This window comes from Lithobates pipiens, unplaced genomic scaffold (assembly GCF_037356315.1).
Source record: "Lithobates pipiens isolate NorthernLeopardFrog02 unplaced genomic scaffold, aLitPip1_a1.2 Scaffold_30, whole genome shotgun sequence".
Taxonomy (NCBI): domain Eukaryota; kingdom Metazoa; phylum Chordata; class Amphibia; order Anura; family Ranidae; genus Lithobates; species Lithobates pipiens.
The window spans coordinates 45733562-45877740 of NW_027507791.1; the positions used below are offsets into that span (position 1 = coordinate 45733562).

General features: G+C 45.2%; 2 protein-coding genes, 1 long non-coding RNA gene and 1 pseudogene across 5 annotated transcripts; 3 read left to right on the plus strand and 1 right to left on the minus strand.

Annotated features, from left to right (window-relative positions):
* Nucleotides 1-15816: 15816 nt before the first annotated feature.
* LOC143950446 (U2 spliceosomal RNA) lies at nucleotides 15817-15901 on the minus strand (annotated as a pseudogene).
* Nucleotides 15902-18177: 2276 nt separating this feature from the next.
* LOC143942759 (uncharacterized) lies at nucleotides 18178-49230 on the plus strand. 2 transcript variants are annotated; one of them, XM_077464149.1, is made up of 7 exons: nucleotides 18178-18257; nucleotides 21268-21345; nucleotides 29364-29705; nucleotides 32428-32481; nucleotides 38363-38419; nucleotides 43216-43316; nucleotides 48604-49228. In XM_077464149.1, exons 2-7 carry the CDS (start codon nucleotides 21291-21293, stop codon nucleotides 48637-48639), a joined length of 645 nt encoding a protein of 214 aa, XP_077320275.1. In that variant the 5' UTR covers nucleotides 18178-18257; nucleotides 21268-21290; the 3' UTR covers nucleotides 48640-49228. The 2 variants fall into 2 exon arrangements, with proteins under 2 accessions (XP_077320275.1, XP_077320276.1); XM_077464150.1 differs by lacking the exon at nucleotides 18178-18257 and adding an exon at nucleotides 18279-18508 and having other exon boundaries at nucleotides 48604-49230.
* A 6956-nt stretch (nucleotides 49231-56186) lies between these two features.
* LOC143942760 (uncharacterized) lies at nucleotides 56187-76424 on the plus strand. The gene is made up of 4 exons (XR_013264836.1): nucleotides 56187-56493; nucleotides 62054-62083; nucleotides 66755-66775; nucleotides 68276-76424. It is a non-coding gene; the product is annotated as an uncharacterized LOC143942760 (long non-coding RNA).
* Nucleotides 76425-88296: 11872 nt separating this feature from the next.
* Nucleotides 88297-113700, plus strand: LOC143942761 (uncharacterized). 2 transcript variants are annotated; one of them, XM_077464151.1, is made up of 7 exons: nucleotides 88297-88443; nucleotides 99076-99151; nucleotides 102402-102716; nucleotides 103990-104016; nucleotides 106142-106447; nucleotides 109436-109587; nucleotides 112472-113700. In XM_077464151.1, the coding sequence occupies exons 2-7, from the start codon at nucleotides 99109-99111 to the stop codon at nucleotides 112586-112588; spliced, it is 960 nt and encodes a 319-aa protein (XP_077320277.1). In that variant the 5' UTR covers nucleotides 88297-88443; nucleotides 99076-99108; the 3' UTR covers nucleotides 112589-113700. The 2 variants fall into 2 exon arrangements, with proteins under 2 accessions (XP_077320277.1, XP_077320278.1); XM_077464152.1 differs by lacking the exon at nucleotides 88297-88443 and adding an exon at nucleotides 92561-92634.
* Nucleotides 113701-144179: the final 30479 nt, after the last annotated feature.

Consider the following 144179-nt stretch of genomic DNA (forward strand, 5'->3'; position numbering starts at 1 on the left):
CGCAAAGGGCGGTGTGGTGTGAAAGGGGTCTAACTGTGTGGAGGATGGACTGACTGGGAGAACACAGAGATCCGTGTTCCTGCTTAGCAAGGACACAAGATCTCTATGTTCTCCCCTGTCAGAACGGCAATCTGCCTGGTTTACATAGGCAGATCGCCGTTCTGAATCTCTGGGGAACAATCGTGGGTGGCCAGAGGACATTGCGGGTGGCCGGGCGGACATCGCGGGTGGCCAGCGGTTGTTGCATCCACCAGACCTGCCGATTGGCTGCCCTCTGTTCAATCAGCGCATGCCTCCAGAGGCTACTGCACGAAGCGACGTACAGGTACATAGTTTCATGCAGCTGGGCCACCTTGCCGCAGTAAGTGCTCATGCACACGGACATTTTAAAAAACTGGCTGCAAAGCTAGCTCTGACGCCTGGAAAAATCGGTGTTAAAAAACGTGATTTTTTACCGCGTTTTGCATTGGCGTTTATGCGCGTTTTTGCACGTTTTTTAGCGTTAGCGTTAAGTAGCGTTTTTTAAAGAAACACATCTCTTGGCTATAGCACTCCCAAATTTCCCACAATGCCACAGAAAACAAAGAAAATATGTTACGTTTTTGCACGCTTATGCGCATTTTTTGCGTGTTTTTCCGCAATTCGCGTTTTTACAGCTCTAGCTCCGTGCCGCGGAATGCACTGTTCCTGTTTTTTTTTTTTTTACAGCTTAAAAACGCCTATGCCATTTGCAGCTGCAAAAAACGCCTAGGTGGGCATGAAGGCATAGACCAGTGTTTCTCAAATCCAGTCCTCAGGCCCCCCCAACAGGTCATGTTTTCAGGTTTTCCATTATTTTTCACAGGTGATTTGATCAGTTTCACTGCCTTAGCAATTACCACAGCCGTTTCATCTGAGGGAAATCCTGAAAACATGACCTGTTGGGGGGGCCTGAGGACTGGATTTGAGAAACACTGGCATAGACTAACATGGACAGTCGTTTTTAAGCTGCAAAAAACGCTCAAAAAAGCGGCTGTAAAAACGTCCGTGTGCATGAGGCCTAAATGTGTGGAAGGCCGTCCGGGAGAGGTTGAAAAGATCGTATAGTATATTTTGTATATTTTCTTGCTTTAACCACTTGCCTACTGGCCACGTTTACCCCCTTCCTGCCCAGTTTAGTGTTTAGCTTTCAGCGCTGTCACACTTTAAATGACAAAGCAAGGTCCATAAAGACATGGATGAGGGAGTTTGGGGTGGAAGAACTTGGCTGTCCTGATCTCAACCCGATAGATCCCCTTTGGGATGAATTAGAGCGGAGACTGTGAGCCAGGTCTTCTCGTCCAACATCAGCGCCTGACCTCACAAATGCGCTTCTGGAAGAATGGTCAAACATTCCCATAGACACACTCCTAAACCTTGTGGACGGCCTTCCCAGAAGAGTTGAAGCTGTTACAGCTGCAAAGGGCGGGCCAACTCAATATTCAACCCTACGGACTAAGACTGGGATGCCATTAAAGTTCATGTGCGTGTAAAGGCAGGTGTCCCAATACTTTTTATAATATAGTGTATGTATGCATCTTATCTTTGTATAATGAAAACAAAAAAATCAATAAAAATGAACAAAGATCTTCAGTGTGTTCTCAGGCCGTTGGGACCATGTACCTTTACGTTCTACCTTTTGTTCTACCTGTTTATTTGGTTTTGTATTTCCTCAATAAAATATTTTGGAATTAAAAATGTATAAATAATAAAAAAATAAATAAAAAAAGATTTTCCCTGAAGTCTGCTTAAAGGGTCAGTGTATGTAAATACATACACTATAGATATACAGTGGTGTGAAAAAGTGTTTGCCCCCTTCCTCATTTCCTGTTCCTTTGCATGTTTGTCACACTTAAGTGTTTCAGAACATCAAACCAATTTAAACAATAGTCAAGGACAACACAAGTAAACACAAAATGCAATTTGTAAATGAAGGTGTTTATTATTAAAGGTGAAAAAAAATCCAAACCATCATGGCCCTGTGTGAAAAAGTGATTGCCCCCTAAACCTAATAACTGGTTGGGCCACCCTTAGCAGCAACAACTGCAACCAAGCGTTTGCGATAACGTGCAATGAGGCTTTTACAGCGTCCTGGAGGAATTTTGGCCCACTCATCTTTGCAGAATTGTCCTAATTCAGTTACATTAGAGGGTTTTCGAGCATGAACGGCCTTTTTAAGGTCATACCACAACATCTCAATAGGATTCAGGTCAGGACTTTGGCTAGGCCACTCCAAAGTCTTCATTTTGTTTTTCTTCAGCCATTCGGTGGTGGACTTGCTGGTGTGTTTAGGATCATTGTCCTGCTGCAGAACCCAAGTTCGTTTCAGCTTGAGTACACGAACAGATGGTCGGACATTCTCCTTCAGGATCTCTTGGTAGACAGCAGAATTCATAGTTCCTTTTATCACGGCAAGTCTTCCAGGTCCTGAAGCAGCAAAACAGCCCCAGACCATCACACTACCACCACCATATTTTACTGTTGGTATAATGTTCTTTTTATGAAATGCAGTGTTCCTTCTACGCCAGATATACTTGGACACACACCTTCCAAAGAGTTCCACTTTTGTCTCATCGGTCCACAGAATGTTGTCCCAAAAGTCTTGGGGATCATCAAGATGTGTTGTGGAGAAATTGAGACGAGCTTTGATGTTCTTTTTGCTCAGCAGTGGTTTTCTCCTTGGAACTCTGCCATGCAGGCCATTTTTGCCCAGTCTTTTCCTGATGGTGGAGGCATGAACGCTGACCTTAACTGAGGCAAGTGAGGCCTGCAGTTCCTTGGACGTTGTTGTGGGGTCTTTTGTGACCTCTTGGATGAGTCGTCGCTGCGCTCTTGGGGTAATTTTGGGCGGCCGGTTCACCAGTGGAAGGTTCACCACTGTTCCATGTCTTCGCTATTTGTGGATAATGGCTCTCACTGTGGTTCGCTGGATTCCCAAAGCTTTGGAAATGGCTTTATAACCCTTTCCAGACTGATAGATCTCAATTACTTTCTTTCTCAATTGTTCCTGAATTTCTTAGGGTCTCGGCATGATGTGTAGCTTTTAAGGATCTTCTGGTGGACCTTACTGTGTCAAGCAGCTCCTATTTAAGTGATGCCTTGATTGTGAACAGGTGTGGCAATAATCAGGCCTGGATGTGGCTAGAGAAATTGACAACCACAGTTATAGTATGTTTTAACAAGGGGGGCAATCACTTTTTCACACAGGGCCATGATGGTTTGGATTTTTTTTCACCTTTAATAATAAACACCTTCATTTACAAATTGCATTTTGTGTTTACTTGTGTTGTCCTTGACTATTGTTTAAATTGGTTTGATGTTCCGAAACACTTAAGTGTGACAAACATGCAAAGGAACAGGAAATTAGGAAGGGGGCAAACACTTTTTCACACCACTGTATATATTGGCAAACGCCGGAGACTAAACCCAAGTGACAGCTTCTCACATCTCTCAAGCACCCCTCTCGAAAAAGAGAAGCTTACTGCTATTATCCTTAGAGTCTATTCACACAGGGGCAACTTTGGATCTGACTTGAAGTCGTTCCAAGTCGCCTCAAGTCGCGCAACATGATAAAACATGATAAAACATGATAAAACATGATAAAATCAATGTAAGTGAATGAGAGCAACTTGAACTTTATGTACACTACTTAGGTCGCTCCGACTTCAGAAAAGGTTCCTGTACTACTTCAATCCGACTTCTAGGCGACTTGTACCCATTGATTTCAATGGAAGTTGCCTCCAAGTCTGATCCCCTGTCTTAAAGCGGAGGTCCACCCTAAAGTGGACCTTCCGCTCATCGGAACCCTCCCTAGGGTTGCCACCTGTCCAGGATTCACCTGGACAGTTCGGGTTTTGATTCATGTGTTCGGGTTTCAGTCCACCTGAAACCCGGACACATTATTCAGACCAGGCTGTGGCTGAGTGATTTGGCCACAGACACTGTGTGCCAAGGCGCACTCTGTGCATTACATTGCTACTCTCCTTGGACATCCAAATGTATCCCAGGTCTTTTATAATCCTATAGTGTTTACAGCAAAAAATAAATTAAAAAATTCCCTGTGTTGCAAAAGTGTTCGGGTTTGGCTTGAAGAAAAGGTGGCAACCCTAACCCTCCCCCCCTCCGGCGCCACAATTGGCACCTTTCAGGGGGGAGGGGGGTGCAGATACCTGTACAGTACAGGTGTCTGCACCCACTTCCGGGATAGCTCTCTGCGGAAAGGGACGTAGATTACGCCCCTTTCCGCAAGTGCCCGCCCCTTTCCGCAAGTGCCCCGCTGCCTGCTGGGAAACACACAGATCCCAGAGGCAGCGGGGACCGTCCTTATTGCGCAGCGTGACTCGCGCATGCGCAGTAGGGAACCAGGAAATGAAGCCGAAAAGGCTCCATTTCCTGATTCCCATACCCAAGATGGCAGCACCCGAGAGACGATCTAGAGATCGGCTTCGGGCGCGCTGAGCGGGTAAGTGTCACTATTTTAAAAGTCAGCAGCTGCAGTATTTGTAGCTGCTGGCTTTAAAAAAAAATAAAAAACGCGGAGTCCCGACGGACTCCCGCTTTAACTGAAACAACTTTCCAGGAAGTAAAAATCGTTTTCTAGGCAAACCCCTCCCTCCCACAGAGCTGATTGTTATGTGATTGGCCACTGGCAAAGTCCCCTGTCCTGGAGGCTCCTGGAGTTGCCTTGTAAGTTACCTCAAGTAACTATTCCATGTACTTTTTAAATATCATTTATTTTGATGAGCTTCTAGAAATCTTTACAAAGGCAGAACTATTTTAAGGTATCAAATATGCCCAAACCAATCCAAAAAGGTATATATATATATATTTATATGAAGTTTAACTACTTCCCGACCAGCCGCCGTCATTATACTGCAGCAGGTTGGCTCCCCCTGGGCGAATTGCCGTTGATGTACGTCGGCCGCTTTAAGACCTCTAAGGGGGCACGCGTGTGACGCGGGAGCCGATGCACGAGGTCCGATGTACGCCAGAAGAACCGTGATCACTCTTCACAGAGACAGAATGGGAGATCTGTCAATGTAAAGACACAATCCCCCGTTATGTCAGGGAAGTAGAGAGAGATCTGCTGTTCCTAGTGATCAGGAACAGCGATCTCTCTCCTCCTCCAGTCAGTCCCCTCCCTGCACAGTTGGAAACATCTCACAGGGAACACATTTAACTGCTTGATTGCCCCCTAGTGTTAACCCGTTCCCTGCTAGTGACATTTAAACAGTAAACAGTGACTATTTTTTTGCTCTGATCGCTGTATAATAATCAATGGTCCCAAAAAAGTGTCAGAAGTGTCCGATCAGTCCGCCACAATGTCGCGGTCCTGCTAAAAACCACTAATCACCGCCATTAGTAGAAATAATAATAATAATAATAATAAAAATGCATAAATATATCCTCTATCTTCTAGATTGTAAGATCTAACGAGCAGGGCCCTCTGATCCCTCCTGTATTGATTTGTATTGTAAGTGTACGGTCTGCCCTCGTGTTGTAAAGCGCTGCGCAAACTGTTGGCGCTATATAAATCCTGTATAATAATAAAAATATATATTTTGTAGACAATATAAGTTTTGCACAAACCAATCAATATACGCTTATTGCATTTTTTTTTACCATAAGTATGTCGAAGAATACATATTGGCCTAAACCTATAAAGAATTTTTTTTCTTTTTAGATATTTATTATAGCAAAAAGTGAAAGAAAAATCTGTCCGTCGCAATGTCACAGTACCGCTAAAAATTGCAGATCACCGCCCTTAGTAGTAAAATAATAATAATAATAAAAACGCCATGAAAATGTAATAAATCTATCCCATAGTTTGTAGACACTATAACTTTTGCGCAAACCAATCAATATACGCTTATTGCGATTTTTTTTTTTAATCAAAAATATGTAGAAGAATACGTATCGGCCTAAACCGAGAGAGACTTTTTTTTTTTATTGGGATATTTATTATAGCAAAAAGTAAAAAATATTGTTTCTTTTTTCAAAATGGTCTCTCTTTTTTTATTTATAGCGCAAAAAATAAAATCGCAGATGTGATCAAATACCACCAAAAAAAAAAGCTTTATTTGTGGGGAAAAAAAGACGTCAATTTTGTTTGGGTAAAACTTCACACCACTTAAGCCCCGGACCATTTGGCTGGCCAAAGACCAGAGCACTTTTTGTGATTCGGCACTGTGTCGCTTTAACTGACAATTGCGCGGTAATGCGATGTGGCTCCCAAACAAAACTTACGTCTTTTTTTCCCCACCAATAAAGCTTTCTTTTAGTGGTTTTTGATCACTTCTACGGTTTTTATTTTTTGCGCTATAAACAAAAACTATTGCGACAATTTAAAAAAAAAATCATTATTTTTTACTTTTTGCTATCCCCAAAAAATATATAAAAAAATGTTTTTTTTCCCTCAGTTTAGGCCGATACGTATTCTTCTACATATTTTTGGTAAAAAAAAAAAAATCGCAATAAGCGTTTATTGATTGGTTTGCACAAAAGTTATAGCATCTACAAAATAGGGGATAGTTTTATGGCATTTTTATAATTTTTTTTTTATTACTAGTAATGGCGGTGATCAGCGATTTTTATCATGACTGCGACATTATGGCGGACACATCGGACACTTTTGGCGCTATTTTGGGACCATTCACATTTATACAGCGATCAGTGCGATTAAAAATGCATTGATTACTGTGCAAATGTGACTGGCAGTGAAGGCGTTAACCACTAGGGGGCGCTGTAGGGGTTAAGTGTGTCCTAAGGAGTGATTCTAACTGTGGGGGGGAGGGGCTATGTGTGACACGACACTGATCACCACTCCCGATTATAGGGAACGGTGATCAGTGTCACTCGGCAGAACAGGGAAATGTTTGTTTACATTAGCATTTCTCCGTTCCTCCTCTCCGTGAGACGAACGCGGGTATCCCCGCGGATATTGAGTCCGCGGGACCCGCGATCCAACTCACGGAGCTTGCGGCGGCCGCGCCCGCAAAACCTCTTCTTAAAGGGCAACGTACAGGTACGTTAATATGCCTGTACGTGCCCTTCTGCCGACGTATATCGGCGTGAGCCGGTCGGCAAGCGGTTATAACGACGCAGTGCCGCATCGCAAAAAATGGTCTGGTCATTAAGGGGGTAAATCCTTCAGGGGCCGAAGTGGTTAAATTGAGGGGTTAAGTAACATGGCAATGCAAAACTTCTTGATACAATTTTTTTTTTTTTAATTCTTTATGTTCTTATGTGATTTACCTATTTTAAATTTATGTTAATAATCAATCTTAATGACACGAGTACCGTATATACTCGAGTATAAGCCGAGATTTTCAGCCTCTTTTTTGAGGCTGAAAGTGCCCCCCTCGGCTTATACTCGAGTCATCGCCGTCTGACTGCTCGATCAGCGTATCGAGCAGACAGACGGCGGACATACTACAATTCGAAAGCCGCGCCTCCGCCTCCGCCTCCGCCTGTGATAGGCGGAACACTGAATTTCCCAGCAGCCTGTGTTCCGCCTATCACGGACATCGTCTCATCCTCGTCCGTAGTACGAGGATGAGACGATGTCCGTGATAGGCGGAACACAGGCTGCTGGGAAATTCAGTGTTCCGCCTATCACAGGCGGAGGCGGAGGCGCGGCTTTTCGAATTTTAGAATGGCCGCCGAGGCGCCGACGAAGAGCGGCGATCCTGGCAAGGCACGGGACGGAGGCAAGGCACGGCACGGGACGGGACGGAGGCAAGGCACGACACGGGACGGAGGCAAGGAGGCAAGGCACGGCACGGGACGGAGGCAAGGAGGCAAGGCACGGCACGGGACGGAGGCAAGGAGGCAAGGCACGGGACGGAGGCTCGGGACACAGGCTCGGGACACAGGTAGGCTGGACACACACACACACACACACACACACACACACACACACACACACATGGACACACACACACAGGGATGGATGGATGGAGACACACACACACAGTGATGGATGGATGGATGGATGGAGACACACACACACAGGGATGGATGGATGGATGGAGACACACACACACAGGGATGGATGGATGGATGGAGACACACACACACAGGGATGGATGGATGGATGGACACACACACACACAGGGATGGATGGATGGATGGACACACACACACACAGGGATGGACGGACACACAGGGATGGACGGACACACAGGGACGGACACACACACAGGGATGGACAGGCATGTCTCACCCTCGGCTTATACACGAGTCAATAAGTTTGCCAGTTTTTTTGGGGGTAAATTGGGGGCCTCGGCTTATATTCGGGTCGGCCTATACTCGAGTATATACGGTAGTTTAAGTTATAGAAGTTCTATTGATAAGTATAAATGTATAGGATTGTTTTATTGGTTGTTACCTCAGCCGGGGTATGTCTAGAGTATTATGTAACTTTTTTGTATTTTTTTATTATTATTATTTTTATTTTTATGCAAACTCAATAAAAAGAATAAAAAAAAAGAAATAAAAAATTACGTTTTATATATATATATATATATATATATATATATATATATATATATATATATATATATATATATATACATGACACGAGTAGTTTAAGTTATAGAAGTTCTATTGCTAAGTATAAATGTATAGGATTGTTTTATTGGTTGTTACCTCAGCCGGGGGAAGGTCTAGAGGCTGTATTATGTAACTTTTTTGTATTTTTTTATTATTATTACTTTTATTTTCATGCAAACTCAATAAAAAGAATAAAAAAAAGAAATAAAAAATTACGTTATATATATATATATATATATATATATATATACATATATATATATATATACATACATATACATATACATATACATATACATATACATATACATATATATATACATATATATATATATATATATATATATATATATATACATATATATATATATATATATACATATTGTGGTAGTACTGAATCTCCAATCCTGGGACCGGGTTTTGGGAACAGCCAGCAGTCTGGCTGGATGATTGCACAGGTGGGTCTTGGGCTTAAAACAAAGCCAACACCATGGTTCTGGGCTCCACTCTCCCGAGGAGTCCAGGTGTGTAAGGGAGAAGAAGTGTGCATGTCTGCACAGGTCGGTCGGTCGGTCGGTCGGTCGGTCGGTCGGTCGGTCGGTCGGTCGGTCGGTCGGTCGGTCGGTCGGTCGGTCGGTCGGTCAGAGCAGACAGAGGGTCCAAGCTTGTGGGCTGAAAAAGAAGCTAGTAAAGAGTGCTGAGGTACTGGGTGTACAGGAACTCTGTTAAAGAGCCAAGAGGGCTGCAGCCGAAGTCTGAGCAGCAGTGCTGCTAAAGAGAGCCAGGTGGCTTGGTATATTTGGTTCTACGTACATTATTGCTGTGGAAAGCTGAAACCCCTGTGTGGGCAACTATTTTGTTATTGGACTTTTCATTCTTTAATAAAAGTGGGCCTACAAGCCCTTAAAACGGCATATCTGGCGTGGACTCAGCTCACTGGTAAGCTCTACCTTTAAGCTAAAATAACCCCCAAATATTACAAGTGGTGTTCGAATGCGGGCAGAAGACGGTGGAATCCGGGTCCTTGCTCTACAGTAAGTTCAAGTCAGGAACTATTGGCTGTGTGTGGAAGTGCAGCCAGGCAAAAGGCATTGCATGTTGCAGGTGGTGTACCTGTGAATGAAAAGTCACTTTTTTTTTTTTTTTCTCTTGCTATGAACTGTGTTTGTGTGCATGAGACAGCACAATCAGTGTGTGCAATGTGCAGGTGAGGAAAGCTTGCATGAAGAGAAAAGCAACTTGCTTTAAAAGAGACACTTTCATTTTCCTGGACTGTTTAAAGTTGTTCTGGAGTCTCTAAGTATGGGGCGGTCAAAGCTCTTAAAAGAAGCCAGGTTTGCTGAAATGAGAGACAGAACTCTGTGGTTGGAGGGGATGTTACCGCCCGAACGAGCCCCATACATACCTGATCAGAGTGTATCCAGGAGAAAAAGGGCTGGGGTTGTCCCTAGCAACACTGGTGCAATGAGTGCACAGGTGACTGCTGTTATGGAGAGTCCACCAGCATTTGAATCTGCAGTGGATTGGTGCAAGCGGCATTTAGCAGCACTGAACCAAGCTACAGAGGAAAGGAAGCCAACCCTCAGTGCAAGGGGAAAGCCGCTGGATGTCCATAACTGGAAGAGGGCTGTTGTTGCCCCTGGCAAAGCTGCTGCAGTTAAAACAGCTATTGTGAAAGATGTGAATGTGTCACAGCATGAGACGTGATCCAGCAGAGAGAAGCCCATGCTATATGCAAGGAGAGAGGCTGGTCAAAGGCTGAGGATGAGAGTGGTTGCCCATAGCAACGCAGACGAAGCCAGTCCGGCTATCTCTGTACCATGGGCTATGTCTAATAAGGATCGTGGAAAGTGGCTTAAGGAGGAGCCAGTTTATTATGTTGGAGAGAGCCAGCAAAGTTCTGCTGGGAGAGTGCGGTCTCCCATGGCAACCGGAGTGAAATTTATGCCTGAAAGGAGCTGCAGTAGAGGTTTGGTTCAGCGTCCCCACAAAGAGGCCTGTGCATTCCGGCCAGCTGGGAATCACCAAGAGAGAATCGCTTTGGGAAAAAATCGTCCAGTACCATGCCTGGAATGTGGCCAGCTGAGGCATGGCAGGTTTTCTTGCCCTAGGTTGTGGAATACGGCTGGAGATAATGTTACTGAGAAAAAAGTTTTGTCTGTAGGCCCAGATTCCGGTGAAAATATGTTTGCAGTCACCCCTAGCAACAAGAAGTTTCCTGTTGTGCCTGCAGGGGGTGCTAAACGGTGGGAGATGCCTGCTGTAGTTTCATCCCATGGCCACCAGGAGGAGTTGGCCAGTAAAAGTGCAGCAGAGGACTGGTGCATAAGACGACGTACTCAAATGAAGATGGTGACCCCAACTACTGCAGTGGGTAAGACTGTCTTTAATGAAATGATGGCTGGAACTGCTGATTTCATGTATAAAAGGACTGGTTACGAGACTGTCCATGACGATGTGAGAGTGACCCCAGTTAGTGGGGCCACTGAATGTGCATTTGAGAATGACTTTTCCCTATATAGTGGGAATGCAAGGGTTAAAATCCAAATAGAACCTGTGTTGATGACTAAAAGTGTTGTGTCTAATGACTATCAGGCTCAAGTTGACCATGGGCTAGGACAGCCTACAAATGCGAAAAATGCTATAAGTGTTACTGTTAATGAAAAGTTTAATGCTGTTGGGAAAACTTTTGCTCTGAAAGAACCTGGGGTTATCAAAAATGGGCCGTTGCCTGTAGCAACTGGTGGTAAGACAGCACAGTTGTCCACAGGAATCTCCAGGGAACTTCATGTGTTGGAGTCAGAGGTTGCCCTGGACAACTGCGATGTCACTCTGGTGGGACAGAATGGAACTGTACCGTGTAATGGTAATGTGTTAGTGCAAACTGCTAGTACTAAAAATGTGCAGGTAAATGGTGGATTAACACAACCTGTGAAAAATGCAAAAGTGTGTGAGGCTGATGAAATGCAAGCAGAGAAAGGTGGTGAATATGGTGTATTGCAACCTGTGCTACCACAGTCTGACGTGATTTACAATGACTGGTGTAATGAGTCTGCAACTAAGCCAGTCTGTTCTTATGTGTCTCCTTGGGCAGATGGATCGGTGCTGAGGAGTACCGCAGAAGGGAGCGCACATACAACAGATTGGGATAGTTGGAGCAAAAATCTTATCTCCCTGATAGATAAGGCTTTTATGCACAAAGATAAGGTGGACACGGTTTCTGCTGGGCCAGCAGGAGGGGCTGCAGAACGGCCTGTACCTGAGGGCGCGGTGGCTGCTTCAGGAGTTAACCCTGGTGAGCAGGATGAACCAAATAAGGGCACAGCAGAGACATTGTCCGTGATCCACAAAACTGAGGTTGACATGGAGTGTCAACGTGACGTCACTGGTAATGTTCTGGAGCAGTTCACTGATGCTGAGCCTGAGAAGTTGTGTATGAGTCCAGCACCTGGCAGCGCTCTGGTGGAGCACCAGGCTGTGTTTACCTCCAGCCGGGAGGAGGTTCCGTTAACCATTGCAACTTTTCAAGTCTCAGCAAGTGAGTCTCTCTGTATCCCCAGTGTCATGAAAATCCCCAGAAAGGACTTGGGTCTGGAGTCAAGGGCCTGGTTTATAACCGAAGCATTAAAAGAGATGCTTGAACTTTGGGATGTACAGCTAATCTATACTAGTGTGTCTCCTCCACAGTCTGATGGTTTGGTACTGCGGAGTACCACTAGGTGGAGCACTTTATGGCAGGCTGTACAGAGCAAAGCAATACAGGACAGGAATGGTTTATTCCTAAATGTGCTACTTTTGTTAAAAGTTGCCGCTACGTATGCTGCTGGATTACGCCCAGAAGAAATACTTGAGACAGACTTTGGAGAAATGGTAAATAAGCCTAAAATGTCTGTGGATTCACCTCCTAACAGCCAGATGGGAAGCATTTCTGCTGCTATGGTCCAGGGTGGTGCTGGTCAGTTATTGATGAAGGGCGCGTTTACTGCACCGGTAGAAAAACCACATGAGGTGGAAGGGCCATGTGTGGACCTGAAAGCAGCAGAGATCCTGACCAGGGCTCAAACAAAGGTGGTTAAAGAGACTGGGGTCCCCAGTCCAGTGCTTGGTTTAGGTGACAAACCTAATAAGGTCCCCGGGACAGGGGAATGGACAAGGAGCGTGCTAAAAATTGTATGTGAATCAGACGAGAGCTTGCCTGATCCGGTGGGTGATGGCGGCCCTCCAGTATGTGTGCCCTCTGTAGACTCTGCCCTAGCAAATTTTGAAAAAAAAGGCATTGGTGACATGTGCAACATTGAGAGGTCTAATGTTGGTTTGAATATGTCTGTCAATGATGAACCAAATAATGTGTTAATGGTACATGATAATGTGGTGTCCAAAGGTACAGGTAAACCTGGTAATCAATTAGTGACTGCTGAGTCAGGTACCAGAACTAAGAGGTGGGTTTCCGTTCTAAACACTATAGAAATAGGCCCCCTACAGTCTCAGAACAGTACTGCTGAGAAAGTTTTGGGTAAACCTGGGAACCTGAAGCGTGGAGGCAGAAGGGTTGGTAGGAAAACCAACGGGAACCCATTAAGATTTCAGGAGAGGAAGTGCTTATGGAAATTCACTCGGAAGAAAAGTTGGGAAGGTCGCATCAAAGCTCATAGCAGAGTGACAGTAAGGCTTAGAGGGAGACACCAAAGGAGGCATTGGGTAGAGTTCCCCGTTAGGAGAAGCGAGGTTGGACAGGAGGGTACTTCTGTAAATGGTATCTGGCACAGAGGTGCCAAAAGTAACTTGGGTGTTCCGCCCTCTGGGTCGAAACAAAGGGGGGGGGGGGGGGATATGTGGTAGTACGGAATCTCCAATCCTGGGACCGGGTTTTGGGAACAGCCAGCAGTCCGGCTGGATGATTGCACAGGTGGGTCTTGGGCTTAAAACAAAGCCAACACCATGGTTCTGGGCTCCACCCTCCCGAGGAGTCCAGGCGTGTAAGGGAGAAGTGTGCATGTCTGCACAGGTCGGTCTGTCAGAGCAGACAGAGGGTCCAAGCTTGTGGGCTGAAAAAGAAGCTAGTAAAGAGTGCTGAGGTACTGGGTGTACAGGAACTCTGTTAAAGAGCCAAGAGGGCTGCAGCAGAAGTCTGAGCAGCAGTGCTGCTAAAGAGAGCCAGGTGGCTTGGTATTTTTGGTTCTACGTACATTATTGCTGTGGAAAGCTGAAACCCCTGTGTGGGCAACTATTTTGTTATTGGACTTTTCATTCTTTAATAAAAGTGGGCCTACAAGCCCTTAAAACGGCATATCTGGCGTGGACTCAGCTCACTGGTAAGCTCTACCTTTAAGCTAAAATAACCCCCAAATATATATATATATATATATATATATATATATATATATATATATATATATATATATATATATATATATATATATATAATTTTTTTTTTTTTTTTTTTTTTTTTTGGTATATTTGGTACATTAAAATTTAGTCTTTCTCTTTAATCCTTTTTAGACTCTTGTACTTTTGGAACTGTGGCTAGCTGTAGCTACCAACCCGTTGAATAAAATGCTCTACCCTGATGAATTTCAAAGGATTTTCACTGATGTATCCATAAATCCTTTTACATAATCCAGCTTGTTATTTGTGCTTAATGGCACCTTAAAAAGCAGTGGCCAAAAGCAAAAACAAAAAAACAAAGTAAGAAACCGTCGCTGGTGATGAAACAAACATTATGTGAAAGAACAGCTGATATCTTTCTACCCTGATATCTACCATAGCATCCAAAATAAAATAAAAAACTAATTATTTAAAAATAATTAATTTAATTTAATTATTTTTATAAAAAAAGTGCGCCAAGTGCGGCGACTCACCTTTGTGAAGGATTATTATAATAGGTAAGATCATCATCTGCATTTTGTCCTTGTTCTGTGCTTGTTGTTCACTCTCCGAATGTGCTTTTCTGCCCATCCAAAACCACACCTTTCATCTGAAAGCCATCCGGTAACCAAAGTAAGACTGAAAGCCATCCGGTAACCTCAAACTTCAAAAACCGGAAGGAAATGACGAAACTTGTAACTAGGACTTATGTTTTCTTTAAAAGCGATAATATAGTCTAGAATTAAACTTTGAGACGTTACTTCGTGATTTACCGTCTCTTTTTCCATGATTTTTATTTCAATTCTAAAGCCCCCGTCAGTGTTGGTCATCTTACTTTAAAAAAGTAATTTTTGATTGAAAAAGCCCATGGCGTGTAAAACACACCCAAAAAACTTCCACCCGGTGCATAAAAAAAGTGCACACACATAAAGAGCGACACACTAAAAAGTGCAGACGGGTGTCTGATGTCCTCCCTAGGAAGGACCGTACCCTGATCCCCCCTGGGGGGTTAGGCTCCAGACGGGGACTGAGGTACCAAACTCATCAGTGGCCATCCAGCCGAAGCCGGGCGACCTCCTTTCCCCAGGAGGTTCTGTTTCGGCAGACCTCCCAGGTACTATGGGGCTTCCCCCGAAGGTAGGCCCCCCAATAGAGGGTGGACCAAGCCAGAAGGCCTATGTCCACCCTCCCACAAGACTTTCAGGATAGGTCCGAGGACCGACACCCTACTCATCAAAACGTGAAGTGACAAACGTGACTCACACAACACAAATAAAATAAATAAAAAGTGAGGAAAGGGATAGTGGAGAGGAGAGTGAAAAGTGACCATTGTGTAATACAATGACCAGGCCATCCGGCCAGGAATCAAAAATTCCTCTGGTCCTAGCCAAAAGGCCGGGCCCTAGAGGCAGGTGTGAAGAAGCGCGTTTATGGTGACGTGACCTAGGGGCCAAATATCGAAGTGCGGAGCACAGTGAACATAAGGCACCCCTGGACTGCCACTTCAGGGGCACATCACCGTGGGCTTTCCAACAGAAGCATCCCCGACCCCCCCCCCATGGAGATCCAGGAGCTTAGTGAGAGCCCTTTACCATCAGGTCACACCCTCCCTCCCATCACTCCTGCCTAATTACATTCGGGAAGTACAGGCCGTTCCCCCCGGTGGGAGAAAGTGGAACAAACGTTCCCTCCCGAAAAACTGACCGGAGCTAAAGCTGCCCCAATCCAGGCCAGAAGGCCAGGGTCCCCTCCCCTGGCGCCGACTAGTGGTTCTCCATCCTCATCAGAAGGCTTCCCTTTCGGCTACGAACCGCTCCGGGTCACCTTTACACCAGCAGGCTTTGCATAGCAACCGCCACCCCTGCTCCACCTCGCCGTAGAACAGGGACGGAAGCAAGCGCCATCTCCTGGCAACTGATAAGAACAGATACGACACTTGATCTTAGCCAAAAGGCCGAGAAGCGATAAAGTAATTAGTTAAGTTACAAATTACTTCTCCCAAAAAGTAATTGCTTTAGTAAATCGGTTACTACATTGGAAAAGTAATTAGTTACTCAGCAAAGTAACTGTGATTTTTTTTTTTTTTTTTTTTTATATTCTAAGGGGCGGGTCTAGTATTACTGTAAGCAAGGGGCGTGTTCCCCTGCCTGTCTGTCCCCCCCCACACATATATCTGTTCCCCCTATGTACCCCACTACATGTCTGTCATCCCCCCCCCCCCACAAACATATATCTGTTTCCCCTCTGTACATCTGTCCCCCCCAAACTCACGGATCGGATCGTTCCTCGGATCAGAGTCACGGATCGGATCATTTTTCAGATCAGCAAATAATAATTGAATTTGCAAAAACCTGTGAAAATTCCACCACCATATAATCCCCACTGTAATATCAATAATCTCCCCCACTGTAATATTGGGCGAGTATGGCTGGGTATTGACTGGGTATTGCAGAGTATTGGCAGCGTTACATAGTTAGTCAGGTTGAAAAAAGACACAAGTCCATCCAGTTCAACCTTAAAAACAAATAAATAAAATAAAAAATAATCGTACAATCCAGATACCCAATTTTATGCCCACAATTGATCCAGAGGAAGGTGAAAAAAAAACCCAACAGAGCATGCTCCAATTTGCTACAGCAGGGGAAAAAAATTCCTTCCTGATCCCCCAATAGGCGATCGGATTTTCCCTGGATCAACTTTACCTATGTTAGTACCTAGTTATATTATGTACCATCAGGAAAGTATTCAAAGCCTTTCTTAAAGCAATCTACTGAACTGGCCAGAACCACCTCTGGCGGGAGTCTATTCCACATTTTCACAGCTCTAACTGTGAAGAAATCTTTCCGTACTTGAAGATGAAATCTCTTTTCCTCTAGACGTAAAGAGTGCCCCCGTGACCTCTGGGTTGACCGTACAGAGAACAACTCAACACCAAGTTCACTATATGGACCCCTAATGTATTTGAACATGTTGATCATATCCCCCCTTAATCTTCTCTTCTCAAGAGTGAATAAATTTAGTTCCTCTAATCTCTCCTCATAGCTGAGTTCCTCCATGCAGGGTATTGGCAGGGTATTGGCAGGGTATTGGCAGGGTATTGGCAGAGTATTGGCAAGGTATTGCAGAGTATTGGCAGGGTATGGAGGGATGGCTGTGACTGCACTTGTCACAGAGCAGTGCTGTGGGCACTACAGATGCAGCCCACAGGCTACTGCCATCCGATCTCTCCCCTCCACTGTACAGATCTGTACACAGAGGGGAGAGAGGAACCGGTGTCATCAACCAGTATTGGCAGAGTATTGGCAGGGTATTGGCAGGGTATTGGCAGGGTATTGGCAGGGTATTGGCAGGGTATTGCAGAGTATTGGCAGGTTATTGCAGAGTATTGTCAGGTTATTGCAGAGTATTGTCAGGTTATTGCAGAGTATTGTCAGGTTATTGCAGAGTATTGTCAGGTTATTGCAGAGTATTGTCAGGTTATTGCAGAGTATTGTCAGGTTATTGCAGGGTATTGGCAGGTTATTGCAGGGTATTGGCAGGTTATTGCAGGGTATTGCAGAGTATTGGCAAGGTATTGCAGAGTATTGGCAGGGTATGGAGGGATGGCTGTGACTGCACTTGTCACAGAGCAGTGCTGTGGGCACTACAGATGCAGCCCACAGGCTACTGCCATCCGATCTCTCCCCTCCACTGTACAGATCTGTACACAGAGGGGAGAGAGGAACCGGCGTCATCAACCAGTATTGGCTGATCTGGATCATCTATAAATAAAATCGCAACTGTCCTGAAAAAAAAATCTGGATCATCTCTAAATGAAATCGCAACTGTCCTGAAAAAAAATAAATAAAAAAAATCTGGATCATCTCTAAATAAAATCGCAACTGTCCTGAAAAAAAATAAATCTGGATCATCTCTAAATAAAATCGCAACTGTCCTGAAAAATAAAAATCTGGATCATCTCTTAATAAAATCGCAACTGTCCTGAAAAAAAATAAATCTGGATCATCTCTTAATAAAATCGCAACTGTCCTGAAAAAAAATTAAAAAAAATCTGGATTCACAAAGTAGTTGTGACGATATATACAGTTTTACTAACACATGTCAAAGTTGCAAAATTGTGTTTAGGCATTTGTTTTACCTACATGAAGGGGTTAATTGCATTACTGTTCACTTAAGGGGAGTTTCTTTTTTTTTTTTAACCCTCGAAATGAAAGCAGGAAATGCAATCACATGACACAACAACCCGGAAATCATCGGCAGTCTGAAGTGTAAAGGGAGAGAGAAGTTCACAGAGAGGAGCAAAAAAAAAAGTTTGTAAAATGGTGAGTAGACGGTCAATCTTCAATCTCCGATTGGTAATCATGCCAAGAGGTCACGTATGTTCTGTGAAGATATGAATTTGTAAAGATTATGCTCGAAAATTTAACAGAAACACGTGCTAATGTAGGAGTAACATCTCCGGCTGTGGTCAGACTACATTTCCTATCATGCCGCAACCTCTGGGTGTCCTGTCTGTGGTTGTTGGAGCCTAACCGTGCCTTGTGGGAGTGGTAGTTCCACAACACCTGGAGAGGTAAGTTTACCTACCCCCGGGCTAAATCATGAACTGTAAATGCTCTTCTTTTTTTTTTTACTGCACGCCTAAGGAGAGACATTCTTGCAGGACGGGAGGAATCTGCATGCTGCAACAGTATAATTTTACGAGGCAGTTATATCATGCTTAATAACTTAATACGCTGGTCAGTAATGGACACGGGGGAAGCACGTCCCTCGCTATAGGTGGCTGGTGGGTGCATTTTGCATTGGGCAATTCAGGGGGGTGTTGTGGTCAGCCATGTCTGCGGATATTCTTGTGCTGCCAGTTAATATGACAACCCAACAGCGTAATCGCTTTTGGTATACTGGCAGCTCAACTGTAACCCCTTAATGACAGAGGTCAAAACTCATTTTTGTTTGTACTTTTTGTTGTGTGTAACTTGGAAAAGTTGGTCCGTCGGATACTCCGACGGAAACAGTCCGATGGAGACCACACACGGTCGGATTATCCGACAAAACGGTCCGATAGGACACATTCCGTCGGAATCTCCGACCGTGTGTACAAGGGCTAACCCAAACCCAACGACGTTTCAGAGGTGAGTCGTATTCTCCTTCATCAGGGTTTTTTTCAGGTAACACCAGATATCCTAATCACTAGATAGGTACATTTTAGCATCCAAAACAATTTTAAAATAAATGAGGAAGAGACATCCTGACGCAGGGGCCAATCCGAATCCCGTCCAACCAGATATTCATTAACCACTTGAGATCCGCGCTATTGCCAAATGACGGCATTAGCGCGGATCTACTTTTCCGGGACTACGTCTATTGACGTCGTCCCGTGTACGAGCGGCCTGCGCGCCCCCTGAGGGGCACGCGCAGCGCGCTCTGTGATCGGCGAGTCCATGAGACTCGCCTGATCACCGATCCGTGCAAGGGGTCGATCCCGACCCCTTATCACGTGATCAGCTGTCAGCCAATGACAGCTGATCATGTGATAGAACGGAGCCGGTAATCGGCTATTATTCCTCCTCGCGCTGTCCCGATCACGGCCGCTGTCGGCGGCCGTGATCGGGACATCAGTCCCGATCACAGCCAGCAGTACAAGAGACCACCTGCCCCCTGCCAGTGCCCACCTGCCCACCGCAGTGCCATCCTGAATAAAAGTAAGTGCCCCCCATCAGTGCCACCCAGCAGTGCCCATAGTGCTCACAGTGCCACCCACAGTGCCATCCAGCAGTGCCACCAACAGTGCCACCCACAGTGCCCACAAGCTGCCTCAAAGGTGCTGCACCCCAGTGCCGCCCATCAGTGCCCAGCAGTGCCGCCCATCAGTGCCCAGCAGTGCCGCCCATCAGTGCCCAGCAGTGCCACCTATCAGAGCCACCTATCAGTGGCACCTATCAGTGCCCATCAGTCCCATCTATCAGTGGTACCTATCAGTGCCCATCCGTGCCACCCATCCATGTCACTTATCCGTGCCACCCATCCGTGCCATCTTATCTGTGCCCATCTTTGCCCATCAGTGCTGCCTTATCTGTGCCCATCAGTGCCACCTTATCTGTGCCTATTAGTGCCGCCTTAACTATGCCTATCAGTGCCCACCAGTGCAGCCTATCAGTGCCCACCAATGCAGCCTATCAGTGCCCACCAATGCAGCCCATCAGTGCCCACCAATGCAGCCCATCAGTGCCCACCAATGCAGGCTATCAGTGCCGCCTAATCAGCGCACTTCAATGAAGGAGAAAAATGACCCGTTTGCAAAATTTTATAACAAACTATTAAAACATGATTTTTTTTTTGTTTGTTTAGCAAAAAATAAAACTCCGAGCTGTAACTAAATACCACCAAAAGAAAGCTCTATTTGTGGGAAAAAAAATGATAAAAATTTCATTTGGGTACAGTGTTGTATGCCCGCGCAATTGTCATTCAAAGTGCATCAGCGCTGAAAGCTGAAAATTGGTCTGGGACTGAGGGGGGTTTAAGTGCCCAGTAAGCAAGTGGTTAAAGGGTATATAGATGGTAAAACAAAAGGGGAATTGGAGAATAATATTGCATTCCCCCATTTAATCACCTATCCTATCAGCCACACTGCAGTCCAAAATATCTCACCAACAGGGGGCCTACATGTGCACTGGGGCCCAGAAAAAGCTGGAGAATCTTAATCAAACAGTGATGCCGCTTACAGGCCACTAATGTCACAGGAGAGGGATGCATCAAGGGCCCTCGGGGGCCCAAGATGTTGTACCCACTGCACAGACTGGGTTCAAGTCATGGCCCCACCGAGTATGCCAAAATCAGCGTCCGTCTCTAAGCCCTCTCATATCCAACAGTCAGCTTGCCAAGTTTACACACACTCTTGGTGGCTGCATCTCCTGAGAACGTGTGTAAATCCCCATCCCTACGTCACTGACATATACTGTAGCATACATTGGTGGAAAGGTTAAGACTCTCTCTTTGCTTTTTTTTTTATTGCTGTATATTATTTTTGCTTTGGTATTACTTTATTATTTTTTTTTATTTTTGCTTTGGTAAATGTCCCCTATAGCAGTGCCCAACTCCCCACGTCCTTTTTTATTTATTTTTTATTTATTTTTTGACAATAGCTTGCCTATTGGCCTTGAAAAGTAGAAGAATTCAGTATTAAATTTTTGCTCCCGTACACTTTCGAAAGGATTCAACAAACTCCCAGCAAATCGAACCTGAGTAGATTCACCCCTAAGTAGTTTTACATTATCTTTGTCATGTATAAATGTATATATCAATATTGTTATGGTTTTTTTTTTTCTGTTTTAGAGCTGTGATACCAAAGAAGTACTATGAAGAAGAAAAATGTATGTTTTGCCCTGATATGTCTCCTGAGTTGCCCAAACGGTAAGTTAAAACTTTATTCATCCCTCTGCATCCTTCTTATCTCCAATAAAACTTGCATCTGTGGCTTTGAATTAAGTTCTCTATTTCGCCTATTACAGGATTAAAGGGTAATTATGTGGTTTTTTTTTTAACAGCCAAAAAATGATTCAAGTGTCATTATTTAAAAATTCTTTATTATATGAAAAGGCAGTTTGGCAGTTACATAAGAGTTGTAAAAAAAACTGAGCTCTGGCATTTACATGAAAAATAGCAAAACCATCGATCATAATGGAATTACATAATGTGTGAAATCCTAATAAAATTGCGTTTTACTGCAAAAGTGGTCTTCCACGTAAAACCCCTATGCGTTTCGACCCTCCCAATTGTGGTCTTCTTCAAGGGGATATTTTATTCTATGCAGAGAAAAAGAAATATTTTACATTTGATAATCGGTTGAAATTTTACCATTATATCTAACCACACACAGTGATGTTGTTTACTAACCATGATGATGGAAGAGAGAAAGACATATCCTATAGCCAGAGTTTTCTTTAAAAGCTAGTTTCAGCAATTCCGAGACCATTTGTGGGTCATCGCTGCCTTACATTTAATAATCATTTGGCGAGGTAGAGCAGTGGGAAGAGGCGTTTCAGGCAGTACGAATGGCCTCTCTAAATGTAGCACGGCGACTATCCCAATTATACATTATACTCATGGTCCACTACATGCCTGCCAAGCTGGCCAGAATGGGGGTGAGATCAGACTCAGAGTGCTCAAGACACGCAAGAGACCACGGGGACTTGATCCACATGTTATGGCGCTGCCCCAAACTACATCTATACTGAATACTATTAACAATGCTTTTTCAGTTTCCATCCCGACCGACCCCAAACCATGCCTCCTGGGCATCCTAGATGACCTCCCCCTGGAGGATAACTTCAAACCAATTATGGAAAGAGCCCTGTTCCAGGCACGCCCGCTCATCCTCCGTAGGTGGAAGGCAGTGGAGCCCCACATGATTAGAGAATGGATAGGACGGATGGGTGACACCTTACGGCTGGAAAAGTTTATATTCCAACATAGGGGACAACCGGGCAAATTTGAGGCTCAGTGGTCACCTTGGTTGAGCTTGCCGGGCCTAGCCTGGGTGGACCTTATTGTAGATAGATTACCGGGCTGCTAGATTACAAAAGGTGACATACAAGGTCATGATGAGGGTCCATGATGAGAGCAGCGGGCCCAGAGGAGTAAAGGCTACATAAATAACAAACTACAAGCTGAACTTATGCTGTTCTCGAAAAAGTGGTGTTGAAGAGTTAATAATTGCTGTACACAGAATGTGATGGTGGAACTGGAATTTATTGACACGTTTTGTAAACTGAGATTTTCAATAAAAGCTTTTTCTGAGAAGAAAAAAAATAATCATTTGATATTTTACCATAATATCTAACCACACACAGCGATGTATATTTACCAATCAAGATGATGGAAGAGAGAAAGACCTGTTCTATAGCCAGAGTTTTCTTTAAAAGCTAGTTTCAGCAATCTCGGGACCATTTGTGTGTTGTCTCCGCCTCCCACGGCACGGACCCCGCCCTCGAGGAACTTTACTATTTTTACATTGAGTTTAAAAAAAAATAGGCATATTAAAGCTATTGAGGATATTGCCACAATAGACAGCCACTGATTGGATATTTGAATAATAAGTTTTCGTTTGAATGTGTTAAAAAGTTTGAGGCCCTTGAAGGATAGGCACATGTACCCAATTTAAAAATTAAAGGAAGTATATATAACGATACCAGCTCCTATGGATCCTGGAGTGATCCCAGTAAGCTGCTGACACACAGACATATTGGACAACTTCGCCATCAAGTAAGTGTTTGGGATAGGGCATACAAAGCCACGTTTAAATCTTAAAATCTTTGTAATAACTAATGTGAAACCATCACTCTAACTCACTTTAATATAGATACGGATGTTTGGAAGCTATTCACGTTCCACCATCTGCATTGTCATTTTATAATTTTAACTGCGTGTCATAACTAAATTTCACATTACCTAAGGTATTGTTAGAATGTATTCATTATTATTAGCTTTTTGCACCACTTTATTTATTTTCTTTAGTTTAGTTTAATAATTCATTGAATTCTTTTTTTGAAAATTCTTTTTATTGAGTTTGCCTCAAATTAAAACAAAAAAGTTACATTACACAGCCTCAGGGCATATCTCCGGCTGAGGTAACAACCAATAAAACTATCCTATACATTTATACTTATCTATAAACTTCAATAACTTAAACTACTCGTGTTATTAAGATTAAGAGATCATTTGGGTGAATAGTGTGGCATATATTTCAGGTGACCACATCGGGAGGAGCTGCTGAGGTTGAGGATAGCGCCTTTAGGGGAACCTTCAGATAATGGCAAAATTAGGTCTTCACTGCTACAGGACTTTTAGTTGAGATAGACAATCAAAGGGGAACAGTGCCTATTGTGTTGTGATCGTGATATCTGATTCTAACCATACGCGCCATATTTTGTCAAACTTGGCTGAGCAGCATCAGGCGAGATAGGCCTCTTTGTATAGTGAGTTGATCAGCGATTTCCATGGATTCAAAGTAGGTACCTCCGTTTGTTTCCATTTAATGAGTAGAGCCTTCCAAGCGTAGAATAATAGAAGTCCTTTTAGTGTTCTGGTTGCTCGGCGGTGGGCCAAGGAGCTGTCAAGTCACCTTGAGGCGAGGTGACAGATGCACACCGTAGGGATCAGGAGTGCACCGCAAGGTTAGTGGACCCTACGGCTGACTGCTGCAGACGGGAGACAGATCCCACTGGGGTTAGAGCGTAAGATTCCCTGGGGCGCGGAGTCTAAGAGCCAGCAGGTGTTCACCAGCGCCTCTAGTGGTGAGGATGGACTTGGCTGCAACTGGCTCCAGGTCGCGACCCCCAAGGCCCCCCAGCTCACACCCACAGTAGGCAACAGGAGGATAGGGATAGTGAGGGACAAAGCCAAGGTCGGGGCCACAAGCAGACAGGAATAGTCAGGGACACGCCAAAAGGTCAGGATCACAGGCAAACAGGGATAGTCAAGGACACGCCAAAGTCGGTAACGGAACAACAGAAAAGCACACGGTAGGTAACAGGAAGCTAACACGCAAAGGTTGATCAGCAGGGCTGGCCTGCAGTGCACAGGTTAATATAGAGCTCTCTGATAGGAGCTAGGGTGGAGCCATGCCAGAGGATGGATTACAAAAGCAGTCAGGTGAGGGTCGGCTGGTCTCTAGAGATGAACACATGGATACAGGTAAGCAGACAAACACTATTGCAAAACCATGACAGGAGCACATCAGACCGATACATTTAGTGGTACGTGAATCATGGTCAATGTTTCAATGAAGGTCGTGAGCTGGATTCTGAGACAGGACCACAACATATGATTGAAGTCGGCATTTGCCATATCACACTTCCAACAGTTGAAGGAGGAATTCGGGTTCATTTTGGATAATCTTTGGGGTGACAAATAGACTCTATGAATCAGTTTAAATTGTATCAACCGATCTCTGACAGAGATGAGTTGTAAGAAAGGATATCCCCTGGTATCCTCCCAGTCTTCCGAATCCAGATCCGGGATCTATCTCGCCCTACCACCTAAAGAGCAAGTCCTCCAGACCAAAGTGGACTGAAGGTAATAAAGCTTTGTAAATGGTAGAGGTGGGTTTGACCAGAGGAGTATCCCTTAATGTGGATTCAAGGTTGGACCGAAGGAGAAGTACCAGGGTGGGACCAGATTAGGTAGCGAAGGCATGGCGAATTTGTAGAAATCTAAAGAATTGTCGATTGATGAGCCTGAATCAAAGGCCAGAAGGGAGCCACTAATACAGATATGCTCCAGGTTTTTGATACCTCTAGTAGCCCAGAACCCTGGGTCTAGAATAGTCAGAAACTCTGGTAAATGTGGGTTGAGCAATCCATTTAATTTTAAGTTCCCACATTCATTTTCATCATTCAGTACACTATTTTGCATCATTTCACTTTTGCCTCATGTCATTATATTTACATTATTGAATCTTTTCATCACATTTAATTCAATTCTTGATTATTTTTATTACTCCTACACACAACACACAAAGACACCCAATGCGAGTTCCCATTGTTGTCAAGGAATATGAATACACAATCAAACATTTTAACACATTCAAACGACAACTCATTATTCAAATATCCAATCATGGTCATTGGGAAGAATGCTCCTTACACTGGTGGTTACAGTGGGAAAAATGTCCTTCGTACCATGGTCTTCCAAATATCCCTTACAGATAGCTATAAAGATTGTGGCCGTCATGTTGCCGACTCTGCCAAGTGATGAGATTCCATGGAACTCCGTAGGCTCCATCAAATGGGAGGTCAATGAGCTACAGCTCAAAGAATCCCTCAAACTTTTGCTGCAATGCCTACCTTCAATCCAAACTTGCCTCCGTAGTACTTCTTTTCCCCCACTAGAGGTGTTTCCGGGTTGACTGAAAGCCACCGTTAACAAGCCCATGAATGAATGGCATTGCCTAAGCTAAAACCATATTCGTGTTTACAAATCCATTAGTTCGAGAACAATTTTCCATCCTGCTCCTTCGAATTTTCCCATCACTGTGTCGATTTGACCCCACTTACAAATAAAAAATGTATCAATGATTCTGAAAAATATTTTTTTAAGGGAATCCTAATAGTGTATGGCCAGCAAGTATGTACAATAGCTCACAAAAGTGAGTACACCCCTCACATTTTTGTAAATATTTTCTTCTATCTTTTCATGTGACAACACTGAGGAAATGACACTTGTCTACAATGTAAAGTAGTGAGTGTACAGTTTGTATAACAGTGTAAATTTGCCGTCCCCTCAAAATAACTCAACACACAGCCATTAATGTCTAAACAAGTGGCAACAAAAGTGAGTACACCCCTAAGTGAAAATCTCCAAATTTGGCCCAATTAGCCATTTTCCCTCCCCGGTGTCATGTGACTCGTTAGTGTCACAAGGTCTCAGGTGTGAATGTAGAGCAGGTGTGTTTCATTTTGTATTTTGGCCCTCACTCTCTCATACTAGTCACTGGAAGTTCAACATGGCACCTCATGGCAAAGAACTCTCTGAGGAGCTGAACAAAAATAATTGTTGCTCTACGTAAAGATGGCCAACAAAAGTGAATACACCCCTAAGTGAAAATGTCCAAATTGGGCCCGAAGTGTCAATATTATGTGTGACCGCCATTATTTTCCAGCACTGCCTTAACCCTCTTGGGCATGGAGTTCACCAGAGCTTCACAGGTTGCCACTGGAGTCCTCTTCCCCTCCTCCATGGCGACATCATGGAGGTGGTGGATGTCAGAGACCTTGCGCTCCTCCATCTTCCTTTTGAGGATGCCCCACAGATGCTCAATAGGGTTTAGGTCTGGAGACATGCTTGGCCAGTCCATCACCTTTACCCTCAGATTCTTTAGCAAGGCAGTGGTAATCTTAGAGGTGTGTTTGGCGTGGTTATCATGTTAAAATACTGCCCTGCGGTCCAGTGTCCGAAGGAAGGGGATCATGCTCTGCTTCAGTATGTCACAGTACATGTTGGCATTCATGGTTCCCTCAGTGATCTGTAGCTCCCCAGTGCCGGCAGCACTCATGCAGCCCCAGTCCATGACACTCCCACCACCATGCTTGACTGTAGGCAAGACACACTTGTCTTTGTACTCCTCACCTGGTTGCCACCACACACGCTTGTCACCATCTGAACCAAATAAGTTCATCTTGGTCTCAAGTGAAACCTGTCCTGCTAAACCACTGTATGGTCTTGTCCATCGTGCTGCAGCTCAGTTTCAGGGTCTTGGCAATATTCTTATAGCCTAGACCATCTTTATGTAGAGCAATAATTATTTTTTTCAGATCCTCAGAGAGTTCTTTGCCATGAAGTGCCATGTTGAACTTCCAGTGACCAGTATGAGAGAGTGAGAGCGATAACACCAAATTTAACACACCTGCTCCCCATTCACACCTGAGACCTTGTAACACTAATGAGTCACATCACACCGGGGAGGGAAAATGGCTAATTGGGCCCAGTTTGGACATTTTCACGTAGGGGTGTACTCACTTTTTGTTGCCAGCGGTTTAGACATTAATGGCTGTGTGTTGAGTTATTTTGGACAGCAAATTTACACTGTTATACAAGCTGTACACTCACTACTTTACATTGTAGACAAGTGTCATTTCTTCAGTGTTGTCACATGAAAAGAGAGAAGAAAAGATTTACAAAAATGTGAGGGGTGTACACACCTTTGTGAGATACTGTATATGTAGAGGGTGGCTTCAGATAGCTCAGCTGTAGAGGAGAGAAAAGAATAAGTGCGCTCGATATTGGTACATGGGTTTTCACCACTGGACTAATTTAAAGCCTAATGTTTGGTAAATGAAAAAAAAAAAAAAAAATCAACACGAGGGACTTTACTTCCATTTAATGGCCAATGGCCCTTGTTCTGATACTGGCTGCCATGGTAGAAATCCAAGCCCTCTGCCCCTCTTCCATATCCCATGGACTTGTAACAAGGCACTCAACAAGAGTGCTGGCTATGCCCGCCCTTTCCGCCCCCTCCTCTATTCATAGAAGCTGTACCATAACTTCCACGAATGAAAAGCGATCGATGAATAAAGCCTGGGCAGAGGAATGAAAGGCCCACCTCCAGGGGCGTAACTATAGGAGGTGCAGCAGTCGCGACCGCAACTGGGCCCTGTGATGCAGGGGGCCCATGCAGCCCCCTCTACATATGGCCAGCAGCAACATAGGCAGCTAGGGGTACCAGTGCACCATGCACACGGGTGGCTGGAGGTGGAGGGTGACTAGCAGAGCTCCATGCTCGACTATCGCACTGGCTGCTCTTTAGTTGTGCATTCCCCGCATGACCTGTGTCCTCGGCCGGCTCCTCAGAGTACCCCTCTTCTGCTCCATGCATTGCCGCTCAGTCCGATGTCTGTTCTCCCCAGCCAGATTCCTGCCCCCCCCCTGAGTCCGGCCCACACTGCACTGCATACTTCTCCCGGGTAAACAAACTTTAAGCACACAGATGCAGTACAGCCCTATGAGAGCCCCCCGGAGGACACTGCAGGCTTGTCTGCCAGCCCCCCCTCCTCCCCCATCATACACAGATGATGAAAGGTCTTTGAATGAATGAATGAATGAAATACTTGTATAGCGCACAATGCAAACTGAATCGCCTCTACACAGATGATGAAAGGTCTTTGAATGAATGAATGAAATACTTGTATAGCGCACAATGCGAACTGAATCGCCTCTTTCTGGGAGATATGCTGATCGCTTGTCCAGCACACTGGATGGAGCCAAGGCCAACATGGAGTGCGCGGCCTACAGCTTGGTCATGGTGAGTGAGAGGACCCCATCTCCCACACACCATTACATACCCCCTCCATCTCCCCCTGGGGACAGGGACCCCTTCTCACGTGGGGACAGGGACCCCCATCTCCCCTGAGGACAGGGACCCCCTTCTCACCTGGGGGCAGTAACTTCATCTGTCCTAGAGAAAATGACCTCATCTCTTCTGGGGACAGGGACCCCATCCTGCCTAGGGACAGTCCCCCAATGGGGCACCTAAAAATAAAAAAATAATAATAATAAAAAAAAACTACTGATACCAGTGGTGGAACTCCAGGGCTCACAAAGGTCATACCTGTGACCACACCCTGGAGTTCCACCGCCGGACTCGGAGGGAAGGGCCCTGGCTGGGGTTCAGGGGGGCCCTTCATGGTTTCTTGCATCGGGCCCTGAAGGTTCTAGTTACGCCACTGCCCACCTCCTTTATTCATAGAGCGCTTTTCATTCATGGAAGCTACAGGACAGCTTCTATGAATGGACGAGGGCGGCAGAAAGGGCGGGACATAGCAGCCCCAAAAGTAGCACCTTTATTTGCACTACATTGAAATGATAACTTGTGTCTAAAATTGAAGTAACATATTGTTTTATTAACTAGACATTTTTATTTATTTATTTTTTAGGTGTGCTCTTCAATACACAAAATGATGAAAGGGAGAAAATACCATTAAAAATTGGAGAAAATGTTACTTTGAACCTGCCAGCAGAATATATGGCTGTTGGAGAAGTGACTGGAGTATTATGGGCAAAGCAAGACAATGCCTTCCTGGAAATCTCTAATAACACTAAGCCATTTTTTCTAAACAAAACTTTTAAACTAAAAGTTTGTTCTTATAATGTATCTTCGATCACAATATGTAATGCAACCAGTGAAGATGCAGGAATGTACAGAGCAAACATACAATATAAAAATAAAAATGTAAACAGCACATTTCACCATAAAGCGTTTTATGTAGAACATGTTGGTAAGTAATCATTTAAAAAAAAAAACTAAATACAACACAAAAAATTGTGTAATCAAAAGATACTGTTACCTGGTTAATCTACTGAATCAAACAAGCTAGAAAATCTGCAACACAGGATGGATCTGTGGGAGCCTAAAGTAGGGCAGCGCCACGTCCTTAATAGTAGTAATTTGAATAGAGCACATGAAAAAAAGGACTTTAGAGGAACCAATTATAGAAAAAATATTAAGTAATTTTTTTATTACATATATATTACATAAAACATGTTTAAAATATTGCTCAATGCAGTGATGACTAAAACTCTCCAATGTGAATAAAACACATCAAAAACATGTCATATGAGACTGTCACTTGCATGTCCTGGCCCTGGTCCTCTCGGATTGTTGCCATGGTGGTCTGTTTGGTTCCTCGAGACATACAGTATATTTTATGTTGAATTTATGGCATTAAATGTATTATTGACTGCCTCATTTTCCTTTGTTAGAAATGATACAGCTCTTGAAGAAGCATTTTCTCACGAAACCTGTAGAGCTAACATTTTATGTCATTACTCAGTATATTCACATGTGAATCTAACCAATCAAAAACATGTCATATGAGACATGTAAATATACTGAGTAATGACATAAAATGTTAGCTCTACACGTTTCGCGAGAAAACGCTTCTTCAGGAGCTGGGCCATTTCTAAGAGAGGAAAAAGAGGCAGTCAATAATACATTTAATGGCGTACATTCAACATAAATATGTCTCAAGGAACCAAACAAACCACCATGGCAACAATCCGAGAGGACCAGATCCAGGACATGCAAGTGATAAAGTGGACAACACGTGGGGGGCATTCCTAGTAGTTCTTTACCACTCTCACTAGGCATGCCCCCCACGTGTTGTCCACTGTATCACTTGCATATCCTGGTCCTCTAGGATTGTTGCCATGGTGGTGGTCTGTTTGGTTCCTCGAGACCTATATTTTATGTTGAATTTATGCCATTAAATGTATTATTGACTGCCTCATTTTCCTCTGTTAGAAATTACCCAGCTCTTGAAGAAGCGTTTTCTCACGAAACCTGTAGAGCTAACATTTTATGTCATTACTCAGTATATTCACATGTGAATCTAACCGATCAAAAACATGTCATATGAGACATGTAAATATACTGAGTAATGACATAAAATGTTAGCTCTACATGTTTCACGAGAAAGCGCTTCTTCGGAAGCTGGGTCATTTCTAAGAGAGGAAAAAGAGGCAGTCAATAATACATTTAATGGCGTACATTCAACATAAAATATATGTCTCGAGGAACCAAACAGACCACCATGGCAACAATCCGAGAGGACCAGATGCAGTGCAAGTGATACAGTAGACAACATGTGGGGGCGTGCCTAGTAGTTCTTTACCATTCTTACTAGGCACGCCCCCCACGTGTTGTCCACTGTATTACTTGTATGTCCTGGTCCTGGTCCTCTCGGATTGTTGCCATGGTGGTCTGTTTGGTTAATCGAGACATATATTTTATGTTGAATTTACGCCATTAAATGTATTATTGACTGCCTCATTTTCCTCTCTTAGAAATTACCCAGCTCCCGAAGAAGGGTTTTCTCACGAAACCTGTAGAGCTAACATTTTATGTCATTGCTCAGTATATTCACATGTGAATCTAACCAATCAAAAACATGTCATATGAGGGATGTAAATATACTGAGTAATGACATAAAATGTTAGCTCTACATGTTTCGCGAGAAAACGCTTCTTCAGGAGCTGGGTCATTTCTAAGAGAGGAAAAAGAGGCAGTCAATAATACATTTAATGGCGTACATTCAACATAAAATATATGTCTCAAGGAACCAAACAGACCACCATGGCAACAATCCAAGAGGACCAGGACCAGGACATGCAAGTGATATAGTGGACAACACATGGGTGCGTGCCTAGTAGTTCTTTACCACTCTTACTAGGCACGCCCACCATGTGTTGTCCACTGTATCACTTGCATGTCCTGGTTCTGGTCCTCTCAGATTGTTGCCATGGTGGTCTGTTTGGTTCCTTGAGAACTTGTTTACATAGGCACTTCCCTGTTCTGAGGCTCCATGACATGATCGCCGGGAGACCGGCAGACATCGAGTCCGCTGGTCCTATGACATGGTCACGCTGTATGCGGTGGGCATGCACACACGCCTGCTATCCCCAGCTCTTAAAGGGGATGTACAGGTACGCCCATTTGTCCACCGCTGCCATTGTGCCGACACATATCGGCGTGCGGCGATTGGCAACTGGTTAATAAATCATTGAAGCAAGATGTGTGCAAAACCTTTCAGTTGCTTTTCTTTAGAAGGCCACAACAACCTGAGCAGAAAAGCCTGTCCCCTGCCAACATGCTGTAGAGAAGAACCCTTGATCTCTGTGTGGAAGCAGTGGACTCTCTGTAGAGGTGTGACATACCCCCTGCTGAGTCAGAGCAGCACTCTCCAATCAGCAGGAAGCATGAGCTTCTTTGATTGGAGAGCTCTGGCTCTGACTCAACAGGGAACATGTAGTAGGAGAGCTCTTCTTTGATTGGAGAGCTCTGGCTCTGACTCAGCAGGGGACATGTAGTAGGACCTCTGCAGAGAGACACATGACAGAACTTTTCTCAGTGTTTCAGAATCTGTTTGCCCTTGCCCTGTCAAAGCTAATTCATTTTTCTTTTTCTTTTTTTTCATGTCTAAAATGAAAATAATAAAACAGAAGAGCTAAACGTTGCACCGGGGTATAATCGTACTCTTCTTGATATAATTTCCAGTAAGTATATTGGGGAATCTCTTGAACACAAATGAAATAATCAGGCTGTTAAAAAATTGTTTCCTCCTCTAATAGCCGAATAAATACAATTTGTGAAAAAAAAATGTAGCACTAACCCCTGAAGGAGCTGCTGGTTATTTTTGGGCTTACCGTTACCTTCCGTTCTCCTTGTGGCACGTCTAGGGGATGTCCTGTGGTAGATGGCCCAGTAACTTGAGACTGACAATAGATCCACTTGAATGGATTTTATTTGCAAAAACTCGAACCATTGGACAGTCTTTCAACTTGGGATCAGAGGGTTGGGAAGGAGGTTCAGGTACTCTCAATGTCAAAGTCTATGAACGTTAAAGAACTTGCTTACTTTGACTGCATCCAGAGAATAGCCATTCGCAGCTAGATGAACACTCAGATTGGACAGTCCCGCTCTCACAAGGCCTAGCAGCCAACAAGGTTCTTATTCAGGAACAAAGTCTTTGTCACAGACGTTGTTGCAGAACACGTATGGAAACTAAGCTGTAGAACACTTGTAGGATACCTGGATCTTTTAACCAGCTTGGCGATATCCACAAGACCGGATTCTCTCGGTTACTTCAGCCCTTCCAGGCTCTTGTTAAGAAAACCAACCCAGATCAAGCTAAGATAAATGAATACATAAGTTCAAGTGAAATGCCGACTCTGACAGGTACTGCACGGGAGGAGATGGAATCCCCAATCACACTAGAAGAAGTACAAAACACGATAAAACAGATAAAAAGTGGGAAAGCACCTGGTCCAGATGGACTAACAGCCCAATATTATAAGACGTTTATGCCGGAATTAGGTCCACATATGGTTAAATTGTTTAATGAAATAGGAGACATATCGACTTTCCACTCAGATACACTTAAAGCTACAATCACAGTGATACAGAAGGAAGGTAAAGACCCGAAACAATGTGGAAGCTATAGGCCAATATCCTTACTGAACGCAGATTTGAAAATATTTAGCAAACTACTAGCCTTGAGGATACAACAGTATTTGCCCTCTTTGATTCATCAAGATCAAGTGGGATTTGTCCCAACAAGAGAATCAAGGGACAATACTATTAAGGCCTTAAACCTAATACATACAGTTAACTCTACCGAGACTCCCTGTATATTTCTGGGAACAGATGCAGAAAAAGCTTTTGATCGGGTGGGGTGGGGGTTTATGTTCTCGGTACTCCCACATATAAAGCTAGGAGGGAAAATGATGGGCTGGATAACAAGCTTGTATGGAAAACCTACAGCTCAAGTAAGAGTAAATGGAGTGGTATCTACACCTTTCCCAATAACAAATGGGACCAGACAGGGATGTCCATTGTCCCCTTTGTTATTTGCGTTGACCCTCGAACCACTTTTATGCAGAGTAAGGCTCAACAGGGATATCCAAGGAATAATTATAGGAGATACCCATAATAAAGTTGCAGCATATGCAGATGATATGCTTTTTACAGTGACAAACCCGATAATCTCGCTCCCAAATCTATGTAAGGAAATCGAGACATACAGTACACTATCCTACTTTAAAATAAACTGCTCCAAGTCAGAAGCCTTAATGATAGCAGTCCCAGAGACTAATAAAATTAGATTATAAATTTAATTGGACGGACTATGGTTTGAAATACTTGGGAATAACGATCGCAACAGACCTCAAAAAGATATATGAATTAAATTTTGCACCAGCATTGAAGATGGTACGAGGATGCCTGGAGAGATGGCACAGGGGAATATATTCCTGGTTTGGAAGAAATAATATAATTAAGATGAATATTTTGCCAAAACTCCTGTACCTCCTACTGGCAATTCCAATGTTAATACCAAGAAAATTCTTCAGAACTATACAAACATTATTTATGAAATTTATCTGGGCAGACAAACAACCAAGGATACGGAGGACATTATTAACATTACCAAAGCAATACGGGGGATTAGCAACACCAGACATATATAAATATTACCAGGCAATACATCTAGGTAGATTACTAGACTGGTGTCGACATGGAGATCAGAAAATATGGGTAAAATTAGAGCAAGCACAATGTAGGGAGCTACTACATAGAGCACCTTGGTGCTACAGAAATTTGACCTTAGATACGAAGCTTCACCCTACAATAGGACCCACATTACAGATATGCTACCATCTCCTAGCTAAGAATAAGATATCGACACAGAACTCCCCTCTAGTTCCTATATTGGGCAATCCCCGATTTATACCAGGCATAGGACCTTTTGATAAGCTGATTAAAAAAGGAATATATCAAGCCTCGCATTTCGTGAAAAAAGGTAAATGGCCAACAATGCAGGAGATGACAGATAGAAAAGGTCCCTTTCAATTAGATTTCTGGCAGGCGGCACAATTAGGACACTTTTTAAGAACAGAGATAGAGCCAGAGTTACTAGACCGAGACTATATGCCATTTGAGAAACTCTGTACGGAAAAGGAACCAATTACGCATGTAATCTCGAAAATATATGCGTTACTGATTAAACCCGTAGAAAATTTTCAGTTACCCTTCTTTCGGAAGTGGGAAATAGACCTAGGAAGGATTTTCTCTGAGGAGCAGAAGAAAAAGATGATACAATCAATTTTTAAAACAGCAACTTGCACAAAATTACAGGAAACTAATTATAAAATTATTGCACAGTGGTACAGAACACCAGAAAAACTTCAAAAATATTTCCCTCATATATCAAATAAGTGTTGGAGGTGCCAGAAAGAAGTGCGAAATTTTTTACACATATTTTGGTCATGTCCAAAAATTAAGAAATACTGGAAAGATGTACGAGAAATCGTTCAAAAATTCAGTGAAGTAGAGATACGGGAGGATCCAGCAGTATTCCTCTTGAATTTGTCAGAGACCTCAGGGAATATAGGTGGGAACTCCATCATGTGTCACTTGGTAAATACAGCCAAGTCATGTATAACACTTAGGTGGAAACAAATACAACCTCCCAGTGTGAGTATGTGGTTGAAGAAAGTCGAGGAGGTGAACAGGATGGAAGACCTAATATGGACAGCTAGGAAAAGAAGGAAAACTTATTTGGAAATATGGACACCATGGAACCTCTATATCTCCTCGGGGGATGGAAGGAGACGGATCGATGCAGTTTAGGGGGGTGGGGGGGAGACTCTGGGGAAGGAGATGAGAACTCCCCCTCTCTTCCCTCCTCCCCCTCTCTCTGGCTTGGTTCGCCCCCCCTTTTTTTTTTTTTTTTTCTCCTCGGGGGGGGGGGGGGGGGGGGGGGGGGGGGGGGGGAGGGTTGAAGAATAGGGGGGAAAATAGTTAGAGGGGTAGATGAGTAAAAAGGAGATAACAATACAACTCTAATCTGATTGGGAACAGTACCAACCTAGGATCAGACATGGGGTATGTGGGACTGAGAGAGAAGTTTCTATGTTACTGTCCCGATATGTTATATATATTACCACTAACCTTGCGTGTTCTCTTTGTGGTTTTATATATTATACTATAAGGGGAGTAAGAAGCGAACGGAATGGAATGAACTGTTATGCTATTTCTGTTTATTATGTATGAATATGGAAACTCGATATATGACTCTTAGATTGTTTATGTAAAACTCTGTTTTTGCTTACCTATGGAAAGGGAAAAAAAAAATAAATAAAGAAATTGAAAAAAAAAAAGAAAACCAACCCGTACATGGTGTTCTTCTAAAGAGTCCTCCCCTGTAATGCTTGAAGTACAATGGGTCTCTCCTGAGACGGCACCCAACCACCTCAGAATCCTCCTTTAGTTTCCCTGCCTCGGGCTAGCCAGCCCCAAGGCATTAAAGTCGGGTGGATCCGCACCCCAGGCCATAGCCTTCCTGGGGGCTGGTCAGGAGGACCAGGACCAAGTAGTCAGCACATCATACTGGACCGGAACCCCGAACCACGTGACATCCGTATCTTAAATACCCTCTCCCAGAGGGCACAGCGAGAGGGCCACTCCCACTGGACCTGACTCCGAAAGAGAGTAACTTAAGCGCCTGACCAGACCATAGTTCCAAGCCTGCCAGAAGAGACAGTGCCCCCTGTGGCCAGGCTGAACATCTCACAGTCCAGTCAGACTGACACAGAAGTCACATTTAGACAAATAGACCCAAACTAAACTGTAGGTTTGGTAAAGTTCTTCAGGAGCCCGCCGCTACACAAAAAAAAGGAAGAAAACTGCGCTTAGAATAAAAATTACAAAAAGGGGAGAAGATGCGCTAAAATAATGAGACCTATGTATTTAACCTAAACCAAAGTTATATTGTGAAAATAGGTGAAAGAAAAACAAATTAACATACGGTAAAAATTATTATTTAAAAATGAATCAATACAAATATTGAATAAACAAAGTTATGTAGTCCCAATTAAAAATCCACAGTGGTTATTTAAAATAAAAAGTTCCAACAGAAAAAACTCCAATGATATCCACAGCGAAGTGCACCACCACCTTATAGAATTTCTGCTTACCAGAAAGTAAGCCAAATGCGCAGTTTTCTTTAACCCAGCCTGGGCTTTAATTCGCAAATGGATACGGCAACAGTGACGTTTTTTGAAGACTTGAAGTCATAGACAAACTTTGGCTCCACACATGTCCCAACACCACATAGAGGGCCTCCTTACCAGATGACAAGCCCACAAATGCAAATAATCTCTCAAATAGATAGGTCCTCAGCTGGATACACCAGGGGAATCAAATGAGGATTGGTCCAAATTCACAGCAAAGACGGATACCGTGTCTCCTGTACGTTTTAGTAAGGGTCAACTCAGAAAAGAGGTATAACAGACCGTAGCGTAATAACGTCTAAACTGGTTTAATTTGTAAAGAAAAAGGATGCACTTACAAAACACACGATTCCATATAGCATAAAATGAAGCCAGTCCAGCAACAAAACCAAACTCCCGTCCTTGTCAATGGTGTGGTGACGTCAGCACTTACCATCCAGACGCGTTTTGTCATCAACTGACGTTATCAATGGGGAACGGGGAACAACCTGAGCAGAAAAGCCTGTCCCCTGCCAACATGCTGTAGAGAAAAACCCTTGATCTCTGTGTGGAAGCAGTGGACTCTCTGTAGAGGTGTGACATACCCCCTGCTGAGTCAGAGCAGCACTCTCCAATCAGCAGGAAGCATGAGCTTCTTGATTGGAGAGCTCTGGCTCTGACTCAACAGGGAACATGTAGCAGGAAAGCTCTTCTTTGATTGGAGAGCTCTGGCTCTGACTCAACAGGGGACATGTAGTAGGAGAGCTCTTCTTTAATTGGAGAGCTCTTCCTTTAATTGGAGAGCTCTGGCTCTGACTCAACAGGGGACATGTAGTAGGAGAGCTCTTCTTTGATTGGAGAGCTCTGGCTCTGACTCAACAGGGGACATGTAGTAGGAGAGCTCTTCTTTGATTGGAGAGCTCTGGCTCTGACTCAGCAGGGGACATGTAGTAGGACCTCTGTAGAGAGACATATGATAGAACTTTTCTTTAGAAGGCCACAAAAACCTGAGCAGAAAAGCCTGTCCCCTGCCAACATGCTGTAGAGAAAAACCCTTGATCTCTGTGTGGAAGCAGTGGACTCTCTGTAGAGGTGTGGCATACCCCTGCTGAGTCAGAGCAGCACTCTCCAATCAGCAGGAAGCATGAGCTTCTTTGATTGGAGAGCTCTGGCTCTGACTCAACAGGAAACATGTAGTAGGAGAGCTCTTCTTTGATTTGAGAGCTCTGGCTCTGACTCAACAGGGGACATGTAGTAGGACCTCTGCAGAGAGACACCTGACAGAACTTTTCTCAGTGTTTTAGAATTTATTTGCCCTTGCCCTGTCAAAGCTAATTCATTTTTCTTTTTTTCTTTTTTCATGTCTAAAATGAAAATAATAAAACAGAAGTGGTAGAGCCAAGCGTTACGCCGGGGTATAATCGTACTCGTGTTGGAATTTCCAGTAAGTATGTTTGGGGAATCTCTTTAACACAAATGAAATAATCATGACTATTGTATAACAGATGTGACTTACTAAACTCACCGTTTACCTTCTTAAACTGCTACGCCCCCCACTTACTAACCCCAGAAATTTAGACCACACCAATCTGGAGTAAACATGGCCATAGCAGCCAATTATCTTTATTATCAAAAATATTCAAAAACAATTAACATAAATAACATACATTAACAGAACTAAGTCAGGTAATAAGGCACTTCCTCCATTGCAACTCCTCCCGTTGGTCTGTGCTAGGATAACCCACCAATCACCATCAACCATTACGGCACTGCGGTACCCAAACTATAATGGACCTCTAGCTGACAAACTAACTCAGAGGCCAAACACTGACCGCACTGCACCTGATCACCAACTTTAGCTAAACTACCGTTAGCTGTATCACCACCGACGGGTACTTATACCACCGATAGGCCCCGAACTCTTCCATCCCTGCGGTAAAATCCTTCATCCGCACAGGCCAACAACATGCCGCTGCAACGACAATTCAAACCCTGTAAAACAAATACCACAACAAACCCCCCCCCCCCCCCCCCCCCCCCCCCGACTGTTTAAAAATCTTTTTTCTCCTCTAATAGCCAAATAAATACATTTTGTGGCTTTCTATTTTTCGTGAATATCTCAGACCTGTGGAGCCCCTCAGCTCTCCAGCATGGTATTTGGTGGACAGTTCTTTGATGACAACTATCTTCGGCCAATAAATATTTTTTTCTTCTTTTTAAGCTAGAGTAAATGTTAAATTGTAATTGTATAATATCAGTACAAACACCTTCAGATTTATACATTGTACCAAAACTGTGTAATGGGAATGAGGCCAAGGGGCGAAAAGAGATGCTGGTGACATCATTGACCTAATATGGCCACATGGCCACACCTGGACAATGTCATTGACCATTGACCATATTCGTTTGATGATGTATCCCTTTGTTACGTGTAGTTGTGGGGGCATGAAATTCATGTCCACAGCTTATTGGACTGGTGGCCAGCTATCATGTGGACAGCTAAGCGGGAAAGGGGTGGGAATGCTGGTGACACCATTAACACTTGGTCATATTTAGAAAGTGCCATTGACCAAATGTTGCCACGTTAGTGATATCACCAGAATACATGTTCCTTTGTTACGTGCGGCTGCTGGGTAGGGAATTCTACGGCCAGTAGTTCATTGGCTGGGGGGCCTGCTATCACCAGACAAGGGGGCAAAGGGATGCTTTGACATGAGTGACCTCAGTTGACTCACATGGACTCATGGGCAAATTTTGGACAATGTCACTGTCACGTACCTGGATCGTGAGCCTGACGTGTGAGGAGAGCCTCTCTTGCTGCACCGGCTTGTGGGCCCCTGAGGCTGAGACAGTGACCACAGAAGCATGGTGACACAGGAGTGCTTAGGATCAGTCCAGTATCGGTATGGCTGGATGCTCGTGGCTGGAGATGCAGCAGGAAGACCGGTAGGGCTGGGTAGACCAAGACTATGGTAGACTGGATCAAGGAGGAAACAGGAACTGGTGCGATTCGCAGAGCAGGACTGCAGCAGGCTGGAGGAGTGGATGCAGAGTCAGGCAGGCCAGGTCGGTAACGTTCTGGTGGATCAGGCAGAGCAGCAGGCAGAAAAGAAGTCCAAAAAGAAGCCGGAGTCAGGGTATCAAGCAGACAGGGTTAGTAAGAACAAGCCAGGTCAAAAAAGATTGGTCAGCACAGATAACAGGTTTCAGGACACACAGAAGCTGCAGACCAAACAGCAAGAAGTCTTTGGTGCACTTACTTTAAATAGCCCCTTTGGTGCCAATGTTGGTGACAAGTGCATGTGTGCGCGCCGGCGCGCCGTTAATGTGCGCATCTGCTGTGCGATTCCTGGTGCACGGCCATGCCTTTCCTGACAGTCACTGACCAAATCTGTCCGTATTAGGTCAATGATGTCACCAGAATTTCTGCCCATAGGTTATGATAGGTTATGAATGCAATCTATACACTGGGGGGGGGGGGGGACCTCTGGGGGAATCTAGGATGGAAAAGGACCTGGGGGTCCTAGTAGATGATAGGCTCAGCAATGACATGCAATGCCAAGCCACTGCTAACAAAGCAAACAGAATATTGGCATTAAAAACGGGATCAACTCCAGAGATAAAACGATAATTCTCCTGCTCTACGAGACTCTGGTCCGGCCGCACCTGGAGTATGCTGTCCAGTTGTGGGCACCAGTCCTATTTTAAAGGCTAATATGCAAGATATGCAACAGACAACACCAGCAATAAGGGGTATCTTCAGGTGTATACTGTGCTGGAGGCACACAACACCCACTTTAACTCCTGCAGATGCCTGTATTAGAGAACACCAGCAATAAAGGGTAGATACAGGTGTATACTGTGCTGTGCTGGAGGCATGCAACACCCACTAACTCCTGCAGATGCCTGTATTAGAGAACACCAGCAATAAAGGGTAGATACAGGTGTATACTGTGCTGGAGGCACACAACACCCACTAACTCCTGCAGATGTCTTTATTATAGAACACCAGCAATAAAGGGTAGATACAGGTATATATTGTGCTGTGCTGGAGGCACACAACACCCACTAACTCCTGCAGATGCCTGTATTAGAGAACACCAGCAATAAAGGGTAGATACAGGTGTATACTGTGCTGGAGGCACACAACACCCACAGAACACACTGTCCCTGCATATCTTACTCTTTCCCTGCACGCCGGAACACACTACACAAGGCCGCCTCTCTGGCGGCCTTATATAGTGTGGGGCGTGTACTAAACACCCTGAGCTATAATTGGCCACAGGCATCCTGCCTGTGGCCGATTATGGCTCTCCTCGCTGCTGGCGCCGTGATTGGCCAAGCATGCGGGGTCACAGTGCATGCTTGGCCAATCATGAGCCAGCAATGCACTTCGGTGGGGTAGTGCATTGTGGGCCGTTCGTGCCACACGAATTTGGTGCGAACGGTCCACAAAGTTCTGAATTCGCTGAACAGACGAGCGCCCGATGTTCGAGTCGAACACTGAGCTCAGCCCTACTGGTGACCCCACAATAGGGATAAAACTTTTTTGCAGAAGGGAGTTTAACAAGACCCGTGGCCACTCATTAAAATTTGAACAAAAAAGGTTTAATCCTAAACTACATAGAGAGTTCTTTACTGTAAGCCCTTGTACACACGGTCGGAGATTCCGACTACCAAATCCATCTGAGTAATTCCGACGGATTAATTCCGGAAGAGGTCCGGAAGTGATGTTGCATACATACGGTCGGACTAAGTTGTCGGAAAATCCGATTGTACATAACGTGATGACGTTATTTCGTTACGACGGGACTACGTTCAGGCTAGTAGACAATAGCTTTGGACTAGGAATTTGATCTGAGCATGCGTGGCACTTTGTCCGTCGGAGTAGGCTACACATGATCGGAGTATGTCAGATAGGAGCATTTTGTCGGAAAATTTTACAGGCAAGTTGGAAAACTTGGTCCGTCGGATATTCCGACGGAAACAGTCCGATGCAGACCACACACAGTCGGAATATCCGACAAAACAGTCCGATAGGACACATTCCGTCGGAATCTCCGACCGTGTGTACAAGGGCTAAGCGCGGCAAGGATGTGGAATTCCCTTCCACAGGCGGTGGTCTCAGCGGGGGGGGGGGGGGGGCATCGATAGTTTCGAGAAACTATTAGATAATAGTCGTAACTAAATAACGTCATCACGTTCTGAATGATCGGATTTTCCGACAACTTTGTCCGACCGTGTGTATGCAACACCAGTTTCAGACGGATTTTGACGGATTTTGTTGTCGGAATGTCCGACCGTGTGTACAAGGGCTTATTTTCAGGGGAAACAGGGTAGGGCTTATTTGGGGGGGGGGGGGGTAGGGCTTATATTGCAGCCATCACCGACAATCACGCTAGGTCTTATTTTCGGGGAAATGGGGTAGGGCTTATTTGGGGGGGTAGGGCTTATATTGCAGCCATCACTGACAATCACGCTAGGTGTTATTTTCGGGGGAAACAGGGTAGGGCTTATTTTTGGGGGTAGGGCTTATATTGCAGCCATCACCGACAATCACGCTAGGTCTTATTTTCGGGGTAAACAGGGTAGGGCTTATTTGGGGGGGGTAGGGCTTATATTGCAGCCATCACCGACAATCACGCTAGGTCTTATTTTCACTGAAACAGGGTAGGGCTTATTTGGGGGGGTAGGGCTTATATTGCAGCCATCACCGACAATCACGCTAGGTCTTATTTTCGGGGTAAACAGGGTAGGGCTTATTTTGGGGGTAGGGCTTATATTGCAGCCATCGCCGACAATCACGCTGGGTTTTATTTTGGGGGGAAACAGGGTAGTGGGTCGGGAGCCGCTGCATAAGTTCCGGAGGCTCGGTGAGCAGCATCTCCTTTTTTTTTACCTAAAATTACCATTTTTTTTTGTTTGTATCGCAAAAAATAAAAATCGTAGAGGCGATCAAATGCCGCCAAAATAAAGCTCTATTTGTGGGGGGGGGGGAAGGACGTCAATTTTGTTTCGGGTGCAACGTCGCGTTGTCAGTTAAGGCGTCTCAGCGCCGAATCGCAAAAAATGGCCTGGTGACTCAGCAGCCAAATCTTCCCGGGGCTGAAGGGGTTAAACAATCCTTTAATAGCACTTTAAGCTTCTAATTATTCCAGCTTTTTTTTAAAAATAATTTCTATATCAACATTTTTGTTGTGTTTTCAAAAATAGTAATTATCTGATTTATTTATATGACAGGTGACAATACTCTCGCCATAACTGGATACGTCTTCCTAGTAGTAGTACTAGTCATAATAATACTGGTAATTTGCTACTTTGTATATAAAAAGATATGCGGGGTAAGTTGCTTTTTATTCTTTATTCGAATCTCAATTTTATTATGTGTTCTTGTTTTCTGTGTCAGCAATGAATTGAATGCATCCATTACCAATACAGAAAATTGTTATTTGTTGCTTGTCCCGTCATCTCTGTCTGTGCTTACAGTTTCTGCCCAGGTTCTGACAAATATTGGGTCTCTGAATGATTCTACCTTGGACTTAAAGTGGACGTACACCCACGCTCATCCTCTCTAAACTATGGTCTTTTCAAAATGCAGACTCCATGTTTCTTTCATGGCAGGTTTGCCTTAGGCTCCATTCACATAGACGTGTAAGTATCAGTCCCCATATAAGCGGGGGGCGGCACAGTACATGTGATTCGCGCAAAAATCGCACCGCATTCCGTTGCAAATCACATGCAATGTCCAGTGATGGCTGAACAGCCACCCCCCCCCCCCAACCCCCTCGGTCCGGCACTTACCCGATTGGCGGCGGCGGGTGGCAGCGTGGTGCAGTGGCTCCGTGTCCTCTACTCCATGGCGGCTTCTAGCTCCTCCCCTCCTTCTCCTAGGCGTTCAATAGGATCGCCTGTCCTTTCAGCTAATTGGGTGACCAGTGTAAATACCTTCGACTGTCTACTTACCAAAAAGGGGTGATGTGGGGGTATTTGTACTGGTCTGGTATTTTGGGCCTCAAGAAATGAGGTGGGCTGTCAGTACATTGGGATTGATCAATTTTTATATACATATATATATACCATAGTATGTGGCTCCCTAACTATAAATTCATGAAGAACAATTATTTATTTGCAACATTTTATAACAGAAACAAAGAAAAAACGTTTTTGTTTTCAAAATTTTTTGTCTTTTTTTTAATTTATTTAGCAACATTAAAAACCCCAGTGGTGATTAACCACTTCAATACCAGGCACTCAAACACCTTCCTGCCCAGACCAATTTTGAGCTTTCAGCGCTGTCACATTTTGAATGACAATTGCGCGGTCATGCTACACTGTACCCAAATGAAATTTTTATCATTTTTTTTCCCACAAATAGAGCTTTCTTTTGGTGGTATTTGATCACCTCTACGGTTTTTATATTTTGCTAAACAAATAAAAAAAATTCCGAAAATTTTGAAAAAAAATGTTTTTTTTTGTTTCAGTTTCAAAACTTTGTAAATAAGTAAGTTTTCTCCTTCACTGATGGGCACTGATGGGGCTACACTGATGGGCACTGATAAGGCGGCACTGATGGGCACCAATGAGGTGGCCCCAATGAAGTGGCACTGATGAGGTGGCATTGATGTACACTGATATGTGGCACTGATGGGCACTGATAGGCGGCACTGATGGGTGGCACTGATGGGCGACACGGATGGGCACTGATAGGTGGAACAAATTGGCACTGATAGCTGGCATGGATTGGCATGGATGGGCGGCATGGGTGGGTATGGATAGGCGGTACAGATGGGCATGGATAGGCGGCACAGATGGGCATGGATAGGCGGCACAGATGGGCATGGATGGGCACTGATAGGCGGCACAGATGGGCACCGATAGGCGGCATTGTATTACATTATACTGTACTAATGGATGCCAATCAGTGCCAAACAATAATGCATGCCAATCAGTGATGCCCATTGTGGGCACTGATTGGCATCCATTGTGGGCACTGACTGGCATCCCTGGTGGTCTAGGGAGGATCACCTTGTACTGGGCATCCCTGGTGGTCTGGTGGCATCCCTGGCGGTCCAGTGTGGGCATCCTGGGGGGGGGGCTGCGCTGATAATCGATCAGCACAGACCCCCCCCTGTCAGAGGAGCAGCCGATCAGCTCTCCTCTACTCGCGTCGGACAGACGCGAGTGAGGAAAAGCCGATCACCGGCTTTTCCTATTTACACTGTGACACGGCTGATCACGTGGTAAAGAGTCTCTGTCGGAGACTCTTTACCAAGATCGTAGTTGCAGGGTGTCAGACTGATACCCTGCAACAACGATCGCCACGATGCGTGCCCCCGGGGGCACTCAGCGGCTCAAAATCCTGATCACGTCATATGACGTCTGGTCAGGATTTTGAAACCACTATGCCGCCGTGTATCTGCTATAGGGCGGGCGGCAAGTGATTAAATACCACCCAAAGAAAAAAAATGTACACACGCATCCCACCTTGAATGGGTACCTTTCACCGAATTACAGCATTGGGGCCTGGTGATGGACAAGAACAAGTCCGCTTTACAGGGTTATTCCACCCAAAAAGCTTTTATTTCAAGCAATGTATTGAATACCGGAAAGAAAGGTGATCTTGGCTAGGGGAAAGTGAGTTAGAATGGACAAGGATACAGGTAGAGATGGAGGAGGCCTTGGCCAAAGGATATAAGAGTCAGAGGAGGGGGTGACCATGAACAATGTATAGAGGAGATGGGGGTGGCCATTGGATTGGGGTGGAGGATACGGAACAGGAGGAGACAATAGACAGGGAATAGAGGAGGCAGCAAGGAAAGTGACTATTAATTGAAGAGGCAGACATGGAGATGGCCATGGATAGTTGGCAGAGAAGGCGGAGTGGATGGTGACCACAGACAAAGAATAGAGGAGACAGAGATGGAGGGTGACCATGAACAGGGTATAGACTAGACAGAGTGGCAAGTGACTATAAACAGAGAATAGAGAAGGAAGAGAGGGAGTCCACCATGGACATAGAAGGCAAGGTAGGAGGTGACCATGCACAAGGCATAGAGAAGACAGATAAGGAGTAAAAAAATGAATACAGAGGGCAGACGGAGGAAGGAATTGATGAGAGTGACCATGAACAGTGAATAAAGGGGGCAGAAATGGAGATAACCATAGACAGGGAATAGAGGAAGCAGAGAGGGAAGTGACCATAGAAAGAGAACAGGGTAGACAGGGAAGAAGAAGAACATCGAGATGGGAAAGAGGAGGCAGAGAGGGAAGTAATCCTGGAGAATAGACGATAGAGAAGACAGAGATAGAGGTAATCAAGGGATAGAGGAAGCAGAACCGGGTGGTAACCATGATCAGGGGTGAGAGGAGGAAGAGATGAAGAGGACTATGGACAGAAGATAAGGAGGCAGAGATGGAGGTGAGGAGGTTGGAATGGGGGGGGGGGGGGGGGGTGGTGGTTGATAGGGGATAGAGGAGGCAGAGTGAAATGTAAGACAAGGAATAGAGGAGGAACAGTTTAGTCAACCAATGGAGGGGTTACTATTGACAAGGGATAAAGAAGGTGGGGGAAAGTTGACCATGGACATGGCATAGAGGAGGCACAACAGGAGATAACCATGGGACAGAGAATAAATGAGTCAGGGTGAAACCGGATAACGGCTAACAGGCAAAGAAGAAAGAAGACCAGCAGTCAATCCTTCACTGGGGATGTTTTGCAGTTCTTAAATTAGATTATATATAATTTAAATGTAATGATGCCTTGTAGCAGTGGTCTTCAAACTGTGGCCCGGGGGCTGAATATGGCCCTTTGCCTGCCCTTATCTAGCCCTTGGGGCACTATTCTTTCAACGGACACCAACAATGGAACACTATTTCTCCCACTGACACCAACAATGGAGCACCATTTCTCCCACTGACCAACAATGGGACACCCTTTCTCCCACTGACCAAAAATGGGACACCATTTCTCCCGCTGACACCAACAATGGGGCACCATTTCTCCCACTGACACCAACAATGGGACACCCAATATAAAAAAGGGGAGGAAATTAAGGGCAGGGGGGCATTGGGACTTTATATGAAACACACTTACTCGGGTAGGATGAGACATTGAATATAATCGAGAAAAATATTATATAATAACAGCAATGGGCATAATGCAATAATTAGTATATATTTAATAAGATTGCAAAAAATATGATACAAAATAAATAGACATGATTAATGCGTCATACTGTAATATAATTAATAACAGCAAGATACGTAAACATAATTAATACAAATATCATAATAGAATTCTTAATATAGTAAGCTATGTACAACAACAATGGGACACCATTTCTCCCACTGACACCAAAAATGGGACACCATTTATCCCACTGACCAACAATAGGACACCATTTCTCCCACTGACACCAACAATGGGTCATCCATTTCTCCCACTGACACCAACAATGGGACACCATTTCTCCCACTGACACCAACAATGGGTCATCCATTTCTCCCACTGACGCCAACAATGGGACACCATTTCTCCCACTGACACCAACAATGGGTCATCCATTTCTCCCACTGACACCAACAATGGGTCATCCATTTCTCCCACTGACACCAACAATAGGACACCATTTCTCCCACTGACACCAACAATGGGTCATCCATTTCTCCCATTGACACCAACAATAGGACACCATTTCTCCCACTGACACCAACAATGGGTCATCCATTTCTCCCACTGACACCAACAATGGGTCATCCATTTCTCCCACTGACACCAACAATAGGACACCATTTCTCCCACTGACACCAACAATGGGTCATCCATTTCTCCCACTGACACCAACAATGGGTCATCCATTTCTCCCACTGACACCAACAATGGGTCATCCATTTCTCCCACTGACACCAACAATGGGTCATCCATTTCTCCCACTGACGCCAACAATGGGACACCATTTCTCCCACTGACACCAACAATGGGACCCCATTTCTCCCACTAAAATCAATGGTGGGTCATTATTTATCCCCAATAATATTGGGGAATTTTCTAATCCCACTGGCCCAAATCCGGCCCCCCTAAAGCCTGAAAGACAGTAAACTGGCCCTTTGGAAAGTTTGGAGACCCCTGCCTGGAGGGTCAACTGATAGGACTGAATATTATTGCACAGGTCTCATTGTCTCGAAGATTGCTTGCTGTTTATATGTATTTATTTTTTTCTCAAAGTCCCTCTATGTGCAAATGTAATATTTCAGTGTGTCTTGCAGACTTTGGTGGTGAATTCCCTGTGCTTATTTCCCAGGTCTGCACACGTGCTGGGGCTATTATAGGGGCTTCAACCATCCAAGCCACATTATTTAATGTAGTAGAATGCACAAACATGGCCACAAAACCACGTCACAAAACCACGGGCAGAACCCACGGCAGCCAGAAACTATGGCAGAGGAATTTCACTGCTGAAGTCTCCAAGGGTCTTAAGAATTCGGCCTGTAACTTGACCCACCAGATTCCACCTAAGACGGGAATGCTACTTTTTCAAAGTTTGCCCTTTTTTTATAATTATTACAGGTATTTCAACCCTTAACAGTTACATTCATATAATGTTTACTAATTCTTATGTTCCATTTTAGCAGGAGCAAAATCAGGGAAACAACCCCAGTAAGTAAATCTTCATCTACATTTTCTTACTCTGGCATATGGCAGCTTTCCATTAATACACACGACAACGAGTTTGAGGTGTTGACTTGGCCTTCAAATTCTCCCAATCTCAATCCAATCGAGCATCTGCGGGATGTGCTGCGAAAAAAGTCAAATCCATGGAGGCCCCCACCTCACAGTTTACAGGACCTAAAACTTTGCTCCCAACTGTCTCTGATTTCGAGGGACTGTCCCTGATTTGGAACAAAGTCCCTCTTTACTCCTCATTTGTCCCTCATTTTGGTTTATTCTCTATAGTTGTACATAAAATGCACTATTTATCTTTCAACAACGGTTTGCCAGTGATAAACCTTTCACCCAATCTATAAATTTGCTGCATTTCTAAATTTCCAAAGCCAGTATAGAAAAATAATAGTGGTAAAAAAAGCACTTGTGGGTTTCATTTATACAGTGGAACCTTGGATTAGGAGCATAATCCGTTCCTGGAGAATGCTTCCAATCCAAAGTACTCGCATATCAAAGCGAGTTTCCCCATAGAAGTCAATGGAAACGAAGATAATTCTTTCCGCATTGACTTCTATTGCATGCAATACCGCATGTGGCCAGAGGTGGGGGGGTGCCGGAGAGCCTCGGAAATACTCGGGGACAGCTCGGCTGCACTCGGAAACCCTCAGAAAGGCTCAGAAACACTTGGGAACTGAGTATTTCCAAGTGTTTCAGAGAGTTTCCGAGTATTTCCGAATGGTTCCGAACCATTCCGAGTGTCACCAGCGCTCCCACACCTCTGGCCAAATGTGGTACTGCACACCACATTAGCTTGAATTCTGCTCGTTTTGGGAGACTACACTCGCAAACCGAGTCAGGATTTAAAAAAGAAAAAGTTGCTTGTCTTTCAAAACGATCGTTAACTGCGTTAATTGTTAACCAAGGTTCGACTTTATTTATTTGTATAATTTCACTTTTAGGGGGTGTGTCCCATGCCTACATATTTTGACTAATAGATGTACCTCATTTCCATCTCAAAAAGTTGGGAGGTATGCCTAAAGCATGGATGCTCTACCTGGTGCGGAACTACAATTTCCATCTAGCCACAGGTTGAGCACCCATGACCTAAAGGATCTGCTATTGACGGCTTGGTAACAGATACCACAGCATGTAAAACAAAACCAAGGAGATTTCCAAACTCAACTTACCGACCAGCCTGTGACCAACCGAATTGACCTGTCCAACGGTATGCATTAAAAATAGGCCACAGGGCCCTGGCAAGGCACACCATTTTCTGTGGGCCTAATCTAATTTCTGTGAGTCTCCAACAATGGAAGCACATGCAACTTCATGGACAGGTGGAGGACAGGTAAATCTCAAGAAAGCCCACCCCTCCTTAAAGGCCTTCAAGGTCAAATTTGGTTGGTCGCAGGCTGTTCGGTAAGTTGAGCTTGGAAAATTCCTTGGTTTGGTTTTACATGCCTTGCCCTTCCAATGCTCCTTGCTGCAGTGACCAGTTATAGGTGGTGGCGGTGACCACTTGTAGATACCACAACATAACTTCATAGGTCTAGTGGAGTCCATGCCTTGATGGGTTATGGTGGGTGGTGATAATGTTGTGACTGTTTAGCGTATATATCCAACTATATACCCAAACTATTTAATATGATGACAAACCTTGAAAATCCATAAGGCAGACCCATCTACCACATAGCTGGTGGTAGATCTAAAGGAGATTTTCCAATCAGATTGTGTAGCGTAAGATACCCCATTTTCTGTGGGTCTAATCCTAATTTCTGCGAGTCTCCAACAATGGAAGCACATGTAATTTAAAGGACAGGTGGAGGACAGGTAAATCTCAAGGGAGCCCACCCCTCCTTAAAGGCCTTCAAGGTCAAATTTGGTTGGTCGGTAAGTTGAGCTTGGAAATTTCCTTGGTTTGGTTTTACATGCCTTGCCCTTCCAATGCTCCTTGCTGCAGTGACCATAGGTGGGGGCGGTGACCACTTGTAGATACCGCAGCATAACTTCATAGGTCTAGTGGAGTCCATGCCTTGATGGGTTATGGTGGGTGGTGATAACGTTGTGACTGTTTAGCGTATATATCCAACTATATACCGTATTTTTCGGACTATAAGGCGCACCGGATTATAAGGCGCACTAGCAACGACCGGCTGATAAAATGGATATTTCCATATATAAGGCGCATCGGACTATAAGGCGCACCGGATTATAAGGCGCACTAGCAACGACCGGCTGATAAAATGGATATTTCCATATATATAAAGCGCATCGGACTATAAGGCGCACGGTCGATTTTGGGAGAAAATTTAGGCTTTTACGTGCGCCTTATAGTCCGAAGGTTTACGTCAAGATGACAGATACTGTTAACAAAGAACTCCAGCGATGTCAACAGGTCATATATAAGGCGCACCGGACTATAAGGCGCACGGTCGTTTTTGGGAGAAAATTTAGGCTTTTACGTGCGCCTTATAGTCCGAAAAATACGGTACCCAAACTATTTAATATGATGACAAACCTTGAAAATCCATAAGGCAGACCCATCTACCACATAGCTGGTGGTAGATCTATTGTGTAGCGTATGTTTAGCTTAAGAATCGGGTAGTAGTCAGGCAGGGGCGGACTGACCATTGGGCCACTTGGGCACTGCCCGAGGGCCCCATGCCACTAGGGGACCCCATCAAGGTTGCCAGCCTCAGTAAACTCAGGGACAGTATGTAAAAAGTTGTGTTTTTTTTTACATCTGTCTTTGAAATGTCCCTTACCGACATCCCTTTGGTCTAAAAATCCTGAGATTATAGCTGTCCCACCTCTCCAGTACCTTCTCAGCCAATAGAAACATGTCTGTGCATACTGTGTGATTGTATATTGTGTGTGTGTGTGTGTGTGTTTGTGTATACTGTGTGCCCCCATAATCTCTGATTGCCTGGGGGCCCCATAATCTCCTATTGCCCAGGGGCCCCATGAGTTGTCAGTCCGCCCCTGTAGTCAGGGCTTTAAAAGTTAGGATTAAGCCTTGCCCTCATGTCAGTCAACTGTCAAATGCTGGGGTCTCACATGGTAGCAGAAGAAAGGGCAGGAAGCAGGAAAGGGTGGGGTATAATCATAACTCAAAGAGTTGAGGCCATAGAGCTCAGGCTTAGGATACAAATGTCTGAACGAAGATGTGGATACTTATGAGTTATGGGCCGTACACACGATAGGATTTTCCGACAACAAATGTTGGATGCGAGCTTGTTGTCGGAAAGTCTCCATAGAACATTTGTTGTCGGAATTTCCACCAACAAATGTTTGAGAGCAGGTTCTCAAATTTTCCGACAACGAGACTTGTCGAAAATTCTGAGCGTGCGTACACAATTTCCGACGCACAAAAGTCCACGCATGCTCGGAATCAAGCAGAAGAGCCACACTGGATATTGATCTTAATTTTCCTCGGCTCATCGTACGTGTTTTACGTCGCTGCGTTCTTGGCGTTCGGAATTTCCGAAAACATTTGTGTGACCGGTGTGTATGCAAGACAAGTTTGAACCAACATCCTTCTGAAAAAAATCCCACGGTTTTGTTGTTGGAAAATCCTATCGTGTGTATGGGGCATTAGGGTGAGCATAGGGAAACCAAATTAATATTGTTACCTTACGGAGCAGGGCCCCCTTTAAATGACCCTGACATTTTTTTTACAAACCCTAAAACATTTAATTAACCACTTGCCGACCGCCGCACGACGATATACGTCGGCAGAATGGCACGGGCAGGCATATGGGCGTATATATAAGTCCCTGCCTGCCCGCGGGTGGGGGGCCCGATCGGGCCCCCCCCCGGTGCCTGCGGCGGTCGGCATTCCTTCGAGAGCGATCCGGGATGAGGGGGCGGCCATTCATTCATGGCCACCCCCTCGTGATCGCTCTCGACGAATGGAAATCCCCCGTGACATCACTTCCTCTCCTGTAATGTAAACACAGGAGAGGAAGTGATGTATTCTCTCCTCCGTGTCGGTATTTTTCGTTCCGACACGGAGGAGAGCGGATCGGTGAGTTGCACCAACACTCTACACACACAGTAGAACATGCCAGGCACACTCACACCCCCCCTTTACCCCCCGATCACCCCCCCAATTACCCCTGCCCCCCAGTCACAGTGACACCAATGTCATTTTTTATTTTTTTTTGCATTGGTGTCATTTGTGACTGTAATAACTGTTAGGGCAGTTAGAGTTAGCCCCCTTTAGTTCTAATGTACCCCCCTAACCCCCCCAATAAAGGTTTAACCCCGTGATCACCCCCCGTCGCCAGTGTCACTAAGGCTGGGTTCACATTGCAGCGGTTTATGAGAACGAATGTGATTCGCACCGCACTGCAGTGCAAATCACATCCGATCTCTGTGCGATTCGAGTTCAGCCATTCGCCGCACCCGCCGCACCCGCCGCACCCGCCGCAAATTCGCACGGGACCCTTTTTTTGGCCCGCAGCAGAATCGGATCGCATGGGTGTTCACACCATGCGATCCGAGTTTGCAGATCGCACTGCGATATGCGAACTGATCTGGGGGTGTCAGTAACATTTCACTGACACTCCCAGCAGTTCGCATAGGGCAGTGTGAACTGCCGCCGGGAGGCATGCGATGCGGGAACCCGCCGCGGATTCGCGGCGTTTCCGCATCGCTCCAGTGTGAACCCAGCCTAATAAGCGATCATTTTTCTGATCGCCGTATTAGTGTCACAGGTGACGCTAGTTAGGCAGGTAGGTATTTAGGTTCGCCGCAGCTTTTTATAGCGCCAGGGACCCCCATATACTACCGCATAAAGCCCCCTGATTGCCCCCTAGTTAACCCTTTCACCTGTGATCACCATATAACTGTTACAGGTGACGCTGGTTGGTTAGTTATTTTTTTATAGTTTCAGGGCACCCGCCATTTATTACCTAATAAAGGTTTAACCCCCTGATCACCCGGCGGGTGTCATTTGTGACTAATAACTGTTAGGGCAGTTAGGGTTAGCCCCCTTTAGTTCTAAGGTACCCCCCTAACCCCCCCAATAAAGGTTTAACCCCGTGATCACCCCCCGTCGCCAGTGTCACTAAGGCTGGGTTCACATTGCAGCGGTTTGAGAACGGATGTGATTCGCACCGCACTGCAGTGCAAATCACATCCGATCTCTGTGCGATTCGAGTTCAGCCATTCGCCGCACCCGCCACACCCGCCGCACCCGCCGCAAATTCGCACGGGACCCTTTTTTTGGCCCGCAGCAGAATCGGATCGCATGGGTGTTCACACCATGCGATCCGAGTTTGCAGATCGCACTGCGATATGCGAACTGATCTGGGGGTGTCAGTAACATTTCACTGACACTCCCAGCAGTTCGCATAGGGCAGTGTGAACTGCCGCCGGGAGGCATGCGATGCGGGAACCCGCCGCGCATTCGTGGCGTTCCCGCATCGCTCCAGTGTGAACCCAGCCTAATAAGCGATCGTTTTTCTGATCGCTGTATTAGTGTCACAGGTGACGCTAGTTAGGCAGGTAGGTATTTAGGTTCGCCGCAGCTTTTTATAGCGCCAGGGACCCCCATATACTACCGCATAAAGCCCCCTGATTGCCCCCTAGTTAACCCTTTCACCAGTGATCACCATATAACTGTTACAGGTGACGCTGGTTGGTTAGTTATTTTTTTATAGTTTCAGGGCACCCGCCATTTATTACCTAGTCTCACTAGTGTACCCCTAAATTTAGGGGTGTCTACTTTCCAAAATGGGGTCATTTGGGGGGGGTTTGTGCCATCTTGGCATTTTATGGCCTTCAAAACTGTAACGCCCTTAGAAAGCCTGAAGGCGGTGCTTGGTTTTCGGGGCCCCGTACGCGGCTAGGCTCCCAAAAAGTCCCACATATGTGGTATCCCCGTACTCAGGAGAAGCAGCAGAATTTATTTTGGGGTGTCATTTCACATATGCCCATGGCATGCGTGAGCAATATATCATTTAGTGACAACTTTGTGAAAAAAAATAAAAAAATAAAAAGTTTGTAATTTTCCCGCAACTTGTGGCAAAATATAAAATATTCCATGGACTCAACATGCCTCTCAGCAAATAGCTTGGGGTGTCTACTTTCTAAAATGGGGTCATTTGTGGGGGTTTTGTGCCATCTTGGCATTTTATGGCCTTCAAAACTGTAATAGGTAGTGAGAAGTGAACTCAAAAATTTACGCCCTTAGAAAGCCTGAAGGCGGTGCTTGGTTTTCGGGGCCCCGTACGCGGCTAGGCTCCCAAAAAGTCCCACATATGTGGTATCCCCGTACTCAGGAGAAGCAGCAGAATTTATTTTGGGGTGTCATTTCACATATGCCCATGGCATGCGTGAGCAATATATCATTTAGTGACAACTTTGTGAAAAAAAATAAAAAAATAAAAAGTTTGTAATTTTCCCGCAACTTGTGGCAAAATATAAAATATTCCATGGACTCAACATGCCTCTCAGCAAATAGCTTGGGGTGTCTACTTTCTAAAATGGGGTCATTTGTGGGGGTTTTGTGCCATCTTGGCATTTTATGGCCTTCAAAACTGTAATAGGTAGTGAGAAGTGAACTCAAAAATTTACGCCCTTAGAAAGCCTGAAGGCGGTGCTTGGTTTTCGGGGCCCCGTACGCGGCTAGGCTCCCAAAAAGTCCCACATATGTGGTATCCCCGTACTCAGGATAAGCAGCAGAATTTATTTTGGGGTGTCATTTCACATATGCCCATGGCATGTGTGAGCAATATATCATTTAGTGACAACTTTGTGAAAAAAAAAAAAAAAAAAAAAAGTTTGTAATTTTCCCGCAACTTGTGGCAAAATATAAAATATTCCATGAACTCAACATGCCTCTCAGCAAATAGCTTGGGGTGTCTACTTTCTAAAATGGGGTCATTTGTGGGGGTTTTGTGCCATCTTGGCATTTTATGGCCTTCAAAACTGTAATAGGTAGTGAGAAGTGAACTCAAAAATTTACGCCCTTAGAAAGCCTGAAGGCGGTGCTTGGTTTTCGGGGCCCCGTACGCAGCTAGGCTCCCAAAAAGTCCCACATATGTGGTATCCCCGTACTCAGGAGAAGCAGCAGAATTTATTTTGGGGTGTCATTTCACATACGCCCATAGCATGTGTGAGCAATATATCATTTAGTGACAACTTTGTGTAAAAAAAAAAAAAAAAATTTTTTTTTGTCATTATTCAATCGCTTGAGGCAAAAAAATAAAATATTCAATGGGCTCAACATGCCTCTTATCAATTTCCTTAGGGGGTCTACTTTCCAAAATGGGGTCATTTGGGGGGGTTTTGTACTGCCCTGCCATTTTAGCACCTCAAGAAATGAGATAGGCAGTCGTAAACTAAAAGCTGCGTAAATTCCAGAAAACGTACCTTAGTTTGTAGATGTGACAACTTTTGCGCAAACCAATAAATATACAATTATTGACTTTTTTTTTACCAAAGACATGTGGCTGAATACATTTTGGCCTAAATGTATGACTAAAATTGAGTTTATTGGATTTTTCTAATAACAAAAAGTAGAAAATATCATTTTTTTTCAAAATTTGCGGTCTTTTTACGTTTATATCGCAAAAAATAAAAATCGCAGAGGCAATCAAATACCATCAAAAGAAAGCTCTATTTTTGGGAAGAAAAGGACGCAAATTTTGTTTGGGTACAACATTGCATGACCGCGCAATTACCAGTTAAAGCAGCGCAGTGCCAAAGTGTAAAAAGACCTCTGGTCATTTACCAGCAAAATGGTCCGGTCTGAAAGTGGTTAAAAACTACTAAAATCAAATGCAAAAATTTGCTTAATTCTATTTCAGATCATGAACCAGTACCTCAGAACGACAATATACCTCAAGGTACAGTAAATTATTGATAGAAAAAAATATATTGAAAGTTATTTGAATAAGCACAACTCATTTAATTCCAGAAATGAATAACTTAATTTCATAATTCTTTTACCATTGTCGAGATTAAAAAAAAACATAGGAGGGTCGATTTACTAAAACTGAAGAGTGCAAAATCTGGTGCAGCTCTGCATAGAAACCAATCAGCTTCCAGGTTTTTTTTTTGTCAAAGCTTAATTGAACAAACTGAAGTTAGAAGCTGATTGGCTACCATGAAGAGCTACACCAGATCTTGCACTCTCCGGTTTTAGTAAATCAACGCCAAGGTGTCAAGATGGAAATTTTATGTTACGCTTTTAAATTTGTCTGTTCTGGGAAAAACAATTGCAAGTAAATGACTGTATAAAATCCATAATAGTCCATAATATGGCACTTGAAGGCAGCCCAGTGGAGATGAGACGCAAATTCTTGAGAAGGCTGGGGAAAAGAAGCACAGAGGCACCACTTTAATGCCGCGTACACGCGATCGAATTGTCCGGCAAACTTAGTCCGGCAAACAATCCGGCGGATAGTCCGGCGGACTTTCTACCGAACGGACTTGGCCACACACGGACACACAAAGTCCGGCGTTTGCTAGCGCGATGACGTACAACACGTACGACGGGACTAGAAAAAGGAAGTTCAATAGCCAGTAGCCAATAGCTTCCTTTTTGTACTTGCTTCTGAGCATGTGTCATTCTTAGTCCGCCGGACTAGCATACTGACGAACGTATTGTCCGCTGAAACCCAAGTCCGGCGGAAAGATTGGACTGCAAAAATACTTTCTAAGTCCGCCGGACTTTACGCTGAGAAAGTCCGCTGAAGCCCACACACGGTCGAATTGTCCGGTGAAATGCGTTTTGGCGGACTAAGTACGCCGGACAATTCGATCGTGTGTACGCAGCATAAGTGTGGTATGTTAATCAATTTGAATGAGCAAATATTGCATATGTACTCACAAGAGTAGATTAAAAACAGTTTGCGGAGCATGCGCTCCTTCTTCAGGCCTGAAGAAGGAGCGCATGCTCCGCAAAGGCCTGAAGAAGGAGCGTATGCTCCACAAACGCGTCGCCTATTGGTCCACCGCCCTTACCGCATATACGCCCCCTGCCCTATTCCAGGACTGGTTATACTATAAAAGTAGGTCTGCTCCCTGCAGGCCACATTCTCTTTTTTTCCCTCACTGCTACAGTTGGTTATGCTACTGCTGAAAGCAGGATTTTTCTTTTCCCTCACCTTGCCGGATTCATCTCGCCAAGCCGCACAGGTTCAAGCCTCTCCTGTGATGAAGCTCCCTGCTGTACAGGCAGACATGAACGCCTATATGGTGGAGACCTTCCCTCTTCAAGATCCAGGATAAGAGGGGCGATGGTATCTGGTTTCTAGCTACAGCCGGTTATGCTACTGCTGAAAGCAGGATTCTTCTTTTCCCTCACCTTGCCGGATTCATCTGGCCAAGCCGGACAGGTTCAAGCCTTTCCTGTGATGAAGCTCCCCGCTGTACAGGCAGACATGAACGCCTATATGGGGGAGACCTTCCCTCTTCAAGATCCAGGATAAGAGGGGCGATGGTATCTGGTCTCTAGCTACAGCCGGTTATGCTACTGCTGAAAGCAGGATTCTTCTTTTCCCTCACCTTGCCGGATTCAACTGGCCAAGCCACACAGGTTCAAGCCTCTCCTGTGATGAAGCTCCCCGCTGTACAGGCAGACATGAACACCTATATGGGAGAGACCTTCCCTCCTCAAGATCCAGGATAAGAGGGGCGATGATATCTGGTCTCTAGAGATTGCTCCTTCATCATGACTCATAGGACAAATCCATCAATTGAGGGTAGATGTCATATATCAGATAAGACCAGAACTGTGTGGACTGCAATAGAGGAAACCCAAACGTGTATAAGTGAAATATATCGATTTATTAAGGGAAGTGAATAATATAAATACAACCACACAGTGCAATAAATCAACCAACAGAGACCCCCAAATAACAACAAACAGATATGTACAATAAATGGGAAATACCAGAATCGTAAACGATAGGCAGGCCAGGGTCATGCACAGAGGATCAGTAGATAAACAAGGGCAGTCCAGAATCAGAGACACAAGCCCGGCCAAGGTCATACACGGGGAGATCAGCAGATGGGGTAGGAACACAGGACAGGGAGAGGATGGACGGATCAGACTGCAGGGCAGGGAGAATGGTAACAGGTGGAACAGGGTAGGGCACAGGAACAGGTTCAGAATGAGGCTTAGGATCACACGCAGCAGGTCAGGGCACAAGGACGATACCAAGGCAAACATGTGAGTGCTTGCCAGCTATTTATAGGCCTGTGATTGGCCTCAAGTCACACCTGATTGCAGGAGGTGCTGTCTGCTCCATACTGCCAGGATCCATCCGCTGGTGGACGCCAGTACTGCAGCCCAAAGATGACATAACATCAGCAGGGAAAAGCTCTCCTGGCAGTTCCAAACTGCCAGGAGACACCTGCTGGTGGACCTCAGTACTGCATGCCAAAAGACAGATATTATCAGTGGATGGAACATTTCCTGACAGTAGAGACCATTTTTCCAGGTGGATTGCGCATCCGTGGACGGAACTCCAAAGGAGTCCCTCCAGAACTAATGTGTAAACTACGACCTGGTGTACATTCAACATGTTGGGGGCCCATTTTAAAGTGGATCCAGTGGCCTTAGCTACAATATAGTTCCGTCAATAGTGGGGATAGATCTAATCCTCGACTTAAACAGCAGTACCCACCCTTGTTGTCTGGTGATTTGGTACATCCCATGCGTATATGCTGTCATGCTGTGTCAGGAAAGAGGAAAAGTTTATACTTACCTGATGGTAATTTTCCTTTCCTGATACAAAGCATGACAGCATATAGGTCCCTCCCGAAAGGGCTTCACAGTGATCCTTATTTACGAGAATGAGCCTGCTGGGAGGAGACCTACTTTTATAGTATAACGGGTCCTGGAATAGGGCAGGGGACGGAGCCTACCCATACGTATATGCTGTCATGCTCTGTATCGGGAAAGGAAAATTACCGTCAGGTAAGTATAACATTTTCCTCTTTTCTGTGCAAACTCAATCATGGAACTCAGAAAATCCTCTGCAGCAGTAACACACAGCAACTGGCTTATTGATTTCTGCCAGTCACAATTAGGCAAATCTGGGTGTATTAGCTTGGATGGTCACCATGTCTGCAAAATGTTGCTGCTACAGTGGGTGTCACCAGAGTGATGTTCTGATTTCCCCACCATGTTCTGACTCCTTGTACCAGCCAGTGGGATTGCTGCAGAATGGATTTCTACCTACAATTGCAAAACTAAAGCCGCGTACACACGGGCGGACTGTCTGCCCAACTTAGTCCGCCGAAACACATTTCAGCGGACAGTCCACTCGTGTGTGGGCTTCAGCGGACTTTTTCAGCGTGCAGTCTGGCGGACTAAGTATTTCGGAATGTTGGAAATACTGTCCGTTGGACTCGCATTTCAGCGGACAGTCCGCCCGTGTGTGTGCCAGTCCGCCGTACTTTTGAAATGAGCAGACTTTTCCCGCCCGGAGAAAAGTCCGCTCATTTGGAGCGGGTATGCAGGTAGGCGGGGCCCGCGAAGGAGACGCCGCTGGCCCCGCCGCCTGGTATGGACTTAAAGGGGAACCCCAACGAAAAAAATCGGCGTGGGGGTCCCCCCCAAGTCCACAACAGACCCTTGTCCGAGCACGCTATCCGGCCGGCCAGGAAAGGGGGGCGAGCGAGCGCCCCCCTCCTGAGCCGTACCAGGCCGCGTGCTCTCAACATGGGGGGGTGCCTTGGGGAAGGGGGGGTCGCGCGGCCCCCCCACCCCAAAGCACCTTGTCCCCATGTTGATGAGGACAAGGGCCTCTTCCCGACAACCCTGGCCGTTGGTTGTCGGGGTCTGTGGGCGGGGGGCTTATCGGAACCCGGGAGCCCCCTTTAATAAGGGGGCCCCCGGATACCGGCCCCCCACCCTATGTGAATGAATATGGGGTACAATGTACCCCTACCCATTCACCTGTGGAAAAAAAGTAAAAAAAAACAACAACACAGGGTTAAAATATTTTATTGCACAGCTCCGGGGGTCTTCCGTCTTCGGGGGTCTTCTTGCGGGACTCCTCCGCTATCTTCTTGTAGCTCTTTTACTAGCGGAGGAGTCCGGCTTTCTTCCTCGCCGCCGGCCTCTTCTCCTGTCTTCGGGGGTCTTGTCCCCCTCTTCGGTTCTTCTGCCGGGCCACCGCGCCTTCTTATAGCTCTTTTACAGGCGGTGGCCCGGTCTTCTGTCGCCTCTGTCGCCGCCGTCGCCTTCCGTTCTTCTTCTTCAGGAGATGTTGCCTCGACGATCTCTCCGGCCGGAATGCCAGGGACGCACTGCGCGGCCACTTATATAGGGACAATGGGGCGGTGTCACATGGCTTTATGTCACATGGGTTGGTCACATGGTGACCCCGCCCCCTTACGATGTCATAGTCCCCATGTGACATCAACCCATGTGACCAACCCATGTGACATAAAGCCATGTGACACTGCCCCATTGTCCCTATATAAGTGGCAGCGGAGCGCGTCCCTGGCATTCCGGCCGGAGAGAGCGTCGAGGCAACATCTCCTGGAGAAGAAGAAGAAGAAGAACGGAAGGCGGCGACGGCGGCGACAGAAGACCGGGCCACCGCCTGTAAAAGAGCTATAAGAAGGCGCGGTGGCCCGGCAGAAGAACCGAAGAGGGGGACAAGTTTTGAAGGCAGCTTCTCGTTCCTCTCTCCAGTAATGTGATAAGTGACAAGTGATAAGGGGAGAGAGGATGGAATGTCTGCCAGCTGTCTATCTCCACCCTGCAGGTTGGAGGGAGCAGAAAGCCTAATGCTCTCTCTAGCAAGTGAGGGCAGCTGCTCCTCCTAACAGGAGTGAAATTGCGATCACTCACTGTCAGAGAGGAGCGGCTCCAGGACTGCACCTAACTGGCCCACTGAGCCATCGGCCCACCGGGAAACTCCCTGTAGTCCCGATGGCCAGTACATGCCTCCATAGAGCCCAGATGAAGCATACAAAAGGCGGCCCAAAGATGAGGATACTTGTGAGAACCATGGGGTTGCTAAAGCAATATTGTTACCTTAGGAATGGGCAGGGCCCCTTTTAAAGAGCCTGACATTTTTTGCAAGCCCTAAATTATTTTACAGAAAATATAACACCTGCAGGGAGTAATATCACTGCAACCTAAATGAACTGGTACAAATCCAGGGTCTAAACAAAGTTCTCCAAACTACGACTTGCAGGCCAAATCCAGCCTACTGCAAGAATTTACCTGGCCCACTGCTGGTCTTACACAGGTCTTCAGGTCAGCCTTTGGTCTCCATTTCTCCCCAACAACTATAAATCTACCCTTCAGTCTCCAGTTCAGGCCCCCCTGATTGTGCTATCATAGTACCATCATTGGTTTCTAGGGCTGCCAGCATCCTAACTAGGGATGAGCTTCGTGTTCGATATATATAAAAACCAATGTGTTTCATTCTATTTCAGGTTATGGACCAGTAGCTCAGGCGGAAGAAGGTACAGTAAAGTATAGTCAATTATTGATAAAAAAAATATTGAAAGTTATTTGAATAATTGAAACTTTTGGAACTGAATTCCAAAAACAAATGGCTTCATTTTACAATTCTGTTATAATTGTCTACATTTTAAAAAAGACATTAGATGGCAAGATGGAAAACTGATATTATGTTGTTAAGATGACCATGACACTGTTTTGCCATATATTTTTTTCCAAAAGGGAATACAGAAAACACTAGGGGGTTGGAGTGGGGACTAAGTTCTAGGGCCAATCTCAAACAATCTGGATGACTTAGTCCGGCAAACAATCCGGCGGATAGTCCAGCGGACTTTCTACCGAACGGACTTGGCCACACATGGACACACAGAAAGTCCAGCGTTTGCTAGCGCGATGACGTACAGCACGTACGACGGGACTAGAAAAAGGAAGTTCAATAGCCAGTAGCCAATAGCTTCCTTTTTTGTACTTGCTTCTGAGCATGCGTCATTCTTAGGCCGCGTACACACGGGCGGATTGTCCGCCCAACTAAGTTCGTCAGACAGTCTGACAGACAGTCCGTTCAAATTTTGAATGAACGGACTTGACCACACACGATGAACGAACAGTCCGCTGAAACCGTGCACGATGACGTGTACAGCACGTACGACGGGACTAGAAATTCGACGTCCAATACACTGCAATGCAACCTTCGCCGTGTAAATCCTTTCTGAGCATGCGCCCAACTTAGTACGTCGAACTTGCCTACACACGAGCGGACTGTCCGCTGAAACCAAGTTTGAACGGACTGTCTTACGGAAATTCTGTAAGACTTTGTTCGTCAGACTGTCCGCTGAAAAAGTCCGCTGAAGCCCACACACGAGCGGATTGTCCGCTGAAACACTGTTCAGCGGACTAAGTTGGACAGACAATCCGCCCGTGTGTACGCGGCCTAAGTCTGCCAGACTAGCATACTCACAAACGTATTGTCCGCTGAAACCCAAGTCCGGCGGAAAGATTGGAGTGCAAAACTACTTTCTAAGTCCGCCGGACTTTACGCTGAAAAAGTCCGCTGAAGCCCACACATGATGGGATTTTCCGGTGAAATGCGTTTCGGCGGACTAAGTACGCCGACAATTCGCTCGTGTGTACGCGGCATAAATGGAACAGTAGCCACTGGCTCAGCGCTTGCTGCCAACCTGATTTTATATCCGTTGACCTTTCCTGTAAGACAGTAGCTCACCTCACAATGGATGGTGTCAGCCATCTTTAAACAAGGATTCCACAGTCTATAAGTCAAGACCCCCAAAGAGAAAAACACATTTTTGGCAGTCCGTAGGCCCCCAGATATGCTGGTCATTACTAAATATTTTTATTGGGTGACAAATATCCAGATATCCAGATCAATGATTGGCTGACAGTTGCATTCATAATGTCAATACGTTGACTTCTGGTGGTTCCATTAGGAAGAAGTCCAACCACTTTTGCTGTAGACATATCTAGAACTTTGGTCATCGTGCACAGTTTGATGGAAACCTGCATAGAGAAACATTGAACACTGTCAGTGATCAGGAACAAGTATTCAGATCATGACATATGACTTTGTTCTTATTAGCTACCGGCTGGTAGTAGTACATGTTTAAAAGCTCCTTCAAACTTAAAGCAGAATTCCAGCCACCACCTGTTTCCGTCCCATCTGCTTCTCTGAGGCTCGGTGTACAAATGTGCTGCTCTTTATTGTTTTCTTCCTCTTCCCTGCCCTTCCCACTATGTGCCTTTAAATGTTACTGCCATTGTTTGACAATCCTCAGTGCCGGTTCACACTACAGCGACCTGAAAGTCGGCACAACTTAGCCAGGCAACTTCGAAGGAACTTCAGGGAATTCCTGGGTAGTCTTCCTGTAATGTCAGATCCAAACCACATCAATTAAGATAAGGATCCGACTTGGAGGCGACTTCCATTGAAATCTATGGGAACAAGTCGGCTAGAAGTCACCTTGAAGTAGTACAGGAACCTTTTCCGAAGTCGGAGCGACTTCAGTAGTGTACATTAAGATGGCTCTCGTTCACTTCAATGGAATTTCTTATGTCCAGCGACTTGGGGCGACTTGAGGTCTGACAAGTCGGATTCCAAGTCGCTGTGGTGTGAACCGGCACTAACACTAGACAAGGGGTCTTCAAACTTTTGACTTTGAGGGCCACCGCCCACATCGTATATATTTTACACACATTCAAATATTCAGTTATTCATAAATTAACCCACAGCAGTGGAATAGAATAGAATTTGACAGGCAGTATTGGTCCGCATCAGAGTCTCTATAATTCTCTATAAATCTTTGTCCCTATCAGGGCCATCCATATGTGTTCCCATGAATGCCCCCCACACATGTGACCCCGTCAGGGCCCCCACACATGTGTCCACATCAGAGTCCCCCACACGTGTCCCCATCGAGACCCCGACACATGTCTTTATCATGGCTGCCATTCAAGTGTCCCCATTAGGGTCCCCCACACGTGTCTCCATCAGGGGACCCCCACACGTGTCCCCATCAGGGTACCCCCACACATGTCCCCATCAGGGCACCCAGACACTTGACTCCATCAGGACACCCCCACAGGTGTCCCCATCAGGACAGCCCCAGACGTGACCCCAGAAGGGCACCCCCACATGTGTCTCCATCAGGGCACCCCCACACGTGTCTCCATCAGGGCATCTCCACACTTGACCCCATCAGGGTACCCCAACACGTGACCTCATCAGGTCACCCAAACACATATGTCTCCATGTCCACCTCGCATTTCCCGTTTACATCAGTATTCTTTACCTGTGCAGTGTGCCTGTGGAGGTGGTTAGATTGGCTGTGCTTCCAAGCTCCCGCCCTGTATAAAAAATTACACTAATGTTAATGGCAGGGTGGAAGCCGAGAGGTGCGGCAGGTCCACAATGAAGTAATTCATTGGTTGCTTAGGACACCAGCAGTCCTGGCAACCAACAACACAGTGAAGAGCCAGGAGGCACAGGCTTTGTCGGGTTGTGGGACCTACGCTGCATACTGCCAGTGGGTGAGTAAACAGCGCAGGTCCCGTAACCTGACAAAACTTGAGCAGAGGCCAGGGGGGTTGCTAGGTCTACAAAAGATCAGGGGCTAGAGCCCATAGCATCATAGTAAAGAAAGTCATACGCTCGGATGGGCATACTCATGTATATACATTAATATACGCGTGTGTGTGTGTGTATATATATATATATATATATATATATATATATATCCCCAGAAGGCCCCCCACTTACATCAAAGTCCCCAGAGAGCCCCCTTAGATCAGGGTCCCCAGAGAGCCTTCCCCTTACATCAGATCCCCCAGAGAGCTTCCCCCTTGCATCGGGGTTCCCAGAGAGCCCCTCCCACTCACTTACATCAAGGTTCCCAGAGCCCCCCCTTACATTGGGGTCCCCAGAGAGCCCCCCTTACATCAGGGTCCCCAAAGAGCCTCTGCCTTAAATCGGGGTCCCCAAATAGCCTCTCCCTTAAATCGGGGTCCCAGAGAGCCTTTCCCTTAAAATCAGGATCCCCAAAGAGCTTCCCCCTTGCATCAGGGACCCCAGAGAGCCCCCCACTTACATCAGGGTCCCCAGAGAGCCCCCACTTACATCAGGGTCTCCAGAGAGCCTCCCCCTTAAATCAAGGTCCCCAGAGAGCCCCCCCTTAAATCAAGGTCCCCAGAGAGCCCCCCTTAAATCAGGGCCCCCAGAGAGCCTCTCCCTTGCATCAGGGTCCCCAGAGTGCCCCCCACTTACATCAGGATCCCCATAGAGCCCCCCTCCCCTTGGGGACCCCTTCAGAGACTCGGGGCTATGGGCTCCAGATTCTGGGCTATAGCTCCAAAAGCCACCCCCTAAGGACGCCACTGGCAGAAACCATGCCTGCAGTGAGTCTGAGATCTCTACCTACGGGCTGGAAAAAATTACCTTGTGGGCCTGATATGGCCTGTGGGCCCTACTTTGGAGACCCCTGCACTAGACCCACCAAGTATCATGGGGACAAATGGTGTAATTCACTTCTGCTGTGCGGTATATGGTGCATAAACTTTCCACTAAGCCAGTTTCATCTGAATGAGGAAGCGTTACTATAGAGCCCTGTGCACACTAAGTCATGGGACTTAATCCACCGCAGAAGTAAAACGCGGCAACTGATTTACTGTGTTCTATTGTTCACATTTAGGTAAAGCAATTTTTTTTTTTTAGGTTAGATAGACAATGTTTAGGTTAGATAGACAATGTTTAGGTTAGATAGACAATTTCTATCACTGTTGGTGTGGGTGTCACTAATTGTGTGCCGATTTCACAAGACTCCTCCACCAGTGAGATCACAGGAAGACAAGAAAAAGCAGGGGTGGTCAGGTAACCTTTTTTTCACTACAGTTATAAGGTAGAAAACATCACATAAAAGTTAAAGTAAAAAAAGAAAGCTGCACTCGAGACAGGGGAGAAGTATAACAATTTTGACTAGTAGACTACCCGAATTCTGCTTAAAATTGAGCAAGTTGGTTAAAAATAATACTGAATAAATAATAATACTATTTAAGAACAGGAAAAACGTATTTTTTCTTTAAAATACTTGTCATAGTAAAATTTGTCTTAGTTTTGTACATTTTGAGTTATCTAATTACTTCTCTTTCTATATTTGCCTTCAAAGTGGTCTAACGTTTCTCATCAGGTAAGCAAATCATCTTATTAATGCAAATTGTTATTATTGTTTATATATATATATATATATATATATATATATATATATATATATATATATATATATATTATTTTTATTATTTTTTTATGTGATATTGTTTCATCTTCTGTCTATTATTATCTTATGTCTCTTATTTATCTTCACCTTTTTATCTCTCGTACACGATATTACCAAAAGTATTGGGACACCTGCCTTTACACGCATATGAACTTGCAAGAAGATCTGAACAAATGAATGGGGTGGGCAACTACATGGCAAATGAGGTTCAATGTAGAAAAATGTAAAATAAAGCATTTGGGTGGCAAAAATATGAATGCAATCTATACACTGGGAGGAGAACCTCTAGGGGGAATCTAGCATGGAGAAGGTCCTGGGGGTCCTAGTAGATGACAGGCTCAGCAATGACATGCAATGCCAAGCCACTGATAACAAAGCAAACAGAATATTGGCATTAAAAAGGGGATCAACTTCAGAGATAAAACGATAATTCTCCCGGTCTACAAGACTATGTTCCGTCCGCACCTGGAGTATGCTGTCCAGTTCTGGGCACCAGTCCTCAGGAAGTATGTACTTTAACTGGATAGAGTCCAGAGAAGGGCAATAAAACTAATAAAGGGTCTGAAGGACATTAGTTATGAGGAAAGGTTACGAGCGCTGAACTTAATCTCTATGGAGAAGAGACGCTTGAGATAACACCTTTGGGATGAATTAGAGCGGAGACTGTGAGCCAGGCCTTCCCGTCCAACATCAGTGCCTGACCTCACAAATGCACTTCTGGAAGAATGGTCAAACATTCCCATAGACACACTCCTAAACCTTATGTACAGCCTTCCCAGAAGAGTTGAAGCTGTTATAACTGCATAAGGTGGGCCAACTCAATATTGAACCCTACGGACTAAGACTGGGACGCCATTAAATTTCATGTGCGTGTAAAGGCAGGTGTCCCAATACTTTTGGTAATATTGTGTATTTGAATGGGCTGGCAGCTGCTTAGTAGGCAATATATTGTAAGAATTGCATCCAGTTACTCAGGAACCAGATGGCATTTCCTCAGTAGGTGACCTTGTTAGCCACTTCCTGTCCAACATCCTTTAATTGAAAAATCTGAAAAAACAGATGGAAGATTGTCAGCTGAAAAATGGCTGCATCCAATCAGAGCCAGCCGATGTTCGGGGTATTTTGGACAGCCGGCGGGAGATTTTGGAAGCACAGCAGGAGATTTGCCCATCCACTCTGTGTAGCGTGGATAAAGGGATCTGTTATCCGTGTATGGCCACCCTACTTGGCACTGAATTTTTACAGTAGAATGGGGAAGATTTAATTCTTGTAGTCCTTAAAAGACAAGAAGCTGGGTTGGGGTGGGATTCAATAAGCAAGCTTCCAAAGCCAAAATATCAACTTTGAGTATTAACAATAATAACGTAATCTTTTTATATTCCTATGATTTTACCTTTTTTTTTCTCTTTCCAGAGCAAATGAATGACCTGTTGCTTTTTGGTGGCCAGTATTTGATGAATACCTCATCTACAGCTAAACTGGACAACTTCAAGTCATGTTTATGGGAAGCAAAATCTGGAATCCATCAGTGAGTTAATTGCTAACCAAAGCCATCCAGGCAATTCCACGCCAGATCGGACTTTCCGCTGGGAAATGTTGGACGTGAGCTTGTTGGCGTAAAGTCTGACCGCGTGCACACTCCGTCGAACGTTTTTTGTAGGACTTTCCGCCAACAAACGTTGGCTAATAGGTTCTCAAATTTTCCACCAACAAAATTTTGTTGTCAGACTTTCCGCTCATGTCTACCCAAGTCCGTTGCACAAAAGCTCACGCATGCTCAGAAGCAGAAGCGGCCGGCCTTTTAAACTAGCGTTCATAATGGAGAATTGACATTCGTGACGTGGCAAATTATGAAGTCTCCAAATGCCGAGCACAATTCTCTTCTTCTTTAAAGGGATACTGATGGAGCTGCTTTGCTGGTGATACTGATGGAGTTATCGCAAATGAATTATCAAAGGCTTTTTTTTTTTCAAGTGATATCAAGAATAATAATAATAATAGCGCTAAATGAAAAATGCAAAAAAAGAAAAAGCGTGAATCAACACTCGCCAAACTTCTACTAACACGGAATTAGCAGAAGGAGCCCAAAGGGTGGTGCTAAAGAGCTGAAAAAACACGTAGTACGTCTAGTACATCACTACGAACGTAATTGTTGGCCAACATTTGTGTGACTGTGTGTATGCAAGACAAGTTGGAGCCAACAACCTTCGGACAAAATTGCACGGTTTTGTTGTCAGAAAGTCCGATCGCGTGTACGGACCGGGGCATTACTGTACCAATATTTAAAAAAAAGCTCATAAAGCTTCCTCTTATGCAACACTGACGCTAAAATACAGAGAGAACCTCACATGGTCACGAGTCTGCGGTGGATATAATTGGAAATACCTATCAAGCGGATGAGCCATTTTGAGGGCAAGGCAGCTGAGTTCACCGTGCCCCACAAAAATAGTAGGTGTGATTGCTACTCATAGGTTTGTCACTTTAGCAAAGAACAAAAACACTCTCTCCTCTGGACTCATTGAACACCTCAGATGTGCGTTATTGGTGCTAAGACTGTGACCTCCACTCCCATCTGTGAGATCACAAGCTTTATTGACCTGTCTTTGACCACCATACTGTATTTAATCAGCACATTCCTTATTTGCTCAGTTTGCCTTAGACCTAAAGGTTTTTCTAAGATGTCCTTGTGATTGGTCTTACCATTAGCCAATGAGTGTAAGCTGAGACCTGAGTGGAGAGAATGAACACACCTCCTCTATACAGTTTCATAGAGAAACATGCACAGTAGAGGAGGTCAGTCGCCTACTGTGTGCTGAAGGGAGGGGCATGGCCACCTCCCAGGATTGCTTGGTGATGATCAGAAGTCTTGATACGCACTAATCCAACGTACACGTTCCTGTAGAAACGGCTGTGCGTCTAAGTGGGTGCTGTAGCCGTCAACGGCTGAATCCGTGTCAAGTCAAAGCAAAAAAATGTCACCAGCACACCAAGGATCTCCAGAGTGGGTCCAAAGCTTTAATCCTCAATACAGCAGACCTATGTATCTACAGTGGCCCATGTAACTGTTATATCATAGTAGGTTTCGTTGTGAAAGGGACTTTTTATAAATTGATTTTATTTACTTTTTTGTTTTGTATTTGCACATCCATGTAGTTTATTATTAAGCACCGCGGGGTCGGTACTTGGGAGATGGGGCAGTGTTGGGTAGTGCCAAGGAGGTGGGGGCAGGAGAGTACTACTGGGAAAGTTTGTAAATGGTGAGTACCACCTGCAACTGCCTTATACAGCCCAGATTGGATAGTTGCACATAATGGTGGTTCTGGTTTGAACACTGGTTAATGCTGAGTGAGGCCGCGTACACACGAGAGGATTGTCCGCCCAACTTAGTCCGCTGAACCGTGTTTCAGCGGACAATCCGCTCGTGTGTGGGCTTCAGCTGACTTTTTCAGCGGACAGTCTGACGAACAAAGTCTTACGGAATTTCCGTAATTTTGTCCGTCCAAACTTGGTTTTGTCCGTCCAAACTTGGTTTTGTCCGTCCAAACTTGGTTTTGTCCGTCCAAACTTGGTTTCAGCGGACAGTCCGCTCGTGTGTAGGCAAGTTGGACGGACTAAGTATGGCGCATGCTCAGAAAGGATTTAAACGGCCGAAGGTTGCATTGCTGTGTATAGGACGTCGTTTTTCTAGTCCCGTCGTACGTGCTGTACACGTCATCGCACACGCTTTCAGCGGACTGTCTGCTCATCGTGTGTGGTCAAGTCCGTTCATTCAAATTTTGAACGGACTGTCTGTCGGATTGTCTGACGAACTTAGTTGGGCAGACAATCCGCCCGTGTGTACGCGGCCTTAGACTGAGAATCGCTTATCCAATATTAGAGCATATGCCAACATACGTTTAGCAGATGCTGTGACCTTTTATCACTGTCTTTTTTTATTATTTTTTTTAACTGGTCTGAATGTTTTTTTTGTTTTTTTTATATGCATTTGCTAAAAAGATGTTATAATAATAATGTTTATACTGTAACTAAAGGTTACCAAAGCTTTGACAAGACAGACAGCAGGTGGAGCTCCAAGCTTGTTTTTTTATGCACCTGACTACCGCCTCGTGTCATCCACAGAGCTCAATAACGGAAGCTTGCCATGGCTTACTCTCAAGCACAGAGAGTCTGAAGGCAAACAGCATCTGACAAATGCTCTGTGAACCTTGTGTCATGCATGCATTCTGTAAATATGCATTGTGTTTTATACAGCCCAGATTGGATAGTTGGTTCTGCTTTGCATACTGGTTAATGCTTGATAGACTGAGAACCCGATTATCCAATATTGGAGCATAGGCCAACATACGTTTGGCAGAAGTTGTGACATTTTATGCAGCACACCACTGTCTTTTTATTTTTATTTTTTTTAACTGATCTATTTATTTAGATGCATTTGCTAAATAGATGAGCTTGATAATGGAAGCTTGCCATGGCTTACTCTCAAGCACAGAGAGTCTGAAGGCAAACAGCATCTGACAAATGCTCCGTGAACCCCGTGTCATGCATGCATTCTGTAAATATGCATTGTGTTTTATACAGCCCAGATTGGATAGTTGAATGTAATGGTTCTGCTTTGCATACTGGGTTAATGCTTGATAGACTGAGAACCCGATTATCCAATATTGGAGCATAGGCCAACATACATTTGGCAGAAGTTGTGACATTTTATGCAGCACACCACTGTCTTTTTTTTTATTTTTTTTTAACTGATCTATTTTTTTAGATGCATTTGCTAAATAGATAAGCTCGATAATGGAAGCTTGCCGTGGCTGACTCTCAAGCACAGAGAGTCTGAAGGCAAACAGCATCTGAGAAAATGTTCTGTGAATCCTGTGTCATGCATGCATTCTGTAAATATGCATTTTATTTTATACACAAAAGTTAAATAGAAAGATGCAAAACCATTTTGAAAATGCTAAACTTTATTTAAAAATTTTTTTAAAAAATGCCTACACAGTATAAGGCTTCAGGGACACAGACGTCTGGGCTGTATGATGTAAAAACCAGGCGTATTTCCTTGGCAAGGACCCACAGCTGCTGCATAGAGAATGTACCTGTAGATGCAAATATTCCGTTACTTGTGTAAATACTTGTATGTATGTGAAGATACAACCCAGTCTGTATATCGGTACTTGTGCAAGCACAGAATATGGATGTACAATCTTGGAGGCAGACAGCCTGCATCCAGCAGGGTTGTACGTCTGTATGCAGGGGCGGACTGACAACTCATGGGGCCCCCGGGCAATAGGAGATTATGGGGCCCCCAGGCAATCAGAGATTATGGGGCCACACAGTATACACACACAAAATACAATCACACAGTATACACATACATGTACACACAGTATACACAGACATGTTTCTATTGGCTGAGAAGGTACTGGAGAGGTGGGGCAGCTATAATCTCAGGATTTTTAGACCAAAAGGATGTTGGTAAGGGACATTTCAGAGTCAGATGTAAAAAAAAAACACAGATTTTTACATATTGTCCCTGGTTTTACTGAGGCTGGCAACCCTGATGGGGCCCTCTAGTGGCCTGGGGCCCTTGGGCAGTGCCCAAGTGGCCGAATGGTCAGTTCGCCCCTGTCTGTATGCATGCACATCTATACGTAAGTACATTTGATAGGTGACTGTGGGTCCTGAGTGAGAAAATATGCCCATTCGTATGTCATATGGCCTTAGGCGCCCATGTGCTTCCTAATTTCTCTTTGAGGAAGAATCTCTGTTGCAATGCCAAGTCCAGGTCCGATGCCAAGGACCAAGTCAAAGCTTTCATGTTCTGTGTCCTGCTCCACCCAACTGTCCTCTTATGGGGGCAATGTCATCGAGAGACATTGCGTGGGCATAGCGACTGAGTTCCCTTAGTGGAATGGCACCATAAAATGCCATATGCTGCTGGCTTTATTCACTTTGACTCAGTGCAGCTCACAAAACCTGGGAATACAGAATACAGAATTGAAGCATACCTGTAGCTGGGAAGCACTCAGTTGTTCCTAGTGTTAAAACTCAACTCCAACCAACATTTCTTCTAGCCTTGGGGATAGCAAGCAAAGGATAGAACTTCCAACAGGTTTTAATTGCTGGCTGTGTCCCATTACAGGGGCTCAATTTTTTTAAGCTTGGCTTATAATGGCCTTTTTTTCCTGTTCTCGGTACCGGTTCTGTGAAAGAAGATCCACCTCAAGGGGACACAGACGCATTCAAGCGTAGCGAGCCCAAAAAAACAAGAGATAGGGGCTCACTAAGAGGAGGGAAGAAAAACAGTGCCAAACGGTTAGGTTCTAATATGTAGATGGTAAAATAGGATTAATAAAACAAAACCAAAATACTGTAAATAAGTACAGTATATAATCCATATAAATAGTCCAACTACACAGTACAGTGAATGCCGGCTGGGGGAGTTAGAAGCAAATCTGCATACATATCAAAGGAAAGAGACAAGCAGTGCCACCTGAGCGTAAAAGCCCTTTAATTCACAAAATTGGCAACTCACATAACTAGAGCTCTATTTAGGTGAGTTGCCAACTTTGTGAATTAAAGTGCTTTACCAAGCTTACTACACTCAATTGTCGCTGCTTGTCTATTTCCCTTGTCACTCTGGTGAGGCAACCGACTAAGGTTCTTTGCCGAAACGCGTCAACCTTATCATTTTACTGTCACTCTGATGTAACCGATAAAGTATTTTTTAAAGGATTACTGATGTTGCTGGCTTTCTCCACCTTTGTACTCTGGCGAGGCAACCCTTAGATCAGCCTTTCTCAACCTTTTCAACACAGAGGAACCTTTGAAATAATTCTCCGGTCTCGAGGAACCCCTGATAAAAATTTGAAATACTAAGATACCTTAGTGTGATGGTCAGTGGGAAGAATAGTCCTTACACTTGTGGTCATTGGGAAGAATTACCTCTCCTTACAGATAGCTAAAAAGATCAATGGTGTCGGTGGGAACTTATCTGAGAGTCAGCAATTACCCAATGCTGAAGGAACCCCTAGCAACCTCTGGAGGAACCCTAGGGTTCCACCGAACCTTGGTTGAGAATCACTGCCTTAGATCAAAAAGTACCATTTCGAGCTAAGGCATACACAATATGTGAGCTTGTTGGACTTCCCGTTCCAGAATCCAATGCATAAAACCAATTATTAACAAAGGCACCATCCAAAATCTTCTGGAAAGCCATTCCAGAAGATTGGAGGCTGTTATAGGGGTAGATTGATGGATTAGAAGGGCCGGCACACATCCAACATGCTTTGGTGGTTTTGAAGGGCACCCGTTCATCAGGATGTGAAATGCCAGAAAAAGTTAGGATAACTGGAGTATAGATATTTCTGATGTAGAATAAATTTGTGGGTTTTAAGAACACTTTAGCAGTCGGTGTGTCATCCATATTTAAAATTTTACCACAAAAAAGTGACGGACACTATGAGGTTTACTTACTAAGGGCAAATAGATTTTGCACTATGCAGTTGCTCCAAAGCTTGGTAAATGAGCAGAAGCTCTGCTGACTTCCATCATCCAATCCTGTGCAGGCAAGAATGCTGTTTTTTTTTTGTTTGTTTTTTCCTTGCGTGTGATTGGTTATTCTTTGCAAAGTGAACCTTTATCTAATTTACTAAGCTTCGGAGCAACTGCCTTCTTTTCTCCTATAGTAAATTAACCCCTATATCACAGTGGTCCTATGCCTGCCTCTAACTGGCCCTTGGTGCACTATTTCCCCCACTGATACCAACGGAAGGGACTACTTCTCCCACTGAGACCAAAGATTAATTCTTCTCATTGACACCAACAATGAGGAGCTATTCTTCTCATTTCACACCAATGGGGGAAACTATTCCTCCTCCAACTGACAGCAACCATGGGGCACTATTCCATCAACTGACATCAAGAAAAGGACACTATTCCTTCTACTGACACCAATAATGCGATACAATATCTCCTTCTGACACCAATGATGGGGCACTACTCCCCCCACTAACACCAAGGATGGGAACCCTATCCCTTCCACTGACACAGACAATGGGATACTCTAGGGGAGAGATTTGCTAAAACTGGTGCACTCAGAATCTGGTGCAGTTCTGCATGGTAACCAATCAGCTTTTGACTTTCAGTTTGTTCAATTAAGCTTTGCCAATAAAACCTGATAGCTAATTGGTTTCTATGCAGAACTGCACCAGATTTTGCACTCTCCAGTTTTAGTAAATAACCCTTATCTCTTCCAATGACATTCCTCCCAATAACACTATGGGAACACTATGCCTTACACTGTCCCCAACTATAGGAACACTATTCCTTCTACTGATACCAACGATGGGATACTATCTCTTCCACTGACACCAAGAGTGGGACACTATTCCTTCCACTGACAACAATGATGGGAACGCTATTCCTCCCACTGATACCAAGAATGGGGCACTATTCCTCCCACTGACACCAATGATGGGGCACTATTCCTCCCACTGATACCAATGATGGGGCACTATTCCTCCCACTGATACCAATGATGGGGCACTATTCCTCCCACTGATACCAAGAATGGGACACCATTCCTCCCACTGACACCAATGATGGGGCACTATTCCTCCCACTGATACCAAGAATGGGCCACTATTCCTCCCAATGACATCAATGATGGGCCACTATTCCTCCCACTGATACCAAGAATGGGACACTATTTTTCCCACTAACACCAATGATGGGGCACTATTCCTCCCACTGACACCAATGATGGCTCACTATTCTTCCCACTGATACCAAGAATGGGACACTATTCCTCCCACTGACACCAATGATGAGACACTATACCACCCACTGATATCAAGAATGGGACATGATTTTGATGGGGCACTAGTCCTTTCACCCACAATATTTTTTCTCCCACAGGCAGAGATCTTTAAACACAGCCCAGCCCTTTTGAGGTCTGAAGGATAGTGATCTTAACCCTTTTCTCAGAAAATTTGAGGACCCGTTTTCTAAAACTGGCCATACACTAGTAGGACTATTTGTTGATTTTAAGAATGTTCATAGAAAATTTTTAATTGTTACCGGGATCAAAACAATGTTCATATTCAATTGCAGTGATGAAATAGAAGTAGAATGGCATTTTTTTTCTCCAACAAACAGCTAATGGGGTTTTCCTTTGGGAAAATCCATTCACTCCAAAATCAACTGTTAACAGCAAATGTCTTTTTGAAGTATTTTCGAACGACATTCATCATGTCATCAAATGTACTGTTGAGAATTTTCGCACTAATATCCCAACAATGTTCTTTGGAAAATCTACTGGTGTATGGGCAGCTTAAGTTTCTTTCTTGATGTTTTCAAAGATAAAGAAAAATGTTGGCCAAAGTTGGGCGTTGAGTGAACTCTGAGCAACGGGCATACTTGTCAATGTTACATTTCAACTGCAATGTTTACATAGCTTTGATTGCACTCATTGAAGTTACATCCCATCAAAAGGGAATTTTTCGAGGCATTGAGCAGGTGAATGTATTGAAGAAAACGTCAATAAAAAATGACTGAAGTAAAATTGTGTTGTGTGATAAATATATACTGTACATAAAAAAATAACCTGGATGATCTTTTAGATGCAGCCCATATTTTGGAGAGATCAGGGTGTCCATTAGCCAAAGAGAATTTAGGGGTCACAGGTACTTATCAGTGTAGTCACGGATGTGGGCAGTAATATTTTTTCCAGAAAGGAAGAGAAAGTGACAGTCATCAGTCTGGAAGAACCATGGGTCCAACATTTGTGGTCAATAGTCTTGGGGAGCCAAAACTGGCCCAGACCTACAGTGTGTCTAACCATACATGGAATCTGGTGCTTTGCCTCCTGGGATGTGTGATGTAGACATCCTAGAAGGACGGCGGTGGCTGGATACGTCATCCTCGCTTAGGCGAACATGAGAAAAAAAAAGGTATTTCCAGTTACATTTCTATTTTTTGCAACTGTGTAATGCCAGCCATACACACTTCGATAAATGTCTGATTACTTTCCGATTCACCTCTCCGAATAGAGGTGACAACCCATTCAATCGATATGCCACACATGGAGAAGTGGATTTTGATTGATAGTTAAGATACGATTGTAACTAGATATGTGCACAACAGAAAATAATTGTTTTGTTTCTGTTCGTTTCCGTTGATTGGTAACGATTCGTAATTTCGTAAGACGTGGGTTTTCATTTTCGGACTCGTTCGTATTTTCGTAAGAGTTATCTTTTCGTTGATTTGAAATGATTCGTATTTCCGTGAGACTAATTTCGTACTTTCGTAGATTTAATTACATTCGTACTTTCGTTAGAATACATTTTCCGTTTATTAAAAAACACTTCTCGTCGTAATTTTGTAATTCGTACTTTCGCAAGATTGGCTGCCTCATTTATTCGTACTTTCGTAACATTGTTTTCGTAGATTCGTAATCGGAGCATAATTCGTAATTTTACGCAGTGTGTATGCTATTATATGTTTAAGAAACCAAAGAATTTCTCTCTCACAAGTTAAAACTTAAATCACAAATCCACCAAAACAGTGCCACCGACCCAACCACACCCTATCTGGACTCTGGATGGAACGCACTGCAGCCTAACACAGAAAAACACACAAAGGGAATAAGAAACAAGCTCATTGGGGGAAGGGACAACCTCTTCAGGGGAAGGGACAAGCTTATTGGCCAACGTCCAGAAATATTTCAGAACTAACGAATTCGTTCTTTCGGATTCTCGATCAGCAGAATTTTTCGTTCATTTTGATTTCTGTTATTTTGAATGTTTGTTCGGTATTTTCATCGTTTCTATGTTTTTGTTTTTTCGTTGTTTCTATGTTTTCATTTTTTCGGATTGTCATTCTTTCGTATTTTTGCTGTTTCTAATTTATATTTTCGTTGGTTTTCCATATTTGTTCTTTTCGATAATTTGTTGTTCGTTCGAATTTTTAGTAAAACTTTGTTCATTCGTATGTTTACGAATTAACGAATATAACGAATTTTGACGAATAACAAATTCGGAACTAAACTAATTGCACATGTCTAATTGTAACTTACAATGGTAAAGTATCAATCACTTCTGTTTCCACCTTGTAATCTCATTGCAGTGCTACCCTTGTATGGGCCATTGGTATTGATTGTGTTTTTTCCCTAAAAGATGACCACTACAAGCACCAGTCCACCCACACCAGCTCCAAAACCACAGTCTAGGGTACATGTGTCAAACACAGGGTCTACAGGCCGAATCTGGCCCACCAGGCCATTTCATGTGGCCTTCCTACCTCTCCTGCAGCTCCTGCAACCTTGTATCAGCAGTCGGCAGCAGAGAGGAGGACAGAAATCCTTTGCCAGATCCTGCACTTCTCTGTGCAATCACGGAGAGAGGCTCGTCTCTGCCCCCCCCCCCTCCATCTCAGCAGTCGGCAGCAGACAGGACAGAACTCCTCCTACAGATCCTGCTCCTCTCTCCACCCCACCTCCCCTGGTCTCAGCATTCTTCAGACTCCGGCAGCTGACTCCAGCCTTCCTGTGGTCCTCTTCCACACCCTTCACTTTTTGCTTTTCAGCTCGGCCCCCATCTTCTTCCCGACAGCAGCACAAGGTAAGGCGGGTACACTGTGACTCTTGACTTCTGATGGTGGGGGGCTTTTGACATCTGATGTTGGGGGGGTGCTTTAGTTTACACATACAACTTTTGAGGGCAACCATAATGCTAATGTGGCCCTGGTCCAGGGGATGTCTTTTTAAGATTTATTGCTTGTGAGAGGTGAGAGGGTAGGGCATGGGATACAGGCCCATGCCCTACCCTTTCATCTCATGCCCTACCCTCATACAGGTGAGAGGGTAGGGCATGGGATACAGGTGAGAGGGTAGGGCATGGGATACTTCAAAACAGTCGATAGCAATAATGGGATTGCCATTATATCTAAGACTCTATCAGAACAGCCCCAGTCCATGTAGCAAATTCTGGCACTTAGATCTCTTCTAGCACAAACATACCCAAGTCCTCAACAATGTCTTTACTCACGATGTCCTTGGAGCTGTCTGCCACCCATTGGCCGGGGCATGATAAATATTCCTACTGGTCGTCTGGAGCTCCCTGCCCTAAATTCTGGAAGCTTCTTCCAAAGACAAGTGGGAAAAATCAAACACCCAGCCTAGTAAACCCTGACTAGACATAAACAGTCAATTACTGCTCCACTCAGTACAATGAAGCCAAAAATGAATGTAGCACCCTTTAGTGTGTGCTAGAAGTAGTGTTCTAGACACGGCAGATTTTCCAACGGGAAATGTTGGATGTGAGCTTGTTGTCGGAAAGTTGGACCATGTGTACATTCCATCGGACATTTGCTGTCGGACTTTCCACCAACAAATGTTTGCTAGCAGGTTCTCAAACTTTCCACCAGCAAAACTCTGTTGTCAGAAAGTCCGTTGCGCAAAAAAGTGCCACGCATGCTCGGAATCAAGCAGAAGGAGCCGCACTGGCTATTGAACTTCCTTATTCCTCGGCTCGTTGTACCTCTTGTACGTCACCACGTTCCCACTTTCGTAATTGTTGGCCAACATTTGTGTGTATGCAAGACAAGTTTGAGCCAACAACCTTCGAACAAAAATCCACGGTTTTGTTGGTGAAAAGTCCGATCATGTGTATGGGGCATTATGCCACGTACACGCGACCAGACTTTTTGACAGCACAGGTCCGACGGAATGAATCCGTCGAACAATTCCATCGTGTGTGGGCTCCATCGGACCTTTGCTGTCCAAAAATCTGATGGACTTTAGAAATAGAACATGTTTCAAATTTTTTCTCCGGAACTCTGCCGGACCCAGTTCCTAATGAGAAATCCGCTCGTGTGCATGCTAGTCCGATGGGCAAAAACCGATGCTAGGCCAGCTATTGGCTACTGGCTATGAATTTCCTTATTCTAGTCCGGTCGTACATCATCACGTACGAATCCATCGGACTTTGGTGAGATTGTGTGTGGCCAAGTCCGTTCATTCGGAAAGTCCATCGGAACTCCGCAGAAAGTCCGTCAGGAAGACCGTCGGACCTAGTCCTTCGAAAAGTCCAGTCGTGTGTAAGCTGCATTAGTGGTTAGGATTGGTAAATTCTAGTTTAGCTCAGGGCTAAGTCTGAGCTGTGGAACCTGGGTCAGGGTTCAGTGAGTCAGGGCTGGATGACTCATCTGGCAGATTTCTCTGGCACCTCCTCCTGGTCTGGAAGATTGTAGAATCGTCTAGAACTAGAGGATGGGAGTAACGAGGGACTGCCATGAATATTTATGAGACATTGGCCAAATCCCCAGCAGTGGTCTGGAAGAGGGCAGAGCTTACCTCGTAAATAGAAATGGACAATACCAGTAGGGAGAAAAAAGGGGGCAAATTGCTAGCGATTTGAAGGAAAAGGAGTTGGGACTTTAAATGAAGCACATGGTTTGCAAGACAACAAAAGATGGTGGATAAATCTTTTGGCTTTCACACCCCTGTTTACACCCCTTATTATTCTACCAGGCACTCTTCCTCCCAAATACACCTTCTTCTCATCCACATACTCGCACACACTTCACATTTTAATTTGCCATCTTTCCTCTAGGGTGCCTCGTGGTCCTGTGTATCCTCGATGGGTGCCTCTGTTTGTCGCTGCGGCGGGGGCGCCCGCCCCAGCTCCCGGTTGCAGTCTTCTTGGATGGCTTACCACTCCTGCCCTTCCACCACTAGTATCTGCCCCTGGTGTACCCTTTAACCATGATGACTCATTATATCATTTTAACTTTAGAAACACGACTTGTCTGCTCCTGATGAGTGGTATTGAACCACGAAACGCGTCGAGATACCAGCCATCTTATATTCACCAATTTCATTGGACAACATAGGAATCGCTCCTTTAACAGGATTTTTGAGGTCCAAGATCGGGCAGGCATGATCGAGCAATAATTGTTTACCTGATTTGACACTGGTGGTCCCTTGATTGTACCAAGCAACGATATCTGTACCATATTTATTACTTGTTCTACCTATCTTGCTATTTGATATCATAGTCTGTATGTTGTTCACTGTTTATCAGTGTCACTATTCATTCTAGATATTTTGTCAAGTGTTAATGGGATACTGTTTGATACCATTGTTTTGTATATGAATTACTAAATCGCTTATTTATCCACCATCTTGTCTTGTCTTGCAAACCATGCGCTTCATTTAAAGTCCCAACTCCTTTTACTTCAAATCGCTAGCAATTTGTCCGCATGCTGAAAAATATATAGTCATAATGCCAGTAGGGAGTCGGATGGAAGATGGAGATGTAGTGCTGAGGAGGCTGTGGGTGGCGCTCAGGGGTGCCCCCTAGTCTAGGAGGGTGTCCTTGGGCCTGGGCTCACGTGCTGGAAGGTTCCTTCTACAACACACAGGAGCTTGAGAGCTAGCCTGGAGGGCTAGTGTAAGGGGCAGCTGCAGTCAGGGAGTCTGGCAGGGCCTGAAGAGGTGGTGCTAGGATCTGTGACTACACTTAAAGGGGCACTTAAAGGGGCTGCGAGTTTCTGCTTGCAATGGGCTATTGCTAAATCTGACTGGGGCCTGTCTGATCAACACAGAGTGACATAGCTGGAACAAGCAAGTGGAGGAAGAAGGAAGTTGGAGCTGCACTTATAGGCTGTATATAGGAAGAATGTCCCTGAAGTTTTTCTGAAGTCAAGTGGGAACCCCCAAAAAACCCAAAGTTGCGGACTGTTTTCTGACTCTTTGTGACTGTAAAGATTTGGTATGCCAGGCTGTGCAGGAGTGGAAGATCCCAGTTCATTTGTGGCTCCTAAGGGGGCGCGCTACACTAAATGTACCTAGCAGCCTAACTAAGAGGACGCTACTTCATAATTCAATCAACTAAAATACAATGGTGTTCATGAATCAAGTACAGTGCCTTGAAAAAGTATTCACACCCCTTGAAATTTTCCACACTTTGTCATGTCACAACCAAAAACGTAAATTTATTTTATTGGGATTTTATGTGATGGACCAACACAAAGGTGGCACATAATTGTGAAGTGGAAGGAAAATCATAAATGGTTTTCAACATTTTTTTACAAATAAATGTGTGGGGGGTACATTTGCAATACTTTGTAGAACCTCCTTTCGCTGCAATTACAGCCGCAAGTCTTTTTGGGGATGTCTCTACCAGCTTTGCCCATCTAGAGAGGGACATTTTTGCCCGTTCTTCGAAAATATCTCAAGCTCGGCCAGATTGGATGGAGAGCATCTGTGATCAGCAATTTTCAAGTGTTGCCACAGATTCTCAACTGGATTTAGGTCTGGACTGTGACTGGGCCATTCTAACACATGAATATGCTTTTATCTAAACCATTCCATTGTAGCTCTGGCTGTGTGTTTTGGGACGTTGTCCTGCTGGAAGGTGAACCTCCGCCCCGGTCTCAAGTCTTTTGTAGACTCTAACAGGTCTTCTTCTAAGATTGTCCTGTATTTGACTCCATCCATCTTCCCATCAACTCTGACCAGCTTCCGTGTCCCTGCTGAAGAAAAGTGGTGTGTTCAGGGTGATGTGCAGTGTTAGTTTTCCACCACACATAGCATTTTGCTTTTAGGCCAAAAAGTTTAATTTTGGTCTCATCTGACCAGATCACCTTCTTCCACATGTTTTCTGTGTCCCCCACATGGCTTCTCACTAACTGCAAACAGGACTTCTTATGGCTTTCTTTCAACAAAGAGAGGCCCGGAGCAGGGGAGGACTGACAACTCACGGGGCCCCCGGGCAATAGGAGATTATGTTGCCCCTGGGCAATAGGAGAAGATTATGGGTCCCTAGGCAATAGGAGATTAGGGGGCCCCCAGGCAATAGATTATGGGGCCACACAGTATACACACACACACACACACACATACAGTATACACACAGACACACAATATACACACACAGAATACACACACATACACACACACACACACACACACACACACACACACATACAGTATACACACACAGACACACAATATACACACACAGAATACACATACACACTGAAAAGGTACTGGAAAGGCGGGGCAGATATAATATTGGGATTTTTAAAAAAACACAATTTTTACATACTGTCTCTGGTTTTATTGAGGCTGGCAACCCTGATGGGGCCCCTTAGTGGCATGGGGCCCTCGGGCAGTGCCCAAGTGCCCGAATGGTCAGTCCGCCCCTGGCCCGGAGTAAAAGCAAAAAAGCAATAGACGTAGGGCCAGCATGACAGGGGTTAAAAGGGGCATGATTATCAGAGGGATGCTGTAGGATAGGTTGGTGGCAGGCTGGATGGGGCACGGTTTGAGCTGGGTGGAGCAGAATTGGTCAGGAGACCGGAAGGGGAGGGTCTGCAGTCGGAGCACCAATATGGAGCAACTTCCCACCCTACATTTGGTGGGCTGTTGGCTGGTTAGTGAATTGGGGGTTGGTTTAGCCAGATGTAGCGATTGGCGGGGTGCAAGGTCCTTTTTAGGTTCATATGGACACAAAAGGTATGGTGTAAGGACCCGTCTGAGGTACGGCTCCCAGTTGGTGGATGTGTACCCACTAGTTGTCTCCGAGTTGATAGTTTTGTGGCTGGAGGCCTGTGAGGTGCCAAGCAGGTACCACCCTGGGTTTTTGCCTATTAGGACCTTGTGGCTCTTTTTCTTCAATAAACTGCCTGGTCTGGTTCTTCATGTTATTGATCTGATAATTTTTGGTTATTTATATTTTGTTTACTAAAAAGGCTGCTGTGGCCAATTTAACTCAAATTTTGTGCGTTGTGGTCACTATGGGAAGGGTGGGGTTTTGGTATAGCAGTTAACAAGACATATTTAATACCATAGTCATGTCTTTCTTCTTGTCACTCTTCCATAAAGGGCAGATTTGTGGAGAGATGACTAATAGTTGTCCTGTGGACAGATTCTCCCACCTGAGCTGTGGATCTCTGCAGCTCCTCCAGAGTCACCATGGACCCTCTTGGCTGCTTCTCTGACGAATGCTCTCCTTGCCCGGCCTGGTCAGTTTAGGTGGACGGCCATGTCTTGGTAGGTTTGCAGTTGTGCCATACTCTTTCCATTTTCAGATTGTAGCAACCTCTAGTAGTGTGCTAGAGAGAGTAGGTAAATTTAAGCTGGGCAAGCTGGTCGCTAGGCCTGTTTGTTTTCATTTTGGGCTGGGAGTGGCTCAGGGTAGGGCTGGGTGACTCACAGGTGGTGTCATCAGGACATCCCTTTTCTATCCAGAGGATTCTATTGCTTTCTGGAAAGAGAGGTGGGAGGGGAGGTGGAGCCAGTTGGGATGTTTAGGGAGCCCTGACCAATCCCCAGACTGGATTGGCAGGGGGCAGGCCTCCTTAAATGCCCAGGGTCAGCCCAGCTGCGGAGGAGTTGTCGGGTGGAAGAGCTGGAGTGAAAGAGTGTGGAGGCTGGTGGAAGGAGTAGTGGAAAGCGACAGCTGCAGCTAGGAGGGCTGGCAGGGCCTGAAGATGGCTAACTGTAATCGTTTTTCAAATTACTTTTATTTTTTATGTTTTTATTTATTTTTATTGCATTTTAGTGTAAATATGAGATGTCAGGTCTTTTTGACCCCAGATCTAATATTTAAGAGGCCCTCTCATGCTTTTTTTCTGTTACAAAGGATGTTTACATTCCTTGTATTGGGAATAAGTGACACAATTAAATAATAAAAAAAAAACAGTGTAAAATTTTAAAATAAAAGGTAAAATAAATAGGAAAAACATTTTTTTAAACGCTCCCCGCCACGTCGAGCTCAAGTGCAGAAGCAAGCGCATACGTAACCACATGTGAGGTATCGTCGTGATCGGTAGAGCGAGAGCAATAATTTTAGCCCTAGACCACCTCTGTAGCTCAAAACATGCAACCTGTAGAATTTTTTAAATGTCGCCTATGGAGATTTTTAAGGGTAAAAGTCTGTCGCCATTCCACGAGCGGGGCGCAACTTTGAAGCGTGACGTGTTGGGTATCAATTTGTCCCAATCAGGGACAGTCCCTCGGAATCAGGGACAGTTGGGAGCTATGGTGTAAAGTGCGCTGAATACAAATGCACGTCACACTTTTTACACATTTATTTGTAAAAAAAATTGAAAACTATCTATCATTTTACTTCAACTTCACAATTACAGTAGCTGGAACAAGCAAATGTGTGCTGGAGGAAGAAGGAAGTTGGAGCTGTACATTAGAGCAGTGGTCCCCAACCTTTTTGGCACCGGGGACCGGCTGTGTGGATGAAAATTGTGCCAAGGACCGGGGGGGAGGGAGGGTCAAGATTTTTCACGGGCAATGGCTGGTGTTAGTGATTCAATAATCATGGCACCATGCTTGATATGGTGTCGGGGTGATTGAAGCGTATTATTTCTATTATTACATTGCTGTAATAAATGAAATAGTTCAACTCGCCATACTGTAGAATCAGCGGGAGCCCTGAGTGTGTCACTTACCACTGTCACCTGCTGCTAGATGTGCATAGTCACTTGCCACGCTGCCTGTCACCAGAAGCGGAATGTCACTTGCCACATCACCTGCCCCACTGCCTGCCACAAGATGTGCATTGCCACCTGCCACGTTGCCTGTCACCAGATGCGGAGTGAGTGGAGCGCCCCTTGTGGTATGTCAGGCAGACAGCTGAGGGGGTGAACTACAAGTCCCAGCACACCTCACCTGTACTCCCACACACAGCTCACCTGTCACTGATGACGTCACATCTCTGTGGGATCGCCCCTCTGGATGTTGCAGGGTGTCTCTCTCCTCATGCTGCAACTGGTCTCATCTGGCAGAGGGAGGGTCTGGGACTCCTTCGGCTCTCAGTCTCCGGCTCCACCCTTCTGCCATCCCTGATCAGCTGTCTGGGGGGCAGGCAATCTGCGCCGCTGAATAAGGAATCCTACGTTTTCACACACCGAGCAGCCAGGGGAGAGCGGTGATGCGGGGCAGGCAGTATGAGATGATGTCATCTCTCTGCTCCCCGCTGCACCTCCGACAGGCTGGCTTTGAGGGCGGAAGAGCGGTGATGCAGAGGGGGCGGAGAGAGATGATATCATCTCTGCTTGCCCGCCCGCTCGCTTCTTCCATCCACCCAGCGCTCTCATGCCAGTAGCCCAGCATGTGTCTTGCAACCGCTCGCACCCGCGGCCCACCTGCAGAAGGGCCACCGGCCTGGTAGTGGGCCGGGGACCGGGGGTTGATGACCCCTGCATTAGAGACTGTACATTAGAGAGTGTACATAGAGACTGTACATTAGAGACTGTACATTAGAGACTGTACATTAGAGACTACATTAGAGACTGTGCATAGAGACTGTACATTAGAGAGTGTACATAGAGACTGTACATTAGAGAGTGTACATAGAGACTGTACATTAGAGTCTGTACATAGAGACTGTACATAGAGACTGTACATTAGAGACTACGTTAGAGACTGTGCATAGAGACTGTACATTAGAGACTGTACATTAGACACTGTACATAGACACTGTACATAGACACTGTACATTAGAGACTGTACATTAGAGACTGTACATAGAGACTGTAATTAGAGAGTGTACATAAAGACTGTACATTAGAGACTGTACATAGAGACTGTACATTAGAGTCTGTACATAGAGACTGTACATAGAGACTGTACATAGAGACTGTACATTAGAGACTACATTAGAGACTGTGCACAGAGACTGTACATTAGAGACTACATTAGAGACTGTGCATTAGAGACTGTACATAGACACTGTACATTAGAGACTGTACATTTAGACACTGTACATTAGACACTGTACATTAGACACTGTACGTAGACACTGTACATAGACACTGTACATTAGAGACTGTACATAGAGACTGCACATAAAGACTGTACATAGAGACTGTAATTAGAGACTACATTACAGATAGGGTGACCACATTTTCAAACTGCCATTCAGGGACACCTGAACCTGAATGGCAGTTCAGGATTGTCCCGGATTGCCCGGGATTGTCCCTTAATTAATATTTTTGTCCCGTGTCCCGGGCACCTTCATTCCGGGACAATACAGTGTCCCGGGCTCCCGGAATAAAAACAAAACACACCGCCTGTGACCACCAGTCCGCCACCCTGATAAACATTTGCTGAACTGTATGGTTGCTAGGGCCGCCCCGCGTCTAGCAACCAGTGATGTTGGCTAAGCAGCGCTCCTCCAAGTCCACTCCATCCACCTCCTCTCCTTCTCCGCCTCCGGCCTCAGCAGCAGAGAGAGAGAGAGAGAGAGCAGCCACCAGTATCTCGGGCCTCTTCCTCCCGAGTCTCCTGACTGGTAGTGGCACTGCTGTAAGGCAGGATCCAGCCTGTGCCCAGTGCAAGTCCCGGGGACGGCTGCCGACTACTTCCGCAGCCGCTGCCTGCAGCAGCACATTGCCAGCCAGCAGCCCGACTTCTCCAGTTCTCCTCCTGAGCCTTCTCCCGCCCACGAGGGCCATGACCCAACTTCGAGCTGCCAACAAAACTTCCAGGTATGTGTTTGTTGTTGCAGGCTGGCAGCAAATATCATGACCAGCTCTATAATGTGATACAGCAACTTGTTGGCAAATACGACTTGTTTCTCTTTACACTTCCCTTCATTCTTTAGTCACTATTAATTGATTAAAACCTGCAGACGCTCCACATCAAAAAATAACTTCAAAAAATAACTGCACTTTAGCGTTATTTTTTTTTTATCGGGACTGCGACAGATCGGACACTTGACACAATTTTGGGACCATTGTCATTTATACAGCGATCAGTGCTATGAAAAGGCACAGATGACTGTAAAAGTGTCACTGGCAGAGAAGGGGTTAACACTAGGGGGGATGATAAAGGGGTTAACTGCATTCCCTGTGTGTGTTTTAAAGGAGGAGGGCACTGGCAGGTATCAAAAAAAACATCTTTTTTTGGGCAAGCATGGGTGCTGGGGGGGGGGGGGGTGTCCCTGAATGGCAGTTTGAAAATGTGGTCACCCTAGCGGGCACCCTAATTAGAGACTGTACATAGAGATTGTATATATAGACAGTACATAGAGACTATATATAGAGACTGTACATAGTGGCTGTTCTTAGACTGTATATAGAGACTGTACATATAGACTGTATATAGGAAGAATGTCCCTGAAGTTTTTCTGAAGTCAAGTGGGAACCCCAAAACCTCCCATCCCTACCCAAGTTGATTGGATGTGACGTCATTAAATTGTTTGATCGTTTTGGTGGAATCACACAAAATGCAGCTGTACTTTTTTTTTTTTTGTAAAACACACACAAAGGCGCTACAAATGGTATAAATTGGGTTTATTGAAATAGGTAGAAAAAATAAATGTTTGCTTATGCATTCGTCATTTAAAAAAAAAACATTGGGTTTCATCTGCTGTTGACAATCTCTATCTGCTGTTGTAAAATGAGCTCTGTGCTTGGCTCTGATGCGGCTTTGCACACGTCCCTCTCGGAGAGCAGAGTGCACCAAGTGAGTTCCTTGTATGGGTGTGTGAGAGAGAGATATCAAGAGACTGTTGTAAGGAAGTGAAACATTGCGAGATTCGTCTGAACGTGTCACAGAGGTAAGAATTTGTTGCATTTTTGTTTTTCTACTAAGTCACTAGTTTCAAGCTTTGCCAGGAAACCCAAAGCTCTAACAGCATTTCCGAGACTCCAACTCTATATCTTCTGTGTACTGTGACCTCGATCGCGTTTTAATTCACCACCGCAACACTAAAACAACAAAGCGTCTCTATGTGAAAAAATCCTTTATGTAGGAGTCATCCGAAGAAGAGCTACAAGGTTGAAAATTTCTTTTCTAAGTCAAATGTAAGCAGAAAGCTAATGGAAGGAGTAATATGCCAGTGAACGGGCAAGGGAAGCCGGTGACACGTCACATTCGGCTACCCCATCACATTCTGCTACCCGCTGGAGTGCGCATGCGTGACGCCGCCATATGCGTTCCAACAGAGGGCTTCAGGCACGGCCTCGCTTCACTTGGCATAACTATATTCAAACTCTATGTCCACTTGGATGGCGGGGCTTGAATTTGGACTCAGGGGTGGGAAGTCTCGATCACCGCCGGGCTCCCGCAATCGCTCGGGGCACATAGAGGAACTGTATACACACAGTTTCCGGGTTCTCTGAGGAGTGAACTGACAGATCGTCTGTTCATACAGAGTATGAACAGCGATCTGTTAGTTTCCCTACACAGTCCCCTCCCCCTTCAGTTAGAACACACACTAGGACACACTTAAAGAGGGATTCCACCTACAAAAAAAATATTAAAAGCCAGCAGCTATAAATACTACAGCTGCTGACTTTTAATAAATGGGCACTCACCTGTCCCGGGGTCCAGCGATGCCGGCAGCCGAGGCCGATCGATCGCTCGGCTCTCGGCTGCTGCCGCCACCATTCTAGGTGAGGGAATCAGGAAGTGAAGTGAATCGGCTTCACTTCCTGGTTCCCTACTGCGCATGCGCGAGTCGCGCAGCGCAATAAGAATTGTCCGCGCTGTCTCTGAGACCCGTGTGTGTCCCAACAGACAGCGCAGGACAGAAAAAGGCGTAGACTCCCATGGGAGTCTATGCCTGGAAGTGGGTGTAAATACCTGTCTTTGACAGGTATCTCCACCCCCCTCCCCCCTGTAAGGTGCCAATTGTGACACCGGGGGGGGAGGGTTCTGATCAGCGGAGGTTCCACTTTAGGGTGGAACCCCACCTTAAGTGTTTTCGGGGGGGAGAGACTGGAACACCTCTTTAACCGCTTAAGCCCCGGACCATTTGGCTGGCCAAAGACCAGTGGACTACCTGTCACCTGGGTTGTTGAGCCCTGGAATAGGGTGTGAGGGTGTGCCCAGACACACCTGGCACATCCTTTGCACATGTCTATGGGCTGCCCCCATATTTGTGACTTGAAACAAATGACTTTAACCACTTCAGCCCCGGATCATTTGGCTGGCCAAAGACCAGAGCACTTTTTTTGCGATTCGGCACTGCGCCGATTTTAACTGACAATTGCGCGGACGTGGCTCCCAAACAAAATTTTATGTCCTTCCCCCCCCCCACAAATAGAGCTTTCTTTTGGTGGCATTTGCGGCTTTTATTTTTTGCTATAGAAACAAAAAAAAGAGCGCCAATTTTGAAAAAAAAAAATAGCAAAAAACATTATTTTTTTACTTTTTGCTATAATATCCCCCAAAAAATATATAAAAAAACATTTTTTTTCCTGAGTTTAGGCTGATATGTATTCTTCTACATATTTTTGGTAAAAAAATTAAAAAAATCGCAATAAGTGCATATTGATTGGTTTGTGCAAAAGTTATAGCATCTACAAATAGGGGATAGTTTTATGGCATTTTTATTAATATTTTTTTTTTTTACTAGTTATGGCGGCGATCTGCGATTTTTATCATGGCTGCAACATTATGGCGGACACGTCAGACAATTTTGACACATTTTTGGGACCATTGTCATTAATACAGCGATCATGCGATTACAAATGCATTGATTACTGTAAAGATGGTGCTGGCAGTGAAGGGATTAACACTAGGGGTGTACTGACTTTTGTTGCCAGAGGTTTAGACATTAATGGCTGTGTGTTGAGTTATTTTGAGGGGACGGCAAATGTACACTGTTATACAAGCTGTACACTCACTACTTTACATTGTAGACAAGTGTCATTTCTTCAGTTTTGTCACAAGAAAAGAGAGAAGAAAATATTTACACAAATGTGTCACTTTTGTGAGATATCTCATGTTGCCAAGTTGGCTCCAGGAAAGAAAAAAATTGTAGCAAATACTTACTGTAATTTTCCTTTTCCTGACGCCAATCCACGACAGCGTCCACATATACGTTGTCAAGTTGGTACCAGGGAACGAGGAAAAATTTTATCAAATATTTACCTTAATTTTCCTTTTCCTGACGCCAATCCACGACAGCGTCCACATGTACGTTGTCAAGTTGGTACCAGGGAACCAGGAAAAAATGTTATCAAATACTTACCTTAATTTTCCTTTTCCTGACGGCAATTCACGACAGCTACCACATATACACTGTCAAGTTGATACCAGGGAACGAGGAAAAATTGATTAAATACTTACCTTAATGTTCCTTTTCCTGACGCCAATCCACGACAGCTACCACATATACGTTGTCAAGTTGGTACCAGGGAACAAGGAGAAATTGATCAAATACTTACCTTAATTTTCCTTTTCCCGACGCCAATCCACAACAGCTACCACATGTACGTTGTCAAGTTGGTACCAGGGAACGAGGAAAAATTGATTAAATACTTACCTTAATTTTCCTTTTCCTGACGTCAATCCACGACAGCGTCCACATGTACGTTGTCAAGTTGGTACCAGGGAATGAGGAAAAATTGATCAAATACTTATCTTAATTTTCCTTTTCCTAATTGATTAAATTCCTAATTTAATTTTCCTTTTCCTGACGTCAATCCATGACAGCTACCACATATACATTGTCAAGTTGGTACCAGGGAATGAGGAAAAATTTTATCAAATACTTACCTTAATTTTCCTTTTCCTGACGCCAATCCACGACAGCTACCACATATACGTTGTCAAGTTGGTACCAGGGAACGAGGAAAAATTGATCAAATACTTACCTTAATTTTCCTTTTCCTGATGCCAATCCACGACAGCTACCACATATACGTTGTCAAGTTGGTACCAGGGAACAAGGAAAAATTGATCAAATACTTACCTTAATTTTCCTTTTCCTGATGCCAATCCACGACAGCGTCCACATGTACGTTGTCAAGTTGGTACCAGGGAACGAGGAAAATTTTTATCAAATACTTACCTTAATTTTCCTTTTCCTGACGCCAATCCACGACAGCTACCACATATACGTTGTCAAGTTGGTACCAGGGAACGAGGAAAAATTTTATCAAATACTTACCTTAATTTTCCTTTTCCTGATGCCAATCCACGACAGCTACCACATATACATTGTCAAGTTGGTACCAGGGAACCAGGAAAATTTTTATCAAATACTTACCTTAATTTTCCTTTTCCTGACGGCAATTCACGACAGCTACCACATATACGTTGTCAAGTTGGTACCAGGGAACGAGGAAAAATTTTATCAAATACTTACCTTAATTTCCCTTTTCCTGATGCCAATCCATGACAGCTACCACATATACGTTGTCAAGTTGGTACCAGGGAACGAGGAAAAATTGATTAAATACTTACCTTCATTTTCCTTTTCCTGACGCCAATCCACGACAGCTACCACATATACGTTGTCAAGTTGGTACCAGGGAACGAGGAAAAATTTTATGAAATACTTACGTTAATTTTCCTTTTCCCGGCACTGGGGCAAAAAAACAAAAAAACATGGCAGTATACTGCCACATGTATGCTGCCACGTTGGCACCAAACGTCAAATACTTACCATAATTTCCTTCCCGATGCTAATCCGTGGCAGCGTACACGGGGTAGTATGCTGCCATCTGAGTAGAACGGGCATCAAATGCAAACGAAATAAAAAAAAAATCAAAATAAAATTTTAAATGAAATCCTAAACTAAAATGAAAAATTGAGACATCGCAAATGTGCGAAAAAGTCGCCCGTTTTGTGGATGATTTGTGCCCCTTGCTCTGTGGCATAAGAGAGGTAGAGGAAGATAAAAGGTTCAGGGACTCAAGTAGTTAAGAAGTGGGAGGAGGGCGGACATGAGTACTTCCTGGAGCAGATGTGACTTGTAGGACAAAAGTGAAACATTGTTGGAGTCCATTTTACGAAGGTAAAGTAAGACTTTTATTCTTTTCAATCTATCGGAGTATTCCTTACTAAGATTCTCTATGTGACCGCTGTCCGAACAAGAATCTTTTCGGATGAAGCGTATGGCTCCAACAGCGTAGCGTCTCGGGGGCGTAGGCCGACTTCTCTATAAATGTCACCCTCAGACCTTTAGTCTTCGTTCTTCGGAAAATATCTCCAGCTTTTGGGCGCTGTGCCAGAGCTCAGGCGTTAGTCAGTCTACAAGTCCCCGCCGGTTTTCCCCACCTAGGCTCTACCTCCTATGCGCCCCCCTATGGACCACAGCAAGGCTTACACTTACTCCTATTGGGGATATTGACTCGGCAGTGACATTTTCATTACTTTCACTTTCCATGAAAATTTTTTATAAAATCTAAAAAAAATAAAATAAAAATAAAAACAGAATGATAATAAAAATAATAATATAATAGGCAATTGTTATACAAGTTACATTGTAATTGAATGTTATAAAAAAAATAAGATCTTTCCTTTTCAATCTGTAATTTTATGTAAAATGTGATATGGGGACCTGGAGGTGCTCTGTACAGCAGGGGTCCCCCACCTTCACATCAGAGTCCCCCCCACATAAGAGCTCCCATCACATCAGAGTCCCCCCCACATAAGAGCCCCATCACATCGGAGTCCCCTCTTTACGTCATCAGAATCCACTTTTCACTTTACAGTCCCTCTTACACATTAAAGCCCCCCCCCTTACATTAGAGCTCCCATTCACATCAGAGTCCACCTTTCACATCAGAGTCCCAACTTCATATAAGAGCCCCCCCACTTCACATCAGAGTCCCACCTTCACATCAGAGTCCCCCTTCACATCAGAGTCCACCCCTTCACATCGGAGTCCACCCCTTCACATCGGAGTCCACCCCTTCACATCGGAGTCCGCCTTTCACATCGGAGTCTGCCATTCACATCAGAGTCCGCCTTTCACATCGGAGTCCGCCTTTCACATCGGAGTCCGCCTTTCACATCGGAGTCCCACCTTCACATCAGAGTCTACCCTGAATTATAGAGCCCCCTTACACATCAAAGTCCTAACCCCCTTTACATCAAACGTCCCATAACATCAGAGTCCCCCCTTCTCATCAGAGTCTACCCTTCACTTGAGAGCCCCCTTTCACATAAAAGACCCCCCCTTACATCAGAGCACTCATAACATCAGAGTTCAGTTTTCACATCAGAATCCCACCTTTACATCAGAGTCCACCCTTAACATCCGAGTCTCCCGTTCAAATCAGAGTCCCACCTGTACATCAGAGTCCCACCTTCACATCGGAAGTTTCCCCTTCACATCAGAGTCCCCCTTCACATCATAGTCTGCCTTTAACATCAGATCCCCCCTTCATGTCATAGTCTGCCTTTAACATCAGAGTCCCACCCTTCACATCGAAGAGAGTCCCACCCTTCACATCAGAGAGAGTCTCACCCTTCACATCAGAGAGAGTCCCACCCTTCACATCAGAGATGGTCCCACCTTTACATCAGAGAGAGTTCCACCTTTACATCAGAGTCTACCTTTCACATCAGAGTCTACCCTTAATTTTAGAGCCCCCTTACACATTAAAACATCCCCCTTATATCAGACCACCCATAACATCAGAGTGTACCTTTCATGTCAGAGTCCCCCTTTCACATTAGAGCCGCCCTTACACATTAAGCCTCCCTTTACTTCAGAGCTCCCATCACATCAGAGCCCTTCTTCACATTGGAGTCTATCTTTCACATCAGAGCCTCCCCTTCACGTCAGAGTGCACCTTTCACGTCAGAGTCCCCCTACTCATCGAAATCCCACCTTCACATCAGAGTCTACCTTGAGAATGAGAGCCCCCCATTACATCAGAGTCTACTTTGAGAATGAGAGCCACCCATTACATCAGAGTCCACTTTTCACTCTAGAGTCCCACCCCCCCCCCCTTACACATTTAAGCCTCCCCCTCTCATATCAGAGCACATCTTTCACATCAGAGCCCCCCCGTAACATACAGGGGAAGTTGCGGCGGTTCAGGTAAAATCTTATAGTGGCACATGGGCTGTAGATTGGAGACCCCTGGTGTACACCATTGGTACTGGAGCCTGTAGGCACAAAACATTTGTTACCCTTATTGACACCCCTCTTCTAGGATTATTTTTTTCGAGACAACGAATGTTTGAATATTATATTTGGTATTATATTTAAAAAGTGTTGTTAAGTTTATATGAGATAAGATTACCTTCCCCATCTATAGACTCGTTCCTAGTGGTAGACCTGACCTTCGTTGTATGTACTTTCTGTGATTTATTTCTGTACTCTTTTGGGAGTGTTGCCAAGCAAGAGTCAATATTTTGTAAAGACTAAGCTGGGCTTTTACAGACCTGTCTAACCTGTTGACTCCTGAGTAATAATTAACAAATGCAAATAGACTCAGGGAGTTGCAAACATTTCTGGCCCACTGTTGTCACCATCAGAAAACCCTTCCCTGAGAAACACTGTTCAGCCATGGCTGCAGTGCATGTAGCCGGGAAGTGGCTGCAAAGAGGCTGCAGGAGATGAGCAGCTCTGAGATGTAACAAAGGGTTAAAAAAAAGTGAAATTTGTATTTTTTTTAAATGGCAATTGTTTAGGAATGCCTCGCAATTTTTGGAGACAAGAAAGAGGGACTCTGCTTAGCACAGTTTTGAGGATTTACCATATTTGGTATCTATCTACTCAACTCAACCTTATCTTTTTTTTTTTCTACATAAAATTTGGGATAAAATGTTGTTGGGTGTATTTCTTCCTGAAAATATAAAACAGTTATATAAATAGTGTAGAATGTAAAAAATTGCAACTATAGTCTTTTTTTTTTCTACAGGGCCTCAGCTTCCAGGGAATGTATAATATGATAGGGGAGGGGTGGGTTAATTAGGTTTTCCAGAATAGATGGAATAAGAGCAGGGAGATACTTGCAGTGCAGGTCCTCAGGTACAGCTTCCCCTCCAGCGTGGGGAACAGTGAGCAGCATAGTAGTGGTATCATCTGATAACTGGTGGAGTAATGATAGAGGTTGGGCAAGCACAGGGCCACAGAATGGATGAAACAGGAGCAGGGAGATCCTTGCACTGCAGAACCTCAGGTACAGCTTCCCCTACATCAAGGAGAACAGTGAGCAACATAATAGTGGCATCATCTGGTAACTGGTGGAGTAATGATAGAGGTAGCATAAGCACAGATCCACAGAAAGGATGAAGCAGAAGCAGGGAGATCCTTGCACTGCAGGTCCTCACTCAGGTACAGCTTTATTTCCAGCAAGGAGAACAGTGAGCAGCATAATAGTGCCATCATCTGATAACTGGTGGGGTAATGATAGAGGTAGGATAAGCACAGATCCACAGCATGGATGAAGCAGAAGCGGGAAGATCCTTGCACTACAAATCCTCAGTTACGACATCCTCTCCAGCAAGGACAACAGTGAGCAGCATAATAGTGGCATCATCTGATAACTGGTGGGGTAACGATAGAGGTAGGATAAGCACAGATCCACAGAATTGAAAAAACAGAAGCAATGAGATCCTTGCATTGAGATCCTCAGGAATAGCTTCTTCTCCAGCAAGGACAATGAAGCAGAAGCAGGAAGATTATTCCATTACAGATCCTCAGGTACAGCAAGGAGAACTGTGAGCAGCATAATAGTGCCATCACCTGATAACTGGTGGGGTAATGATTGAGGTAAGATAAGCACAGATCCACAGCCTGGATGAAGCAGAAGCGGGGAGATCCTTGCAATACAAGTCTGCAGGTACAACATCCTCTCCAGCAAGAACAGTGAGCAGCATAGTAGTGGTATGGAGCAGAAGCAGGGAGATCCTTGCACTGCAGGTCCTCACTCACACACACTTACCTCTAGCAAGCAGAACAGTGAGCAGCATAATAGTGCCATCATCTGATAACTGGTGGGGTAATGATAGAGGTAGGATAAGCACAGGTCCACAGCATGGATGAAGCAGAAGCGGGGAGATCCTTGCACTACAAATCCTCAGGTACAACATCCTCTCCAGCAAGGACAACAGTGAACAGCATAGTAGTGGCATCATCTGATGGCTGATGGGGTAATGATAGAGGTAGAGCAAGCACAGATCCACAGAATTGAAGAAACAGAAGCAATGAGATCCTTGCGTTGAGATCCTCAGGAATAGCTTCTTCTCCAGCAAGGACAATGAAGCAGAAGCAGGAAGATTATTCCATTACAGATCCTCAGGTACAGCAAGGAGAACGGTGAGCAGCATAATAGTGCCATCACCTGATAACTGGTGGGTAATAATAGAGGTAGGATAAGCACAGATCCACAGCATGGATGAAGCAGAAGTGGGGAGATCCTTGCACTACAAGTCCGCAGGTACAACATCATCTCCAGCAAGAGCAGAAGCAAGGAGATCCTTGCATTGCAAGTCCTCAGGTAAAATGTCCTCTCCAGAGAGGAAAGCAGTGAGCTTTCCTCAGATACATCACACAACATCGTACAACAATCCTCAGGTACAACATCATCTCCAGCAAGAACAGAAGCAAGGAGATCCTTGCACTACAAATCCTCAGGTACAACATCATCTTGAGCAAGGAGATCTTTGCATTACAAGCCCTCAGGTAAAACGTCCTCTCCAGAGAGGAAAGCAGTGAGCAGCACAATAGCGGAATCATTTGATGACTAGTTGGGTAATGATAGAGGTAGAGCAAGCCGAGATCCACAGAATGGATGAAACAGGAGCAGGAAGTTCCTTGCCTTGGAGATCCCCAGGTACAGCTTCTTCTCCAGCAAGGAGAATAGTGAGCATTGCAGTACTGCTGCGGTGGATTCCCCCTTCACCGACCTTGTTTAGTACTGGGTACAAGCTACTATTTTTTACAAAAATCCAGGACCTATGGCTATGACTGGAGTTAAAAAATGCCCCTGTTTCTTCCCCTCTAGTGCTCAGGAAGACCATACCCGATGTGACAGCAGTGACTGTGCACATGAGGTGTGACTGGCACTGTGTCTTATATAGCTGTGTCCAGCATGTGGATCTTCAGCAAAGAGCAAAAAAGTGTGTACCTTCTACCTAACCCCCATTCACTGTGGTGGACACTGTGCTAGCTGACTTCAGAGTACTGCCCTTCCAGTGGGGTTGGCATTGCCTTCAGCTGCCTGAACCTCCAGACCAAAGAATGTTCCAGCCATACCCTGAGGATCCCTGCGGCCAGCTACATAGACTATCAGCAACAACCAGCCTCCTAGTGAGAGAGGGGCATTATACTCATTTCCCAGGGGGGTGCAAGTAACTGCATTTGAATGATAATATTGCAGTTTGTTCTACCCATTCTCTAGGAATCAGCTATACTTTGTTGCCACCTAGTGCTCAAGTGTGGAAACTACTGCTTCTGCATCTCAGTTCCTGTATTTGGTTCCATGGACTCTTGCTCATTACTGATTGCATACTGTTTCATCTGTCTTGTCAACTCACCCTGCAATAATTCAGTAAACACCAAATTGCACATTGCTGTTTGCCTAACAGTGACATCATCAAATCTCACTCCAGATCTGGTGAGATCAATGCCGCATACACACGTCCGGAATTTCCCAGCAGACTAGGATCAGTCCGTCGGACAATCCGATTGTGTGTTGTGTGGGCTAGTCCGACCGTTTTTTATTTTAAAAAAATCAGACGCACCTGGAAATAGAACATGTTTCATTTCTATCCGACGGACTAAAAACCGGGAAAACCGTTCGTCTGTGTGCTGGTCCGACGGACCAAATACAGCGTAAGGGCAGCTATTGGCTACTGGCTATTGAACTTCCTTGTTTAGTCCCATCTTACGTCATCACGTTAATAAGGAACGTACTTTCAAAAGGACTTAGTCCGTGTGTGGCCAAGTCCGTTCGTTCAGAAAGTCCTTCGGACCTCCGCCGAAAGTCCGTTGGGAAGACCGTTGGACCTAGTCCGTCTAAAAGTCCGGTCGTGTGTACACGGCATAACAGTCAGAGGGAGCAGTGCCTTAGATGATCTCATACTGCGGATATACAGCTTGTCCAGCTCAAGGTGCAGGAGGTACATTGCTATTTTCCAGGAGGACTAGGAAACAAAAATGAATATTTTTCAGGGTGATTTTAGTCACAAATAACTTTTCTAGATGTTCCTATAACAGCATCTTCACTGAGTCCAGGTCTACTTTAAACCCCTTACTTCCTCCGACAGTCCTGTTCTCTTACCTTATGAGGTATCACAATCTTCACAATACAATAATATGGGGTGTGATCTAGGAGCTTGGTGTACCTGCAACAGCCCTGGAGGTAGAACATGACCTTATCATAAATGTGAGGTCACAACATGTAGCCACTCTACCAAAGAGGAAGGATGTACTATACGGTAGGTACAGTAGGAAGTTTCTGTGCTTTTAACATTTTTTTTTACTCTTTTTTAGCTCCGTGGAAGAAACCAGTTAACTGAAAGCCAGATGGATTCTCTTGTATTATCAGTCATTTTACTGCTTACACATGGTAAGTTTATAGTGATATCCTCCAATGTGTTCTTGTAACTCAGGCAAAGAGGTGATGGATTGAACTACTTCTATGTGTCAAGGTATGGGGGGGTGTATTATAATGAACCTGGAAGAAGGGAACTTCTACTGGTCATTATCCACCAACTAAATGGGATTTCCAGTTTTTTTTTTTTACTTGCAGTGCCCCTTGGTACTCGCAGTGCCCCTTGGTACTCGCAATGCCCCTCAGGTCTCACAGTGCCCCTCAGGTCTCACAGTGCCCCTCATCTTACTCACGGTGCCCCTCAGTAATCATATTGCTCTATGCTTGCTCACAGTGCCCCTCAATACTCAGTGCCATTCAGCTTACTCACAGTGCCCTTCGGTACTCACAGTGCCCCTCAGCTTACTCACAGTGCCCTTTGGTACTCACAGTGCACCTCAGCTTTTATCACAGTGCCCCTCAGTACTCAGTACTTGTATTCTTGTTACTCTGGTAAAGAGGTGATGGCATGAACTACTTCTATGTGTCAAGGTATAGGGTGGGTGTATTATAATGAACCTGGAAGAAGGGAATGTCTACTGGTCATTATCCACCAACTAAATGGAATTTCCACTTTTTTGTTTACTCGCAGTGCCCCTCGGTACTCGTAGTGCCCCTCGGTACTCGTAGTGTCCCTCAGGTCTCACAGTGCCCCTCATCTTACTCACAGTGCCCCTCAGTAACCATATTGCCCTAAGCTTACTCACAGTGCCCCACAGCTTACTCACAGTGCCCCTCAATACTCAGTGTCATTCAGCTTACTCACAGTGCCCCTCACTACTCAGTGCCATTTAGCTTACTCACAGTGCCCCTCACTACTCAGTGACATTCAGCCTACTCACAGTGCCCCTCAATACTCAGTGCCATTCAGCCTACTCACAGTGCCCCTCAATACTCAGTGCCATTCAGCTTACTCACAGTGCCCCTCAATACTCAGTGCCATTCAGCTTACTCACAGTACCCCTCAATACTCAGTGCCATTCAGCTTACTCACAGTGCCCTTCGGTACTCACAGTGCCTTTCAGCTTACTCACAGTGCCCTTTGGTACTCACAGTGCTCCTCAGCTTTTATCACAGTGCCCCTCAGTACTCAGTTCTTGTATTCTTGTAACTCTGGCAAAGAGATGATGGATTGAACTACTTCTATGTGTCAAGGTATAGGGTGGGTGTATTATAATGAACCTGGAAGAAGGGAACTTCTACTGGTCATTATCCACCAACTAAATGGGATTTCCACTTTTTTGTTTACTCGCAGTGCCCCTTGGTACTCACAGTGTCCCTCAGGTCTCACAGTGCCCCTCATCTTACTCACAGTGCCCCTCAGTAACCATATTGCCCTAAGCTTACTCACAGTGCCCCTCAATACTCAGTGCCATTCAGCTTACTCACAGTGCCCATCACTACTCGGTGCCATTCAGCTTACAGTGCCCATCACTACTCTGTGCCATTCAGCTTACTCACAGTGCCCATCACTACTCGGTGCCATTCAGCTTACTTACAGTGTCCCCCAATACTCAGTGCCATTCAGCTTACTCACAGTGCCCTTCAGTACTCACAGTGCTCCCCAGCTTTTATCACAGTGCCCCTCAGTACTCAGTTTTTGTATTCATGTAACTCTGGCAAAGAGGTTGTGGATTGAACTACTTCTATGTGTCAAGGTATAGGGTGGGTGTATTATAATGAACCTGGAAGAAGGGAATTTCTACTGGTCATTATCCACCAACTAAATGGGATTTCCACTTTTTTTGTTTACTCACAGTGCCCTTTGGTACTCACAGTGCCCCTTGATACTCGCAGTGCCCCATAGTACTCACACTGCCCCTTGGAACTCACAGTGCCCCTCATCTTACTCACAGTGCCCCTCAGTAATCATATTGCCGTAAGCTTACTCACAGTGCCATTCAGCTTACTCTCAGTGCCCCTCATCTTACTCACAGTGTACCCCAGCTTACTCACAGTGCCCTTTGGTTCTCACAGTGCTCCTCAGCTTTTATCACAGTGCCCGTCAGTACTTACAGCGCCCCCTTGGTTTACTCACATTGCCGCTCAGTTACACACAATGCCCCTCCGTACTCACAGCTTCCTTCAATACTCGCCATGCCCCATAATTCTACACAGTTTCTTGGTTACACACAGTGCTCTTCAGTACTCGCAGGTGCCCCTTCATTACTCACAGTGTCCCTCAGTTACACATTGCCGCTTGTTAACTCACAGTGACCCTTGCTACTTACAATGCCTCTTGGTTACTTCCAGTTCCCCTCAGTAATCACAGTGCCCTTAAGCACTCACTTTGACCATTGATTACTCGCAGCACCCCTAAGTACTCACATTGTTCCTCAGTTTTTATGACAGTGCCCCTCAGTACTCACAGTGCCCCTTGGTTCTCACAGTACCAGCAGTTCTACAAGTACCTGGCAGTATACTCAGTCAATCACCCTCAGACAGTCTCCCAGTACTCCCAGTTTACACAGTACCTCTCTGCTGGCTCTTCTTCTCCCAGTGCCTAGTAGTCTTTCACAGTGGTTCCCCCCTACAGCTCCTACACTGCAGCCTGCATGTACTCCCACACCTCCAGCTGCTCCAACATTTCTTCTCAAAGTTCACCACATCGTTCCAGTGATCACGGTCCTCTGCATCCACACCGTCCCAGCTGCTCTGGCACCCCAGCGATCCCGTTCATGCCTTCCACCGCACTTCTCCATTCACTCCAGTGATCACTCCAACAATCACCCCACTCCAGTGATCACTCCAACAATCTCCCCACTCCAGTTATCACTCCAACAATCGCCCCACTCCAGTGATCACTCCAACAATCACCCCACTCCGGTGATCACTCCAACAATCGCCCCACTCCAGTGATCACTCCAACAATCGCCCCACTCCAGTGATCACTCCAACAATCACCCCACTCCGGTGATCACTCCAACAATCACCCCACTCCAGTGATCGCTCCAACAATCACCCCACTCCAGTGATCGCTCCAACAATCACCCCACTCCGGTGATCGCTCCAACAATCACCCCACTCCGGTGATCGCTCCAACAATCACCCCACTCCGGTGATCGCTCCAACAATCACCCCACTCCGGTGATCGCTCCAACAATTACTCCACTCCGGTGATCACTCATGGTGACTAACTTCTGGGGAAAATTTCTGTGCAAAGTGAAGAGTCTATTTACCTTCAGTAAATCAACCCCAGTAACACACATTTCTGTTTTTTGTCTAGGTGTCACCTCTGAAAGTTTTGATAAAAAAATTATAGTTGGTCACAAGGAGGAAGAGGTCATTCTATTGTTGCCTGAATGCCTACTAAATCAAACAGAATATATTTGGAAAAAAAAAGAAGATCATATTGCCACGAGTTTTGGAAATGGATCCCTAAATATTCCGTACATCAGATACAGAGACAAATTAAGCTGCGCTCATGGTGGATCACTGATTATAAAGGCTCTGAGTTGGGAAGACGGAGATGAATATTCAGTGGATATAATGACAATTGATAACAATAGCTCTTCAATACAGTATCGCGTCATTGTTCAAAGTAAGTCATTAATGTTTTTTTATTTTTGGACCAACAACTCTGAAATGTTTCTTGATCTTGGCTGCATCTCTCTTTATTTCCTGAGTGTCCATATTTATTAGTGGGGCAGCAATTTACATTAAAGGGGTCTCCAAATGGTGGTCCATGGGCCACACCTGGCGCACTCCAAGAACTGGCAGGGGCAAACCCTCAACATGCACAGATTGAGGATTCAGGTCAGCAGAGGCTGCCCATGGTCTCTGTTTCTTACCACCCAACCCCTGCCCCAGGACCACCAGCATCCTGGCAACCAATGACATATTTGCTTCAGACTTCACAAGAGGACAGCACTTCCTCTGTCCAGACCTGCTTTTGCTCTATGGATGAAAGGGGGACTGATTGGTTCTCTGACACAGGGGAGGGGATGCTGATGAGGACTCTGACAATTTCACTTTAAGATAGGAGATGGGGAATCTATCCTAATTCTCTGAAACTCCTCACTAAATCTACAGAGGTCATGCTAGCAGGGATGGTGGGAACCCCTCATAATGGAGAGAGCAGGTATACAGCCCCCAGAACTCAGCACAGGGATGGTGGGAATCCCTCACAATGAGCACAACAGGTGTCCGGCCCCCGGAACTCAGCATGGTGATAGTGGAAACCCCTCATAATGGGCACAGAAGGGGTACAAACCCGACAATTCAGCACAGGGATGGTGGAATCCCCCATAATAGGTACAGCAGGTGTACAGACCCAGGAACTCAGCACAGAGATGGTGGAAACCCCTCATAATGGGCACAGCAGGTGTACAGACCAAGGAACTCAGAGTCAGTGCAGGGATGGTGGGAACTCATTCTATTGGGCACAGCAGGTGTACAGACCAAGGAACTCGGTGCAGGGATGGTGGGAACTCATTCTATTGGGCACAGCAGGTGTACAGACCTGAAAACTTACTACAGGGATTGGTGAGAACACCTCATAATGGGCACAGCCGATGTACAGACCCAGGAACTCAGCACAGGGATGGTGGGAACCCCTAATAATGGGCCCAGCAGGATTACAGACCCGGAAACTCAGCACAGAGATGGTGGGAACCCCTCACAATGGACACAATAAGCACAGAAGACTTAGTGAATGTATTCACTTACAGCAACTGATGGATTGGTGATCTATGTATGATATTGCCATGTGGGACATGGTTATTGATATGAACTTAAATACAAATTTGATATCTGTTACTCCATAAAATAACCTTGCTGAAAATTTTCTGAAAGCGCTTTTTCTTCCTCCGTAGATCATAAGTATATCAAACATGATACAGGTATGTACGAGTCTTATATTTTTACTTTTATTTATCTGATTCATGTGCATTTTTATAATGAGCAAATATTATAAAATCCACACTATGGGGTTGAGTAGGAGGCACACAAGTGTCCGCTTTTCCACAGGGGCCCACTTACCTCTCCATCTACATCCTTGTTCATGCCTGCCTTGCATAATTTGTGTGCCATACCCAGTGTCCTATGACAGATCAAAGGGTCTTTTCATAAATCTTTTCAGACAGGATTCAAGCAGTTTTTATCATTGGATTTGATTGGAAAAATGTGTGAATCCTGGATGAAAGTTGTGTGAATCTAAAGTTAAATTAAGTATGGGAGGGGCTGTTAAAAAAATTATCTATTCTGGGTGCCAGACATGCTACATAGGCCACTGGTATTTCCCCAATGGGGACACAGGCAGCAATAGAGAAATGGCAGCCTCTAAAGCCGCGTACACACGATCGGACTTTCTGGCAGACTTGGTCTGGCAGACCGGAATCCGTCAGACAATTAGATCATGTGTGGGCTCCAGAGGACTTTTTTTTTACTAAAAAAACTAACGGACCTAGAAATAAAACATGTTTCAAATATATCCGATGGACTCAAGTCCGACAGACTAAAAATCGTGAAAACCGTTTGTGTGCTACTCCGACAGACCAAATATGACGCAAGGGCAGCTATTGGCTACTGGCTATTGAACTTCCTTGTTTAGTCCCGTTTACGTTATCACGTTGAAAACAAACGGACTTTCGAACGGACTTAGTCCGGTCATGTGTGGCCAAGTCCCTTTCATTCAGAAAGTCTGTTGGACCTCCTCCAAAAGTCTGTCGGGAAGACCGTCGGACCTAGTCCGTCGGAAAGTCCGGTCATGTGTACGCGGCATAACACTCCATACTCTATCCAAAAAGAATTACATAATCAACCTTTGAGAATAGAGATAGAGGTGCTGGACCTTCTGACCTGTTTTTAAGAGTGCAAGCATTGGGGCTGCCATTTTGGTACTGGATACCATACCTAGTAAATGATGGCCTTTGAACAAGCATCCACCCATGCTGAAAAATCTAAACTTCTGCCTACTTTTCCCAGGTTATTGACCACTAGATGGGTAGGTGCACACCTCAAAAACTCAAGCCAACATTAGCAGCCCCATATTTCCCTTCTGATGGATCCCCTTTGAAGGACGTCATGATAAATACATTTTAATTATTATTATTCTCATATAAGGTTTATATAGCACCAGCATTTTTGTAGCACTTTACAGTATAAAGGGGGACAGTTCAATTACAATACTGTTCAATAAAGGAGGAACAGGAGGGCCCTGCTCATGGAGCTTACAAGGGGCCGGGGAGTTGGTACAAAAGGTATTAGCTCTGGGGGATGATCTGATGGAGGTAGCCAAATAACAGTTTTTAGTTGGAGGTGGGGTAGGCATCCCTGAATTAATGAGTTTTCAAGGATTGCCTAAAGTAGGACAGGTTAGGAAGTAACCAGACATCCTGGGATATGGAGTTCCAGAAGATGGGAGAGGTTCCGGAGAAGTCCTGGAGGTAAAAGCATGGGAGGAGGTAACAAGGGAGCTAGAAAGCAAGATGTCTTGGGAGGAGCAGAGGGGACAATTTGGTTAACACTTAAAAATAATGTTGGTGGTGTAGCTGGGAACGATGTTGTGGATGGCCTTGTACTTTGTGGTTAGTATTGTGAATTTTTTATGTTGAGCTAGTGGAAGCCAATGAAGGGATTGGAAAAGAAGGGCAGCTGCCATGGATCAGTTAGTAAAGAGTATGAGTCTGGCAGCAGTATTTATAATGGACTGAAGTGGAGGTAATCTGTCTAGAGGTAAGCCAGTGAGAAGGAAATTGCAGTAGTCAAGGAGAGAGATAACCAGGGAGTGAATGAGTAATTTTAACCATTAGTTAAGAAGGGGCAAATTCTGGAAATGTTGCGAGGGGGTTAGGATTGCAAAATTTGGCCAGTGATTGGATGTGGGGTTTGGAAGAGAGGTCAGAGTCCACGATTACACCTAGCACCCTGGCATGTGTGGAGGGACCGGTTATTGTGCTATTGATCTCAACGGCAATAAGCACATACTTGTATAAACTAATGTGTATTATGAATCTTCTTTTGAAGGCCCAACACTTGTATATGCTACAGTTGGAGAAAACTTCATCCTGCCACTGGAAGATGGTATAATTGAAAAAAGTGAAATCGAAGAGATTGATTGGCTTACGGAGAGATGGGTTTACTTGGCTGCAACAAAAGTTAATGGAAATTTTCGCATTCTAGAGAAAATGTATGAAGGAAGCTTGTCCAGCTCACCAAATGGCTCCTTAATATTTAGTAACGTAATGAAGAGAAATGAAGGAATGTACAGAGCCTGTATACTTTCAAATAAAGGAAAAATAGTGGAGCGAATGTACCGGGTCAACGTTTTTGGTGAGTTTCTTTTGGGAAGTCTGTAGAGTACAGATGGGTGACATGAAGTTGCACATTAAGAAAGTAATTTTACTGGTCCAGTATTTTAGCCTTCGATGTCACTTCCATGCCTCTGGTCTTCTCATTGGTCAGTATATCGGCACCACTATCTCTGTCCAATGAACAAGGAGCTGACCCATGAAGGAGCAGTGCTAAAATGGAAAGTCGAAAATCTGGCCAAAACTACAAACCATTTGGCAAAGCAATAAATATATATGTTTTCCAACTATGATGTTCACCTGTGGTTCCACCTTTTGAAGGATGACTTTAGTATAGTTGATAAATTTACTGAATATTATTAAAGCCTACATTTGAGTGTTTTTTTGTTTTTTTTCATTAGCACAATGGACAGTATTTACATTCAATGAGAAGTGGTGGTTTCGGTTGTTCTAATTGAAATCAGAAGTCCTCTGACTCCCCCCCTCTCGGACACCCTAGCAGCTGTAATCTTGCAGTGTTGCAAGCGTAATATCATCAAGCGTGCCAATGAAGCCTGTCCTCTCCCCCCCCACTTTTCCTCCTTCCTTCCCACTTTCATTCATTGAAGCTGTACTATAGCTTTCATCAATGAATGATGGATGAATGAAAGATCCACCTCTTCCATCCATAGAGCACTTGTCAATCATGGAGACTATAGTACAGATATACTAGTGGAAAAGGAGGCAGAAAAGGCGGACATAGTTGGCACTCTTGACGAGTGCCTATGACAAGTCAATCACTCCTATTGACCACTGTGGCACCAGAAGATTACGCCTGCTGGGGTAATGGGGGGTAGATCAGAGAACTTTGGATTTCAACTAGAACAGCCGGCACCAGCACTAGGGACACTTCTCAATAAATATAAGTAACTACCCTTGTGCTGATTTTTTTTTTTTTTTTTTTAGTTTTTTACCTAAACATAGGCTTGCTTTGCTCTCTAAAACTAGACCATTCTTTTAAAGTTGTTGGCTGATCTATAATGGCCGATATATCCATTCATTCTACAACTGGCTAGGCAAAGATGCAGTTTAGAGTTTGTCCTTACCATAAAACCATATGAATGCAACAGTTACACCAATACTTAAGAAGGAGAATGATAAAAAAAATTGACATGTATTAAAAATATTAAAAATGTTGGTTTAGTGGCTTATTCTGAAAAAAGTTTTCTATCACCACCATTGGCCAAAGTCAAAAACGTTGATTGAAAATGAATTACATTTTTTTTTAAACACCAATTCTTAAGAAGGTAAATGCCAAAAGTGAATGCCAAAAAACATTGACATGTATTAAAAATATTAAAATGTTGATGTTTAGTGGCTTATTCTGAAAAAAGTTTTGTATCACCACCATTGGCCAAAGCCAAAAACGTTGGTTGAAAAATATAAAAAAAAATTTTAAACACCAATTCCTAAGAAGGCAAATGCCAAAAAACATTGACATGTATTAAAAATGTTGATATTTAGTGGCTTATTCTGAAAAAAAGTTTTCCATCTCCACCATTGGCCAAAGCCAAATACGTTGATTGAAAATTAATTACATTTTTTTTTAAACACCAATTCTTAAGAAGGCAAATGCCAAAGGCGAATGCCAAAAAACGTTGACATGTATTAAAAATATTAAAAATGTTGATGTTTAGTGGCTTATTCTGAAAAAAAGTTTTCCATCTCCACCGCTGGCCAAAGCCAAAAACGTTGATTGAAAATTGATTACATTTTTTTTTGAACACCAATTCTTAAGAAGGCAAATGCCAAAGGCGAATGCCAAAAAACATTGGCATGTATTAAAAATATTAAAAATGTTGATGTTTAGTGGCTTATTTTGAAAAAATGTTTTCCATCTCCACCATTGGCCAAAGCCAAAAATGCTGATTGAAAATTGATTACATTTTTTTTTAAACACCAATTCTTAAGAAGGCGAATGCCAAAACATTGACATTTATAAAAAAATTTAAAAAGTTGATCTTTAGTGGTTTATTCTGAAAAAGGCCTCCATTTCCACCCATGGCAAATGCCGAAAAAAAACTGATTTAAAATTAACTTAAAATATTAAAACATGTTGATATTTAGTGTTTTTTTCTGTAAAAGCTTCACATTTCCATCATTGGCAAATGCCTGAAAAAACATAAATTAGAAAAAAAAAATGGTTTTAAAGTTGATATTTATTGATTTATTTTCGAAAAAAGGTCTCAATTTCCACCCTTTGCTAATACCAAAAAAAAACATTGATTCGAAATTAATAAAAAATTATTTTAAGCTTTCCTTGGAATACCATAGGTATGGTAGATGCATACTGTAACTATGAAAAAATATCCTTACCTTCTGTATTAAATGAAACTGCAGTTTCTTAGAGATGTGTTGTATATGTATATGTCTATTATGTGTTTTGTAAAATTTTAAAAAGTTGATCTTTAGTGGTTTATTCTGAAAAAGGCCTCCATTTCCACCCATGGCAAATGCCAAAAACACTGATTCAAAATGAATTAAAAAAAATATTAAAAATTATGTTGTTTATTGGTTTATTATGAAAAAGTTCTCCACCTCCACCCCTTGGCAAATGCCGAAAAAAACACGGATTTAAAATTAACTTAAAATATTAAAACATGTTGATATTTAGTGGTTTATTCCGTCAAAGCTTCACATTTCCATCATTGGCAAATGCCAGAAAAAACATAAATTTGAAAAAAAAAAATGTTTTTAAAGTTGATTATTTATTGATTTATTTTCGAAAAAATGTCTCAATTTCCACCCTTTGCTAATGCCAAAAAAAAACATTGGTTTAAAATTAATAAAAAATTATTTTAAGCTTTCCTTGGAATACCATAGGTATGGTAGATGCATACTGTAACTATGAAAAAATATCCTTACCTTCTGTATTAAATGAAATTGCAGTTTCTTAGAGATGTGTTGTATATGTCTATTATGTGTTTTGTAAAAAATATTAATTTGAGGATATATTGTATTTATGTAACAGAACCACATTTGGAAAATTGTTTTGAGAAGAGAACATCAACTGAGTCTGCTTCAGAAAATACAATGTTTTTCCTTGTTCTTATCTGTATTAGCACCACCATGGTTCTTGTTATAATCACCAGCTGTTTTATCTATCAATGTAAAAGTAACAAGGTAAGTTAAAAAAGAAAACCATTCCCTTTACTTATTTCATATGGTAAGATGTATCAATATATTGCAGAATCATTTCTGACAAGTTTTGTAGTATCTACCTTCAACAGCTCAAACCGTAATAAAAAATATAGACCAGCCTCAATCTTTTTACCCCACTAGAACACTTGAAATAATTTTCAGATCTTGGGGAACCCCTACTAAAACCAAAACATTGGTGGCCAATGGGAAGAATGTCCTACTTAAGCCCTGTACACACAATAGGATTTTCCGATGGAAATTGTTCGATGGGAGCTTGTTGTCGGAAGTTCAGACCGTGTGTAGGTCTTGGGGAATCCCTACTAAAACCAAAACAGTGGTGGCCAATGGGAAGAATGTCCTACTTAAGCCCCGTACACACAATAGGATTTTCCGACGGAAAATGTTCGATGGGAGCTTGTTGTCAGAAATTCCAACCGTGTGTAGGCATCGGGAATTTCCGACACACAAAATTTGAGATCTGGATCTCAAATTTTCCAACAACACAATCTGTTTTCGTAAAATACGATCGTGTGTACACAATTCCGACGCACAAATTTCCACGCATGCTCGGAAGAAAGCAGAAGAGCCGCACTGGCTATTGAACTTCATTTTTCTCGGCTCATCGTACGTGTTGCACGTCACCGCGTTCTTGACGTTCGGAATTTCCGACAAGATTTGTGTGACCGTGTGTATGCTACCCAAGTTTGAGCCAACATCCGTCTAAAAAAAAACATGGGATTTTGTTGTCGGAAAATCCTATCATGTGTACAAGGCATTACAGTGGTGGTCAGAAGGCCACCTCCAAACAGCTAAAAAGGTCATTGGTGTCATGCAGCTGGCTCTGCCAAGTGGTGCTGGCCCCACATTTATGTAGATGTCATCAAATGGGCAGTCCTTCAGCCACAGTCCAAGGAACCCCTAGAGTTCCATGGAACCCTGGTTGAGAATGGCTGATCTAGACTTACAACGCTTTTCTTATGATGAAGCCATGTATACCTCAGAGTCCTCCCTTTGGTGGAAACTGCATTAGAAGACCCAGAGCTATAGCTATAGGCAGATACATTTTTAATTTTAAAAGGAATGCCCATGTTTAGCCCTGGACCTTCCATGCCCAGACCAACTCCATTGGTCTTTTAATGTAGCAAGGACTTTGTTGACCATTGAGGAGATAAGATTGAGAGGGGCACAATTACATGAGCAGGATACATTGCAAAGAATGGCTCAGGCGTTCTGAGAATCCTTTGACTGATTCGACTCTAAGACTATGTTACAAGCAGTGTAATCTGTGAATAAAGTTTTCTAAATGGAGGAGAGGGCAGGAGGGAGTGTGTCCCCATGGGATCATCTTAATGCAACTGAGCTCCATTCCTGAAGCTAATGACCCCCTCAGCACCAGAAATTCAGCAGCAGGAAGAGGACAGGGAAGCCCTGCAATGAAATTCAGCAGCAGGAAGAGGACAGGGCAGCCCTGCAATGGAATTCAGCAATGGGGAGAGGACAGGGCAGCCCTACAATGAAATTCAGCAGCAGGAAGAGGACAGGGCAGCCCTGCAATGAAATTCAGCAATAGGGAGAGGACAGGGCAGCCCTACAGGGAGGTTCAGCAGCAGGGAGAAGACAGGGCAGCCTTGCAGTGTAATTCAGCAACAGCAAGAAGACAGGACAGCTCTTCAGGAAAGTTTATCAGCATGGAGAGAGCAGTGATAATTCAGCAGCAGCAAGAGTACAGGAGAGCATTTCAGGAAAGTTCATCAGCAGGAAGAGGACAGGGCAGTCCTGCAATGAAATGAAGCAGATGGAAGAGGACAGGACAGCATGCAGGGAAGTTTATCAGCAAGAAGAGGACAGGGCAGGCATGTAAGGAAGTTCAGCAGCAGGAAGATGACAGGGCAGTCCTGCAGTGAAATTCTGCAGCAGGAAGAGGACAGGACAGCCCTGCAGGGAAGTTCATCAGCAGGAAGAGGACAGGGCAGCCCTGTGGGGAAGTTCATCAGCAGGGAGAGGGCAGGGAAGCCGTGCAGTGAAATTCAGCAGCAGTATATCCTGTTGTTGGACACCACAACTCTCTGTAATGTGACAATGCCAGGGTCTAGTAATTGGCTGCTAGATCTGTTTTTTTACATGGGAGGAAGGCACGCGTTCTCCCATACTTCATGCATTGTTGTCAGCAGCAGAAAGATGACAAGGCAGTCTTTCAGTGAAGTTCAGCAGCAGGAAGAGGACAGGGTATCCCTATAGTGAATATTTCTACAGAATTCAGCAGCCTGTACATTGTGGGACATACTTCATTACAGGAAAGTATTGTAATTAAAGCTATAGCTAACCTTCAGCTTCAACTGCCCAAGGCTCTTGTTAAACATTTGGGAAATTAATGATATGAGTCCACGTTTCTGTAGAATACAGGTTTTCTAGTGCTTTTTGTTTGAGTCTCTTTTGCTAAATCAAATTAAGTGCTCGTTCAAAAATCAACTTGCTGATCTGCGATCACTCGCACATCAGTAAGGAATCCAGTGTTAGTAACTTTTATGACTTTAGAACATCGAACTCTGCCATGAGGGAGGGCTTTCTTGCATTATAAAAAAGTAGAATAGAAAAGTCTCCAAAAGAAAATTGCCCAAAACAACCAATCAATATCTAAATGTTAATTCCAGTACTGTAGGAAGAATGATGGGGTGAATCCTGTTGTTGTTGGTAACAAGATCTATCTTTCAGCTATTTTTATAGCCAATATTGCATATTGTACAAAATAATAACTACACTATGATATCATCACCATGTGCCTTCCAAAATTTTCTTTATGCTAACCCCAAAAGTTTTTGATATGCAAATCAAATGTTATTTATAATGTTCTATTCTTCTCTTTTAGGGTAAAATGGAAACTATGTTGCATCCAAAAGAATTGAATAAAACCAGCACGAACCATGACACATGTCAATTGGAATGTCAGACTCAGTTACCAAACAGTAGGCTGCTTTCTGTGTGACTTTTCCAACATCTTCACTTACCCCCCCGATGGTGCCCTTACTTTGATGTAGTGGGGGGCTTGCGTGCTCAAATGAACCAGAGAGCTTTACCAGCGATAGCAGGGCTATCTGTAGGGTTACCCATGCTGGACAGGTCTCTGGCAATGATCCAGACGAAAAAGGGTACCCTTCAGGTAGGCTGTGATGTCTGGTTGGACCAAAAGACAAGATGGGGGAAACCAAGATGGGGGAAACCTCAGATAAAAGAGCCCCCCGAGAGATAAAGCGGCTACCAAGGCAGCAAGAGGCAATACTGGAGTCTGGTAAAAATGTACAAAAGTTACCCATACACCCATAGGTCTCCTGCGGGGGATACCACTTGATCAATGGAGCAGTGAAATACACCAATAAGGGATCCTATTGAGACGTTCTATGTGTGTATGGCCCCCAGGGGTAATGGAAAGCAGTAAATATTATGAGCCTGCTGGATATTTAATGATAAATATCTAGTACTGGAACTCCTGGTATGGGATCACAATCTGCAAATCAATGCATAATGCCTTTAAATTCATGCACTTCGTCGCTGTATATGCAATAGTAAGATGGCAATGCATACAGGTGACCTCTGTCACTTAGGTAAGTCCTGTGGTCCAAGACGAAGCTACGCCACTTGTTGTTGTGTAATGCGTTGATGTCACCACGTCATGTAACGCCACTCATACGATCCCAAATTCATCAGGTACGGGGAGAGCAGAAGCCTGCCTGGCGGCCTAAAGAACTCAAGTAACTTGAGTTACCTGAGTTCTTTAGGATTTGAGTTCTTTAGTTGCCTCAAGAACTCAAGTGTCACTCAAGTAAGTCCTGCAAGAGTGAAGTGGTTCAAGACGAACCTACGCCACTTGTTGCGAAAAGCATCGACGTCATCACGGTCATGTGACGCTGCTCATACGATTCCCTATTCATCAGGTACGGGGAGAGCAGAAGCCTGCCTGGCGGCCTAAAGAAATCAAGTAACTTGAGTTACCTGAGTTCTTTATGACTTGAGTTCTTTAGTTGCCTCAAGAACTCAAGTGTCACTCAAGTAAGTCCTGCAAGAGTGAAGTGGTCCAAGACGAACCTACGCCACTTGTTGTTGCGAAAAGTGTTGACGTCATCGTGGTCATGTGATGCTGCTCATATGATTCCCCATTCATCAGGTACGGGGAGAGCAGAAGCCTGCCTGGCGGCCTAAAGAACCTACGGATCCACTCTGAATTATCGCAGCATGCTCCGCGGTTACCACATGAATCACCGCTGTGTGTCTCAGGCCATCCATGGCCAAGTGAAGAGACAATGCTGCTACATAGCCGGAACAAGCAGTGTATTCAGACGGTAACCGCGGAGCATGCCGCGTTAATTCCAAGCGGAACTCGTAGGTTCATTTTTCCGCCAGGCAGGCTTCTGCTCTCCCCGTACCTGATGAATGGGGAATCGTATGAGCAGCATCACATGATCGTGATGACGTCAACGCTCTTCGCAAAACAACAAGTGCCGTAGGTTTGTCTTGGACCACTTCACTCTTGCAGGACTTACTTGAGTGACAGAAGTCACCTCTGTATACAGTTCTGAAGTGCATGAATTTAAAGGCATTATGCATTGATTTGCAGATTGTTATCCCATACCAGGAGTTCCAGTACTAGATATTTATCATTAAGTATCCAGCAGGCTCATAATATTTACTGCTTTCCATTACCCCTGGGGGCCATACACACATAGACCATCTCAATAGGATCCCTTATTGGTGTATTTCACTGGTCCATTGATCCAGCGGTATCCACCGCAGGTGATCTATGGGTGTATGGGTAACTTGGTTTTCTGTTTATTTGAGCAATGTTTTTATCCTTCAGTTTAAAAGAAAACGTTTGTACATTTTTACCAGACTCCAGTATTTCCTCTTGCTGCCTTGGTAGCCACTTTATTTCTCAGGGCTCTCTCATCTGAGGTTTCCCCCATCTTTTCTTTTGGTCCAGTTTGCTTGGCTACGGCAGCAACACCTCATCTAGGTGAATGGCATCAGGTCTGTATTAAAACGAGTTCCACACAAAAATGGAATGTCCACTTTTTCTGTCCCCCCCCCCCTCGGTGTCACATTTGACACCTTTCAGGGGGGAGCAGATACCTGTCTAATACAGGTAATTTGCTCCCACTTCTGGGCATAGATACCCGAGCCACCCACGGGTATCTACGCCACCCCCCCCGCTGTCTTCTGGGAGACACATGGGTCCCAGAACACAGCGGGGACCAGTGGGATAGTGCAGCGCATGTCGCGCGTGCCCAGTAGGGAAACAGGTAGTGAAGCCGCAAGGCTTCACTTCCTGATTCCCTTACCGAGGATGACCGAGGATGACGACGGCAGCACCCGACAGCCGAGGGATAGATCGGCTTTGGGTGCCAACATCGTGGGTGCCCTGGATAGGTAAGTATCCATATTTTAAAAGTCAGCAGCTGCAGTATTTGTAGCTGCTGACTTAAAAAAAAATAAAAAATTGGCGGAACTCCGCTTTCATTAACATTCATGGTAGAGGTCCATCAGTGGACCCATCAGTGGACCCGTCATCTTTCTGTCTTGTGTTTTGATGTCTGGTTAGACATCAAAATAGACTTTTTCGCCTCCTGCTGTCTTCATCTCTTTGCATACTAATTCACATGATCCTCATATTCCTGCTTGATTACCATAGTACTCTACCAGACTGGTACCACTTAAGTCCAGCCTGGACTTATCTGCCTCTTGTTTTTATCTCTTCAAAATGCTTGTTCCTTACGCTAGGTTCAATCTTTAAACACCTACCAACAAAGCTCTCTACAGCAATTTCCATATATCTCTCATATATGGTGAACATTTGTCCCTCAACTTTATCAACCTTGTGTCTGTCTAGATTAGAAGTTTTATATACCTTGGTTGGAGGCCGAGCTGATGAGAGGGCTTTCCTTGTGGTTCTGGTCCGAGCACCTTTGAATGTGGTGACAGAGGTGCAGAGCTAAAAAAGAAAAACATGGGTTCCAGTAGCTTGGTAGCAGGTGTCTGCCAGGGACAGAGACTTAGTCAGGGTTAGCCGGGGTCATACACGGTGAGGCAGAAGTGTGGTCAGGTAGCAGGCTGAGGTGAGTACCAGAAAAGCAGGCAGAACGATGTCCAGTAGCATGCCAAGTGTCTGCACCAGGGAGTAGTCAGAGGCAAACCAAGGTCAGTATCGCAAATCTACAGAGCAAGGTCAGGAACTAGCCGAGATCAGTCAGCAAAAGCAGGAACAAAGAACATAGGTCAAGGGGAAGCTGAAGAGCATCCAGCAATGAGCACACTTCAGGGTCTCCTTTAAATAAATTGCACTAATGCGAGCAGACAAGTGAAGAGTTGCGCCAACATGTCAATGCACGCTGGATACTAGCCCACGCTCATCTAGGCGATGTACACAGTAAGCTCACATAGTAGGAGTCCTCGCTCCTATTTTTCCTTGCTATTCCTACATTTTGCTAAACAACTGTGTCAGTACAGCATGCATGTATAGAATTACCTGTGCTACCTTCTTTTCCTATCTCTATCACTTTCTACATTGATTGCACTATATGAATCAGTTATAACAATACAAATATAATTCCTTCATTGATCATCACCATCACTTCATTGATCATTGTGCGCCCCCCCCCCCCTCCCAATTATATGTAAAATGGGGCATTCAAAGAATATAAATTTTAAGGAAACACCATGATAGCTTCTGGTTCAACCATATTATCCTACTGATAGTCACCTTGCTCTTCTTGTCGAACTTGGAAAAAGCTCCAACATAAGATGAGCCACATGCAATATATTATCTGAGGGGACATCCCCAAGGTAACCCTGAAGATTACTCAGCAAGAAGCATCATTTCTGCAACAACATGCCAACAACAAGAAGCTCCAAATCCTACTGACGACTATAATGTGGAGTAGGAGCCCTTCTTCTTCTTGTCTATCAGTTCAGGCGTGATGGGCCCATGTGGAGCTGCGCCCATGTGGAATCACCAGATTGGAAACACTGAAGCTTTGAGTGGTGCCCTTATTTTTTATATTGATTAACTGTGGCCATGTCCGATGGCAGAGAGTTAACATTTTTGGCAGCAACTCCACGAAGAAGATTTTCTCTTGCTTGATGTCCCTGTGACTCCCATGCAAGGAATGGGTGGTGTGGGCTTCAGCAGGACAGCAAGGCAGAGAGTATTAGAAATGTGGTCCAAAGGTTTAACTCTTCGACACTCTACCCAAGATGGACCTTTGGAGCCTTGCCCCGAGACGTGCAATACCCAACTTCTAAGGAACTATCATTATGTATTATATTGTACAGAACTTTTTCATTATGTTTCTTACATCTTGGATATCTTTGGCCCTAAAAATAAGACAAACTGTCCCTCTCGTATTATTAAGAGGAATGGTTATTAGCACTTTATTCAAGTTATTTGTGACTCAGTCAAGCCTATACCATGACTCACATCCACTGGATCTTACATGACCACGTGTTTACATCTGCCAACTATAATTTGGGATGATCACTTTATATACATCCGATTACACACCAGGAAATGTTATGACAAATACCTTTAGCATTGAACTCCGACTCCAGTCTTCAGGAGAGAGAAATATACAGCATGTCTACATGGAAGTTTATTATTGTGATTTATTTTCAGTTTTAAGTGTCTTTTTGGCCACTAGTAGAAGAATAGGTTTTGTGGAATGAAATACATTATTTGTAATTTTTTTTTAATATATATATATATATATATATATATATATATATATATATATATATATATATATACTGTATATATGTAAATGATTGTTATACCTGAAAGACATAGTTCACCTTTTGGAAAAGGAAAAAAAAATAAAAATACACTCACCTAGGACTGCAGATCATTGCAACCATGATCAGTGATATTTGTACAGACCTGACCAGAGGAAGTGCCACCAAGCTACATCGGTGGCAGATGGGACTTGTATTCCATGTTTACAATAAATTCCTGGCCTGGTTGGCATGGTTGTATGGGCAGAACCAGAAAACCATGCTAAATTTAAAGAAAACAGAATGCTACATCCTGGAAGCACTAGGTAAGAAGACAGGGTTGGTATTGGGGATATTATTATTATTATTGTAAGATAACATTTTTTAACTTACTTGTAAAATTAATTTTTAATTATTATTTTAGCATCAAATAAAGATATTTATTATATACAATCCCTGTGTGTTACAGGTCGTGAGTTTTTAATGATCCAATGTCTATATTTTCATTATAGTTTGGGCAAACCTGACAAGCCAATTCGATAATTCCAGGTGCCACACATCCAACAGAACGCAACGGTAGACATAGTAAGTGTAGCCTCAGCCCAGACTCCATCCAGGTCACGCTCCTGATGTGTTTCAGCACTGCCCACGGGGCTTGGTCATGGAGGTCAGCCTCCATAGCTAAGCAAAGTGGGTGGGGTGAAATGCGTTGGAGAGGCGTGGCCTGGCTAGGATAAAGTCAGGGCTGAGGCTACTCTAACCATCGCCACCTATGGATTTTGTTGGATGTGCGGCACCTGGAATTATCCTTTTTTTCTCTGTTTGCATGCACAGGGCCGTCTTTAATATTGATTGGACCCTGGGCAAACATTTTCTTGGTCCCCCTGTTCCACGCAATTTCGCTCTCCACATGCTTTGAGACATACAGTAAATAGCAGCTAGACTCAAAATCAGTTTACTGAATCAGATCAGGCAGCGATTGCGATTGGTTGCCAGAGCTTACAGTGTATCATTACCGCTCACTGACTGGCTGCTAGAGGTTACAGCACACATTATGGCTCACTGTTATTTTCTAGAGGTTACAGCAAATGACTTCTGCTTGTTGATTGGTTGCTGGAGATTACTGTACATCAATACTGCTCACTGGTTGATTGCTAGAGGTTACTGAGCATCTATACCACTCACTGATTGGTTGTTAGAGGTTACTGCATATTATTACTGCTCACTGATTGGTTGCAAGAGGTTAGTGCACAGCATTACTGCTCACATATTGGTTGCCAAAGGTTACATCACATCATCTCCTCACTGCCTGCCTGCGTATTCACATGCACCAAAATTCAGGGTGTCGTGTTATTTTGAAGAAGGTTTCCACCAATTTGCTTACTTTTGCAGAACAGCCTGATGTTAGGCTTAATGAACACAGTTGTAGACAGGACTTTCAAGCATGATCCTTTACCTCCCCAGTGGGCAGCATTCAGCAGAAGTGATGGTGGATGTGACCTCAGGGGGACATTATATACATATGAATGCCACCTCTATTTACATATCGAAGCCGCAGTCCATGACTATTTACATAAAGCTGGGCAGCAGCAGCAGAAGTTTACACTGAGCTATCGGGACACAGCATGGGACCAAAACTTCAAGGGATAAGAGAATTTAAACTGGGATAGTTGGCAAGTATGAGGCAGCTGCTTCGGGCACCACTACAATGATGGGGCCCAGGGCAGCTGCCCCTTTTGCCCTGCCTTAAAAACAGTCCTGTGCATACATTGAGCTGAGACAAGCTCCTTCCTAGCCTGCACTCCTCAACAGCAGTTCGCTGCACTTGGTCTGACAGAAGCCTGGAGCGGCACCCTGTTTCTTTTTTGTCTGGGTTTGAAGCAACGCAAAAGTACATCCATACCTTTTTAGTACCTGCCCAGTACATGAAGGGAGCACAAAGCATCCGTTAGGTAAGGGGCACACCAGTTTGCTTAGTAACCTCTTGCCACCCATGTTCTGCAGCAAAGAGTGTGGACCTTAAGGCCCACAGGCTGTGCATATGCTTTCATCAATGGGCGACCAAGGTTTCTGTGCTGAGAGCATGCTTACTGTGCTCTCCCAATATACTGACTGTGCTGTCAAAGACAGCTCCGAGTTTGTAGTAATGATCAAGAGCTGGCAGGACATGTGACCATTGTGACAGCCAATCATAATGGTCACATCATCAGACAGTCTTTCCTGCCCCCCAGGCATCATACCAGTTACAGGGATGCCAGGAAGGAGTGGTAATGGGTTAAACCAGGTTATAAGGTCCTATGGTGACAACACTTGCTTACTGCAATGTATCTGTGCAGGAGTAGCATTGGCACCCTAGGACAGAAGGTATTCCATGACTACAGACACCTCCGCTTCTCATCTCCATTACTTAAAGTGGCTGTAAACCCTTCCATATTCCCAGTGAAGTGACTGGTCTCGGCTGATACACATAGATTAAACAAATCGTCCTACATAAGTTGTACCTGTTTATTTGCAGTATTCTCTTCTCTACAGCCTTTCAAAGACCAACATTTTGACAGCCTGTCTGAGCTGTGAGAAAAAAAAGGGCGCGGAGAGCTGAAGTTGTACTCTGCAGAGCTCAGTGAGGAGAGCTCTGAGAGCTGATTGGAGGGAAGGGACACCCTCCCCCCCTTCACACAGCTCCCAGGAACAGAGCTTAGGCTGTCAATCAGCTAGTGGTCCCTCCCCTGTCACCCTTTTTTTTCTTGGTGTCAGGAAAACTTGTCGGAAGTGACTTTGCTGGTAGCAGAGGAAGGAGGCAGCAGGCAGAAATGACACTTTGTGCTCTTAATTGAGACAAGTACACACTATAGAGGGATATGCTTTGTTCAGATTTCTGTAGCTCACCCCACGTAGGAGCCGCTGGTGAATAGGGATTCCCCCATCCTACAGAGCCAAGCACACCGAATCTCCACAGTCTCCCAGAGTCAAGGAACAGTGCAGGGCTTGTTTTTGTATTTTTATTGAGGGGATAAAACTTGGATAGGGAATAGGGATATTATTGACTTAGAACAACTCTTCAGGGGCAACTTTGCTATATACAGTCTATATACACTCCACTGCTTCCTCCTGCACACTTGCTTGCAGAAGTCCTGGCTGGTACAATGATTGTCAATCTGACTAAAAGGCTAACAATCAGATCTTGAAGCAAAAGCCCTTTGCAGGCAGGGCCTCCGGGCCCCTTGGGCCGTGTAGGAAAGTCCAGTGTCCAGCTTGCATACTCCCTGTGGCTACTGACCTCACTACCAGCTCTTCAAGCACTGCCAGCCTGCCTGGCTGCAGCTGCCCCTCTCACTAGCCCACCTGGCTACTTCCCACAGTCCCCCCAGACTGCAAACTTAACAGCCACCCAGCTGTCTTCTCCTGGAGAACTCCTGGACGTGCCAACTCTCTCCTGCTGTCCTCACACTTGCTCCCGTGCCTCCTGGACTGGATTCCAACATGTGTTGTAAAGGATCCCTCCAGAACCCGAGCCAGACTAGGGATCACCCTCAAGGGCCACAGACAGCCTCCTCAGCACTCCATCTCCATCTTCCACCCAGCTGCCCCTTGCTGGCATGAACCAAAAGTATTTAAGAGGGGCCCACCCCTTGCCAGCACACTTGCTGGGGATTGGTTGGGGCCCTCCTTAATAATCCAGGCAGTGACCTCCCTCCCATTCTTCTGGAAGCTTCTCCAAGTTTGCAGCAAGTAGAGCGAGGTATCAGAGATGCTGCCTGATGAGTCATGCAGCCTCCCTGAGTCACTCATCTCAGCCAGACTAAATTTACCTACACTAAACACTAACTATTTACAGCTAGCACTCTACACTAGAGGGCGCTACATTTCATGTCTGGGCTTTACAGCGACATTAAAACAGGAGTGTTCTATAGTTGACAGAAGATTGCTGGGAAAGATGATAACAATGTTTAAGATATTAGCTGACGGCACAATGGATCTGAGACAGGATTAACAGGACATTTTCTGTACTCGAAAATGTTCCTTACCTAATAAGAGGAAAACGAATGCAGTCACCATATTTAGTCCATTTCTGCCAGCATCACAAATATATGTGGCAGCATGCAGGTGGGCCTTAATATAACATATATGTGCATAGCACCCCCTCCTCCCGAAATAGCCGCTGAATTGTATCTAGTTTCTTCTGGCCATCACCTGTGATGGTAGGGTTGCCACCTTTTATGCTGCTGTGCCCAGGTTCCAGGAGAAAAGAAACCAGGGCAGGTGTGTCAAAACCTGGACTGTCTGAATCATTCCCATACAGGTGGCAACGCTATGTGATGGCCCACCCTTACCTGGACCTGAGAACCCCAACACAACTAACATGGTTTAAATGGGCTTTATTCAAAAGGCAAAGCTCTAAAAAGGAATGGGTTAGCTAGACCAATGTTTCTCAACTCCAGTCCTCAAGGCGCCCCAACAGGTCATGTTTTCAGCTTTTCCATTATTTTGAATAGGCGATTTGATCAGTATCATTGCCTTAGTAATTACCACAGCAGTTTCATCTGAGGGAACTCCTGAAAACATGACCTGTTGGGGCACCTTGAGGACTGGAGTTGAGAAACACCGAGCTAGACAACCATTTCCAATATCATAGCGGAGCAGGTACCTCATGAGGCAGAACAATCAGGGTGTCGCGGAGCATGACCTTCTGGGAAGTGAACATTGCAAAAGTGCACACTAGGCGAGCACTTTTGGCCTGAAATGCAAAAAATAATAACAATCCCAACATTGTACAGCAGTGAAAATTACTTTTGCAATAGCAATACAGCCTACCCACTACAGAGATGCCCTATCTAACCACTGGCCTGTGGGACAATGTAGAACCCTGGTGCCCATCCAAGTGGCCACATGCAGCCCATTGGTACTTTTTGTGTGGCCTTTCAGGGGGCCCCATCAGATGCTAATCTGTGTTTCAGATTGCCCTGTTATAGCAGTGAACTCTAGCAGTCTCGTGCAACAAGTTTCCAGTCTATGACTCTCTTAATATCCCCAGTCACCAACAACTCCTATATCATGTCAACCATCTCTAACCATCTCCTGTATCATGTCTGCAGTCTCTGACCATCTCCTGTATAATGTCTGCAGTCTCTGACCATCTCCTGTTCTATGTCTGCAGTCTCTGACCATCTCCTGTATAATGTCTGCAGTCTCTGACCATCTCCTGTATAATGTCTGCAGTCTCTGACCATCTCCTGTATAATATCTGCAGTCTCTGATCATCTCCTGTAGTGTGTCTGCAGTCTCTGACCATCTCCTGTACTATTTGTCTGCAGTCTCTGATCATCTCCTGTAGTGTGTCTGCAGTCTCTGACCATCTCCTGTACTATTTGTCTGCAGTCTCTGATCATCTCCTGTAGTGTGTCTGCAGTCTCTGACCATCTCCTGTAATAATATGTCTGCAGTCTCTGACCATCTCCTGTACTATGTCTGCAGTCTCTGATCATCTCCTGTAGTATGTCTGCAGTCTCTGATCATCTCCTGTTCTATGTCTGCAGTCTCTGACCATCTCCTGTATAATGTCTGCAGTCTCTGACCATCTCCTGTATAATGTCTGCAGTCTCTGACCATCTCCTGTATAATATCTGCAGTCTCTGATCATCTCCTGTAGTGTGTCTGCAGTCTCTGACCATCTCCTGTACTATTTGTCTGCAGTCTCTGATCATCTCCTGTAGTGTGTCTGCAGTCTCTGACCATCTCCTGTACTATTTGTCTGCAGTCTCTGATCATCTCCTGTAGTGTGTCTGCAGTCTCTGACCATCTCCTGTAATAATATGTCTGCAGTCTCTGACCATCTCCTGTACTATGTCTGCAGTCTCTGATCATCTCCTGTAGTATGTCTGCAGTCTCTGATCATCTCCTGTACTATGTCTGCAGTCTCTAACCATCTCCTGTATCATGTCTGCAGTCTCTGACCATCTCCTGTACCATGTCTGCAGTCTCTGACCATCTCCTGTATCATGTCTGCAGTCTCTGACCATCTCCTGTACCATGTCTGCAGTCTCTGACCATCTCCTGTATCATGTCTGCAGTCTCTGACCATCTCCTGTGTAATGTCTGCAGTCTCTGACCATCTCCTGTAGTATGTCTGCAGTCTCTGATCATCTCCTGTACTATGTCTGCAGTCTCTGACCATCTCCTGTAGTATGTCTGCAGTCTCTGACCATCTCCTGTACTATGTCTGTAGTTTCTGATCACCTCTTGTATTATGCTCAGAGTCTCTGACCATCTCTTGTATCATGCCCATAGCCTTTGACGATATCTTGTTGGGTGTCTCCTGTCTCTGAGGTGGAACATTCACTTAAATCTATGTGTGGCCCTTTGGTAATATCCCCATATCAAAAAAGTTGACCACCACTGATGTAGAGAGTGTGACGGTAATGGGGCTTTCATGTCGGAGCACTCAATTAGATAAACAAGACGGTGGTGGGAGACTCCTGAGCGGTCCCTCAGTGGCAGAAGGAAGGGCCCTCACTCTTAAGCCAGCTTTCTGCAATAGGTACATATATTTTGCATTTAAATAACATTTCTAATCATATGACGTTAATCACAAGAATCCCCCTGTGACGAAACGTCCCTACACTCCGCTTGAGTGCATTTGTCATATACCACTTCCTCCCAGTCTGAATATAGATATCAGATATTCCAACCGCTCCCAAGCACAAAACTAGACGAGACTTGTTTAGCTGCTGACATGGACCTGAATTAACCAAAGTAACACCACTTCAGGGGTGCCCAGGCACACAGTTCACAAAGAGAACTGTTCCCCCAAATGCCAGGGACCATAATCGCAAGCAAGAGGCTGGCATTCAGTCCTCTCCAAAATCCTCTGTCCCGGGTGAGTCTGTCACACCCCCTTTACATCAGAGTCTACAGAGTTCCCCTGTAACATCTGAACTCCCAGAGTTCCCCTTTTACACTGCAAGGGGGGACTCTGCAGACTCTGATGTAAGTTTCAGGCAGTTTGAAACCCGGATGCATGATTCCAAACCCGAACTGTCCGGGTGAATCCCAGACAGGTGGCAACCCTAGCCAATGTCCCCCAGGCCCATTCCTCCAATGGTGGGAACAGCAGCTTCCTCAGTGCACAATACAACAGTACTCACAGTGACCATTCCCTTACTCTGCCTGAGCTCTATGTAGCAAAGTCCTCTTGAAGCTTTCTTCCTGCAGCTACGGTCTTGAGCCCTATACATAGGCTCTCAGACTCACAGCAGTCTGCAGGTGGTCCTGAGCTCACCAGAACACGGCCCTGACAACATCCCATTCCCATAGCTCCCAACTGTCCCTGATTTAGAGGGACTGACCCTGATTTGGAGCAATGTCCCCTCTGTCCCTCATTCCTCCTCATTTATCCCTCATTTTGGTCTGATCTATATAGATGTATATAAAATGCACTTTTTATCAATCAAAAAGGGTTTTCCAGCACTAAACCTTTCATCTAAATTCCAAATTGCTGCATTTGTAAACTCCAAAAGCCAATATGAAGGAATAGTAGTGGTAAAAATAGCACTTGTGAGTTTAACCAATCTAGTTTTTTGCACAATTCTCCTTTAAGGGGGTGTGGCAAGGGGTGTGTCCTATGCCTGCATGCTTTTGCTGATAGGTGTCCCTCATTCCCATGTCAAAAAGTTGGGAGGTATGCATTCCAGCTCTTTGCTCTCACAAGCACAAAGGAAAACACTCACCAGATGGCTCTGTGTAGCATCCATCTGTGAGCCCTCATCCTGTTATCCAGTTGTATCACTCTTTCTAGGCACCAAGTACTCTCCTCCCAGGTCCCAGAGCTCTCTTCCCAGTTCCCACATGGATCCCTGCTCTTCTCTTGGTGGTGGGCAGGTTTCAAACAGCCAAACAACCTGGCCCAGACAACCAATCAGAAGTCCTCCTTTCCTAGGGCTGCTAGGAGAGAAGAGAAGAGAGGAGATCACGTACCTGGCAGCAGAGCCTGAGATGATGTGGAAGGCCTCTCTTAGCCCTTGTACACACGGTCGGACATTCCGACAACAAAATCCGTCAGATTTTGTCCGACTGATTTTTTATGAAACTGGTGTTGCATACACGCGGTCGGACAAAGTTGTCGGAAAATGCGATCGTTCGTAACGTGGTGACGTTATTTAGTTACGACGGGACTACGTTCAGGCTAGTAGCCAATAGCTTTGGTTTAGGAATTTGATCTGAGCATGCGTGGTCGGAATTCTCTACAAACGATCGCACAAAGTCCGATCGGATCATGTTGTCGGAAATTTTTTATATCCATCTCTCAAACTTTGTTGGTCAGACATTCCGACGGAAAAAGTCCGATGGAGCCCAAACACGGTCGGATTATCCGACAACACGGTCCGATCGGACATTTTCCGTCGGAATGTCCGACCATGTGTACAGGGGCTTACACCTCTGACTCGGGGTCCCTTGTAGTGTCAACAGAAGGAGTGCAGAGTGGCACGAGTGTCTGTAGTTCTTGCCAGCAGCAGAACGGGTATCAACACCAGGCAAGAGAGGTCGTCAGTAGTCTTCAGTGAAGCAGACAGGCTGGTAGAAAGCTGAAGTAAGGCAGACTGAAGCAGGCTGGCACTGCCGACAGCAGGCAAGGCAGGCAAGGGAGGCATGTGCTGGTAGAACAGCAGGCCCAGCAGGATGTGACAGGCAAGCCGGGTCATAAACTGGCAAGACAGATCAGGTACAGAGGAGCAGGCAGGAGCGTGGTCTGTGTACAATCCGGGTCAGGGGCTAATCTGTGCAATAGAGCTGACAGAAGCGGAGGTCAAGGACCAGCTTTGGGTCAGTGCAGATGGAGTAGTCAGACAAGTTAAGGTCAGCAACTGGAATCAGGATATAGGATAACAGCAACACAGAATGTGAGGAAGGCTGAAAGTTAAAGCAGCCCTGATCCTGAGCACTGGCTAAGTGTAAATAGCCTGCTTGATCCCAACATCTGTCACAGGTGCATGTGTGCGCAACGAGTTCGCGCATGCGCTTGTGCCCATTTCTTGCGAGCACGAAAAGGAACATGTTTTAGCCTGTGCACAGAAGGCCTTTCCCTACAGAAGGGAAGGGAAGATGTCTTTGCTGCTGTTTACTTCGTCAGCACTGCTGGGCAGGATTTTAAGAGACTAGCCAGGAGCTACAGGTTCAACCCTACTTTAAGTATTAAAAAAGATTCACTGTTTAGGATTTCTATGTTTATAAAAAAAAAAAATACAATCAGTTCTAGCAGCTATCCACCATTTTCCATATACAGGAAAAGCAGACAGTCTCCACGAAACAGGGCCTAAGTATGTTGTGTAATGAACAAGTGCAGTTGCTTTTAGGTACACTCTATGGCCAGCTTGTGCACACCTAACCATCACACCTACATGAGCTTGTTGGACATCCTATTCCAAAACCATGGCCATTAATATGGAGTTGCTCCTCCATCCAAAGTAGAGACACCCAATGACAGGAAATGTGTTACTGGCAGGATCACCAGGTGAAAATGGGTACTGGAACCTTAGGTATATGTTTTTTTTGGTACGTAAGATTGGTTTTTCAAAACAGTACTGGAACTATCCCAATGGGACATCTGGCTGATATGTGGGTTGCTTCCCTACACCGAGAAACTCCCATGTAAACCTCTGGATGTAAATGTAATGGTTGCATCAGAAGACTTGCACGCCACACAAAAAAGTTGAAATCCCCAAAAAATTTTAAAAAAAGGCTTCATTCCAAACACGTAATAAACTCAACATCCAACATGTTTCAAAGGCCACACTTTACCCTCTTCATCAGGGCTTAATGGAATGACTATTAGGACTCAGACTTTAGATAAAATGTGGAAAATTGGATCATGAATCAAAAACTAGCAAGGGAAATAGGGATTTTAACAGTGCGGGCGTTAACTAGATCATAATAGACATTCATGAACTGATTACAGAATTGTATTACAAATATTTTTTTTAGTTCAAAATTAAAATTCATTAACAGTTACATTAATGAAATATAAAAACAAACGGTGGACAGTACAATATAATGGTTGTTCTCATTAAACGCACATTATCCCAACATGTTTCGCAGAGATATTTGCTTCTTCAGGGGATGTGTGGATATTTCAAAAAAATCTTTAGCCACTACAAAGATGATATTATAGGGAATTTGTCCACCTCAACAGTCACCCATAGCCATCTTGGGTCGCAGGGGGCTAAAAAAACTGGCCAAGAACTCCATTGAAAAAGTTGTTGGAATATTAGCGATCGCTTATATTTTTTTATTTGAAAAAAGCTCGTATACCAAAAAGGACACCAGCTGAACAGAGATAGTGAATAATAAAATCTTGAGGATAAGCGTCACCCTTGCCATGCCCCACGCCTTATCTGTCACATATCATATACTGACCGTTGCACCGGACGACAGTGGGCCGAATTGCCTGGGAGCCTGGGAGAGAGATATGCGGTGCAGATTTTCGATACGCCAAAAACAAAATATTTTATATTTTACACACAAATCCTCCATTTGCTCAAGAACACAGGAGACTAACTTTAAAATTGTAACCAGATGGTATAATACCCCGGCGAAGTTGCATCGGCTTTTTCCGACATCTTCAGACAGATGTTGGAGATGTCGGAGGGAAGAGGGTACGATCCTCCACGTCTTCTGGTCATGCCCACTTTTGGAGCGGTTCTGGAAGACAGTGGGGGAAACGATCACCAAGTTTACTGACATTCCTGTTCCGGAGGGTCCTGCCTTTTATCTCCTTCATGCCACGAATATGTCCCGCAAGAAATATCAGACCTCTGTGCTTCGGCATCTTTTAGATGCCGCCAAAGCGTGTATTCCACTGCGATGGAAGAATACCCATTCACCAACAATTGGAATGTGGCTGAGAAGGGTAGAGGACATTAAGAGAATGGAAGACTTAATTTTGACGTACAGGGGACAGAACGAGCAATTTATTAAGACATGGTCAAAATGGAATATATTTATATCCTCACGGGAGGGCAGGGCACTTCTGGATGGGGATGCCTCGAATAGTGGAGGACATTCCTTGGGTATGAATCATTGACAGAACGTACAGATCATCACGGAGAACTTGGTGCCCGGTTTTTGCTGTTTGATACAGGGGGGCAGCTCTGCCTCCATGGACCTCATGGACCCTACCCCTCACTCTACCCTTTCCTCCTTCTTTTTTTTTTTTTTTGTTTTACCTCACATTCTCTTGTGTCTAATTTTCCAGCTATCTCTTGTTTTCCTTTTAACACCCTCTTTTCTCTCTTGTCTAAGGGTTTGGGCCTGGGGGGTACGTTAGGGTGCCCTCCACGCCCAAAACTTCTTTTCTATATATAGGTTTGAAATCTGGATGGGATTTATGGGGCTGACTAGTGTTTGTGGAATAATTGTGATAAGGGCATTTGGCCTTTACGGTATGGAACCTGAGACCCCATTACGAGATAGGCTCTTTTCCTGGGAGCTATGGAAGGAGTTGCTTAGATGGGTCTGAGATGCTAGATGCTCCCGTTTTTTTTTTTTTTTGTTCCGTAGGGCGAAGTACCACAGATGTATGTTGTATGGCCACTTGCTATTATATCGATCTATCTTGTATGCCTATTGGTTCATTGCTTTACCTATATGTTTTGTTCCATATTTTCCTGCCTTTTGAATAAAATATAAATTTGTAGACAAGCGTCACCCTTGGCTAAGGATAGCTGACATGTTCTACGTGGAAAATTGGATATTAAAAGGTCTCCTTCAGTAGGTGGCATATGTTGCCTTTGGCCTTTGGCAACTCTTAGCAGCCGCGGAAATTGACTGAGACTTTTCAATATCCGATTTTCCAGATTTTATCTAGAGTCCTCAACAGCCGTTTCCTCCCTCCAGAGTAACAGGGGCCACTGTCAAAGGGTGTCTCTAACTCTGATTGCAGGAGCGATCCATCCAGAGTGGAGGCAATTTACTTGAGAAAGTAGGTTACTAGCCAGACCCCCGAATGAAAAAAAATAAAAAATAAAAACGGTAAAAAAAAGAAAAAAAGAAAAAAAATGCAGTCATCACATCTAAGGATTGGTAAGGTGCATTATATATCATGTAAATACCACTTTAACGTATTTTCCAACTCTCTTTACTGAATGTCAGTGGTCAAAGGCACAGGAAGGAGGAGGTGAGAAAGACGAGCGGTACAGTAGATATCTGCGTTACATCTTCACATTAGAGTGTTTTGGTGAGGTGTCATTCTGGAAACGGCCCCGGTTCTCATCTATGAGGTGAACGATTATGGATGTCCTTCTGTGGGGTGGTCTGATGTTCCTATGCGTGTGCAAAGGTAAGTTATGTCTTCTCCCCCCATCCTTGTATTGTGTGATCTTCTATGATGGGGTGTAATATCTCACAATGACCGGTAATTGGAAGAAATAAGCTGAATATTTCTCTATTTTGTCTGGTGTTTCAGATTCAACTGGGAATCTTTGATATTCATATATAATAACATCAGTGCACTTATTATACCATCATATCACACTATTACTTAGCTATCATGTTGCAATGTTTTTCATTTTTCCTTTTTTTTCTTAGCTGGTTATTGTTGTCTGTTGAACCGTTTGAATAAAGCTTATATTGGTCCAGAGTAATAATTGGGATCGATGTCCATTATGACAATTATTGACAAATAATGACAATCATTGACAAATGATTGACAAATAATGACAATCATTGACAAATTATTGACAAATAATGACAATCATTGACAAATTATTGACAAATAATGACAATCATTGACAAATTATTGACAAATAATGACAATCATTGACAAATTATTGCCAAATGATGACAATCATTGACAAATTATTGACAAATATGACAATTCATATTTTGGGCAGCACCTAAATAAGCAGATTTCTTGTGTCAGATCATGTAAATATGGCTTTGCAGGGCTTATGCCGCGAACACACGATCGAATTGAGTCCGCCGGACCACAGTACGCCAGACAATTCGATCGTGTGTGGGCTCCAGCGGACTTTTTCATCGGTGGACTTAGAAAGTAGTTTTGACTCAAAATTTGTCCGCCGGACTTGGCTTTTCAGCGGACAATCCGTTCGTCGGTGTGCTAGACCGGCAGACTAAGAATGACGCATGCTCTGAAGCAAGTACGAGAAGGAAGCTATTGGCTACTGGCTGTTGAACTTCCTTTTTCTAGTCCTGTCGTACGCGCTGTACGTCATCGCGTTAGAAATCGCCAGACTTTTGGAGTGTCCGTGTGTGGCCAAGTCCGTTCGTTAGAAAGTCCGGCGGATTGTTTGCCGGATTGTTTGCTGGACAATTCGATTGTGTGTACGTGGCATTAAAGTAACACTAAACTCTGGTTTAAAAAAATAATAATTCAATTCAAGTATGTATTCTTAACTAAAAAAAAAGCCACTTCTATTGTCTCGTCAAATCTCCAAATTCTTTTTTGTTCCCCATGGTCCCACTGTATGTAGAAACATAGCCAACCTGTCTTGGTCCCACTGCATGTAGGAACATAGCCATTCTTTTTTTGGTCCCACTGCATGTAGGAATGTAGCCACCCTGTCTTTGTCCCACTGTTTGTAGGAAGGTATCCACCTTTTCTTGGTCCCACTGTATGTAACACGTAGTCACCCTGTCTTGGTCCCACTGTATGTAGGAATGTAGCCACCCTGTCTTGGTCCCAATGTATGTAGGAACATAGCCAACCTGCCTTGGTCCCACTGTATGTAGGAACGTAGCCACCTTGTCTTGTTCCCACTGTATGTAGGAATGTAGACACCCTGTCTTGGTCCCACTGTATGTAGGAAAGTAGCAACCTTGTCTTGGTCCCACTGTATGTAACACATAGTCACACTGTCTTGGTCCCACTGTATGTAGGAAAGTAGCCGCACTGTCTTGGTCCCACTGTATGTAGGGAAGTAGCCACCCTGTCTTGCTCCCACTGTATGTAACACATAGTCACCCTCACTTGTAGTGTGACCACAACTACCAACTTCCAAACAAACAGAAGTCGGGGGAAAAGGAGAGGTTCGGGAGCTCACGTAGGACATTATGAGGAAGCGGAAAAACACAGTAAGAAATTATTTGATAAAAAAATAGATTACAGAAACTATGAGTAGTGGTTGTGCTTGTGATTTTTTTTTTTTTTTTAAAAGGATATCCTTTTAGAAGCATCTATAATGGTCAAAACTTGAGCCCCAGTTTGGGAGATTTATCCTATTTGTCCTGGTGAGTAGTGATGGCCAAACAGTTCGCCCGGCGGTCGTTTCGCGGCAAATTTCGGCTGTTCGCGGTCCGCCCGTTCGGCGGACTATTGGCGCCGTTCGCCCGGCGGACTTCCGCCTTTACTGTGTAAAAGAACTTTGACCTGTGATGACACATCCATCATGGGGTACAGGACAGCCAATTGAGACATTACAGCACATGGACACTTGGACATTCCCCCTAACTTATAAATACACCCAATCCAGCGGCCATTTTACATTCTTTCTTCTGTCACTATAGGGAGAGGTTGCTGTGTGGAGCAGGGAGAGATTACACCCAAATCGCTAGCTATTTGGTACACTAAAGTTCTTTTCAGGACTGGTATAGGTGTTAGGTGTAGTTCAGGATAGGCAGTGCTGTGCTAGTGATTGTTGCAGCAGCCTGAGTGTCTTTTGTCAGTTTAGAGAGAGGGACAGGACGGTGTGTGCTGCAGGGACATAGGTTTAATCATTAGCTGTTACTATCAGGTCCACAAAAGTGCTATTCCAGTAACCAGTTATTGTTCCAGCAGCCTCTGTTTTGCCAGTTTATATAGGGACAGGAAGGAAGCAGTGTGTCAGGCAGTGAGGGTCAGTTTAAACAGTAGCTGTTACTATTAGTTCCATAAAGGTTCTTTTCAGGACTGGTATCAGTGGTATGGTAATAGGCTTGTACACGTATAATATTCTTTCTTCCAAATATAGAAACAATATTATACTTGACTGCTGCCCTTCTGCTGCAGTCTGCTAATCAGTCACAACCCACTTGGTCTACAAAGCTCCTTATAAGGACTGTTAACTTGGTCTGTCTAGGGTGCTACAGTACATAGGGTTGAGTGAGGTACAGTCTGCCATTCTATAAGGACTGGTATCGGTCCACAATACAGAGGGTTCAGGTGCACTACTATTGACCGCTGCCCTATACTGCAGCAGTCCTTCCTCAGTATAGGGACTGACGTACAGTCTGCTAATCACTCACACACAACCTACTTGGTCCACAAAAGTCCTTATAAGGACTGGTAAGGTATAGGGTACTACAGTACATAGGGTTGAGTGAGGTACAGTCTGCCATTCTATAAGGACTGTTATCGGTCCACAATACATAGGGTTGAGGTGCACTACTGCTGACCGCTGCCCTATACTGCAGCAGTCCTTCATCGGTATAGGGACTGAGAGTTTTGTCACAGGGTCATTTAAAAAATTACAGGCAGAGGAAGAGGCAGGCCCTTCCGTAGGGGTGGTAGGGGTAGGGCAGGAGCAACAGGCTTGAGCCAAAGTGGGAAGTTGCAGAAGGTGCGTTCAATTACTTTAAAGGACGCACCAGACTTGGTTGAATGGCTCGCTCAGCCTTACTCTTCTGCACCCTCCTCATCCTCTCGATCTGCACCCTCTTCTTCACTCTCTGCTATGTGCACCCCCAAAGACACTACCACCAACAACACCACCACCACCACCACCACATACCTTCCGCTTGAGTCACAGGAATTATTTTCCGATCCATATCAAGAGGACATTTCATGTCATATTTCTACTGGGGCTGCTTATTATGAGGGGCTCCCACCATCCCTGCGCTATGCTGACATCCTCCTGGGGCTGCTTATTATGAGGGGCTCACACCATCCCTGTGCTGTGCTGACTTCCTCCTGGGGCTGCTTACGGTGCTGATGTCAGTGCTCTGTATCACGGTGCTGTTGTCAGATGCCTCTATCACGGTGCAGGTGTCATTGCTGTATGTCACGCTGCTGGTGATCATCTCCTGCACCCTCTTGTTTGCCTACCCTGGTCCCTGACCTTCCCTCTCCTCCATTGCCTTCATGCGCTCCACAGTCCTGAATTGTCAGAACAATTTCCCATATAAAAAAAGAATGCTTGTAGTTGTCGATCCCAAATTCACCTCATACATGTGTTATGTCATTGGCCATGTGGTGGGACTATGTTTGCACAGCTAATTATTTTGTGGCTGCAAATTTGACCTGTAGGTTTGCAAAGTTCGCCTCCCATTGAAGTCAATGGGGCCCGCCGTGAACGTTCCGATTCACGAACTATCGGCCACGTTCGCGGTCCGCGTTCGCGAAACGTCCTGTCGGAAGTTCGTCCATCACTACTGGTGAGTAGGCATGAGCCAAAAGCCCAGGGTTTGGATTGGGGGCATGCTTTTAAACTTAACAAATGCTCGATTGCTGAATCTGAACCCCCCAACTGAAGTCAATGGGAGCCAAAGGTTAAAAAAAAAAAAAAAACTGTGTTACCCTTCTTTCTCTTCTTGAATAGAGTTAGGTGTTATGGTTGTGTTCTATTGTTGGGATACTTTCTTAGTTCGACAAATCCGGGCATCTAAAGTACGTACCCTGGATCTCTATGCTGGGGAAGCCACATACTTAGCCTTGTCTGCAGACACTAAGGCCGCGTACACACGCGGGGACTGTTCGCCCAACTTTGTTCGTCAAACAGTTTGAGCGGACAGTCCGCTCAAAATTAGCATGGACGGACTTGGCCACACACGACGAACGAACAGTCTGCTGAAACTTGCGCGATGACGTGAACGGCATGTACGACGGGACTAGAAATACGACGTCCTATACACTGCAATGCAACCTTCGCCGTGTAAATCCTTTCTGAGCATGCGCGGAACTTAGTTTGACGAACAAGCCTACACACGGGCGGACTGTCCGCTCAAACCAAGTTTCAGCGGACAGTTTTACGGAATTTCCGAAAAACTTTGTTCGTCAGACTGTCCGCTGAAACTGTCCGCTGAAGCCCACACACGAGCGGACTGTCCGCCGAAACACTGTTCAGCGGACCAAGTTGAGCGAACAGTCCCCGCGGCCTAAGACCAAATGATGAAGCCCTTCAGAGTCTCCACCACAATTTCCTCTTCAAACAAATCATGTGAAAATAAACTTTTTGCTTTACAAAAAAAAAAAGTTTCCTGTTCTTTCTAGCAGACTCTGCATTCTTGACTGTCCTTCTCAACTTTAACCACTTCAGCCCCGGACCATTTTGCTGGCTTAAGACCAGACCACTTTTTGCGATTCGGCACTGTGTCGCTCCCAAACAAAATTGACGTCCTTTTTTTCCCACAAATAGAGCTTTCTTTTGGTGGTATTTGATCACCCCTGCGGTTTTTATTTTTTGCGCTATAAACAAAAATAGAGCGACAATTTTGAAAAAAAAACACATTCTTTTTTACTTTTTGTTATAATAAATATTCCCCAAAAATATATAAAAAAAATATTTTTTCCCTCAGTTTAGGCCAATGCGTATTCTTCTACATATTTTTGGTAAAAAAAATCGCAATAAGTGATTATTGATTGGTTTGCGCAAAAGTTATAGCGTTTACAAAATAGGGGATAGTTTTATGTCATTTTTATTAATATTTTTTTTTTTTTACTAGTAATGGCGGCGATCAGTGATTTTTATTATGACTGCGACATTATGGCGGACACGTCGGACATTTTTGACACATTTTTGGGACCATTCACATTTATACAGCAATCAGTGCTATACAAATGTAGTGATTCCTGTGTAAATGACACTGGCAGTGAAGGGGTTAACCAGTGGGTGGCAGTGTAGGGGTTAAGTGTTCCTAGGGGTGTGTTACTAACTGTGGGGGGCTGGGCTTTGTTTTAGTGAACACTGATCTCTGCTCCAATCATATGGAGCAGAGATCAGCATCACTTGTTGCTAGGCAGAACGGGGAGATGCTATTTACAACGGCATCTCCTCGTTCAGCCGCCCCGTGAGACGATCGCGGGTATGCCCGCGGCGATCGAGTCCACGGGACCCGCGACCGGACTCACGGGGGTCCTGACCAGCACGCGAGTGATGGCAGGGCGGCATTTAAAACTGGAAGTACCCGTATGCCAATATGCCTGCCCGTGCCATTCTGCCGACGTACATCGGTGTGCGCCGGTCGGGAAGTGGTTATATTCCTCTGTAGCTCAAAACATGCAACCTGTAGAATTTTTTAAATGTCGCCTATGGAGATATTTAAGGGTAAAAGTTTGTCGCCATTCCACGAGCGGGGGCGCAATTTTGAAGCTTGACATGTTGGGTGTCAATTTACTTGACATTATCTTTCACAATATGAAAAAACTAATTGGGCTAACTTTACTGTTGTCTTATTTATTAATTTAAAAAAGTGTATTTTTTCCAAAAAAAGTGCGCTTGTAAGACCGCTGCGCAAATACTGTGTGACAGAAAGTATTGCAAGGACCGCCATTTTATTCTCTAAGGTGTTAGAAAAAAAATGTATAATGTTTGGGGGTTCCAAGTAATTTTCTATTAACTTGTAAACAACAAATCAAAAAAAAAAAGAGACTAACCGGTTCCCGACCGGCGCATGCCGATGTACGTCGGCAGAATTGCACAGGCAGGCATATTGGTGTACAGGTACGTCCAATCTTTAATGCCACCCTGCCATCGCTCGCGTGCCGCCCGGCTTCATTCCAGTCTCCTAATTGTAAACACGGAAGCGACGTCATGACGTCACTTCCCGTTTACTCGGCTGCCAATGGCCAATTAAAAAATATATACAGTATTCAGAGTCGCCGAAAACGGCGTTCTGAATACTTTGAAGTGTAAAGGAGGGATTGGGGGTCTTTTAGACCCCCCGATCCCTCCATAAAGAGTACCTGTCACCAGGCCCAGATTGGCCATAGGGCAAACCGGGCCGGGGCCGCCAGGCTGCAAGTCCTTGCGGGGCTCATCCAGCCTCTCCTCGGCCGCCCGGCTGCCAGTTAAACTCAGCCATCGGCGCCGGGGGGGGGGGGGGAGCTAGATGAGACGCCTTCACCGCCCCTTTTGGGTCAGCCGTCAGTGCTGGGAGGAGGAGCCAGAGCAGACACCTTTGGAAGTGCTTGAAAAGAAACCGTGAGTTCAGCCCCCCTGTAAACTGCATAGGAGGAGTAGTGGGGCGGCTGCATATAGAAGAATAATTCTCTCTATCTTCCTCCTGCAGTAGCGGAATGCCTGCGAGAGGGAGAGGAGAAGCATTCAGAGACTGCAGGAGGAGGATGGAGAGAATTATTCTTCTATATGCAGCCGCCCCCACCCCTCCTCCTATCCTGCTTCTCTCTGCTGCTCCCCCTGGACTCTCCACCGCACCCATACTCTCTGCCATCCTGTCTTGCTCTCTGCCATCCCCCCATGCTCTCTGCCACCCCCCCCCCCATGCTCTCTGCCACCCCCCATGCTCTCTGCCACCCCCCATACTCTCCACCTCCCCCCCATGCTTTCTGCCACCCCCCCCATACTCTCTGCCATCCCCCCATACTCTCCACCTCCCCCACATGCTCTCTGCCACCCCCCCATACTCTCTGCCATCCCCCCATACTCTCCACCTCCCCCCTCATGCTCTCTGCCACCCCCCCCATGCTCTCTGCCACCCCCCCCCACACTCTCTGCCATCCCCCATGCTCTCTGCCATCCCCCATGCTCTCTGCCATCCCCCCATGCTCTCTGCCACCCCCCATACTCTCCACCTCCCCCATGCTCTCTACCACCCCCCCATGCTCTCTGCCACCCCCCCATGTTCTCTGCCACCCCCCCATGTTCTCCACCTCCCCCTCCCCCTATGCTCTCCACCTCCCCCTATGCTCTCCACTTCCCCCCATGCTCTCCACCTCCCCCCCATATTCTCTGCCATCCCCCCATACTCTCCACCTCCCCCCCATGCTCTCTGCCACCCCCCATACTCTCCACCTCCCCCCCATGCTCTCTGCCATCCCCACACACTCTCCACCTCCCCCCCATGCTCTCTGCCACCCCCCATACTCTCCACCTCCCCCCCATGCTCTCTGCCACCCCCCCATGCTCTCTGCCATCCCCCCATACTCTCCACCTCCACCCATGCTCTCTGCCACCCCCCATACTCTCCACCTCCCCCCCATGCTCTCTGCCACCCCCCCCCCATGCTCTCTGCCATCCCCCCATACTCTCCACCTCCCCCCATGCTCTCCGCCATCCCCCATGCTCTCCGCCACCCCCCATGCTCTCCACCTCCCCCCATGCTCTCTGCCATACTCTCCACCTCCCCCCATGCTCTCTACCATCCCCCCATGCTCTCTGCCACCCCACCATGCTCTCCACCTCCACCTCCCCCCATGCTCTCCACCTCCCCCTATGCTCTCCACCTCCCCCCATGTTCTCTGCCATCCCCCCATGCTCTCCACCTCCCCCCATGCTCTCTGCCATCCCCCCATAGTCTCCACCACCCCCCATGTTCTCTGCCATCCCCCCATACTCTCCACCTCCCCCCATGCTCTTTGCCATCCCCCCATAGTCTCCACCTCCCCCCCATGCTCTCTGCCATCCCCTCATGCTCTCCACCTCCTCCCCCCATGCTCTCTGCCATCCTCCCATAGTCTCCACCTCCCCCCATGCTCTCTGCCATCCCCCCATACTCTCCACCTCCCCCCATGTTCTCTGCCACCCCCCCATGCTCTCTGCCACCCCCCCATACTCTCCACCTCCCCTCATGCCCTCTGCCATCCCCCCATACTCTCCACCTGCCCCCATGCTCTCTGCCACCCTCCCATACTCTCCACCTCCCCCCATGCTCTCTGCCATCCCCCCATACTCTCCGCCTCCTACCATGTTCTCTGCCACCCCCCCATGCTCTCTGCCACCCCCCCATACTCTCCACCTCCCCCCATGCCCTCTGCCATCCCCCCATACTCTCCACCCCCCCACATGCTCTCCACCTCTCTCCCATCCCCATGCTCTCTGCCACCCCCATGCTCTCTGCCACCCCCATGCTCTCTGCCGCCCCCATGCTCTCTGCCGCCCCATGCTCTCTGCCGCCGCCATGCTCTCCACCACCCGCGTGCTCTCTCTGCCACCCCCATGCTCTCCGCCAGCCTCCCTGTGCTCTCTGCCGCCCTCCCTGTGCTTTCCACCTCCCCACATGCTCTCCAATGCCCCCCTGTGCTCTCCATCTCCCCCTATGCTCTATGCTGCCCCCCTGTGCTCTCCTCTTCCTCCCTGTGTTCTCTGCCTCTCCCCTGTGCTCTCGCCCCACCCCATGTTTTCCAGGTTCTTCCCTGTGCTCTCCAACTCCCCATGCCCTTTCCTGGTCCCACCTCACCCCTCCCCCACACCTCTGTTGGGTTCGCCCTCCCCTCTCAGGGGATCTGTCAGGGAGGAGAGTGGGGAAGGGGCTCGGTAAACATGTCATGGGCTGCTCAATGCAAAATGCCCGGGCCTATTTTTTGTCCCAGTTCGGACCTGCCTGTCACCACCTATTACTGTCACAAGGGATGTTTACATTCCTTGTGACAGCAATAAAAGTGATCAAATTTTTTATTAAAAAAAAACAAAAAACGATTTATTAATTTTAAAATAAATAAGAATTTTTTTTTTAAAGCGACCGCCACCCAACCCCCCCCCCCCCCCCCCGTCGCCGCGAGCTCGCACAGCAAAGAAAACGTATAAGGAAGTCGCGCCCGCATATGTAAATGGTGTTCAAATCACACATGTGAGGTATCGCCACGATCGTCAGAGCATGAGCAATATTTCTCGCACTAGACCTCCTCTGTAACTCTAACATGGTAACCGGATTTTTTATTTATCGTCGCCTATTGAGAGTTTTAGATACCGTAGTTTGTCGTCATTCCACGAGTGCGTGCAATTATAAAGCGTGACATGTTTGCTATCTATTTACTCGGCGTAACATCATCTTTCACATTATGCTTATGTTTTTGTTTTTTTTTAATTCATGAAAGTGTCCCTTTTCCAAAAAGTTGCGTTTAAAACACCGCTGTGCAAATACCGCGTGACATAAAAATATTGCAACAATCGCCGTTTTATTTTCTAGAGTCTTTGCTTAAAAAAAAAATATATATATATATATATATATACATATATATACCGTATATACTCGAGTATAAGCCGAGATTTTCAACCTCTTTTCTGTGGCTGAAAGTGCCCCCCTCGGCTTATACTCGAGTCACCGCCGTCTGTCTACCCGATCAGCGTGTCGAGTTGACAGACGGCGGCCATTCAACTATTCAAAAGCCGCGCCTCCCTGTCTGTGATAGGCGGAACAGTCAATTTCCCAGCAGTCAGTGGTCCGCCTATCACGGACATCCGCTCATCCTCATACTACGGACGAGGATGAGAGGATGTCCGTGATAGGCGGAACACAGACTGCTGGGAAATTGACTGTTCCGCCTATCACAGACGGAGTCGCGGCTTTTGAACAGAGTGGAATGGCCGCCGACGCCGTCTGTCAGACGAGAAGAGCGGCGATCCTGGCATGGCCGCCGTATGTGCAGAAGCACACAGGCTCGGGATGCAGGCTCGGGACGCAGGTAGGCTGGACACACAAGGCTGCACACACAGGGATGGACGTACACACGGGGATGGACGGACACACGGGGATGGACGGACACACGGGGATGGACGGACACACGGGGATGGACGGACACACAGGGATGGACGGACACACAGGGATGGACGGACACACAGGGCTGGACACACAGGGATGGACGGACACAGGGATGGACGGACACACAGGGATGGACAGGCATGTCTCACCCTCGGCTTATACACGAGTCAATAAATTTTCCCATTTTTTTTGTGGTAAATTAGGGGCCTCGGCTTATATTCGGATCGACCTATACTCGAGTATATACGGTATATATAATGTTTGGGGGTTCCAAGTAATTTTCTAGCAAAAAATATGGATTTTAACTTGTAAACACCGAATGCCAAAAATAGGCTTGAAAGGGATTAAGATTGTTTTTAGATTGGTATTGAGGAAAATGTTAAATAGTCCTATTTATGGTAAAAAAAATATGTAGGTATTAAAACCTTTCTTTATTTCTATAGTCATGTGTGGTTCAGTATCAGGAATGGAAGCTACACCGTGTGGAAATCTAAGACATGTATCCGGTGTAGAAGGAGAAGAGGTTGTCCTAGCTGTGGATTACACCGATATCACAGACATCTCCTGGACAATTACCAGTAAGGCCGCGTACACACGGGCGGACTGTTCGCCCAACCTTGTCCGCTGAACAGTGTTTGGGCGGACAGTCCGCTCGTGTGTGGGCTTTCAGCGGACAGTTTCAGCGGACAGTTGGACGGACAAAGTCTTTCGGAAATTCCGAAAAACTGTCCGCTGAAACTGTGTTTGAGCGAACAGTCCGCCCGTGTGTGGGCTTGTCCGCTGTACTTTCGAAATGAGCGGACTGTTCCCGCTCGGAAAGTCCGCCCATTTCGAGCGCGTGTACAGGTAGGCGGGGCCCGCGAAGGAGACGTCGCGGGCTCCGCCGCCTGGAATGGGCTTAAAGGGGAACCCCAACGCCGAAAAAAATCGGCGTGGGGGTTCCCCCCAAGTCCACACCAGACCCTTGTCCGAGCACGCTACCCGGCCGGCCAGTAAAGGGGGGCGAGCGAGCGCGCCCCCCCTCCTGAGCCGTACCAGGCCCCCCCCACCCCAAAGCACCTTGTCCCCATGTTGATGAGGACAAGGGCCTCTTCCCGACAACCCTGGCCGTTGGTTGTCGGGGTCTGCGGGCGGGGGGCTTATCGGAATCCGGGAGCCCCCTTTAAGAAGGGGGCCCCCGGATACCGGCCCCCCACCCTATGTGAATGAGTATGGGGTACAATGTACCCCTACCCATTCACCTGTGAAATAAAGTACAAATAAAAACACAACACAGGGGGAAAAAATATTTTATTGCACAGCCGGGGGTCTTCCGTCTTCGGGGGTCTTCTCGCCGGACTCCTCCGCTATGTGTGTGTAGCTCTTTTGCCAGCGGAGGAGTCCGGCTTTCTTCCTCCCCGCCGCTGGCCTCTTCTCCCGACTTCGGGGGTCTTGTCCCCCTCTTCGGTTCTTCTGCCGGGCCACCGCGCCTGGTCCGGTGGCCCGGTCTTCTGTCGCCGTCTTCCGTTCTTCTGTCGCCGCCTTCGGTTCTTCTGCCGGGCCACCGCGCCTTCTTGTAGCTCTTTTACAGGCGGTGGCCCGGTCTTCTGTCGCCGTCGCCGCCTTCCGTTCGTGTTCTTCTTCTTGTTCTTCTCCAGGCGATGTTGACACGTCGCTCCCTCCGGCCGGAATGCCAGAGCCACCCTGCGCTGTGACTTATATAGTGACAATGGGGCGGGGTCACATGGTATATGTCACATGGGTTGATGTCACATGGTGACCCCGCCCCCTTACGATGTCATAGTCCCCATGTGACATCAACCCATGTGACCAACCCATGTGACATATACCATGTGACCCCGCCCCATTGTCACTATATAAGTGACCGCACAGCGCGTCCCCGGCATTCCGGCCGGAGAGCTCGTCGAGTCAACATCTCCAGGAGAAGAACAAGAAGAACAAGAAGAAGAACACGAACGGAAGGCGGCGACGGCGACAGAAGACCGGGCCACCGCCTGTAAAAGAGCTACAAGAAGGCGCGGTGGCCCGGCAGAAGAACCGAAGGCGGCGACAGAAGAACGGAAGACGGCGACAGAAGACCGGGCCACCGGACCAGGCGCGGTGGCCCGGCAGAAGAACCGAAGAGGGGGACAAGACCCCCGAAGTCGGGAGAAGAGGCCGGCGGCGGGGAGGAAGAAAGCCGGACTCCTCCGCTGGCAAAAGAGCTACACACACATAGCGGAGGAGTCCGGCGAGAAGACCCCCGAAGACGGAAGACCCCCGGCTGTGCAATAAAATATTTTTTCCCCCTGTGTTGTGTTTTTATTTGTACTTTATTTCACAGGTGAATGGGTAGGGGTACATTGTACCCCATACTCATTCACATAGGGTGGGGGGCCGGTATCCGGGGGCCCCCTTCTTAAAGGGGGCTCCCGGATTCCGATAAGCCCCCCGCCCGCAGACCCCGACAACCAACGGCCAGGGTTGTCGGGAAGAGGCCCTTGTCCTCATCAACATGGGGACAAGGTGCTTTGGGGTGGGGGGGCCGCGCGGCCCCCCCTTCCCCAAGGCACCCCCCCATGTTGAGGGCACGCGGCCTGGTACGGCTCAGGAGGGGGGGCGCGCTCGCTCGCCCCCCTTTCCTGGCCGGCCGGGTAGCGTGCTCGGACAAGGGTCTGGTGTGGACTTGGGGGGAACCCCCACGCCAATTTTTTTCGGCGTTGGGGTTCCCCTTTAAGCCCATTCCAGGCGGCGGAGCCCGCGACGTCTCCTTCGCGGGCCCCGCCTACCTGTACACGCGCTCGAAATGGGCGGACTTGCCTCCGCCTTACGTGGGCGAGTCCGTTCATTTCAAAAGTTGAGCGAACTGTTTGCCCAACCTTGTTCGTCAAACAGTCCGCTCGTGTGTGGGCAAGTCCGCTCATGCAAATTTTGAGCGGACTGTTTGACAAACTGTTTGCCGAACAAGGTTGGGCGAACAGTCCGCGCGTGTGTACGCGGCCTAAGACATGAGCCAGGGTTGTGCTATCAGGTCTATAATCTCACAGTGTACAGTAAGTATTTATACCGATTAATCTACATGAATAATTGAATAAAATATTTCTTTTCAAATTGTCTTCTGGGCATTTTCTATCGACAACTGGTTAATAGGAATAAATCACTATGAAGATTTGTATTATCCTCCAGAATTGTTCACTGCGCCACATTCCCTGCAATCTGAACAGCAGTTAAAAAATTTTTTTCAACTATTGTGAAAAAAATAAATAAATAAATAAATAAATTTGGGGGGTAATTTTAAGTAGTTATGCTTGTAGATGGGTCCCTACCAAGGGGGGTCAACTCGTGTGATTACTTATTATTAGAAGAAATTGAATGATCGCAAAAAATGAGGCAGTTTACAACAATGGCGCTCCATATGTTGCAGGTCATACACTTGTAAGCAGGCGCTCGCGGGATTGTTACTGGATGTATTTCTGCTGTTGTATTCATTGCACTGTGTAGTTATACCGACAGCTACAGGTTGCTCAGGATGGGAAGGGGTTAACAGTGTCTAGACTCCAGTGGCAAGCAATCCACCCGCGTCCACCCCCCTCCTTCCCCAGTCGGTCACCTGCCCTACGCTTACCCCATCTAGGTCACGGGCAATGCTTCACCCTCTGTCTCCTTCTCCTGATGCTTCACGATGGCTTCCCCTGCGTCTCCTCCTCTCCGACAGCCAATAGGATTGGTTCTCCTCTCGGCCAATTGGATGGCGGGTTTCAGGACCTGCTTCCCGATTGGCCAGGAGGAGAATCAGAAAGAGAATATATACAATATTCATTCGCTATTATAACATAACTGGGTGGGCTCGGGGTGCGGCGCTCTGCTTTTTGGAAGCCTATTAGAGCGTCGGGCTCTAATCACGTGCTTCTAAAAAAATAAAAATAAAACCGTATTGGAATCCATGTGTCTGGTGCCCCGCATGTAGATTAGGGGGCCAGAAGCTTGGATTCTTTTTCTTCTTCTTATTATTATTATTATTATTATTCACGATTTATATAGCACCAACAGGTTATGCAGCACTTTACAACCACAGTACAGTTCAATACAGAAGGGACAGGAGGGCCTTGCTCGCAGAGCTTACATTCTAAAGGCAAGGGGGTGGTGGTACAAAAGGATTAGGGGGACGGCACCTCTGCGACCCGTATGGACTGGCCGAT

What these genes read in the sequence shown, in the direction of transcription:
- LOC143942761 (XM_077464151.1), top strand. Translation starts at nt 99,109, where the DNA reads ATGGATTCTCTTGTATTATCAGTCATTTTACTGCTTACACATG. An exon ending in GTATATCAAACATGATACAG is followed by an intron (nt 104,017 to 106,141) that starts GTATGTACGAGT and finishes CTTCTTTTGAAG; the next exon opens with GCCCAACACTTGTATATGCT. An exon ending in GTACCGGGTCAACGTTTTTG is followed by an intron (nt 106,448 to 109,435) that starts GTGAGTTTCTTT and finishes TTTATGTAACAG; the next exon opens with AACCACATTTGGAAAATTGT.
- LOC143942759 (XM_077464149.1), top strand. Translation starts at nt 21,291, where the DNA reads ATGAAGAAGAAAAATGTATGTTTTGCCCTGATATGTCTCCTGAGTTGC. An exon ending in TCTTCTTGATATAATTTCCA is followed by an intron (nt 32,482 to 38,362) that starts GTAAGTATATTG and finishes ATAATAAAACAG; the next exon opens with AAGTGGTAGAGCCAAGCGTT. An exon ending in TATATAAAAAGATATGCGGG is followed by an intron (nt 43,317 to 48,603) that starts GTAAGTTGCTTT and finishes GTTCCATTTTAG; the next exon opens with CAGGAGCAAAATCAGGGAAA.